We start from the raw sequence: 144,179 nt of genomic DNA, 5'->3' as shown, positions 1-144,179 counted from the left end.
TTATAATAAATGGCCATCTTTGACTTAGTAGATGTGAGTCAATTTTTTGGCCATTCAGCCTCCAAGTTTTTGGACTCATTCTAGTGGGTTCTGGCATTTCATATGGTTACCATATTGCCTATATCTATATCTCTAACTTGCCTGGTGAGTTATATAGAAAACATTATTGGTGCTTAAGGTTCTATGTGAAAATCACTAACCTAAATAAAATATACATTTTTCACAAAATTATTCCCTTGCCAGCCACTATTAAGATAGAGTAAAAAAAACTTTCCTATAAGCTTGTGGTTCGTTATGTGAACCCCTTGTCTGTTATTAAAATAAAGCATATATTTCAGTATCAAATGCAAGCTTTTAGTGATGATAATGTTTGCTATGCTAACCTCTTGCCTGATATGAAACACACATGTCCCCTTGTGTAAATTGTTCCCATGCTGCCACTAACGTGAAAAACAGTTAAGGTTTCCCCTGGTGCTAAAAGCAATGCATCTTTAAAGTTAGGATCAGTACTGCATGGTTTCCTTTAGAAATACTTATGAATTTATAAATACATTAGAGTGTGCCTTGCTGAAAAGAAACATTTTGTTTCCTCGTGACTGCATATTGATGATGCTAATATTGAAACTTGGCACAAAATAGTTGACCTAATGCTAAACAGTAAGCCTTCCCTGTTGTACTGTCAACTCACACCCCATTCCACTGTTTATATGTTATGTCACCATTTCCCTAATGCCTCCTAAACGCTAGTCTCCGACCCTCATTCCCATGGGTTAAAAAAAACACATATCACTGACATCTAATTAATCTTCACCCTTATAAGCAAAGTTACAGTTTTCTTTTTATTTCTTGCCTTCACTTGAGTTCAAATTCATTCAAATGCTTCATTCACTATACAAAATATTGAATAACAGTAATGAATGAAACAGTAAACAATAACAATAAAGAACTGAATTGCCAAGCACATCAGCTTTCTAGAAATAAATATATTTCCTGAAGCCAGTTACGTATCATATATTAGAAATATGAAATAATCAGATAAAATAGAGTGTGTTGTCAAAAAACTGAAATAAATAGAAAAGTTTCCAATACAACATACAATGGTCCACATTCTAAAGTGCAGATTCATTTGCATATGCAGCCACCGAAGAAAGATGAAGTGTAATTCAGGTAGCAACTTCATTTTATTACTAGAGATTCAGTCTAGTGATATTAAAATAATAAAATAATATAAGGACCCCAACTGTGAACTGTATTAACTCTCCAAGAAAACCAAAGACAGGAATAGCAGTCTAGTAGATGAGCCACAGGTGATGTTGTACTTCAACAAAATACAGCAAATCTGTCAATCACTCTAACTCTTCAAATGACAAAAATGTCTGCTCAGTGCCCATACAGAGATCCAACTAAAAATGTGAGTAAGACAAGTACAAGATTACAATATGGCCAATTCTATGTGTCTATATTCTTCATGCCATTTCATCGGGGAGTATGAAATGAGTGAGAATCCACAGCCACTGCAATGGATCAGTCTGAGTCATAAAAGTAGTGAAGGCCTGGCAGCCATGATTCTGTCATAAAATGTTAAAAACTAAGCAGATGAACTGAAGCTTGCACAAACTTCTAAATTTGAACCCAACTGAATTTAGATTAAATTCAAACAGTCAGCAGCTAGCAATGAGCCATACTGCTGCAATGTTTCATTCAAATCAAAAAAGCATAGCAAATATCCAGCACTGTCTCCCAGCTTTAAGAGAGTCTGAACTAAATACAGATTCATCCCAATCAAATACAAAGGTAATTCAAATTCATAGTTTGATAGGTTCAAGGGTAAGTACTAGGTCAGCTGCCCTTGTGGGCATTTTAAGGTTGGCCAGTTTCCCTTTTTGAGCTCAAAATAACCTATTGCATTTGGTTATAGATAGGCCTTACCCTTCCCATGGTCGATAATTATATATTATCCCTAATGAGAAAAACTGGGATCATACCATCGATAATGTGAGGGGCCCATGCATGGGATAAAGAATTTAGGAGTTGCTTCTGTCCATTAGTAATATGGGGTAGTTTTGGAGTAACTTTTCTGTTTCACATCCATAGATCCAAGCTGCAGTTGAATATGGACAGGGATGAACTTTATGTGGCTGAGGAGTCTGTTCCACAGCAGGGTTGTCCTCTGTGAGATATACCTGTTCCACCAAACTGTTCTGATGATGATACAGAAGAGGTTTATATCCCTAGACTAAGTACTTCTGATACTATTTGACTTGCTGATGTGCAGTAAATCCATCAGTAATAAGTCAGAGAATGCCTTGCATGCCAGATACAGAATATAGTGACACAACTTTGAGTTGGTCTTTGTAGGGCATGTTGTTTTGGCCTTGCATCTTTTTAGTAAGGTATCTCTGGGAACTGTTCCAGCTGTTGCATGTGTCTAGATAGTTACATGCCAAGGGAGGTATTATGTTCAATGACTGACCTGAGTAAAGGGGGACAATAACATCTGTAGATCTAAATGCAAGTTCTTTGTTTAAAAGCTGTGCAATGTAGAAGGGCTTTCTTACAACAATAGACACGTTGGTCAAAGGTTTAGTCGCTGTACACATAAATTCCCAAACCCTGAACAACTTGCAGTTGTTGCCTGGGGTAGATGACTTCCCAAAGGATACAATGATGCATTTTTTGCCATTTAGTTTCAGTCCATGATATGAGCATCAGTTATTTATTTGAGACAAACCTTCCTGCACGATGGCTAAGTCATTTTGGGATTGGATGACTTCTCCTAGCTTGCAGTCATCTGCAGACTTATTTAGCCACAGCTCTTTGGTATTCAAATTCAAAAATCTGAAAATGCATTAAAAGTGCTCATGATTTGTCCATTTACTGCATCTTGGATGAATGTTGCAGACAGCGTGTATTGCAAGTGTCATCACTGATACAGGAGTCGTTATCATTTGCTAGCACAGCCCATGCACATTGTGCACTCGTTCTCTGGCCAGCTGACTAATGGAAATGGTAAAAGCAGCAGACTAAGCTTTGCATAAGATAAAGAGGGAGTGGAGGAACATGACCTGGTGAGGTGGGCGGGTCTTATGTATGGGTGAAGATAACAGGTTTGTCATACCTCTCAACTGTACAGATTTTGGCAGAATGTCCAGACTTTTGTTTCATATTTTTGGTCCATTTTTCATAAAACTGTAATTTTTCTGGCAAAACATTGTCAAGTAATTAAAGATTGAAGTCGGAAAATAATGGCATTCATTTCAGTATCAGATTTCATACCCTTCACAAAATTCATGCTAGCAAAAAAAACTGCTATTCTACCAACTATCTAAGTTTGTAATAGCAATATTTTAAAATTGTTCCTATTATTTATGGCTTTGTCCAGATTTCTTGCCCTAAGAGGTTGAGAGGTATGAGGTAGTTTTGTAATCCAGGCTTGCTGAACCATACTGCCTCTTTCATTGTATCTTTTACTTGTGGTCTTGAAATGTATTCAACATCTTACTTACCTTCATCCGTATATTTACGTCTCACACATCTCCACCTGCTACATGGTTTCATGAATACCTCCCTGGATTCCCCTCCATCAGACATGCCAGCAGTCTATTTTACAACTCTACAACCTTCTCTGTGAAGAAATAGTTTTACAGATCCATACAGACCCCTACAATTTTCTGCCAGTGTTCCTTGTCACTGCTGTTATGCTTACAGACTTGCATTTCACACATTTTTTTGCTTCCTATTGTGCAAGCGTATTGCATTTACTTTTTTCCAATCTTTGGAAACGTCTGCAATGATCAGTGTTTTAAAACATCTGCCATAGGATTTCTGGCACATTGATCAAGTTCTAGAGAACAATGGGAAGAAATTTATCCCGTCAGTATGCTTCATCCCTTAGGGACGTTATGTCTGTTCTGACTTCTCCCCCTGCTCTGCGCCACTACCCTCCCTATTCTGCCCTAACTTCTTATCACCTTTCCACCCACTCCTCAGTGTTGCTTGTAAAACTAAAGCAAACTGCGCACTCAATAGTTCTGTTTTTTTTGAAGGCGTTAGTGATCTCCAACCCATACTTGCTCATGCTGGCCAGGTTTGGCCTTCCTTTCCTTCTTTCTGGTATATACCTGATGAAGCTTTGTTCCTTCTCTGACAACTTCCTTTGATGCATGTACCTTTGCTTCACTCACCATCCTTCTTTCTGGTATATACCTAATGAAGCTTTGTTCCTTCTCTGACAACTTCCTTTAATGCATGTACCTTTGCTTCACTCACCTTCCTTTTTTCTGGTATATACCTAATGAAGCTTTGTTCCTTCTCTGACAACTTCCTTTGATGCTTGTACCTTTGCTTCACTCACCATCCTTCTTTCTGGTATATACCTAATGAAGCTTTGTTCCTTCTCTGACAACTTCCTTTGATGCTTGTACTTTTGCTTCACTCACCATCCTTCTTGCTCTTTTGGTTTCCTCTTTGCACTGTACCCTCTTCACCTCCAAACCTCTGATGTTCACATTTTATAAGGGTTGTATCTGGCCCTAATCAATACATTCACCTTCCTTGGCGACATCGCCGGCCTACTATTCTTTTTGCATTTTGACTCTCCTCAGACCCATAGCTCTAAGTATTGCTTTCAATTCCAATTGCTCATTTATTCCCAATATTTTTGCATAATCCCCTAATTCCATAGCTCTGTTGTGCTGGGCATGACACAACCGACCAACCTGCCATCCCACAGCATCCAGGAAGTAACCTTTTTTCTTACCCTATACATTAGAGAGTGTTATTGCTAATTTGAATGTTGAGTTTTTTGCTGTGGCAATTTTGCATATGAAATTGTTCTAGCTAGATTCTTCTTTTAAAAGAAGAAGTACTGCTTTCAATTTTGTCTTGAGTCTCTGTTGGTTACATAACAGTTTTAACTTTTAATTTCCTTGTTTGCTGTTTTGGTTTGCTTTAAACTTTTTATGTTAATGGATGCTGCTGCTGCTTTGTTGTTCTGTGTTGTGACTCCACCAATGTGCCTTGAACTTTGCTACCAGGTTCAAAACAAGCAGCATTTTTAATTATTCTATAGATTAAAATTGTGCCAGTAGTGATTCGAAAGTCCTGATTTGTGCTGCAGTAATTTTGCATCTGAAACAGGTCTCGCTAAATCCCCCCAAGTGAAAGAAGGGGATGCTGACAGTGTTTCTTGCCTGGATTACTTTTGGTTGCATATCAGTGTTAACTTTAATTGTTTTGTGTACTCTAGTGGTCTTGTTGTATTTACTGACTCTGCTACTCTATTTTTCAAAAAAAAAAAATATTTATTTTAAACTATAGCAAATAGCTTGCTATATTTGCAGCAACAGCTGCTAGTGCTTCAATTCATATTGCAAATGCAATGCCAGTATTCATTTTTTAATGTTAGTAAGTAACTGAAAATAACTAGCATCTGGAATCTGGTGATCACACCCACTGTACTCTGCATGGCTTCTCCCTTCTCACTACCCTACCCTACCTACACCATCTGGGAAGGGCTCTGCTTGGTCCACTGGGTTTTCAGAATCTGTATTAAAATGCTGGAATTCATGCAACAGTAACAAATGCTCCTTTTGTTAACTGTCATACTCTTTCCAACCTCTGTTCTCTGGACTAGTACATAGTAGTGGCCGCCTGTGTCTGGATGCATCTATTTGTGTGTGGTAGCAGTTTAGGCACCTGACATCTTCTATTTGTCTGTGTTGTTGCATTTAGCATTGCTAATTTTCATTCCATGCTATGTATTTTTCAACTGTGGCCATGTACTGCCCTGCTGTACTGCATCTTTGCTGTGGTTGATTGCTTACTGTCCTATTATACTGTACCCTTGCTAGGATAGCATCACACACACATTGTCACATTACTTTCTACAGTATATTTATTACTGCTGCATTTGAGTGTGCTGTTCACCTCTTGAGTATTGTGTGGTACAACCTGTGCCTATTGTAACATTTTGCCTATTGTATTATCTGCTTAATAAAATCTTGTGATGTTTTGGCTATTGTATTAATGACCATAAGACATCTTGTAGACAGTTGTATCCAGGGCTGCTCTTAGTTAGTATGGCGCCCTAGGCAGAAGTCTTCATGGACTCGACCCCCCCTCCCCCCACGCACATGTACACATCACATGGTGCTCCATGACTCACCACCATCCTAGTTTACTCACATCAAGCAGAATATTTTTTTCTTCTTTTTATCACAGTTGGCCTTACTCTTTCAGTATTTTCCTGCATTTGTTTATTCATCCCATATTAATTAGGCAATACTGCACTGTGACAACTGTGGAGGAAATAATTGCATTTTGCTGAGGTGCATTTAGGTGATGGCCTGAGCAAGGATCATGCTTATGAAAAGAACTATAGTATTGTTCTTCATCTTTGCTTTTTCCTGCATCCTTTCATGAGATCTTAACTAAACAAAACTACAGTTGGAGGAAATAACTGGATTAAGCTGTGGATCTGGGGGCCAGTATGCCTTCAGAAACCATAAAGATTCTAAGTGTTCTAAGGTACATGTTATAACTTTTTTCTCAACCTTTTGGTACAGTAATGGCCTGAAAAAAACCATAAGGAAAGAAATTCTGTCTTTTTTATTTAAAGAAAGAAATAAATTGTATTCAAGTCTTAACGTTCAAAATAGACAAAATAGCAGTTTGCAATCAACTAAGAAGACAAATGTTTGAGAGGATATATAAGTCCCATCTGGGAATAGTACCTGCCTATGTACCCACTTCCTTACCCACCAAAACATAGTCACTGTCTGTGTAACCCTCTCTGGTGTTAGAATGGGACGTAAGTGAAGGCACAAATGGCCACAGTCAGATGTGTATTATTTCAAGTTGCTGTTGTCATACACATACACTGCATGCCTCCTTATCCCTACCCTTAAAAGACAGCCATCATCTGTGTACCGCTCTGTCAGACTGGGATAAAACTAAAAAAAAAAAAAAAACAGCAGAACACATTTCATCACGTTGCCATTTTGTGTGTGTGTGTATACATATATATATATATATATATATATATATATAAACAACATGCCTCCTTACAGACCAAAAAAGATAGCCAACGGTATGCACAACTGATGCCTGATTGTAAGAAAAATAAAAAAAAATGATCATAGTAATGTTTCCATCTTGTTACTCTTAGACAGTACACTGTTCCTAAACAAGCTATAGTGATCCTTTGTGCACACCTCTGATAGTTGTGAATAAAGTTAAGGAAATAATGACCACACCATCTCCAGCATAATGCAGGCAATAGTGAGCCATGACAACGCTTAGGTTTGAGAAGAAAATTAAAAAAGTAAGGACATCTTTCCCCAGTCCCCCACATCAACTGCAACAACCTCCTATGCACACCTCTGAGAAGGGGTGGTTTTAGATAAGATGTGATTCGGTACAGAAGCTACTACTAAGCATGTGAAAAAACCCACTTACACTGTCTTGGATTACAGAAGCCCCAGTGTCCCAGAAACTCTGAAGGTCTGGATGCTTTTTGATGGATTGTATGCCTTATTGTTTTTAAGGATGACTTAAACTGAGTAAACCACAACAGGGTCACTTACTTTCATCCAGATGGTTCCCTCCCCCAACAGCCATTGGCCCTTTAATGTAGTTCACACACATAGTTTCCAGACATGAAAGCATGACAAGTTTCATTCACACATTTAACCGTATTCCGGAAAAGCCACAATAATAAACAAGTAGCAACATTTTTATCTACAAACAACCCCCCCAACAATTACAGTTACTTTGTCTGTGCATATCGGAGATATCCAGTTAAGAAGCCCATCTTACTTCACACAAACGCACACTTAAACTGAGCACAGAGTAAGAGATCAGTTACTTAAAACAAACAGTACAAACCCCACTCGGTATTTATAACTACTTCTGTGTGCACTTTAGATGACTGTGATAAAAACTGATGGTCGTGCACTGTATTTCAGCTCTGTCAACTTCAACACGAACAATAGCCACACATTAAAGTATTCCAAGTTGTTTCACAGAAACCATGTTAATTCTACAAATGCACACTAGCCAGATATTGACTCCACAGAATAAACAAGAAGAAGGTCTATCCCTCACCCAGCAGTTACAAATGATGCCATGCATTGCATTTCAGATTTGTTCAATGGAAACAGTAACCACACAGTAAAGTACTCTAATTCACATAGAATCACAGTAATCCTGTAAATGCATAACAGTTTTGCAAAACCAGTTAGCAACTGTTTAAACTGAGAAAACAACAAGACAGTTATTTACCTTCTAAAGACAGCTCCCCCAGCAGTTATAACTAAACATGACAGAGTGCACTGTATTTCAATTTTGCTCCATGGAAACAATGGCCACACATTAAAGTATTCCTAGTTGCTTCTCAAAAATCAAAGTAATCCGTCAAATGAATAATATTCTTGCAAAGCCAGATATCAACTCTAAACTGAGAAAACAAGAGAGCAAGTTACTTTCTGGAAACAGATCTTACAATAGTTATAGCTAAACATGACAGCAGCTGACTAAATGTTTGTAGCAACTGTGTAGCAAACAGCTTGCTGCAGTTTAAAAGTGAAAAAAGAACATTTTGTTTAAATTAAAACCTGAGTGCTCTAGTGCTCCATACATTGTATAAATTGTAGCAGTTTTTTACAGTTTAAAAGGAAAAAAAAAATCTTTCTTTTTTTTAGCTAAGGAAGGGGGGGGGTCAAGGGCAGAGTACAAAGATGGGACTTGATTGGCTCCCTCATTTCAGGATCCCCTGGTATCTGACAACAGATTGTTTTTTTTTTTTTTTGCTCTTCTATTAAAGAGCTGGGTTAGGAGAGAAGGGGTGTGTATCTAGCCACCAAGGTGCTGTCCCAGTACAATGTGTGGACTTTTTTTTTTTTTTGGCTTTTCTAGTGAAGAGCTGGGGCAGGATGGTGAGGACCATATATCTGGCTAACCTGCCAGCACAAGAAATGGGCTTTTTGTTTTTGCTCTTCTATTGAAGAGATGGGGTGGGGCAGCTATTCATTTGGCCACCTGATTGGTGTGCTAATAGAATAAGGAGCTTTTTTCCCCCTTGTAAACACTAAAATGTGAGGCAGGAGGGTTGGGGGCAGGGCACAGAGACAGGACCTCATTGGCTGTTGTATTTGAGTAGCCCATGTACTCTCTCTTATTTTTTTGTTTGCTCTTCAGTCGAAGAGCTGGGGCAGTAGTTTGTCAGAAGGCAAGGGGTGTTGGTTGAGTTAGCTATGCCTCTGTCCGAGAATAATGACAAATCTGTTTCTGGACAAAAAAAATGAGAAATGTTTCTTTAGTTATGTTATAAAATTCAGAAATACTCATCAATGTACAGAACTCATATTAAATGATAAAGCTTAATCAAGCCCAATGAACATTGCCACTGAGCAAATTTTACTCCTGGGGAAAATATCCAAAGCCCTATTATCCCTGTATCTCTCAACCCCCCCCCCCCCAATCATCACTAAAGAACATGTACTGAAAGTGCTGCCCAAGACAAGGACTATTTCCTTTATAGGATCAGCTAACATATCTAGTGGTCTGATAAATAGTAACAAACATGCCCTGGCAGAATCTCTACATAAACTATTTAACCCGAGCCTTGCTACTTAAAATGTATAGACTATAAACTTCATGGGAAGGTATAGCTAGGCTTCTAAAGACTGTCACAGATTAATAGCCTAGTAAGTAACTAGTAAGATCCTAAGGGATAGCTCTGCAGTCACACACAATAGTATTTGAATACAAAGTAACAATGTGACTGCTTTTCAGATGCATACACCAATGTACTGCACTACTGTCCCTACCAAAATAATTGCTCATTTTTCTATGACATGTATACAGATACAGTACATATGCCAGTGTTCTCAGACTAGGATCCTTTAATTGTACAGAAAAAATAGCAAACTAACAAACACATTTTGCATACATTTACCTTGTTTGATGGTTCACTTCACTTTTAAGTATATACTTGAAGATTGGGTAATTTAGTGTCTTTAAGTTAATCAAATGATACTTGTGTACACAGTGGCTTCCATTATTTATGCCTGGCTAGTGGCTACACCCCTGAGTGCAGCCGATGTTTGACCCCACTATGAAGTCCTAATCAGCTTTTGCTATCCCTCTACAAGGGACTTGCATCATTGACTTGTGATGATAACTAGTTCAACAGCTTCAGAGTATGAGTGATGATCAGTTGCTGTAATTAGGGGGATTTATTGACTAGTAGCTAGTTGTTAATATTAATTTAGGCTTATAAGGTAAAACTTTGGTCTGAGCTGTTGTAGGTTTCTGAGATGAATGCTTACTGTTCTGTTGTGATATGTTGACCTCAATGGAGAATTCTACTTTGGAACACTAAAACAGTTCCAAAGCAGAACTGTATAATGGTGTTAAGGAGTTATTCTGCTAGAAGGTTACAGATAGATATATCACAGACTGGCAAATCATGTAGCTTGCACTTTGAATATTTTTATTTATTTTACAGTAAATAAAACATAAGTTTGTATAAGTTCTCCAGTCCATTATTTCAGCCTTGTTGCTTATAGACTCATTTACCATATCAACCAAAAACAGATATAGCATGATACTCTCAACCGTCCAGCTTTTCGCAGAATGTCCAGAATTTTGCCTCATGTTTTTAGTCTGTCGTTATAAACTTCTGGTTTTGTGACAAATCACTGAGGATTAAACTCAATAAATAATGAACTACATTTGAACTACATTTGAGTTTCAGACTTCAAATCACTCAGACAATGTGTGCTATCACAAATCCTGTTCTTTTAGCAATTTTTAAGTTTATAGGAGCAATTTTTAAAATCTGTCCCTATTTTTGGACCTTTGTCAACCCATTATTTTATGATTGACCAGATTTCTAGTGCTAAAAGGTTAAGAGGTACAGTATGTGACATTCTACATTTGAAATAACTGACTACAGGAAGAACATGAAATATTAGAATAACTGCTATAGTGACAATTTCATTAAATGGTTTACAGACAATGAAAACTACAGGTACTGTTATAGATTCATAGGTGGGTACTAGGCTATCTGCCCGAAGGCATTTATAAGCTAGCCAGAATGTGTTGGCTTTCGCCATCCCTGTGCCTCTGTCCAGCACAGCCACTGAAGTGATCCCCGGGGTAAACTTTCTGTTTCCCAACCACTCGTCAAGGTTTCTTTTAAAGAGTGTTAGCGAGGAGCTCTGCCTAATGTAGATTGGAATCTTGTTCCAGAGCATGGGAAGTCTCTGGGGCAGGAATCTATTCCTCCAGCACGTCCTATTTATTGTTGTGGTGAGGTTTAGATACCTAGAGCATGTGGCTTGAGGGGATAAGGTTTTCTTTAGGTGGAGCATGTCCATCAATTCTGGGTTAGACATGGCCTTGTATGTCAGACAGAGATCACCTCTGAGTAGGCGGTATGCAACCAAGTACAAATGGAGTTTCTTCAGTCGAACTTCATAGGGCATCTGTTTGAGGCCAGTGATCCTCTTGGTGAGGTACTTCTGTGGTCTTTCCAGCTGTTGCAGATGTCTTGTAAGGTACATCCCAAATGGGGCGTTGTACTCTATGATGGGTCTGATGAGTGATGAGTAGAGGGGTACGATGGCCTCTTCTGATCTGGATGCAAACTCTTTCGTGATTAGGTGGGCCACATAGAAGGATTATCTAACCACTTTGACAATGTGATTATCAAAGGTGAGATTACTATCTACTTGGGTCCCCAAATCCCTTATTACATCTTCCATATTTAGGGGACTACCACCTATGTGGTAGTTTGTGGGTACTTTGTTTTTTCCAAAGGGGATGACTATGCACTTTTTGGCACTTAGCTTGAGGCCATGATTTTGACACCAGGTATCCGTCTCAGTGAGACCCTTTTGGAGGATGTCTGTGTCAGTTGGAGAGTCAATTATAGCCCCTAGTTTACAGTCATCTGCGAACTTGGTCAGCCATAGTCCTCCTGTGCTTGCCTGTATCTCTGAGAAGTATATGCTGAACAGGAGGGGTCCCAGAACCTAGCCCTGGGGAACACCACTTGTAACTGGTTTAGAGACGGACCTAACTCCTGCAACTGTCACCATGTGGGCTCTGTCCGTGAGCCAGTTGGCAACCCATCTTGTGATGTAGGGGTTTATGTTCAGGCTGGTGAGCTTATCTATAATACCAGAATGGGGAATGGTGTTGAAGGCCTTAGCAAAGGTCTAGGTAGGCTGTGTGTACCACCTTTCCCTTGCCTATAGCCTTGGTAACTGTCTTAAAGAAGTCCAGCAGGTTTAGGAGGCATGATCTGCCCTTAACAAAGCCGAACTGGGTAGGGTCCAGGGTTTAGGAACTAACAAAAACGGTTATGGGTAAAATCCAGGTGCAAAAAGTATCCAAGTAAAAAGAAAAAATGCACCAGAATAACACACAGCAAACATTTATTCACAAAAAACACAAAGATGGTGAGCACTTTCACAACTAACGTTGCTTCATCAGACAACACTGAAAGGCAGCCAAATGCTTAAATAGGTACATAAAATACCAATCAAGAAATTAGTTAAAATTAACCAATAATATGAGCATCAATTAAACTTCTTACTCTGGCTGCTAAAACAATGTATAAAAAAATCTTTAGAATCAGAATCACAATACAAAATGCATATAAAAATATATATAAAAAAATAAATAAAAACAAAGCAAGACTAAAAGCATAAATATATGAGCACTTTATGTACTTTTTATAGAAGTTACTATATAACCTAAACAACTAAAAGAACCATCTTAAATCTAAATAGCTAAAGGCCAACTATGGCTTGGATTAATGCTTAAGGTGTCTGGCCTTTAAAAAAGGGATCAAAGAGGTCGTGGCATTCAGGCCAGAATACTTCTCAGCATTAAGCTTCAAAATCCATTTCAGTTCATGCCCCTCTGTGATGTTTTCTATATCACCACCTCTGGGGTTCCTATGAATATGTTGCAAAACAAAGAACCTAAAGGAATGGGAACTACCATTAGACATAACATGGTTAGCTAATGCATTAGATGGTTTACTATTGTTAATATCTCTTACATGCTCTAAGATGCAATCTTTGAGCATTCTGTTAGTTTTTCCTACACAAAAAGTAGGACATTGTTGACAGAAACAAAAGTAAACCACATCCGTGGTTCTACAATCTATATATTGATTGGAGTATAATGAAAATTGTCTAGTAGGATGTACATATTTATTCTTACTGTAAATGGACCGACATGCACTGCAATTCCTGCATGGAAAAGTTCCACAATGAGCAAGACTACTAAGAATTTTGCGTGCTTCACCATGACAAAGATGTTGCTTGAGTGATTTATTATTTTTAAAACTAAAAATAGGAAACTGTCCGACCTTATCAATAAGGCCAGGCACTTCCTGTAACAAAAAACAATGCTTCTTAACTATATCTATATATTGATTGATGTTACTAGAAAACTGAAACACCACTCTAAAATCATTACTAGTTGTGGCAGTAAGTCTTGTATCAGAATTGGCATTCTCAGCATTAAAATAGGGTTTACACCTAGTACCTCTCAACTTCCAGGCATCAGAAATAGTCTGATCAATATCTAAAACAGAGTACCCCTATCCAAAAACTCAGTCTTCAAATTATTTAACGCAACTACTGCATCTTCATCCCTGCTATGCAACCGCAGCGTTCTAAAGACCTGACCCTTCAGCACATTCCTAGGAACGTGTCTAGGGTGCATACTGGATTTATGCAACAATGTATTCCTCCTAGTTGGTTTAAAATAAATATTACTACAGAAACAATTCAGGTCAGATTTACTAACTTTAACATCAAGAAAACTGATGTCTGTAGCAGAGCTATGATATGTGAACCTCAGAAAATCAGTTGCTGAATGCAAACAATCAAGAAACTGAACTATATCAAAGCCAGAGCCTCTCCACAGCATAAAAATGGCATCTACAAAGCGGACATACCAAAGTATTTGTCCAAGAAATGGACTACTAGTAAACAAAACATTTTGCTCTTCCCAGCTAACCAAAGCTAAGCTGGTGTAGCTATTGGCACAAGCAGTGCCCATAGCCACGCCAACTTTCTGCAGAAAAAAACTGCTCCTGAAACATAACAATGTTGTTCTCCAAAATTATCTCCAATAGACTACAAATTAACTGTATGTTTGTGTTGGTCAGACATCTGTTCGCAGTAAGAAAATGTCTAATACTATCGACACCCCAAGAGTTAGGTATACTAGTGAACAAGGATTCTATATCCAATGTAACAAGGACAAAGTCCTCGTTAATGTCAATGCTTTCCATTCTATCATATAACTGTTGTAAAAACATCTTAGTATCCTTCAAAATTGTGTGCCAATTTTCCAGAAAGCCATGTAAATTCCCCTCTACATAAATAGAGAGAGGTTCAGTGCACTACCCAGTGCCTGAAACAATAGGGATCATGGGTGGAGATGCCAAGTTCTTATGAATTTTAGGTAAACCGTACACCCTAGGAACAAGAGGTTTGTGCACATTAAAGTACTTAAAAAGTGAATCATCAATTAGGTTTGTGATCAATAAATCAAATATCAAGAAGGAAACTTTATCTATAATAGCATTGACAGTAGGTTTAGAGATACATTGATACGTTTGAGTGTCAAATAAAAGTTTCTCCATTTGTGTAACATATAGATCCTTGTCCATTAGAACTATACCGCCTCCTTTATCTGCTTGTTTAATAATTAATGAATGTAATTTTTTTAACTCTTGCAAAGCTCTATGTTCATCAACTGTTAAATTGTAAAATGACAAACTAGTATCAGATGAAGCATTCAAATCTCTAAAGGCAATTTCACATACATCAATAAACCGTTGAATACCTATTGGTATAGCTGGAATAAAAGTACTAGGTTGTTTATATATACAGGCCTGATTGCCTGAACTTGTTAAATCTGTAGGAAACAAACATTTCAATGAAAGACTTCTACCCAGTAATCTTAAGTCTTTTAGCATCTCTGCTAGATCAGCTCTCCTAGCAGGAATAAAGGATAGTCCTTTATTTAGTAGACTAAGTTGTTCACCATTTAATTTAAAAGAAGAAATGTTAACAACTAGATCTGAGGCTACATACGTATCTTCTTGGATTGGCGGGATACTCCATCCACATATTGTTTTTTGTATGTCTTGCTGTTATGCGTAAAACTCTTGGAACGAGTTCTGTATGGCAGAGCTGCCCTCAATGAGTAGTCGCCCTTCTTCGCCCTGTCTATAAAAACACTGACATCTTTGTTAACTTCTAGCCCTTGAGTGTCATTGCCTCTAGAGGTACTAGAAGTCGGTGGCATTACTGTTGATGCATTTGAGGGGCGCGTAGTATTAACAGGCTTATCGATGGTAATAGGAGCTACAGAACTGCCAGAGGCAGAAAAAGAAGCTTGTATACCTGGATCCACTTGTTCACCGTTCATGGATACAGGCACCATAACTCCCCGATCATCTGTAATACCAGAAGTAAGTCTGGAAAAAAATAGTTGTATGTTCCTGCGAAACATTAATGCTTGAAATAGCATTAAAGGAACCATTGCCTTGATTAGATCTATTTATAGCTTCTTTGGACAAAGAAAAAACATTATTTCTAGCAAAATCAGTTTTATCTCTGTTAAGTTTAGATAACTTAACAGTTTGTAATTTTTTTCTCATAGGTGACAATATTATCTTGTAGTTGGCTCATTTTATTGAGAGTAATGTCACATGAAAAACTGTCAGTAATCTTCGTCTCAAGGTCAATGATTTGTGATTTTAAATCAGCTTCAATGGGTGAAAAGAAGTCTAATAGAAGTTCCAAATACTTAGAAGTAAACTGTAAATTTAGCTCTTGCCATTTACGGAGTAAAACTGGGTATGTATCTCCATAGGTGGGCATATTTAGGATCCTTAAGCCACGTGGAATGATCTAAGCTTCTAACGAAGCTTGTAAATGCAGCTGCTGCCACTGCAGTCTTTTGTATTTATACATCAGGTTTTCTAAGCTTTTATATTGTTGAAAGAACTCTGGTAAACATTGTTGGTTAGAGAAAGTATCATCCATACCAGCATATGAGTCCATATTCAGCAGTGGATTAACAGGAATGTCTAAGATCCTTAAAAAATGATGATGCTCAGTTGAAGTATCCTCCATGAAAGTGTGTGCCCCTTCACTGAATAAAACAGAGAACAGGAACTAACAAAAACGGTTATGGGTAAAATCCAGGTGCAAGTATCCAAGTAAAAAGAAAAAAATGCACCAGAATAACACACAGCAAACGTTTATTCACAAAAAACACAAAGATGGTGAGCGCTTTTGCAACTAACGTTGCTTCATCAGACAACACTGAAAGACAGCCAAATGCTTAAATAGGTACATAAAATACCAATCAAGAAATTAGTTAAAATTAACCAATAATATGATGGTATCAATGAGCATCAATTAAACTTCTTACTCTGGCTGCTAAAACAATGTATAAAAAAATCTTTAGAATCAGAATCACAATACAAAATGCATATAAAAAATATATATAAAAAAATAAATAAAAACAAAGCAAGACTAAAAGCATAAATATATGAGCACTTTGTGTACTTTATAGAAGTTACTATATAACCTAAACAACTAAAAGAACCATCTTAAATCTAAATAGCTAAAGGCCAACTATGGCTTGGATTAATGCTTAAGGTGTCTGGCCAGGGTTTGGAGGTTCCCAATGTCTCTGTTAATGAGTTCCATGATGATGCGCTCCATAGCCTTGCAGACCAAGCTAGTCAGGCTTATAGGGCGAAAGTTCCCAGGGTCTGTTGTGGCTCCACCTTTGTGGAGCGGGATAACCGTTGCTGTGTGCCACTCTATGGGTATGTAGCCTGTGTAGAGGCTGAGGTTGAACAGTGTGTTTAGGTGAGGGGTTAGTTCATCTTTGAGCTCATGTAGGATGCAGCCTGGGACACTGTCCGGTCCCATTGATGCTGAGTTTTTGGCTTTGGAGAGGGCTGTTTAATAACCAGATAACTAAAAAATCCTAAGCATAAGAAAATAGACCTGAATATGGAAACCATTAGAGTCATATATGACACAATTATTAAAAATGAAAACAAGCAATGTTAATGTTAGTAGATATAAGCAATAAGATATTACTATTAACTACAGGTAAATTATTTCAGAAGAGGAAGGCATGTTACCGAAGTTAGATATCTTATGAATCATTATGATATATTCCAGGTAGAATATTAGAGGGTAGGAAATTGTGCATATAGACTTAGACTTGGTGTGGGTGATGTTGTAGAGACTGTAGGATATACAACAAGCATGGAAAATTTATTTTAAGTACATCTGGCGTCAAAGCTGTATTTAGTGCCTAAAGTTTAAACTTGCAAGTTTGTTATGAGTGAATTTGTGACCTTACGACTGCAGCTTCTATTTAGTCTGTAGTATGGTTTCCAGGCAGACCTCAAACACGAGTCATTGCTCATTTCTGATCAAAGAAAGAAAGGAAAGTAAGACTAAATAAACAAAAAAACTGAGGAGAGTCTTCCTTTCTGTTGTAGTTCCTGAGTAGAACAAGTCTGCTGGAGTAGACAGAATAAGTTTTTTGTACTGCATGCCGAGTTAAGCTGAGAGCTGCAGCATGTATTGCATAAACAAACCAAACAAAGGAGTACATAGTGCAGAATAAACATTTCCTTTGTGTAGTGCACATTCTCTGTTTATGAAGAATGTATTATGAATGTTTATGAATAAAACCACAGATGGAGATTAAACTAGGGGAATACGCATATGAACTTTGTGGTTGATAGTGGGAGCAGCCTTTCAGTGCAATCTGAGTGCTCCTGCTTGATCATGTTTTTGTTGACACTGAAACTGTTGCAGCTTCAATGGAGTTATATCCAAGACAAATACACACAGACACACACACACACACATATATATATATATATATATATATATATATATATATATATATATATATATATATATATATATATATATATTAATGCAGGTGATCTGCATAAAATAATAAAATAATAAATGAAAATATATTCCAATCCTTTACCCTTATTGCCTCTTCTGTCTCTACTTATCCCCTGACAAGTTTTTTTCCTCCAACAAAATTTTTGGTCATACCTATTATCCTCTACATCTAACTCAACATCACTATAACTTTGCAACATTTATTTATTTATTTATTTAAATTTGTTGACCGGGAGTGTCCGACTGGACGTAGATCCATTTTCAGCGGAGGCCCGGGGAGAAAAGCTCCACAGTAAAATAAACAGACAGTAGTTACATTGGATTACATAGCAATTAACAATTTAACATAGCAATTACTTACAACATATTTACAGATGAAGAACATAGTACATCAGTAGACAACTAGAATCTTTATCTGTGAAGTACATAACAGACATTAACAAATGTAACAATGAGAAGTTCCTGCTGTATAATAAGTACTAGGCTTATGAGCATCTGAGCTTGCTATAATCAAGGTAGTTAGTGGAGTGGAAAGAAAGGTAGTGGTTGGATGGGGTGGGTGATATTAGAGTGGGAGTTGCAAGGGCATAGCCAACACAAAGGAGGCTCCAGACCATGACTGTTAAAAACATGTAGAAATTTAATCCAAAGTGAGCACTTTCGTAGATCAAGACTATTTCATCAGACAAAAGCATACAGCAAATGTGCAGTTTATATATTATCAAGTTAAATAATCAATCAATTAAATCACCAATTAACTTAAAGGCACATAACTAAATTCATTGAATTGTGCTAAACACAAAATATAAAAAATACATACATCTTCTACCTAATTCATTCATCTATCTAATGGTATATATATATATATATATATAAATACATTATTAACTATAAAAATAACTAATGCATCGCATTCATATAAATAAAAATATATATAGAGAGAGATAAAAATACATGGAATACATTACTAACTATAAAAATGACTAATACATAGCATCATATATCTAAACGCTACTTTCTAATAACTCTATGCATTAATACTGGTTTAATACAAATTTTATCACTGATACCCTTAACAACATTCGCTTGTAGCCTAATTATCCATTCGAGTTCCTTGACTTCAACTTTATTCTTAACTTCTCCCTCTCTAATGCTGGAATTAACCATATCTATCACTAGAAACTTGAATTCATGTTGGTGCTGGGCCACGTGGTGTCCAGAGCTGGAATGGGCCTGTACACCACAGCAACAAGACATCCTGAGCACCATAAAGGACTCTGAGCTGGAATACTTCCCCTTACCGGAATACTTCCTGTATCAACTGAATGATTATGGTTCTAACTGTGCTGCTCCTAACTTTTACAGAAAATTTGGGGGATCTATACCTTGCACTTCTTCTGAGAGATACATCCCTGGTCCTGTAAGATCTTTATCAGCTGTGTTCAGTACTTGGCTATGTTGGTAAACGAGTGAACCACAGGCCATTTCTGCTGACAAATGCATTTCTGAACACCAGGCTAAGCATAGGTTTAGTTTGCTGTTTGAAATGCTGAACAACCTAGTGGTGGAGTTAAAAAAGGTTCTACAACAACTCATATACATATTGAGTGACTTAGAATTGCTGGCCATGAATAATGTGTAGTCAGCTTTCCCTAGTGTGCAGATTGCCCAATATTTCCATCTTGCTAAGATGGTATTGTGCCTGATTCAATAATGGCATCTATCTGTGCTTTATGGGATGGACCCCACCTTAGCCTGCACATGAACAAACTCCCATCACTAAGTCTAATACTTGCAAATGACATTGCTGGGCCTTTAGGCATCTGCATTCAAGAAACATTATGGCACATTGTCAGGGTTTGAGGATTTTTTCAGCCACCTATGTGAATGGGAAACCATGCTATGTGAAGGCATGAGCAGAGATGGCAAACATATGGCACCACAGACTCCCCCCTCACATCTTGAAGGTAGCATACCGCAAGCCATAAAGCAAATGGTATAAGAACATGTGGTTCCTTTAATCCAATAAGCATGTGTCCATAACAACCTTATTTTACATGCTACAGATACAGCAGAACAGCATTAATGATGTACAGCAAGTAGTCAGTAAGAAAGACTCTAAATCTGTGCCACAGAAACAAATATGCACAGCAGCAGGACAGGGTGCAACACCTGGTAAATATTTAAACCACCTATGCTCAAGGTCCATACTAGCAAACTGTGGGAAAACTGTTGTTCATGTGATAGGTATGAGTAATACCTGAGTTTCCCTACAGTTCAGGTGCACCACTTGTATGGGTGGGATACTACTGTATGCTTACTACATGCAGGTATGATTTCCTAAAGAATGCCTAAGTAGACAGACTACATAATGTAACACATCACAGTACAAACCTTGTTTGATTCAGATTTTCCATGAATTGTGCAAAGGGTCATAGTTCATACATATTTTTGTTAAGGACAGCACAAGCTGTTCCTGACTTTTTCAGCCTTTCCCTATTCCCCTGTAATAGTCTTCATTTACCCCTGACCTTGTTGCCAAGGTGCAGGTATATTATGGTGTTGGCATACAGTGTAAAGTACCATGATGTTGGCTGTACAAAATAAGTATACTCACACAGCAGACGGTATTGTGTCTTTTACTGCATGCAGTTGCTCGTCATTGATGTGTTTTGCTGGCTACATGCTGCTGCCCCATTCCTGGCTTGTTGGTATGCCTGGGTATCCCCAGTGCTTCCCACAGGCCTCTGCAACATTGTATTTCCTGTTTCTGTTTGACCATAGGACTGTGCACTCACTTGCATCTTAAAAAGGCCGTTCTGTGTCGAGTCAATGCACACATTTTGTTGTCCCTCTCCATGTACTAGTAGCCTAGTGTGGTCACTGTTGTCCTCACTTAGTGCACTGTTGCCTGCCCTACAGATAGTATACATATTTTGACCGTTCACATGTTTAATGAGCTGCAGGGCCTTGAGAAGCCTGATATACAGCCTTCTTGCCTGTTTCCTTCCCCATCACACCCCTCCAACTACACGGCTTACAACTCATTTTGAAAAGTCTGCATTTAGTGTGTGTTCATTGTCTTTCCCTATCCACTGTCATAATTGAAGTCCTGATTTCTGAGGCTCTTTCTTCCAAGTCTCTGGCATTCTATATTGCATGTCCAATCTGACTCTTTTGCTCTCTTCCTGGCTAAGTGTTTGTCTTACAATACTTGACTTTCCCTGTTCCTATCTGCTGTTTACTCGTACATTGTTTTGTTTCTTCTAACTTCGGTGCATGTCAGGCTAGGTTTTGAACTCTGGTTTTTCACCTTACACCATTTAACCAGTGCTCTTACTTACCTTAAATGACTTAAACACTGGTGCGTATTTTATTAGTATTGTAATCATCAGTATACTGTATCTTGTTCTGATATATTGCAAACAAATCACTGTACAACAATATTATTAGGTTTCCAGATTAGGTCACCAGGCCTAAGATATGCTATAACTACACCAGTTTCCAAGATCCATATTTTTTTCTCAAGGTTCCCATGTCACTGTTACAGGTATACATAAGCCTCCTTATTTTGATATCTAGTCTTGTCTCTTTAGGTAATGACCACAGAATACATATTTCTGTAATAATCAACTTGCTGAGACCACATATGTTTCCACTTTGTATATATACTAACTTCATGTTGTTTTTGTTATACTTGAGCATTTACTTTTAAAAACTACCTTAATTATTAGTTTGAATCTGTGTTTTTTCCTGGTCTTCTATATAATTGTCAAACCTCTCCTATGTAAATATGTTTCTTGTAATACTGCATTGTTTTTTCTTTTTTGTAAAAACCTGTGCTAATGATCTTTATGTTTAAATCATTATTGACTATGTATATTACTTTTTTTATATCTCTTTTGAATTAATAGTGTAACTGGAGCTTATCTCCCTGGGCCTCTACTGAAAATGGACATGTATCCAGTTGGACTAGCCCGGTCAACAAATGTAAAATAAATAAATAAAAATAAAATATACCTTGAAGTCATACCTTTAATCCCATTATTCACTTGTCCATGTATGTACTCAGCTACATGTTTGTGCATGTAATTAATTGTGATGAAATTATATTGAATGGAAATAAAAATGGGTTGTAAGCAAATATTTGCTTATTTATGTATGTATTTAAAATGTGCTTGTAACCAAATAATTGATTTTGGAGGCTTCCTGGTTAAATAGGGATTGCCCAGTAGGGCTAATATGGCTAATAAATAAATACAGACACACGCACACACACAGATAAATAAATAAAGACATTTTTAGAAAAACACTAGACAGAAAAAAAACAGGTAATATAATATCTGCTTCAACCATCTGTATCCCAGATCTTTAAGCATCTGTGTCCCAGAACTATATGATACAAGTCAGTCTGTTTTACAAGCTGCTGCATGGAGGTGCTAAAATGATTTTCTTGCTTAGGTTTTGACTGATTGGATTTAACAAGTCATATCAGATGCTCCATTCTGGTAGGAATGCTAATGATTTCACAAAATTGTTTTGCAAGTAAGAAAAGTAATTCTTAGAAATATATATGCAAATACATTCAGCTGTTAGTATTATCTCAACCTACAGATTTTGAACACCTAACAAGGGAATCATTGTTAAGTACAGCTTCTACCTGCATGTTTCAATAAATGAATTACATGCTGATGAATAATGTCTGAATTTTAAAATAAAAGTAATCTGATGCGAAAGCAGCTGTTAGTGAAATAATTCCCATGTTATATGAAAGAATTCCAAAAATAATTTACTTAGCAGCTGAAGTCAAATCCGAACAAATAGAATTCCTGTATCAGGGTCACAGTACCGAGCCATGATAAATGCTAATGGCAGTCAGGCAGCCAAATGTAACATTAATTAAAAGGAATAACTAGCAATTGTGGAAACTCTTAGTGTTACTAAACTAAATTCATCTCACTGGAGTAATGTACATTGCTGGAAAAGCTCCCTTACAATAGAAAAAGCATTCCCTTTCTGAGGGGATCCATACTTCTCTGTCTGATCTGGAAATAAATATATCCCCAACCCTTGGCACAAGTCACTTAAGACCCTTCAGCTTTTTTTGCTAGAGATATTTGTGGGCAGCACTATGGCAGCATACTCCTTTTCACAACAATAATATGATTCTTCATGCCCCCCCCCCAAAAAAAAAAAAAGAACTTGGACACAGTTGATAACACAATTGTTTATTTCAACATGTTTTATGAATTCTATAATGCTATATTTTTATTTGGTATAGAAATTGTGTGATGCTTTATTTTTATTTGGTAAAATTATGATATAATATTTCTGTCCAAACAATGGCCAGTACTTAACTCTTCCAGGCTTTAGAAGTCATAAAACCAAACCTGAAACACATCCTCCTAATCTGTTCTACATTACGATGGAGTGAGAAGAACAAAACAGTATAGCACCTAAAAAACATCAAGATGAATCATACTGGCAGCTTAATAGGAAAAAGAGCTTGCTACTTCACAATTTTATCACAAAGAAGTATCTTGTTTTGGTCTGTTTACACACCAGTCTGGTCACAAAATGGAACTATCAGCAAATAAAAGAGCTGGCATTTACTGAATGGTCATTTAAAACTAGTTTCCTATAAGTCAACAATGTAACTTGTATGTTCTTTGTGCTTAGGCTGCTTGGCTCCACCCACGTAACCATGAAGCTATGAAGACAGGAATCTGTCACTGAGCAGTACAAAAACTCTCTTGACTAGCCAGTATTTGTACACAGGCTAACAGGGGCATGTCAGCATCAGAAAACCATCTGCCATAAGAGACTAATAACTTGCAAGCTTGTTGAAATAAGACTGCATTTGGCTTAGCATCATATCGGCAAATTTTCACTTTGAACTTCTGGTGATCATGGGCACCCATGAAGCCATGGGCTCCTGGGTGTCAGATGAATTGCACCTGTTATAATCTACCATTATCTTTATTGTATCTTGGATGTTAATGAAAACAGTGTGACTTCTTTTATGGTCGTATCTTGTCTTTCATGAAGGTATTATATTCGGTGTCCACTTTATGGCCTAAGATATTTTGTTTAGCAAAGTACTAGGCAAGTGATCCCAGCATCCATAAGATGCCTAGGAAAACAAACTAAAGAGAGTGGTAGTTTGTTTGACTTGTAATGGTAACTTATTCCACAGGCAAGGAATATGTTGAGTTAAGAATGTATATATGGCTCCTACTGTTTCAGTAACACAACAGATATCAAGCCTGAAGTCAGAAAGTAATGTTTCTGCTTCAATAATATGACTTCACAGTTGTCCAGATGTAGAACTTTTACTGCTTTGGTGTAAGACCAAGGCTTAACAATAAAGCAAGTGACAACATAATTTAGATATAACATTATTGTTGGTCCAAGGTTTTGTGAGAATATTTCAAAAGCTAATAATTATTTTAGCTTATGTACTTTCTGAGTAACATTCATCTTATGTGGAGGGGGAAAATGTTCAGCATTCGTATGGCTACACCGATCAAACTGGAATAACAGTGCCTTTCCTATAGGAGTACATACCACACCATAATGTTTATAAGCATGGAGGTAACAGGGATTATTCAGGCTAGCTGTGGAAGGAGCCATAGGTAGCAGTTTCACTATGAAGGACAACATGAGATGCATCTGTCTGAGAGTATCAGTGGGCAACAGCAGCATCTTGTAGCTAATTAGTACAGATACAGATGCAGTGCAGTGTGTAACAAACGGCACTGTGTGCTTAAGAATGTTGCTTGGATTGCTAATAGTATTTCTTTTAGAAACATCTGGGTACAAAAATAATTAGCAGAAATACCTTTTTGGAGAAATAATTGTATCAGAAATGCCTGATATGAAAAATAAGAGCACTTCTTAGCAGCAATTAAACTCTAGCGGGAACGCCTGGTTCAAAAATAGCTCTAACCGAAAATGTCTGACTGTGTAATAACTCTAGCAAAGATGAATGATATGATGAATAACACAAACAGCTAAAAGTAATTACAAACGACTGTACCACACTTGTAAAACAATTTTATTATCATGAGGAAGCCCTAGCATCAGCAGGAAGTGGTTTGACAGTCAGGAAATCAGAAAGGCAAAAACGAAAGGTGGAAACCTCCTAATGCCTTGACTAGTGTAACAACACTGCTGAATCAAGTCCAAGAGAAGATGCACTAATGTAAGCCTGGCCTTTTGCATAACAAATACACAATTAGTGGTGAGAAGGAACAACAACAGGGCTGGGAAATTGATGAAACTGAAGGGGCATTAGAGGGCACCTGTTGAAATTTCAGGAATCATAACTGCGGTCCTCAGAACAAGACAATTTCATTGTGACTAGGTAGAATACAGTATGCTGCTTCTGAGACTGTGCTTTCTCAGACTGCTCCCCGTATTCTATGGTATAGCAAAGTCAGAGTTAAATAGCAGCAGTGAAGGGTCAACCAAATCCCCCAGCAAAAGTGCTTAAAAAGTGCAAGAACAAGTTTTAAGTTACTGATATTTTATCTGAAAAGCACTTTCATTTTCAAAGAGTGGAAATCAAATTATTTAGCCTCACAGATCTAATATGGAACCATGCACAGATCATTCATTTATCTTCTGATACCTGACTTATCATTTTAAAGGTTATGGGGGAGTTGGAGCACTCATGCACACACATGCACTAGCCCGTGCACATGAACATACACACACACACACACACACACACACACACACACACACACACACACACACACACACACACACGCACACACACACACACATGCACTCCCACACTAGCACATGCACAACCACATACACTTGCACACACACTAGCACACATGCAAATAAATTCACAGCTGAGGACACACACACACACACACACACACACACACACACACACACACACACACACACACACACACACACACTACTTGTACACCTACAAGTAATTTAGAAGCTTACTAGTTGATTTTTGATTTTCAATTATTGCTATATCTTTGACATGTTGGAGAATGGCAGCACCCTACATGGACAAAGGGCTGACTTGCAGATTCTACAGAGAAGGTACCACAGCTAAGAACACACACACACACACACACACACACACACACACACACACACACACACACACACACACGCACACTAGCCAAAACACACACACACACACACACACACACACACACACACACACACACACACACACACACATGCACATGCATTCCCAAACTAGCACATGCACACACACATACACTTGCACACACACTAGCACACGTGCAAATAAATTCACAGCCGAGGACACACACACATGCACACACAATACTTGTACACCTACAAGTAATTTAGAAGCTTACTAATTGATTTTTGATTTTCAGTTATTGCTATATCTTTGACATGTTGGAGAATGGCATATCCAGCAGCACCCTACACGGACAAAGGGCTGACTTGCAGATTCTATGGAGAAGGTACCACAGCTAAGAACACACACACACACACACACACACACACACACACACACACACACACACACACACACACACACACACACACACACACACACACACACACACACACACACACACACACACACACACACACACCAGACCTCTGAACTTCTTAGAGCAAGAAATCTGGACAAAGCCATATATAAAAGTGGGACAAAGACCCTAAACTGGGGACAATTTTTAATTATTGCTCTTACAAATTTAGAAAGGTGATAGAATAACAGGTTTTGCATTAGCATGAATTTTCTGAAGGTTATGAATTCTGAAACTCAATGTCTATAAATTTCTAACTTCAATCTTTATTGATTTGCCCCCAATTTGCCAAAAGTCCACAATTTCATGAAAAACAGACTAAATATATGAGGCACAAATGTGGGCATTCTGTGAAAATCTGTTACAGTTGATAGGTATGAACACACACACAACAAGAGAACAGTCAATTCACTTCTTCAGCAAGAGTAGTTGCCACAGCTCTCCTCAAAAAAAAAACCTACCATGATGGGTTACATCTTCTTAAGAGCTTAATTGTCCAAGAGGTGAACTGTCTGTTTTTATGATTTTATAGTCAGTAACAGAAGAAAGAATGCTATATTCATCATGTCAGATAGAAAAAAAAAAGATGCCTATTAAGAATAATAATAAAGCATGCATGGAGCCAGAGGAGAAGAAGGATTCGACAAACAACAGATCCTATAGCATAACATTTATTGCTTTTACAATCTCATTATGCAACTATCTTAAATATGCAGACACATTCACTGGAGCTCTTCACTTACAGTGAACACAAAGTACTTCCCACTCCCTGCCCCAGAACTGACTTGAAATTAGTCACAGTTAAATGACCACTGATCTTGCTATATCAAACATCACTATAGAAATCTAGACAGAAGAATCAGGAAGCTAGATAAAAAACAGGACAGTCTATTTACATTTAAACAATCATTTTTCAAGAATTCATAGACATTAGCACCCTGATAAATTACAGAGTTCAACATAACTACTGTATATCATGTTGTTTGCATTTAAAAGTTTTTTGGAATTAATTATTTTCACTTTTTGCCCCTGTTCCTGCTGACAATGTCAGGTTTTTGATTCTTTCATGATGAGGTCCAGACATGGTATAGCTGTCATGCAGGGTAATGCCAGGCAATTTCCTTCATTTAGGCCTGGAGTATCTTTTGCATGTAGCACTGAGGGTGAGGCATGTGCAATACCTAAGTAAAATGCCACATGTCACACTGACATGCATACAGAGGCATGCCAGTGCATGCAGGCATGACAAACAGGAAGGAAATGTGCAATGTAGCAAGCAATGCTGGAAGAATATGGTAGAACAGATGATAATGAGAAATGCTTGCTCTATGTTAACTATCAAGAGATGCAAACAGGAAAGCAAGGAGATTGTTACATACAGCATTGCAGTTGTCAATATCCAAACTAACATTTAATAATTACAAATATGTACGACATAACAGACTTTAAGGATGTCACTTAAGTCAGATAAATGATCAGAAAAAGCCTGTGGCCTCAGATATTCGAGAAACCATTTACAGATATATTAGTCGGTGGTCAGCATTGTCACAGGGACAGAGTGACACAACAGGACACACACTTAGCTGTCAGTGTTTTTCTAATGCAGTTTAAGGCACCCATGCTGATGGCTCACACTGTGGTTCTGGCTGCCCCTGCCACATCCAGAAGCACTCAGCCCACACTGCTCTACTGAGGAACCGGAAGTGGTGATGCTAGCAATGTAGGACATTGTCTTGGTAGGAGCAGTAGTGTGATGTGTCTGTCTGGATGTGACTTGTGGGTTCAGAGTAGATTAACAAACAACATATTTGCTTGCATGTTGCAGCACAGACAATGATGTATAATGGTCATGTGTGGGTCTTGTGAGAGAGATCAGCCTCTCCCCACAGGGGGTAGTCTGCTCAATACTACTAGGGCACATAACACCCAGTTCATGCTATGGCACTGCTGTATCACTGCTGTAACAAGGCTTTCAGCAATGCTTTCATGACTGTCTATGCTGCACTCCTGACCCTCATGTAACACATGTAGTTCTTGGGCTAGATGATCGATGACACCAGCAAATGCATGCAGGTCAGAGCCATGAAGTCACACTGAACATTCATGCACCTGTAATAGTAAGCAGACACCCTCTGACAGACAGCCATGCACATCAGCTACACTCCAAAATGTAGTGGAGAAGTTTCACTATCATTAAAACACATGGGACAGTGATTCGTGGTCCACATCATGTCCATTATCTGATGTCACCACATCATCAGAACGGCCATTTACACTATCCTCCCAATCGGTGCCTACATCATGGCACATGTGATTGTCCCCTTCCTGGCCAGACAATGAACTCAGTGCAGTGCCCTGTGTGCCATTGGCCATACTATCAGACTAAGGCACATCACATCCCACCTCAGAATCAGTGAATGGGCTACTGGAAGAGGCAGGTAGTGGACATGCTGGAAATACAGACAGATGACACATGTCGTATACATTCACAGAAGTTTTGCTTTATGGACTTTGATTGCACATTTATTTATTGCGTAGAGATCAGGTTACTGTTTTTGCAGTTGACATTCACAGAAGTGAAATGAGGCAATATATGGCTAACATTACTGGAAAACTATCTAACTACAATGCGTAATTATGGTGATACGGACTTACTAGGTCAGCATTCCTGTGGGTGATACAGGGGCTCTGTAAAGCAGTGATATGCCATGTCTGTCACATACCAAGCACATATGATGGACATATGATGGACATTGTGAAAAACAGCTATTAAAACCTACCTGACATGTCTTCATTTGACTCCACAACCAGTGTTAATAGCGGAAATGTCACTGTCATTCAAAAAGATAACTGTACACAACTGGTCAGTAGTAAGCACATACAAGGCATCATGTAGCATTTAACATGATGTATAACACACAGCAAATAAGAGACACACATACCAGATGGGCGACAATAGTGAATAGATTCAAGTGAATAAGACTACATTAGTCATGAAGATCATAGCTGTATTTATCAATGTTTAATATAGCAACCATATAGATTGCCTTAATAAGTCTGTCCTTCTTGGTTGGGGAATGGATCATCTGCCATAAACAGGAACCTGTAGCTTAAAATGGAACAAAAACAACATGTGAGTGCACTCCGCAGTCTTCACAGGAGGCAGTGGCTCACAACAACTATGGATCACACTGAAATCATATAGATACATGTATGTGACAAATGATGCTGACGTCCTAATGAGATGCCTGTGAAGGAGACGAGCAAACATTTATATTAAAGATTACATGTCTGCTTGCACTACAGCATCAATATGAACAACTTTACAAGGTCTGTCTGTGCCTGATGGGGAATGCATCATGTGGCACAAAGATATATCTGTAGTTTAAAATGGAACACAAGCAACATGAGAGAATACTCCTCAGTCATAACAGCAGGCAGTAGTACACAACAGTGTTAGATCACACTAACAGAAAATGGAGACACTTACATGGCAAGAGGTGCCACTTTTCCGGTGATGATAGGCCTATGCAATCGAAACCTACAACATTACATATGTTGCTGACAGTGCTATCGACACATTGTGTAGGTAATATAACATGGTGTCACACTTACATGTGCTTCCACGTCAAGGGTGTTGTAATGGGCATGGTGTAGTTCTGCTGCTGTAACAATAATATAAAAATCAAGTATGATTTGCGAATGAAAGGACTTTAATGAAAATTAAATTATACTGCAATGTTAATGAATGTCAGACATATCTGAAATCCTGGAACACCTGCCTCAATACCTCTCCTGGGTATATGATGATGATCCTGGCAGGTGTTATGAAGGAGGCCTGGAATATTGTTATCTCATCTGGGGGAGGTAATGGTGGCCCACCCCCAGTGGCATTCCTCTCCCTCTCATACCATCGGAGTCTGTCGGCTGCACAGAGGATCATTTCACGGAACCGTCACTGGCAGGCCTCCCTGGACTGGTCATGTCCACCCACAGCACTGATCATGTTGGTGAGATCACTCCATACAAAATTGCCCATCCATCCTAGCAAGGGCTGGCCATACTTGTACAGAGCCTCAACAATGATTTCATTCTCTAGGTGAAAAATGGTCCCGCCTATTTTGGTTAGACATCTGAAAGAAAGGGTAATATGCAAATATCAGATTTTAGAAAGAGGTTCGCATATTGACATGTGAACAATCAACGCATATGCCAATTGAATGCCTCAACTCATGTTTACAGTGCATAGGTATGCAAAAGAATCCATGCCATCTATATTACCATCATGTACAAATAAGCATAGAGAACATAAAAACATGTCCAAATCGTTGATCTAAATGTCCTAACATCATAAGAATACACATGCTCAGCTATCAATCAGTTCCACATCTTTGGATATGTCATACATGCAGATGTGTGATTTGAACCCATGTCAGTGAATATTTAAGCAAGGTAGGGCCAATCACATATGCAATGCACCAAAACTTCAGTAGTGGAAAAATGTTGTTGCCACAGCTACATGCACATCAAACTACACCTACCAGTTCTGCTTCAAGCAATTGGGATGCATCACAGATGTTATTGCTGTCTGTGACAGAGAGCAGCACAAATGTGACTTCACAATATGGTAAACAACACATATATTGAAAGTGTTAAAATGCTAAGGTAGAGCAGTATCAGCTTGTGACACATGAACAGTTATACTGTTATAAATACGTGATGACAACAACAAACACAGTCCCACTGAATGTTATCACAGCTACCACTGCATGAGTAAGCATCAGAGAATGTCTGTAAATCAGTCCTTGAATGTACAACTTGCAGACAACCCCATATTTAGTTTTTATCAACAAACCTACTTCAGACATAAAATTGAATCTGCATTATTGATGGACTGGAGTGGATTCCATCCATATCAGATATTTACTGAGGCTGGTTAGCTTATAGCCATACAGCTGCATATGAGGAGAATCTCCTTGATAATGCTGGACTTACAAGCATACTGGGGAAGTGTAATCCCATCGTTTATGTAACTTGTCATATTATTGTACAAAGAGTATGACAGAATATATGCATGAAATATGTGTTGGATGTGTCCCCCACAGCACTATGAACAGAGGAGAGTGATAATGAGTAGTGTATTCTACAAATCAATGCACGTCAGTGACCTGATACAATAGCTTACCTTTGTGATGATAGCAGTCAGGCAGCTAGCTATACCTCACAGTGAGGCTTGTTAAGTGCAAACACCTTTTAAGTACCATTTGTGCCATACATAATTAATGACGTTCATTGGCATACAATGTCTTGGAATCCCATTACCGATGTCCACGTAAGTTCTTGAATCTTGTTGCATAAACCAATAGCTTGGCATAAGTGTACAGTGCTCACTGCAAATGGCCAATAAGCATCATCAAATGAGAATATCTGTAGCACATGCCCGATGCTGCCTGACAGTCTGCTAACACTCCATATGCATCACTTTTAAAATGTGATATTGACATATTTTCATATCATAGCTTTGCTACCTGCAAACTGACTGGGACCTCAGTGAACATTTTTTGAAAGGCATTTTTCTTCAACTTTCAAAGCTAATAGCAAAGATGAAGGCTGAAAGGTGGCTGCGGCACATCCTAGTGCCCGACTGAACTGAAGACAAGACACTGCGGATGCTATCCATCTATGCTGAATATGAACAGAAGATGTGAGCATGTTTGAGAAATTTCTCACAGACTGACATTTGGAACCAGATTGTGAAAGAGCTCCAAAGATAAACAAGGATCTTTAGGACAAGATTGCAGGTTCAGCATTGATAAGATGATCTTCACCATAGAACAAGTATGACCTGTGGGACAGGATCGCTCAGGTTTGAGCTCAGCCCCTGAATGCCTACAGTAAGTGCCAAAATCCACATCTTAACACCTACTACATAATGTTAGCATTTACTGACCATATACATTGTTATATGAACTAGGGTCCATTTTTGTTTCATATGCAATACACAGATGATAATGACTAGAGAATCATAATGGAATTAAAATGCTGAATTAAATAATGATAGATGTTTAACTGTGCATACAGTGGACATCCACAAACTAGCTTAGTTACACAATCAAGAGTGCAGGATATGTAAATAAGATTGGGTATTATGAAGGAATGCAAGTATTCTATAAATACCAACAAAACTGCTATTCAGTTAGAGTAGATTTTTATCCATGCAATTTAAATGGCCTAATTGCAGGCACAACCATGCTGAACTTAGGACAGATCAGCATCTCTTTTGAAATATTGCTTTTACACTTCATTGCGATATTTCTTAAACACCTTAAAATTGACAAAATATGTTTATACATCTGTTATATAAATACACTATAGCCTAGGCAAGTCCAAGCTCCATTTGACATGCCATACTGCACAGAAGTGGCCCTTCCATTCAATTCCATTTTTGAAGCAAGTATTTTGTGATGTTATCTGATACATATGATGCACTCATCATTTGCATGTGACTGTCAACTATAAACGTGCATGTGTAGAAATGGTGATATTCTAAATATCACATATTTGGCTTATGTGATCTCCACACGTCGTAGACATTGTATATATTACACTTTTATGATTGCATGCTTCTGTTGTAATGACACCTCAGCATATATGTGTGTGGTAACATGATATAACAGTAACGGTATATTTATGTTGCAGACATTCAACACTCCTGTCTATGTGTAGTTTTAAAACATTTGGTAGGTACTTACAGCTAAACATGCACTTGGATCAATGACTATCATCCTGATGTCCCATGTGATTTCTTATTAAGGGCAAGACTATGTAATGCATTTTATCATTTTAATAGGCTCACACAGGCATTGATGTGTGTCTATAGCTTATTAATATTTATCTATTCTGATGGTGCCATTGCTTCATACATCCTCCTTTCAGCATGTAATGCATATAAACATTTCTAGCTTTCTTATGTATTTGGACATTTTCCTTATCATCCAGAAATGAGCTGTTCACATTTACATTACATTCTTCCATCACCAATAACAATAGGTAGCCAGTCATTACACCAGTCATGTACAGGGTATGTTGCTGTTATCAACTGCACATTTGATATACTGTAATTATTTTACATTTTGTTGACATGCACTGTTATTATTCACATTGTTATGTGCAGCTGTCATTGTTCTTTTATGAATCGACCTATCTTTTCCCATGTACTAATCCTGACTAATTTTGCCCTCCTCATTCCACCATCTTCACATGCACAAAATATGCATCCCTTGAAAGAATGAAAAAAAAAAACACACCCTGTCTTGTCTTTTTATATTAAGTTGTGTTTTACTCTCTAATATTGCCTTTTCACATATTAATCCTGTTATAAACATGTCAATTTTGTATTCCCTTATATAATGTATATTCACTTTTATTGATCTCTATGTCAAATTAATTTTTTAAAAGATGTATTCTAACGTACTATTTTTGTTTTCAATTTTACAATAATGCTGTAGTGGAGCTTTTCTCCCTGGGCCTCTACTGAAAATGAAAATATATCCAGCTAGACTAGCCTGGTCAACAAATGTAAAATAAAATAAAAAATAATAAAAATTTATGTTTGCATAACTTTAAACAAGTGCACTAGTTACACCTTGGCCTATGGTACTCCTTGTTTTTAATTTCTCCAAATCTTTTTGGTTTCTAAAACCATGATGGGAATAGGTCCCATTCCTAAGTCAAACTATGATTAAAGTTCATGAAATTAGTATTGTTTCACTCTTTGATATCAGCCAAATGTGCTCTTTGCAGCACCCATAATGTGCCCAATAATGACTCCTTCTGCAATTTGTAGAGTTACATGTATTGGTGGCATATCTAAATATGATTGTAGACTCTTTTTTATAAGATCCATTGCTCCTACTACTATTGGAACTATCTGGGTATCTTTCTAACACATTGTTCTCATTTCTGCATGCAAAACCTGATATTTTATGACTTTGTGTCTCTGTACGCAAGACACTGTAGTCACTGGGTGTGGTGATTTTAATGATCAATGCTATTTTTGTCTTCTTTTCTTGGACCACTATATCAGGTTTTCTAGCATCTATCTTTTGAACTATTGGCAATGGATGATCCCATGTAATGTAGACTTCATCATTTTCTATGATGCTTTGTGGCTCATGTTTCTAGTGTTTTTCAGCCACTTCAATACCATAATGTGTGCAGAATCCCCAGTACAACAGTCTTGCCTCATTATTTTGTCTTTCAGTACACAGTCCTTCGGCCATTAATATGTTGCAACCAGCAACAAGGTATGCAACTGTTTTCAATTCTCTTTTACAAAACCTACATTTGTCTGTTTCTCCCACATGTTCAATGGACTTTGTAGACCAACATGTACATAACTCACTATCTTGTGCCACAAATATTAGCCCTTCATCGCTTGGTTTGAATTCACCTCTCCTTAACCATTCCTGTGTTCATTCCTGATCAATATGAGGTTCTTCCAGAAGTTTTCTTTACTTGCAATTAGGTTTACTATCAAAATGTCAAGGTGACTTACCTCAACAGTGAGAAGGACGAACACAGAGTGGCAGAGAGGCAAAACTGTGAACACAATTCCTGTTGACTTTGAAACGGCGATACGGAAACTGTGTTCCTAGTTTGGCACGTCGGTTTTTGAAGTACATCACACTACAGTGGGGATCTGGAAAATTACACTTTTCCTCAGTGTATGGGGCGGGGGGTGCTCCCCTTCAAATCTGTAGGAAATTCTCTGCCTCGTAGTGGATGTTTTTTTCTGGATGGTGAGCGGTCAAATGTCGATTCTTTCCTTTGAAAGAATCGACATTCTAAACAATCAGCTTGATGGTTTTTAATTGTTCCAAGTCGGGGATGTGAATAGTCAAAGTAAGTCACCTTGACATTTTGATAGTAAACCCTTGCAACTATATTTATGCATTTTCCACATTTCTTGCCTTCTCATCTGGTCCTTCACCTTATATTCTTTCTTTTGTTTTTTGGCACATTTAGTTGCTGCCTGTGTTTTATCCACTTGTGGTTTGATTTCCATTCCTGCATGACACTGATATGCTTCTGCTAGCCTAAGCAAGAAAGTCATCTTAGATTTATTCTTCTCATGTTTCAAAACTTTCAGTACATTTGGGTCTTGTGAGGTCTGCAGATATGTGTGGAGTCCCACGATTGCAGACCTGTACATGTAATCAATTTCAAGGAGGCCTATCCCTCCTTCGGAATGGGGAATATAAAATCTTGGTATGCACCGATTTTTATAAATCATTTGGTGAGCATGAATCATCCTTATTGTTTTCCTGTCTAATCTATCCAACATGTTGAGGGGTCAGTCAGTCACTCCAAAACTGTAAGTTAGGACAGGAAGAGCAAATTAGTTTATAGCTTGGATTTTGTTCCTAGATATCAACACTGTTTTCAGGATTAATTTAAGTCTTCTGAAGTACTCCTTACTATGTTTTATTTGCATTTGTTCATGTTTTATTGTTGATCATTCATCAATTTCCAAATATTTATACACTCCCTCTTGCTCAAGTTCTATCATATTCTTGTCCCAAACTGATATCTTCTTGATGCTGCAGTTTTCTTGCTTTAATGGTTGCTTTTGCACATTTATCAAGACCAAATTACATTCTTATATCATTTAAAAAAGGTTTTGACAACTTACAGATGTACTTTCAGTTCCTCATCTGATGATCTATACAGTTTCAAATCATCGACAAAGAGAAGATGAGAAGTCTTTACACTTTGTTGTTTTCTAGGAGCCAAATTATAGCCATGGCCTAAGCTGTTAAGTAGACATCTTAATGGGTTAAGGGCAAGGCAGAATAACAGCGGTGACAGAGAGTCACCCTGGAATATCTCACTTTGAATTTTTATCCCTGGAATAATAATTAGTCCTTTATCATGGCTTAATTGCAAAATGGTCTACCACTGTTTCATGGTCACTATAATGTAGTTTATCATTGTATCTTATACATTTTTAAGCACTCTTTTATCCATGAATGTTGGATACTATCAAATGCTTTTTTGTAGTCAATCCATGCCATAGTTAAATTCTTCCCATTTTTACAGTGCTCCACTATGACTTTATTTAACAACAAATGATCCTTTGTTCCATATGACTTTCTTTTATTGCCCTTTTGTTCTATTGCCATAATTGAGTTTTCTTCAAAATGACTATAGACTCTGTCACATCAATTCCAGTGTATAGTTTATATGTTGTTGGAAGGCAAGTTACTGGTCTATCATTTTTAGGATAACTTTACTGGTCTATCATTTTTAGGATAACTTGCAAGTTCACTTTTAAGTAGGAGCATTGTTTTTCCTGTTGTTAACCAGGTTGGTATCTTTCAGGGTGTGCATATAAATAGTTCTTACTCATGGCTAAATATTCATGCAAAGAAGTTAATTATTTTAACCAGAAGTTAGGTACTGCATCTGGGACTGGGGTTTGACATTTTGAGGCTTTTCTTAACTTTGTTTCAATCTCTCTGTCTCTTTGCCATGTGGATTACATACTGACAGTTTAGGATATATATATATATATATATATATATATATATATATATATATATATGTGTGTGTGTGTGTGTGTGTGTGTGTGTGTGTGAGTGTGTTCTTTACAGACCATTTTAAATGCTTCTCTGACATGTTAGCAGATATCTCATATCTCTGACTTGTTATTTTTCAAATATTAATGGCATGATTTCTTAACTAACACTGTGATTGACAGTAAATACATTGTCATGTGACTTACATGATGTTTGTTGATAGATAAGGCTATGGGCATATTGATTGCCATTTTCAGTTCAATACATGAATGCATCAGATCACACGGATTTATTCCAAATATGTTGCCCAATACCATCTGACTTGTATAACAGATATGGGTGGAAGTATACGGGTTTGTTCTTTTATGGATTTGCACAGATACAGAACTGCTGAATTAATTCTCACATGACTAATACATCACACATGTAACACTTGGTCACAATACATGGAATATGACTCTTACATATTGTTGATCAAAAAATAGCCATCAATGTCGAGAAAATGTATCCAAAGTATTTAATAACAAAGTTCAGCACTTCCAGCCAAATTGGCCTTCCTCAGAACACAAACTCACACACAAAACTAATCACTTAAATACCTTTCAATTCAGCTAATCACTGTCACATGATTCAATAAATTTTGTCAATTATACTAAAAATGAGTAAAATTCACAAAGAGAAATAAATAAGTACTTGGATGAATACACTGTAAAAACTAACCTATTTACATTTTTTATTGTTCTGATTTCTAAATAAAATGACCTTATAATTTACACTGCTGTTTAATCCTGGTGCACTGTGGACATAAAACATAATTTGCCATTTTAGCTCTTTATATTCTAATTCATTCTCTCTATCTCCATTAAAATCGCATGGGACATGATCAATGGCACTAAAATATATTTTTTAAAGAACAACACTCAATAGAATTTTTTGCTAAAGCATTTTCCTTGTTTCTGGTTTTTGATGCTTGTAAATTATTTTTTAAAACTCTCTATAAGCTATTAGTTTTTTTCTACGTAAAAAGCTTCACAGGTATAGCACCTAGCCAGATATACCACATAGTTGGCACTACATGCAAAATGCCCTGGTAATGGATATGTCTTCTATATTCCTATGTCAATACAATATGGGATTTCATTGATATATCTACATTGGACACAATTATGGCACTTGTAAGTTCCTCTTTTTGTCACTTCACGATATTCACTTATCCCTTTTTCCAAATAAGTTTTTTTTAATTTTTGGCCTTATTGTTAATGAAGAATGTTCAGTCTCCCACAACTCTTTTTACTTCTTCACTGGCTTCTAATATTCTCTGGGAGTTATGTGTTGCCCTTTTAATAGATGTATTATCCAAGGAAAAAAAACAAAGGCATGGAGAAAGACCATTCTTTAGAATTTATGTCACTGGCTCTTTCCTTATCTGTGTCAATATGTTCTTGCTCAATAATATTGTATACAATACATTTTGGATACCCCCATGTGTAAATCTCTTGTGTAACACCCGAATGAAATGATCTATGTATTTGTGTATCAGTGGTTAATCTTTTAATTCTTACCAACTGACCATTTATAATATTTTGTTTGATATATGTGGGGTGCATACTAGAATAGTGTGAAACTGTGTTGCTAGATACATTTTTATAAATAATCATAGTGCTTTATTCTTATTAAAGTATTTTTGCACCTCCAAATCCAAATAAAAAAACATTAACCTATGAAAACTGTAAGAAAATGACAAACAATTCTTACTACTGTTCATTCTACCTAAAAAAATTCTAATTCACTGACCTATCCCTTCCATTTAAAAAACAAATTGTCAATAAAATGAAAATAAGAAGAAACATTCTCATGTCCTTCTAAAAAAAATGGAAACTGTGTGTTTCCCAGTAAGCCATGACCAAGTTGGCATAATTCGGATTATTATTCAAAATATCAGTCAAAACTAAAATGAAATATACAGGAAGCAAATAACTCTAGAGAAGTGCTTAAATTATGTCCCTAATCTATGTAAAATGGAGTAATGAATAAGTGTAAGTCTTAAATATTCACAGCAGACTAGTTAATGACCAACTCATTAAAAAAATTGAAAGACCACAGTAATTGAATAAACTACTGTTCAACACTCATCCAACTCAATAGGCATGAACCTGAACAAACATACATCTAGGCAGACAAACCAACCCACATGCTATGCAACAGCCATCTACGTTTATGCATCCACATGACCTAAGACACACAGATACAAACTACATATATTGCAATATGAGGTCAAGCCTCTCAGATGCCTAGTCTCCCAGAACATATAGATAAGCAACCCAAAACTGCAGTTACCTTGTGGTAATTTTGGGTCAGGACACAGAGTCACATAACCTCTGATCTCGCATGATAGCCACTTTTTACACATTTCATATAATCTGCACAAATCATATGCTTTTATTACTGCATTCCTTTTACTATTCAAACACAAAAAACTTAGTCAGTACTGCACTATTAAGCACATACTATAACCCATACCCTTGAACATACAGTATACACTTCCATCCACTCAATCCAGTAGAAAAAAAAACATCATATAATCACAGTTATCTGACAAGATAGATGTTACCTGATTCAAACCTCTGCCAGTTATGCTACATACTTTGTAGAAATGTGTATTAACTGCATCTGCCACAGGGGATCACAGTGAAGGCATCCACAAATAACACAGATCAAAGTTTGTGAGTGATGAAAAGGAAGTAGCTTTGTTAATTTTCACACAACTGTGAACAGTCCAATATCAGTGTTGGTATTCCAAACCACTCATTTCCATCCACATTGTTTTCTACACATATAGTGCCACAATCAAACCAAAGTCTATCTGTGTAGATATGTATAGAAGTCAGCATTAACTACATGTGCCACAGGAGCACTCTCACCACAAGAATCACAGAACACCTACTTGACTGCCATGAGATCCTAAATGTGTTGAAAGTTGTTTGTCCAACATAAAAATGGATAGAAATAACTTGTTGCATGCATCACATGAATACACTCTCATAATGTTGTCCTTTGCTGAAAGTGAACAGCCACTTAAGTATATCCACAAGCTAACAAAATGTGTATTAACCACATGTGCCACAGGCAAAGTCTTACTACAGGTGTGAGACACAACATATGTGAAGTCATGACATCATATCATTCTGTTACAAAGCAGTTGGTTTAATTAAAATTGATGGGAGACACCTTTTCCACTGTAATCAGACACATTACAACTGTGATAGATTTCATACATACATAGAAGTATAGTGGTGCTATTTAGTTACTGAGCAGCTCGAACATCTAGCTATGTGACACATAAACTACATGATATTGTGTAGACTGACTATACTACAGGAGAAGTTGTACTACAATTGTGAGATAGTATGTATTTGAAGGCAATGTATCATCTTATTGTTGCAGGACATATGTGTGTCCATTTGGTTAAAAGAGTGGTGCAGTCTTTGTCCTTGTCACAAAATATTGCATGATTCTAGGTATACCCAAACACACATGTTGTATAATGCAGTCACTGGCCTGTGACTGTAGAATCATAATCATACACTCATACCAATGAAGATCATGCACTCACACCACTGAAGATCATGCACTCACACCACTGAAGATTATACACTCACACTTCTGGAAATCATTCACTCACATCACTAGGAGATCATGCAGTCACACCACTGAAGATCATGCACTCACACCACTGGAAAAAGCTTACTCCTAGTTTAGAAAAGGTACATCTCAATAAATTGCATCATCAGTGATCAAAAATGATTTGTCTTTGCTAAAATTGACAGAAAGTATTGAAAGAGAAATTTCCAGCTATGCATCTACAAATCTGATATGTGGGTGACAACATTGCTACCTACATGTACATTCACAGTCTTATTGATATAATTGAGACTAAGAAGTAAAGGCTGGGATCAAACCAACTGCCTAAGATCACAAGCTAGAGAACTTTCCAAGAATTGCAAGCACCACATGAGATGTTGGTTTACAACTGTGAGAGTGCACATTTGAATGGATGACATCACCATTGTTTTAATAGAGTGATGTGTCTGCTAAAAGGGAATGACAGTGGTGGGAGAGCTCGCTAATACTGTAGAGCTACACATCATATACTTAGCTGAAGCCATTTGTGCACATCATGACAGAGAAAAACATATACTCATAATATTCACTCACTGCAGAATTCAAAGCACCTACCTATCTAGTTACACAACCTAGAGAACACAGTATCTACAGCCAGGGCCACAGGAGAAGAATGATTACAATTATGAGATAGTGCACTTTTGAAATTATTACCTTATCAGTGTGTTGGCAAAAATGTATTTTGCCTAGGGATGCTACAAATTGATAGGAGATCCCTGTCCCATTGTAAATATGTCTTATAAGTGGCAGCCTATACAATGGATATTCTGATGCAGTCAGCCTAACCTAACAGTACACACACATATACACAAACTCCTAGTATTTATGCAATGCTGGCTTTGAAACACTGACCTGTCTAGAATCACAGTTTAGGGAACACAGTATTAACCATACTCACCACAGGAGAAGCCTTGCTTCTACAGGGAGAGCGTGCTCATTTGAAAGGCTGACCTTATCAATACATTGCAGAGAAGATATTTGTGGTAAAAGTGGGATAAAGTAATTGTGGAGTTCTCTCCCAGTTAAAATGTTTCTCTTGAGTGGAAGTGGATACCACACATATGTTGTTGGAACCATATGTACCTGTCACTAGAGCCACACACACACACACACACACACACACACACACACACACACACACACACACACACACACACACACACACACACACACACACACAAGTTCACCACTGTTGAATTTAAACCACCTACCTATCTAGTTACACAATCTAGAGAACATAGTATCAATCACAAGCACCACAGAAGATGTCTAGCTTCTACAGTGAGAGAGTGCGCTTGGATTTTTTAAAAGATAACCTCATCAATGTGTTGTAGAGATTATGTTTGTGAAATAAGTGGAAGATATTGATGGGGTACACTCTCCCTGTTTAAATATTTATCCTGTGTGGAAGGGTATACATTAAGTGCATGCATCAGTGCAGTCCTACCTAGCAGTACAGATACAAACACATGCACAATACTCAATCAGTGCTGTTTCGAAAACCTACCTGTCTATTTGCATAGCCTGGAGAACACAGTATTAACTGCAAGTACTGCAGGAGAAGTCTGACTTTAAAAGTGTGATAATGCAGATTTTTAAAGATTGCTACATCAGTGTGTTGCAGAGCAGCTAGTCTGCATCACAGATTTGGGTGAAAAGGGATGTGTTTTGGAAGGCAGAAGTAAGATCAATGTACTGATCAGAAGTAATTACATACTGTTCAGATAACATATCTATCCTGTCATTCATGTATATTGTAGTAGTGTGAGTGAAATTCACCTGTTTCAAAGTATGGAGTTTTGATGACAGTTACACTGGTCAGACAACAGATTGACAACCAAGCATTTATGAGTGTTCAGGTTGGAATGATTGTATACAAACAGTAATCATTTGCTGTGTCATTTAAGTATATTTTCTCATGCCTGGACAATGTGCAGTGTACATAAAAACAGGCAGGTCAAAAATATGAAAATACATTGTTCAATAAAACTAAAATTCTACACCATTGTGCATCATTTCGCAGTGTATGTATTGGAGTGCAGACATAACTTTATAGAATGAAGTGTTCAGTCAACATCACAGTGAAATCCACCTATCTTGAATAAAGCAGTCCATTAGCACATAAAGAAGCAATATGAACCACTCATATTATTTTCTTTTTTTCTAGATCTCTTCCTGAAGCACATCACTGACAGGTTCATTTGCATGATTGATGGCAAAGTATTAGTGCATGCATAATTATATCTTCACATGTTGAACTTATTACAGGAATTAACAGTGGTCTGTGGTGCTCTGTGCCAACCTTCATGCAAATAAGAAGCACAGCCATGCATTGAGGTCTGATGCTGATGAAATCCAGAATAGATATGTGTTTTGTTAATGTTTTATGTGTCATGATTGACACATTTCTTTTGATACTTGCAGTATGTTACTCATTACATGGATGATACAGCTGTATATTTACATAGCCCTCATATCTGGTGACTTTACTTGTATCTAAGGCATGTTGCTGTGTGCGTTTGTATGATGTGATTGAGTGATAAAGTCAATACATGAATAACAGACATTTATGAGTCATAATTAATGTAATTCAGAAAATGAATGGAAATGAAACCACATTGATCCTATCACCTTATGTGTGTATAGCAACAATATTGTCAACATGTGCCTATTGTACTATACTTGTAAGTGCATAAAACCTTAATTGTACCCAATGCCCTTCAATAATTTTTCTGGGAAAATATTAGCATTTTATGAATGATTATGAAACACATAAGGGACCAAGCATGTTAACACTGGTAGAAACCCAAACTATGGAATCACTATGAAACCAAGTAAGTTTGTGAGCAATATGCTTCGTAACACTCCTTAATCTGGAACATTTCATGTGGTGTACATTTAGTTCTGCCACCTGTTTAATACATGATAATAACTGCCTCCTCATAGTTCCATCAGCCTGTCTTTACAGGACACAACAAGGCTAAGCACAGTAGTGCAAGGGGCAGGACATTAATGCGGAAGAAGGCAAAAGCTCACTAGATCTTCCCATAAGCTGAGTACTGCCAGTTCCCATTAGTTACAGTTCCTGCTGGGCACCAGGTATCTTGCAAATGCTGAGGTCATAAACTGATAAGTGGGTACAGAGAAACAGAAGGGGAGAGGGACACAGTCATTTCTACTTACGGGACATTTCTGGCCATCTTTCTTGTGTGTTTCTCTTAGGTTTGTCATCATCATTGTTCTGTCATGCTGTCTCCAACAAAGTGTTCACAACAGGAAGCAAGCAGATTAAGGTGAAAACAGGATAATGGTATCTTAATAAAATATGTAGCCAAGAGTTACACACAAAATAATCATACGGAAATATATTCAATAAGGCTTTGTGATACATCTGAATTTGAACCTTTAACTATGCAGTCTATGGAAGAGAGTGCTACCTCAGTACATCACATAGGAATTCCAACCTCGCAAAGTTCAACTCAGACAACATTGTGAAGCAATGGAGAATATATGTATTAGCCATCATTACAGTAATGACAACTTTAAAAATTCCATAAGGTGTACATTACATCCAGCAGCCTAGTAAATATGCAAGAATAAAACTTGATGAGATAGAAGTAAGGAACAGAGAGAGCGAGAGAGAGAGAGAGACTGAGACAGACAGAGACATATAAAGCTTTTGTTTCTGGGCCATTTCTGGCCATATTTGTTGTGTGTTACTCTTAAGTTTTACCTCATAATTAATCTGCCATGCTCTATGCAATAAAGTGTTTCTAGCAGGCAGCAAGCAGGGGTAGAAAAGTAGAAACACAATGAAGAAATAAGCAGGATAATGTTGGGTTATTAACATATGTAGACAACAGTTGCACTGATAATAGTAATATAAAAATAAATAATACTTTGATATAGTTCTGGATTCAGACTCTTGACACCATGAAAAAAAAGCAGTCTATGGACATGCATATTCTATCAACACACCACATAGGAGCTCTTAACCCCCAATGTTAAAATCAGTTCTTTGAAGGGACAGTAACAAAAGCATGGGAGAATGCAGGGATCAGGCTTCATCTCAGTAATGAAAACTGCAACATCCAATGAGGTGTACATTGTATCCAGTAGCCTAATAACTACAATAGTGCTTTCAGCCTGCACTTCTGTAGTGCAGTGGGTATAACTAAGCACATTTGTGCAAAGATAACAAGACTAGTACAGCATATGACAAAGGCACTAGTTTTGCCATAGGAAGGTCTCACAAACACTGAATAGAAAAAGTGAAAGCTTTTTGTATAGGCAATTTCTGGCCATGTGAGTCATCTATGATTCTATTTTTGACCAGAGTAAATGTGTGAAAAGGAAATTGATAGAACAGTGGTAAAAATGGAGGCAAACAGAGAGGAGGACAAAGGGGAAAGAATAAAGGAATGTGCAGGATGGTGGTAGGAGAGCATCAACCCTGTCCACTTCTTCACAACATAAATATAGACTTGCAAACAGACTTTGATGAGTTTGAAGTCACCACACCAGGGATAGGTAACAACAACAGAATAAGGTTGTGTAACCAACTAGACCAAATGAAGTGTGTCAAGAAGGCACATAGGAAGTGGAGGGCTAGGTATGGGGCATAATTTTGTTTGTGGATGGGTGCCCATTTTTCCCTTTCTTGTAGAGAGAGGACTGTTGGGGAAGGTGTTTAGGAATAACAGTATCAGGTAGATAGGTTAGTTCAGGTAGCAGGCACTGACATAAAGGACATGCAAGACAGACAGGGATGGTGATAGACACAAAAGTTTGGGGGCACAGTGAGTGTGGATAGGGAGTTAACACTGAAGGCACATCTGCACCCAGCTCAAGTACAGTGAGAATCTAGTCCTTACCATTAGAACTGTTAGCACTATCTCCTGTCTCAGTTACCTGGGTCAGTGCTGGAAGTGGCATTGATTTTGCAGTCTGACCCAGGACATTTTCATCTCTGCTGAGTCAAGCACTGAAGTCCTCTCCATGATATCCTCCACTAACCCTGTCACCTTCTGACTGGTGACAAAGTCACTACCTCTAATACTACTCCCAGCCAGAGTTGCACCAGAAGCCAGAGCTGAGCTACCTGTCATAGGTGGAGCAGGTACATCAGGAGTTGTGGAAGCAATGCTGAAAGTCTGTGACCAAGATGTTCTGGGTGTCTGTGCTGCCTGGTGCTGCTACAGCCACCTGTGCATGTATGGTGGGATAAACCCCACTGTCTGGTCTAGCACCCTCTGCTGATGATCCTTTGGGTTACAGCTGCAGCATACCCCAAAACTAAAAAATAAATAAAAGATAGAGAGGGTTGAGGGAGATAAAACAGAGATAATAAAATCAATGTCACGTCATAGTTTTTTTTTTCAATACATAAAAAAATGTGCCACATAACTATGTTGCCCTTTTCCACACCTAGATATGATGTGAAGGCATTAATATGTTGTTAAATAAATCAGTCTCAATGTTATTATAACTAAAATGGAAATAGTTATTTAACTATGGCATATCAGATATATGCTTTTTAAGTTAATAAATCCAATTACAAAAATGGAATTTTAATGTCATTTAATATTACAGTAAATAATTTATGGATATTATCCTGTAATAAAAGCTAATTTTTACTGTTGGGAATTGAACCCACACATAGGTAAGCTGATGAACTCATTGCCTTATGCAATTATCAAGAGCAATTGAAGCAGTAATGTATGCTTGATATAAAGTAAAGGAATGCCTACTTATGCTCAGATGCCTTAGAAATTATGACTTGGCTTGCACTCCCACCACAGACCTACTTGCTTATGCCTCTCTGAAGTGAGCCAGTCACTCCTGATGTGCCTCCTTATTTAGGGAAATAGTCTCAGGAGCTGTGCAGAACATAAAGAAACATGAACTGGAAACATAATGAATAAATTCATTGACTTTCAAATGCATGTTATATCATTGAATGGTGATGGTTCACTAAACTTAGATAAGTGAGAGCTGTTTTCAGTCTTAAATTAATCCTCCCATCAGCTTTGCTGCGGTAGCATTGTCGCCTCACAGTAAGACGCTGTCCGGTTTGATTCTCAGCTAGAGTGCCTTCTGCGTTGGGACATGCGTGAATGGGCGTACTTTCGGTGAAGGTTGTGCGTCAGGCCTGGCAAGCCAGTATGTAAAAATCAACTGGCAATCATTAGCGGACTGGAGTTCCACTGTGGCGACCCCTAACCGGGAAAAGCTGAAAGACACAAACAAGCTTAGGAGTTCTCACTGTAATGGTGATGATATTGTTCCCCAGAGCATGGAATACCAGTTTCACCAGAAACAGCCTTGGCAAGCTATTCCAAGCCTCACTTTTGTACTCAGACTTACTATAGTCCCCCCATGCAGCAGCCTATCAGGAGTGTCACAAAAATCCTGGATTCCCCTTCACACCACCTTTGAACTTTAAATGGGCACCATCCTCACCATCACCTGCCATGTCTTCTGAACTACGAACTACACTTACATCTATCTGTCTGCATTGGTAACCAGTTCAGATCTCACATGTGCCAGTCTGTGCGCAAAGACATATAGCCTTTTCAGCTGCATTTGCACAATGGAAAGAACAAGGATGGATTGGCAGTCATATTAGGAATGATTCCTTAAATAAAATGAAGGTGTGAAATCCGACGGTAAGATTTGGCAATTTGTGATGATCACTGTTTTTGAGCATGTTCCACTGTTAAATAATGAAATGCTCTATTATAGTGGTATAATCCTTGTTATTTGGAGATACAATGTTATGAATTGGGATATAATGGTTTGCTGGAACATACGCAGTACAAATATTGATTAATACCACCTGGGAATAAAACCCATGAGAAAAAGGAAGGATTAAATGATAAACATTGATTAACTGCCAATGCCAAAGGAGAACTTACGTTTTTTAAGTTGTAAGTTAAGGCATACAAATTTCAACACAAATGAAGATATATTTAAGAGATGACTGTATGTGTATGACTTTAACTACTCATGGTTGTAGAGTTCTATATAAGAGAGAATATCTGTACTTGTAAATTCATTTCATATGCATGGAGCTGCATGACCTTAGTAGTACATGCTGGGAAAGGTTCCATGCTTACTTTACATGACATGCAGCCCTACACACATAATTATTATATGTGTTGAGTTAGATCACTTTAATTGTATATTGTGCGCTTTATACTTATGCAAGTGCATTATACATCACCATCACTGCTATTCTTAAAATAATTTACACATATTATATTTCAGTTATGCAGCAATCATTAAAGATACCTCTGCTGCAAAATTTGTGTTTTCAATCGTCATTTGTATTTAATGTTACATAAGTAAAGAAAATTGTGTAACAATACTTATTTTGACCCCCTTAGTAAAATTATCTGTAAACTGGACCCTAACCCATGCATTACCTTTGCTCTCGCTGAACTCACTGCAATTACACCTTCTGCCACACAGATAGATAACTGACAGGGACATTTTCTGAACTCAGTACTGTCCAGAGTACTGATGGCAGCACAAAGGTGCTAGGCTCATTTGTACTAATACATAAAACCTTTAGCAAGCAACGTTTCTCAAAGCTTGTTCTTCTACTGCTCAGATGTGTGCAGCATTGTGTAAGTCCTCATGTCATGCTTTCCTGCTCAGCACTCAGTGCAGTTTGTGTGATTCATGAATACTAATGAGTTGATGCATGATTTGCATATTCAGTGCTCACAGGGGTGAAATCTGCACTGTATCAGTTCATCATGTTGGTGATGCACTTGTATCATTGAAAGGGAGTATGCTGAGATGCTGATGGTCATTTGGGTTACAGCTGCAGCATACCCCAAAACTAAAAAATAAATAAAAGATAGAGAGGGTTGAGGGAGATACTGATACTGCTGTTTCACTGCTGAAATTGCAATTGTTTGGGTACTTGCATACAGATTTCTGTGAAGGTATGTGATGTTTATTTAAAAATTAATTGTTTTACACATTGATGATGTCTTACTTTTCACATAGCATTCTGTGCTGTCTGCAGTTTATCCATTGTTGTTTTTATAATTTGTATAACATTTATTTATTCATTTTTAAGTAAACTCAGGTAATGTTACCTGCTTTTATAGAAACATTTTTTATGAAAATGTGAAACATGAAAAATTAGAGGGCTAGTAGCAGTGGCAAAGTTACATATGTTTGATTTCTCTTCATGATACCTGCAAACATTTACATTAGTTTTGTTGCCAGCCACTTTTGCTTAATTTAATTACACATATATTTCTTTTTGTCTTATTTTTCAGTACATACAGTAATATGGCTCCAAAGAAATCTGGCCCATGTAAACCAGTCATTCTTGGATGCTGAGAATGAGGTGATACTATAGGTCCTCCATTGACATGATTCACACATATTAGATAGCATCAGAGCTAACACGTTCTTCCTTGACTATATTGGCTGCAGGTGGCTTATGATGTCAGCTCTGTGGGTAGCCATGGCTATGATATGGTGGCATCAGACACTGGGTCAGTGACATGATCACCAAAGCCAAAACAGAGCCACTGTGATAGCACTGGAAAAGAGGGCTACTTGTGGTGGTGGTGGTCATGCTACTGAACCACCACTGACTAAGGTGCAGGAGTTACTGTTAAGGGATCCAGACAGCTTTTTGTGGGTTTCTAGAGTAGTGGTTGATGTAGGTAATAAGATAGGGATGAACAAAGGGCATTTACTGGTGAAGATCTAGGCATGCCATATTAATAATATACACAGAGAGACGGGTGGAGGCTAGAGAGAATTACTGAGAGATAAGGGGAGAGAAGAAAATTAGAGAGAAGAATACAAATAAGCTCTTTCTTAACATGCAGATGTACAAGGTGTTACTGTTTATTTTGTTATCCCTCTTTCAGCTCCATTTCATCTGTCTAGGCACATCTGCTACTGATTTTCCACAACCATCTAAAAATAGTAAGGACCTTTTTTATTTCTATTACAGCACAGATATTTGATTTATGTCTAAATTATTTTTTTTTAATTGCACTTGCATCCATTATTGTTTAACGTCAGGTTTGCATATCATAAATTTGATATTTTTTTCTTCTGTTTCTTTCTCTGTTGTATAAATTACTTGTTCTCGCAGGTGAGCCTGTTGCCAGTGCTGGGGAAAACCTACTGCTTAATATTGGAGTAGCTGTAAGCTTCAGTGATACTGGCAGTGATGATGAGGCACAGTCTGGGGATGCAGAGGGTCACTTTGACCCTGAAGCTGTGACTCCCACATCCCCTGCCCAAATTTTGGACACAGTCAACATGCCTATCCATACACTGAGCTGTCATAGTAGAACTGGTTGAAGGTGACACAGTTGATCAGGGTAATGTGGCTACCCCAGTTGGAGCGCTGGCAGAATCTCTCCATGGTCTTTGTGAGGGTGAAGTACTATACAGGGGTTTTGGTAGAGATTCTCAGAGGAGGTATGCTTGTTTGCACTCCCCCTTGATGTTGGTGTGTCAGTAGTTGCCGCTCAATGTATGTGTAGGGCCATCATGGAGACACAGGCATGTTCCACCAGGGCCTTGAAAGAGATAGTCCTTGTACTGCACGTTGTGCATTCTGATATGTGAGACTGCCTGGAACTGTGTGGGTGACTCCTTGGGCAGGATGAATGACATGCTGGATCATGCAGTGTCTGTAGTAGAGCATCTGCTGGGAGAGGGTGAACATACATATGGCTAGAGAGCTGCTACATCATCAGGTGTTAGGTGACATGTCGGTTTCAGATTCTTCTCCCGTAGTGGCAATATTTCCACTGCTCCATTAGTGATTGAGGTGTTCACAACCAGATATGATAGGCCATGTGCTCATGGTCATGGATGTAATTGTGATGAGAGCTCACCCAGAAGACATCACTAATGTTCATGTAGTACCTCAACTTCTAGCCAGGCCCATGGAAAGTACAGTTGTGTACACTTACCATAAATGTAGATGTTTGAGTGTATTCACTGTTGCAGTCATCACACTTGGGTTATCTGCCTGCAGGTAGCCCTCAGTCGGCCTGAATACCAGAGTCTTGGAATTTCTGTGTCAGATGCTGTCAGCTCATCCATGACGTCAGGTCGTCAGGGGTATAAGACATGCAGCCGATGCCATTACATCAGTTTTTCTTGCCCCAGATGTCAGGAGCCCCCAAAATAGGAAGCAATCAAATGGTGTGGAACACCTCCAGTAAAAAGTAAATACCATTTCCATAAGATATGGCCTAAAAAGAGGATAGGTAGAAAGTGTAGAAAGACAGGGGGCTGGAGGGAGGGTAACCAGAACTGCAACAGTGAATACACTCGAACATCTACATTTATGGTAAGTGTACACAACTGTACTATGTTCTTTGTGTTTCACTGCTGCAGTCATCACACTTGGGTAGATTTGCAAAGCTGAGGAAGGGTGGAGGCAGTCAAGAAGTAATAGGGCTGGCTAGCAGGCCTTGTAAGATTGCTGTGGCAAATCCAGCTCTGGATTTGGAAAAAATAGGTAAGTGGTAATGCTTGCTGAAGGTGTGAACAGAACTCCAGATTGCAGCTTCCAGGATGTCCCTGGTATGGACTCCCCTGAGAAAAGCTGTAGAGGTTGATGTAGCCCTAGTGGAATGAGGCCTGATCCCCTGTGGGGTAGGTTTTCCATGGTGTTTGCAGCAGAAATGGATGCAGTGTGCTTTCCATTTAGAAATGGTTTGTTTCGAAATAGCCTTGAACGCTGCCCCTGTAGCAAAGCTGACCAGCAGCTGGTCAGATTTTCTGAAAGGTTTAGTCCTGTCAAGGTAGAACCTGAGCTGTCTGTGCATGTCCAAGGAGTGCAGGATCCTTTCCCCTTTATTCTGAGGATTAGGAAAAAAGGTTGTCAAATGGATGGATTGGTTTAAAACCACACTGGATACCACCTTGGGCATAAAAGATGGGTTAGTCCTGAGGGAAACTCTGTCCACGTGGAAGATAATGAAGGGTTCCACAGCCATAAGGGCCTATAACTCAGACAGTCTTCTTGCTGAAGTGATGGCTAGCAGTAAGGCTGTTTTCCAAAAGAGGAATTTTAACTCTGCTGTAGCAACAGACTCAAAAGGGGGAAGCATAAGCTTCTCTAGTACAAAGTTAAGGTCCCAGGCAGGAGTGGGAGCTCTCCTTGGGGGTATTAAATTGTTAGCTCCTCTCAGGAACTGTTTGATCAGAGAGTCAGAGAAGAGGGGTGGCTCAGTATTGTAATGAGCTGAGATGGCAGTGGCATGAATCTTAATTGATGAGAAGGAGAGGCCCTTGTGGAGCAGCTCTGCTAGATAATCTAGGATTTGAGGCAAGGAGGGCACAGCTGTGTTCTTCCCTTGAGACTGGCTCCAAGAACAGTATCTATTCCACTTTTCTGAATAGGATTTCCTAGTACTGGGCCTCCTGGCATTAAGGATAACATCCAGCACTTGTTTGCTAAGGTTTGCTGGTGACATATTCAGGGAATAAGCCAGGCTGCCAGGTTCAGGGTTTGCAGATGAGGATGCAAAATCTGTCCATCCTGCTGGGACAGCAGAGAGGGGGTCTACTGTAGGTGCCAGGGGAGGACTGCTGTCAGACTGCATAGGAGTGGGTACCAGTGCTGGCGTGGCCAGTCTGCTGCAAAAAGGATTGTCCTTGGCCTGTTCTGTTTGATCTTGAGGAGTATCTTTGGAAGGAGGGGCAGAGGGGGAAAGGCATAGATTGAGAGGTTTTCCCATGTGAAGGATAGGGCATCTACTTTCCAAGCTTGGCTGTGGGGAATTTTGGTGTAAAATTTGTTTAGTTGATGGTTTGGGGGGGACGCAAAGAGGTCCACCTATGGTGTCCCCCAACTGTGTATTAGAAGTTTGAATGAGTTTGGTTCCAGTTTCCACTTGTGTGGGTCCATTAGATTTCTGCTTAAGTTGCCTGCCAGTGAATTTTGTTTGCCTGACAGGAATTGAGCTTGCAGGTGCACTTGGTTGCTTAAGGCTGTGTTCCACAGTGTTGTGGCTAACCTGCAGAGTGGGTAGGAGTGAGTTCCCCCCTGCTTGTTTATGTACCACATAACTGTGGTGTTGTCTGTCTTTATCAGTAGTTGTCCTGGCAGGATAAGGTATTTGAAGGCTGTCAGTGCATTCTGTACAGCTAACATTTCTTTTTTGATTGATATGCAGGTGAATTTGTCCTGGGCTCCATTTGCATTGAATGCATTTGCCTGCCATGTGAGCCCCGCATACATAGTCTGATGTGTCTGTTGTCAGAGTTTGGATGGTGGGGGGTTGTGAGAAAGGGAGTCCCTTGTTGTGGTTGCAAGCCTCTGCCCACCAAAGGAACTCTGTCCTTAGGCAAGGAATGATAGGAATCACTGCTTTCAGGTCCTGAGAATGTTGACACCAGAGACTTTTTAAGTACCATTGGAGTTTCCTCATATGCAGTCTTGCATATGGAATCAATAGAATACACGAGGCGATGAACCCTAGGGCTTGCAGTATTTTTCTTGCAGATAGCTGGGTTTGGGTGGCCAGTAGTTTGAAATAAGTTGTCAAATAAATTTGCTTTTCTGGAGAGAGGAATGCCATCTGGAAAGTTTTGTTCAAGCTTGCTCCCAGAAATACAATCTTTTGGCTGGGTACCAGATGTGATTTCTTTTCACTGATAGTATACCCCAGAGAGGTTACTAGTCTCTTTATGAATATCAGGTGCTGAAGTAGCAATTCCCGACTGTCTGCCTGAATCTGGCAATCATCCAAGTATGGGTAAATTTGAATATTTCTCTGCCTGCAGTAAGCAATGGCTGGAGCCAGGCACTTTGTGAATACCCTGGGTGCAGTAGATAAGCCAAAGGGAAGTGCAGAGAACTGATAGTGCATAATGCCTGCCATGAAATATATATATTTCCTGCAAGATTCCCTTATGGGGTGTGCAGATAAGCTTCTTTTAAGTCTAGGGTGACTAGCCAGGAGTCCTTGGCTAGCATAGGAAGGAGCTGCTGGAGTGTAAGCATTTTGAATTTTGGTACCAACAGGAAGGTGTTTAGGGTTGACAGATCCAGAATAGGGCACCAGGAATTCTCTTTCTGGGGCATCAGGAACAGCCTGGAGTAGAAACCCTGTCCCCTTTGCTCTGTTGGCTTGTACTTGATTTTGGGCCTCTGTCCACTTTTTTAGAGGAAGGTCTGGCAATCCACTTGGGGTTGGCAGAGAGTGGAAATAGAATCTGTATCCCTGGGATACAATGTTTAAGACCCATCGGTCCTGGGTAATATACTCCCAGTTTTTTGCATGTAGGGTGAGTTTTCCTCCTGGGGGTGCAAGTACGTGGGCATGGCTGGGAAGGGTTAAGGACAAGTCATTGTGAACTTTTTCCGTAGGGGGGTGGCTTACCACTCCTAGTTATTGAGGAGGGAGCACTTCATAGCTTAGATCTCTGGATACCCTGAGAGTGTAGTCTTTGTAGTCTGTTGCCCCTGGGTTTGGGCTGAGAAGGTCTGGAAGGGACTGGAAAGGACCAATTTTTTGAAGGCCAATGCCTACTGAATCTAGGTGGCTGTACCTGTAAGAAATATTTAACAGTGTGCATGGATTTAGCTTTTTCTTCCATCTTTTTAAGAACTTCTTTTGCTTTAGAGCCAAACAAACAGTCTTGGTTTAATGGAGCATCAAGTAATTTTGCCTTGACATGGTGTGGCAAGATTTTTTCCTTCAGACAAGCATGCCTTCTCAGAACAGACCCAGTGACAGCAGCCCTGCAAGATGCTTATAAGGCATCAAAACCACACTGCAAAGTACGTTTACGAACTTGGTTTGCAGAATGCATTATGTCTTTAAGTCCTTATTTTCTGCACAATCAGAAATCAACAACATTTTTTGTTTAGGTAGATCAATAATATGCTGCTGGTACTTCAACATGTGAAACTGGCAATTTAAAGCCCTGATGGCAAGAGTTCCAGAGGTATATGCCTTCTTACCCCATCTGTGTAGAACTCTAGAATTCCTGTCTGAAGGGGTAGGGTTTTTGTTTGTAGAAGCCTTAATACGTTTAGGTCCCCGGGAAATGGTCTCTGGGTCCACAGTGGGATTTTTAAAGAGAAATTTGTGAGAGTCAGGTACTCTGTAGTATCTGTCAGGCTTTCTAGGAGCAGGTGGTAAAGTATCAGGGGTAAGGCTGGATTCCATGAAGACATCATCTACAATATCCAGGACTGGGGGAATAGCCAGATGCCTATGCTGAGGCAAGTCTAAAAATTCCCTGAGTTTCTTTTTAGACTGTGGGTAGTCCTGGCATTCCCAGCGGAAATGCTCTCTTAGGGTATGCAAGGCAAGGTTTCACTGAAAGAAATGTCCTCTTGGGGGCGAGTCTGAGGGAATTGACTCCTCTGCATCTGAGTTGTCATAGGTATATAAGGGTATGTCCTGGTAATCACAGGAGTCAGAATCATCAGAGTCATGGTCTGAAGAATCTGAAGGAAAATCAATTTTTTATCTTTAAGAGGGGGAAGGCTGGCTTCCCCTAATTAAAGTAATAAGGTCTTCAGTCATTCTAAGCATTTGTTTCTGTGGCATGGAAGCTTGAGAATGTGTTTTGTTTGTTGCTTTCCCAGGCGTAGTGCGAACTCTGGACTTGAGAAATTCAGTAGATTTAGTCATTAACAAAGTAGTTGGTTTAATACGAACATCGGAAGGTCTGAATACACCCTCAGAAGCCGGTGCCTGCTCAGCGGCTCCGGACCCATCCAAGGTAGAGACATCTGCAGGTTCCATAGTCGAAGAAGCATCTCGTGGCATACCGGACTATGAATGGGTCTCAGTAGAGACCTGCAAATCTGTAGAAGTGGGTAACAGGGGCTACGAAAGCACCTCACTGAGTACCGGCAGACTGGCGATTAGCTTAACAGAAGCATCGTCGGCAGTTTTGGACCTATGCAGTTTGTGTCTGTCTTTATCTTTGCTTTTTTTCAGAAAGTCAGCAGTCAGATGGCTTACCGACACCATTTTGGAATACGGAGAATGAAAGCAAAAGAATTTAGAGACAAAAATATCCCGACGATGAATAGTTTGGGTGCTGAACAAGGCACAAAACCAACAGCGAGGGACTTCGTGGTCTGGGCCTAAACAGGTGATGCAGTAACAGTAAGAATGAAAATCTCTGTGAGGTATTTGCTTTCCACAGGCAAGACAATTGTTAACTTTTTCTGACATTGGTTAGAGCAAGATAAAAAGATCCCTAACGGGATACTTAGGTTTAGAAGACTTCAGGTTTGAAACTCGAAAAATGAAAATTTCAGGTAGTTGCCGACCGGCACTTGTGAACTGCTTCTGCTTCTGGCTCCCGCGCGGCAAGAATGCAATGGCATCAGCTGCATGTTTTATACCCCTGACGACCTGACGTCATGGATGAGGTGACAGCATCTGACCTAGAAATCTCAAGACTCTGGTATTCAGGCTGACTGAGGGCTACCTGCAGACAGATAACCCAAGTGTGATGACTGCAACAGTGAAACACGAAGAACATTTAGCAGTGCAACTCCTGGCAGACGTAGTTCTCATAGTCAGGAGCAGTGACAGTGAACTGACTAATCTACCATGCATGGCTCATACCTGTCTGAAATGCCAGGATGTAATATTAGCACAAGTGCTTTGATTGTGTTCATTCAGAACCACACATTAAAAAGTATCTTGTCTATGCCACCACACACATACACACACACACACACACACACACACACACACACACACACACACACACACACACACACACACACACACACACACACACACATTACAATTGAATGACATTAATGTGTTGCTGATTGACTGTTTTCTCATGCACACACTCACTTCTTTGATGTTCGGCTTGTCCACCTGTAAACCTCCCCAACCTGTGCGAGTGATGATGATTGTGCCCTACTGTTTGCACATTTCATTGTGACTTAGGGTTGACTATGTCTGATGCACAGAGTGCATAACTAATGCTTGCTGACTCAGATGATTGCTTTAATGGAATTTATTGCAGAAAGTGTTTTTATTCCTCTTATGCCTGCTTAGTTGTAAATTACTTGGTATGTATGTCTGTTTTATTTATTTTTTTTATTTCTTTATTTTTTAAGCAAAAATATCTTTATTGAATTGTCACATGACATAGGCAATCATTCATTTATATAAATGAAAACAGACTACACTAACATATTTTCAGTTGCAGTTATACATTACAAATAGCCTTCTATACTGTCATTGTTAAAGTTGAACACTACATAGGTCACACAATTCCTGCCTTCCCTTAAACATCATTCCTCCTACAAGACATTATTCTGCACACATTGTTCCCACAATTCTCATTTATTTCCACATAATTTGCTTCTAACTTTTCTAAAGATCCCAATTCCAGTTCTTTTATCTGTGTTACTATATTCACTACTTCTTATACAGCTTGTTTAGACTTTGTTTTCCATTTTCCAGTAATTGCTTTTTTGATAGTCACCAGAATTAAATTCAGCAAGGCTTTTCAGTGTCTAGGGAATCCATATTCTGCATCACAGTTAAAAAAAATGTCCTTAGTTACACCAGTTTGCTCACCCAGTATCTCTGACAAAGCAATCTTCAGGAAATTTTTAAAATTTGGCTACTCATTACACTCCCAAAAATATGTTCCTAAAAATATGTTCCCAAATACCTCTTTCTTCCCCATCACACCTCCAATATTTGTCTGAGGAAAATTATTTGAAGTCTGCTTGGTGTATACAAATACCTATGCAAACCCTTCAAAGCAAAAATCCTAAATCTTCTAGAATCTGGTGCATATATGGGAACCATACATATATCCCTCATTGTTTCTTGCACTTCTTGATTCTCAATGTATTTGTATTTGTACTGTGTTATTAATAATGCAGTCCTATGACTTAGTGATTACTGCTTACTCATAAACTTGTACAAATGATGCTAAAATTGCCCCAGTCACTGTTGGGGTACCTACATTGGGCAACTGTAATGTGTGATGCATAGTACCTGCAGAATTATATATGTATATTGCATATATCAGGCATGAGTTACTGCTGACTTTACTGTAGGGTTAAGCCATGTTTCATCTTAGTGACATATAATAGTTGCATATGAGAGTATTCATTTATATATTTCTTTTTTACAGGTTAAACACTTACCTTGGTTAGTATTGTTGCTGCAAAGATGCGTCTTTGGGGGTTGACTCTGTCTGATGCTGACAGAATACAACATGTTTCCTGTTTATTATATTGTGCAAAATGGCACAGACTGTGAATATTTTGGCCATGTTGGCCAGATCATACTGCAGGACATCACCTGGTGTGTCTAGACACTGAAACCTTGATTTGAACAAGCCAAATACACTATCTATAATATTCACAAGTTTAAGCATGGGCACCATTGTACCCTTGCTCTGTGGAGTTGTGGGGGTTTCTCATAGGTGTCATGAGCCAATACTCCAGTGCATAACCTGCATCATCCACTAGATGCCCTTGTGAAAACTCACCCTTAGCAAACCTTTAGTACAGGTTACAGGTATCACTATGTGTGAGTCATGAAAACTGCCAGGATTGCCTGCAAGCACATTATAGATGATCCCTTGCAGACCACCTGACAGCTGATAGAGTGGTAGCCTTTCCTGTTAAAGTAGGTCCTTCCCTATTCAGCAGATGAGGCTTTTATTTCTATGTGGGTGCAGTCTCTGGCCTCCAGATCCTCTGGAAAGTGTGCTATGGCATAGAAATGTTGCATGGTTATTGCTCTGTCTTTTGGGATACATGAAAACCAGATATGATCCCTTCTAAGTTGTAGCATTGCCTTTAGAAATTGGTGTAATATTCTAGAGGCTGAAGCTTGTGACACCTCTAGTATATCCTTTGTGGGTCTCTGAAAAATACCTGTAGCTAGCATATATACCTTGGTTTGCACTGGAATGGGCTCTCATGATTTCCCATGGACCTTCTGGTGAGTGCAGCAGAGGTTGAATATTTCCCCCCAGAGTATGACTGTCCAGCCTGTATCACTCTACAATTTATGTATCATGTAGGCCATGATAAGTCAAATGGGATCTGAACACTCTTCTCCTTCTAGGCCATGGTCTGGCAGAAGAAGAACACCTTGCAGTGGTGGCTGCATCCCAAAAGGTATTGGAATAAACACTAAAAAGAGCACCAAGTCTACCAGCTCAATTTATTTATTCCTGAATAGCTCTACCATGTTGGATTGCTTAATTAGCATGCATTTCAGCTATTTATGCTTTCATTAGAATATTCTGCCACCTACCCTTGCTTTGAGGGCAGATGTGAAGTGCCTGGCTAACAAAAGGACCAAACTGAGTGCTCACTTGTACTTGATGCACACATGCACTTGGTGCAAAGTATAGTCATTTATAAATCTGTTCCACGATACACTTTCAAGAAATCCTTTCTACCCTTTCTGATCTTTCCATCCTAAACTAACATGTCTTGTACAAAGAGAACCTAGCAAACCATTTCAGACTTTTCAAATGATTTTTACATTTAGGCCACAAGTACTTTTGCTGTGACTCTTTTCTCACTCAACAGTTCATTTGCCAGTCACATAACCTCTGCCATCTCTTCCATAAATCCTTTATGATACTATTGCTTCACGTGATTTATGCTTGAGCCATCATTTGTGTTCATTTCCTTGGTGAGTACCCTGTATCTTTACTCATGCTGGAATATGCAAATAAAATTACAAAAAAAGTTAAAGCATTAAGATGATAAGTCCGTACTCGAGCTTTCAGTGCTGACAGTACCTGCTGTATTGAGGGTACCGAGCAAGCTGTCCTAGCATGTTCCAGGACAGACATCTGAGGTTACAAAATAACAACAGCAACTGAGATTAAAATGTACATATGTACTGTGAATGGTGCCCACATGCCTTTATCACATGCAGAAGGCTCACAGGTTTAATGAGAACAGCAGATATAATGACTGGAGGTGGATACCTTACAAGTGGAACAGGCAGATATGCGGAGGGAAGAAAGGACTGCCTAGGGATAGTGTATGAGGGGTAAATATATCATCTGGATTCCTGACATGTGGACTTGGCATGCCTTGTGGGACAAGTAAAGGCCCCCTTGAATATAAATATGTGATGTGCATTTTTCATATGCGGACCCAGTTTACGAAATGATGAAGGGTCAAGCAGGGGCCTCCCAAAAAAGCACAGCAAATATAATGAATAAAATATAAAAATGTGATTCATTTATTCTACTGGTATACCTGAGATACACTGAAGACAGATCAAACATACCAGTGCCACATCAAAGAAAATGACTAAAAAGTAATTATGTGAAATTGCTGCCATATATACAGGCCTTGTATGAGCAGATTAAGACAGAGAATCAGAGAACATAACTAATCTTTAGGATAGTGACTAAAATAGAAATATGTTATGATGGTGTCGTACCTGTGCATCTGGCACAAATTAATTGACAGATGTGTGTCAATTACTTATAAATTAGTGTTAAAAAGTATATCAACATGAGAGCAGACTAAGGTGATGGAAGTTTGCATATATCTATCAGTCAGTTGAATTAACTAAGGGGCAAACCCAGACAACATGGAACTGCAAAAAAAGTATTAACAATTAATTTGACCACTGCTGAATGCATAATTAATAGTTTTAAGAAATAATATGTCTAACAGAACTGTTTGTTATATAAAAAAAAAGAATCTGAGTGCACATTGCTAGTAAAACATAAGCTTTCCATTTCTCTGGGTTTTCATGGAGCTTATTTGTTTAAGGAAAATTAATAAGAAAGTACAGGTCTATAACAAACACTCAAGTCCAAAGTGTTTGAAAGCCACTGTCTCAAAACCAGGGACTCATGTGTCTTGTAGCACGTTTAGTCAACCGCTCATGGTCTAACTCAAATATGAGATTGCTCAAGCAGTTATCACACCACATGAACAGATTATTTGAGTTAGGCCAAGGTAAGTATGGCAGCCATATGGAGGGAAAGGAAGAGAGTTTTAGAGTTAGGGAGAGGGGAAGGAATGTTAGGTTTAGGATGTGATTGGGGATGTAAGACTTAAGGGGAAGGGAAGTGAAGTTCTAGGCTAAGGGAATGACAACTTGGGCTGGGACTGGCTGTGGTAGTTTTATGGGGTGGAATTTGGGAAGGCTATGTAGAAACAGGAGCTTGGGCTAGGGGAAGTTGATGTGCCTGATTTTTTGAGTGAGTGGCAGCGAGAAAGTATGTGGCAAACTACTAACCTGTGAGCATCTGTAATAAATTCTGAAAATACTAGTGCCAGCATTTTTCCTCCATGCAGTTCAGTGCTTCTTTGTAATCTAGTCTTGGTTCTTCAGCTGTACTGTATGTTTCAGAGAGTTTAAAACTTAAATTGCAGTAGTGCAAGTTCAAAAGCCTGAGTCCTCTCTTGAGTCTGATATTATGCAATTTTATACTTAAAATATACAAGTTTATGATAGTGGATGCACTGGGGAGCTTTCACCCTGCAAAAGCATGTTCCCCCAAAGCATTATGGGTTTTACTGACTCAGATTCACAGTATGAGATATATGCTTTTGGGAACATGAGCTGGAGCTTTTTTCTGTTGATATTCACTTGTGTTCACCCTTCTTGTTTCTCTTGGACACTTTGCATTGCTTCTAGTTTGTATCAGAGTCTGTCAGTATTAGTTCTTCCATCTTAATAATCTTCTTTTGCTGCTTTATTTACCTCACTTTCACTATTACACTTTTGCTGTCATTTATTTTTGATGCTGAGAAGTATTCTTCTTGACTAACACTTTCAGATAATGGAAAATCCTGCATTTGATTTGCAAAATACAATAATCATTTGTTTATTCATAAACTTGTGAGTGGAAACTTGAAAGATAAAAATAGTTATTCAAATTCTGTGGAATCCATTTCTTCCTAAACAGACTGTATTTTTCATTTCCATGATGTTGTGGCAGAAGTCTATGGCATCAGGATTAATCCCCATGAGGTTGTACAGTGGTATCATTTAATGTTTTGTGCCTTCAAGAAGCTGAAGTGCATTTGATGGAGAAGCCATGCACATAAAATTATGACTTAATGATAAACTGCTTTATTATTTAAATTTGTTTACCAGGATAGTGCACTGATCTCAATGGACCATTTGTAGGCATAGCCCAGGTGAATAGCATCACATAAAAATGATCAAAACATATTTACAGGTACAAGGATATGCTAAAAATACATATATGTATTCACAGATGCAAAAATATGCTACAACATTTAGTTAAAGAAGCAGTTAAGAATGTCATAATGTGGATGGAAAAATGGAATTATGCTTAGCAGAACTTTATGGATGGTAGAGGAGGGCAAAGTCAGGTATGTGAAACAGTGCAGGGTATATTTTTTTATTTATTCATTTTATTTTTATTTTGCCTTTGTTTACCATGATAGTCCAACTGGGTTAGCATGAACCCCTTTTTGGTGGATACCTGGGTTGAAAAGCTCCATACATTGTATAACCATTGAGACAATCATGAAACAAAAACTGGAGAACTATATAAGATCATGCATAAAACAGATTAAGCAAAAATGAATCAGACATTATATATAGTACAATAATCCACATCTAACATACAAATCACATACATATAAAGAAACAGTTTCTGATCTGCAGTGAGTTTACTTTATGAGAATATATTTTCTGGAGTATATTACATGGAGTATCTATGGGGATGTATAGAAACATGAATGTCAGACTAGTCCCCTTAAGGGAATTATCTGAGATATCAGTTAATTAGAGGTAACTGGGAACTGGTACCTGTATAAGGCAGAATCACTGACAGCAAAGCAGAAGTTAGTGTTTAATTTCCAGTGGAGTCTGTAAGGCTTTGTTCTGAAGTGTAATGCATCAAGACTGGAGTGGTTATTTGCAAGATGGGAGCCTTTATCCTGAATTGTAAAACTGCTAGTAGAAATCCTGGAGTTTGTAATCCTGAGTTATATTTTTTGTCAAGGAATGGTGTGCCAGAGACACTGGTGTACATGCCTGTTAAGATATTATCTGAGAGATTTTTTTTCTTAAAGACTATTGTTTGCCAGAGACTTTTATTTCTACATCATGCTGCAGGTTGCAATGTGCTCATGGATGAAGATTTATATAGTGAAAGTGATAACAATGTGGCAAGATTACTACACTGGAGTCTATAAACTTTATGACATACAGGTAGCCAAGCTGCACTGGAAATAAGATAAAAGGATTACTAAAAATGAAGTAGTAATGATCACATGGAATTATCGAATACCGTCATCAAATAAGATAGAAGAAACTAGATATTGTATTTAAAAAGAAAAAAAAACAGTATTGATTATCAAAATCACTACCCTTAATGACTACTGTCTTATAAACTGAAAAACATACATTTATAAAATATTAAAACAGGCAAATTGTAACTAGAGCAAAGTGGAATAAGGATACCTAGATAGTTCCAATGGTAATAGAAACAACTAGACACAATAATAATAATAATAATAATAATAATAATAATAATAATAATAATAAAGCAATAAAAATCCAAGCATATTTAAAGATTCTACCACTATAGTAACGCATATGAACTACAGAAAGAGAAGCATTGTGGGTGCTGAGAACAGCACTCTTGGAAAACGTCAAGGTGCAAAGCAAACCTATTTTCATGAACTTTAATAATGCTTTGACTTGAATGGGGTCCATTCCTGTCATTAAATTAGGAAAAAAAAAAACATTTTGAGACATTAACAAAGACTAGTCACCTGTGTGTGCCTTGTTGTTGATTGTCTGAAGAGCAAAACTGCTACAACTCACCAGGAAGAGGGCTATTGAAAGAGGATGTTGAGATGTTTTCTTTACTCTGACATTGTAACTGTTAGTGCTTAGGGTGGAAGCTCTGGAAAATGAGTCTTTGAGCTACTGTCCTTACTCTGACTTTGTAACTGTTACCACTTGCCAGCAGGAGTCTTGGTACAACAGAATTTCATATTCTATTGTACTTTCATATTCTGAAGGTTAAAGCCAAAAAATGCGTTATCGTCCCCTTTGGAAAAAATTCAGTTCCCATGAATTATCACGTTGATGGGAGCCCACTGAACATTGAAGGGGCTATAAGAGATCTGGGCACCCAGGTAGACAGCCACCTCACCTTCGACCATCACATTGCCACTGTGGTCAGAAAGTCCTTCTAAGTGGCACATCTTATAACCAAAGGTTTCACATCCAGGAAGAAAGAGGTCATCGCCCCTCTCTACTCGTCCCTCGTTAGACCAATCATCAAGTATAACACCCCATTTGGCATGTACCTGACCAGACACCTACAACAGCTGGAGATGCCACAAAAGTAGCTCACTAAAAGGATCCTAGGCCTTAAACACATGTCCTACATGGATAGACTCAAGAAACTTCAGCTGTTCTCAGTCTCTTATCGTCTACTTAGAGGTGATATCTGCTTGACTTACAAAGCCATGTCTGACTTAGCCCTACTTGAAATGCTACACCTAAAGAAATCCCAGTCCCCCATGTCACGTGCTCCAGAGATCACAACCTCATTACTACAATTAACAGAACATGCTGGAGGGACGGGTATATCTCCCAAAGACTGCCCATACTCTGGAATAAGCTTCCCATTCATGTCAAGCAGAGCACCTCACTGGCCCTCTTCATTAGAAATCTTGAGGAGTGGATGGGTAACAGAAAGTTCACTGCAGGGATCATTCCAGTTGCCCTACTGGATATGGGCACTGTGAACTAAAATCGGGTGGCATGGTGCCTGGGCAATTTTTTTGGGGCTAGGCTTGTAAAGGCTCCAGGGCCATTAACCTAGTACATACCTTTGAACCTATGAACCTATAGCTTTGGGAATACAATTGTTATTATTAACCAGTGTAAAACCTGACAAGAGAACAAGAGAGAGGGACAGAGAGAGACAGAGACTTCTAGTTTTTGCTGTTTTAAGAACTATTACTTAAAAAGTGGTTGCAAGGTGTTGTCAAGTCTGTTAAAATCATAGATTCATAGGTATTCACTAGGTTATTGACCCTTGAGGATCTTTAGAAACATAGACTTGCATGCCCATAAAATTTTTCTTTTACCCTTTAAATACAAATAATTCTCGAATTCTTACCCTTCAACTTTAGATGCAAGTAGCCCAGAGAGTAATATCACATATTACCTCTTTCCATAAGGGTTCAGGGGACACCTCCAGGGATAAATTGGAGATTCCTGATCCATTCTTCCAGATTTCATTTGAGCAGAATATGAAGAGTACCCTGTTTTATGTGGAGAGGAAAATGATTCCAAAAGAATATATATATATATATATATATATATATATATATATATATATATATATATATATTGGTCTACCTGATAACAGCGACATTCCAAAACACCGACAACGAAATAACCGACACGAAAAAAAAAGTTCAAAAACACGAAACTTCACATGCCCGACAAACCAAAATCCCGACAATCAACATAACAAATACCTTTCCCGAAAAACACACACACAACACAAGCACACCAAAAACCTTGCAAACCTACACTAAACCTTACATACACAACTATCTATGCACTAACCTTAACCCAAACCCTAACCCTAAGGTCCGTCACTATCGCACGCTTACCTTACCAGCATCCTAACCCTAACTCACTTAATCCGCCCCTAACCCTCAAGTCCATCGCTATCGCACACTTACCTTACCCGCACCCTAACCCTAACTCAACCCGCCCCTAAACCAAAACTCCATCACTATCACACACTTACGTGACCCGCACCCTACCCTAACATCTGTCACTATCACACACTTACCTTACCCACACCCTGACCTTAATGTCTGTCCCTATTGCACACTTACCTTAACATGTCAGTGTTCTCAGCATCGGGATTCTCAACTGTCGGTCTTCTCTGTTGTCAATCTTCCGGTGTCAGTGTTCTCGTTGTTGGCATTCTGCGATTTCAGCATTTTCAGGTAGACATATATATATATATATATATATATATATATATATATATATATATATGTATATATATCCCTCCAACATGTTCTATTTATGCTACAGAAGAGACTGAGATCTCTTAAGTGGATATTTATGCCAGCAGTAGACTTGCAGATGTGTAGTAGGTCTGACAGGATAGGAAATGATAATGTTTTGTATGTGAGGCAGAGGTCACTCCTCAGCAGCCTGTATGAGTCTGATAATACAGACAAGGCTTTGAGACAATCAATGTAGTTCTTGTGTTCTAGGCCCTTGACATTCTTGGTGAGAAAATAATATGAACATTCGAGATGTGTCAAATGTTTGGACAGGTAAATGCCAAAACAAAATAAATGCTGAGTTCATTGGAATGATCACGTCATGGGCCTGGATGCTGCACACTTACTAATAAGTTGCTCAGTGAAAAAAGACTTGATAAAATGGTGGACACATGATGGTGATAAATGGACAGTTCATTGTAAACATAGGTTAATAGGTCTCTTGACTACTGGACTGATTTTCAGCAAAAACAAACGAGTGTAAAATCGGCAACCCGAACTGAACTAGACAAACTGGAAAACGACTGTACCGAAAGTTTGAAAGAATACAAATGCAAATAATAATAGATTAAGCACTTTCTTCAATTTCAATCATTTGGACTTCTTCCAGAAACCAGGGATGCCTCCTATTTCCTGGTTTTATTACAAAAAAACAAAAATGATGTAAATTCATTCATGTCTTACATGGACTAACCCCTGGATAATCCATAAAAAGTGCTCTTTAGAAGCCCCTGTGTGCACTGGTTAAGTTATTATATTCATCTCTCCAAACATTGTGAACACACATGCATACAGCATCAATTTTATTTTTAAGAAAACATTTGATGTTTATCCCCTCATTTAATCCAGGGGGTTTTCAGCAAAGTGTTGTGAATGTGATACTTGCTGGTGACTTCCTGCTTGCCAAATTACACTACTATACATTTTTGTTATATAGTTTTAGTAATTGATGTTGGCACCAACTATATGTTTGAGAAGGGCCCTCTTGGGGGATATTGGTGTCCTCTGGAGAGTATACAATGGAACCAAGTTTACAGTCATCAGCACACTTGGTTTACCATAAATGCTTAACACCAGCCTTGACTTCCATGAGGTAGACACAAAAGAGAAGTGTCCTGAGGACAGACCCTTGGTGTACAACACTAGTGGCACACTTTTTATAGGAAATGGAGCCACCAACCTTATAGGTTCATAGGTTCATAGGTTGGTACTAGGCTATCAGTCCTAGGGCCTATACAAGCCTAGCCATAACAATTCCCTGGCTATTTCTTCCCACACTATTTACTTCCCTGGACCCCTGTCTAGCAGGGTGACTGATGTGATCCCCAGGGTGAATTTCCTTTCTCTCATCCAATCGTCAAGGTTCCTTTTGAAGAAGGCCAAAGAGGCACTCTGCTTGACATGTATGGGCAGTCTATTCCAGAGTCAGGGGAGTCTCTGGGTCAGGAACCTATCCCTCTAGCATGTTTTGTTTATTGTGATGACAAGGTTTAGATCCCTGGAGTGAGTGGCTCTGAGGGATTGGGATTTCTTTAAGTGTAGCATGTCCAACAGCTCTGGGTTTGACATGGCCTTGTATGTTAAGCAGAGATCGCCTCTGAGTAGACCATATGTGACAGAGTATAGCTGGAGTTTTTTAAGGTGGTCAGCGTAGGGCATCTGCTTTAGGCCTGTGATTCTTTTGCTGAGGTATTTCTGCGGCCTTTCCAGTTGTTGCAGATGTCTTGAGAGGTACATACCAAACAGGGAGTTGTATTCTATAATGGGTCTAATGAGGGATGAGTACAGTGGGACAATGACCTCCTTTTTTCTGGATGAAAAGCCCTTAGTGATGAGGTGTGCCACACAGAAGGATTTCCTGACTGTTGTGGTGATGTGGTTATCGAAGGTGAGACCACTGTCCACCTGTGTCCCTAAGTGTCTCATCACACTTTCAGTGTTTAGTGTACTGCCACCTATGTGGTAATTCACAGGTACATGTTTTTTCCCAAAGGGGATAACTATACATTTCTTGGCATTGAGCTTGAGCCCATGGCTCTGGCGCCAAGCATCTGTTTCTGTAACGCCCTTTTATAGAATATCCACATCATTTGGGGATTCAATAATGGCACTCAGTTTGCAGCCATCTGCGAATTTTGTTAGTCACAGTCCCTTAGTGTTGGCCTGTACTTCAAAGAAGTAGATGCCAGACAAGAGCGGTCCCATGACTGAGCCCTGAGGTACTCCACTTGTCAGTTGTCTGGAGCTGCATTTGGAGTTGGCTACTTTTACAGTGTGGGTTCTGTCAGTAAGCCAGTTGGCAACCCATCTAGTGATGTAGGGATTAATGCCCAGCTTAGCAAGTCTGTCTATGATTCCAGAGTGGGGGATGGTGTCGAAGGCCTTGGCAAGGTCCAGATAGGCTGTGTGGACCTCCTTACCCTTGTCCACGGCTCTGGAGACTGATTTGAAGAAGTCAGTCAGGTTCAGGAGACAAGATTGGCCCTTCACAAACCCAAACTGGGTGGGGTCCAGTGTTTGAAGGTTGCCAATGTCTTTGTTTATAAGTTCCATGATAATACGTTCCATGGCCTTGCAGATCAGGCTTGTCAGACTGATGGGGTGGTAGTTCTGGGGATCCAAGGTGGATCCCCCCTTGTGGAGTGGGATAACTATAGCTGTGCACCACTCAGTGGGCATGAAGCCTTAGGTGAGGCTATGATTAAACATGAAACTTGGGTGAGGTGCCAGTTCATTTTGTAGTTCCTGTAGTACACAGCCTGGGATGTCATCTGGTCCCATGGATGCTGTAATCTTAACTTTGGAGAGTGCATTTTTTACATGTGTGGCCATTATTACCGGAATTTGACAATCTTCTGGTATTGAGATGGACTGTTTAAGGGGTGAGAGGAGGGTGAAGTTGGCACTGAATTGATCTGCCAGGATATTGGCAATATCCTTAGGATCAGTATATTTAATGCCATTCTGTTGTAGTTCAGAGCAGATCTGAACATTGCCATTTAGATTCTTGACATAGTTATAGAATGCCTTGTGATTGTCTTTGGAATATTTGGCAATTTTATTTACGTAACTAGCTTTGGAGGACTTTATGAGGGATCTCAACTTCTTACTGAGGCTGATAAGGGAGTTTTTTGCATCCTGGGATTTTCCTCTTTTCTGCAACAGTTTCTTCCTTTTGTTGTAAAGTTTGTTTATGGCAGGGGACCACCAGATTGGCTTACTTTTTTTGGAGGAGAGCATCTTGGTTCTATTTGGGATGGCACGATTCATGCATGAGTGGATGTGCTCGTACAGTACCTTAGTGAGGATTCAGCAGTCGAACTTTCAGTTCCTATCTGCATGGGTGTTTTTAAGTTTATCACTTCTGACTTGAGTAGCATGAAGTTGGCTTTGATGAAGTTTTTTATGGAGGTTTCCTTACTGGGGGGTGGGGGTGGGATGTGGATGTTAAGGGTGATTAGCTTATGGTCAGACCTGACCAACGAGGGGGTGACCATAGGTGTGGAGCATCGATTTCCAATGTTGGTAATGACCAGGTCTAGAATATTGGAGCCCCTGGTGGGATTATGGATTAGTTGATCCAGGGTGTTGGAATTCATGAATTCCAAGAACCGTTGGGCAAAGGTGTTGGTACACGAGTAGTTTTCCCAGTTAATGGCAGGGTAGTTGAAATCACCCAGTATTAGGGTTTTTGGTTGTATCTTAATATTTTCCAATATGTTTAGAAAGGTGTAGTGAGAATCTTGGGGCATGCTGGGGGATCTGTAGCAAGCTACAATTTGAATTGCAGTCTTACCTAGTGTTAGTTACACCTGGAGAATTTCAGACGAATTGTGTTGAGCAACTAGCCTGGTAGTGTGAATATCCTTGATGAATATGGACACATCTCCACCTTTAGTGTTTCGGTCCTGGTTTGGTGGCCGAATAATGTGGTAATAGTTGTAGCCTGGTATTGTAGGGGTGCTCTTTGGAGCCTTGAACCAGGTCTCAGTTACTGCTATCGATGTTCTCCATTTTTAGGAGTGCCTCGAGAGAGTGCATTTTGAGGTTTAGACTTCTAGCATTGAGTAGCATTACCTTCAGAATTTACATGCTTGTACCTGCTACGATGGTGGTTTTGTCCTTTGAACTTTGCCTAAAAAAGGCACTATAGGGGTGGCAAGAGCCTTAGCCAGTAACCTGAATCCCAGGGGCGACAGGTGCAGACCATCTCTGGCAAAGCATCGTGGTCTGTCAATCATGTCATCCCAGGCAGACAGATACTGGATCCCCTTTGAATGACACCTGAAGCTTAGCCAATTGTTGAAGTCAATCATTTTGCCTTATATTGTGGTATCATTCTGGGCGAAGGCAGGATGCTACTCAGGGCTAGGGTCATACCTGCCTGGGCCACATGATCTGAGAGCTCTTCCATGTCTCTTTTCATGTAGTCCAGGGAGGTATGTCTCAAGTCATTCACTCCAACATGGACAATGACAGAGTCATATTTGTACTTGTTGTGGAGTGACTTGAGTGCATGTGTTATGTGGCGGATCCTGGCACCCGACAGGCAGCTGACTGTAATTTTCTCCTTGTTCAACCTGGTGAGTGGGACATCAGTATACCTGACTATAGAGTCACCTATGACTAAAGTGTTAGGTATTTTGTCTTGCCTTAAGGGCTGTTGCTGGCTGGCACACGGGTATTGTGAGCTATGTGACACTTTGGTTGTGATTGGTGTTTGCTTGCATTTCAGCTTCGGAGGTCCTTGTTGCTTGGGCAGGTTACAGTTAAGCACCTCCACATATGTGGATTTAATGCTGCTATGTGTGGGTGTTGGTGGTGTGGGTTTAGAAGGGCTATGTGTTGCTTTAGGTGTAGTGCGAATGTTAACCTTCTCCTCTTGACTGTCTAGCACAATCTTGGGTGGAGAGAGCTTTGCTTCCAATTTGGCTATGTAAGTGCATCTCTCACAGGTTGTAGTGTTAAGTGGTAGGAGGAAAGGGTTGGCTGTGTACATGAGGCAATTGCTGCATTGACTCAGTATGCCCAGATTCACCAGGTGGACAGGAGAAATCACCAGAAGCTGACCCTTGGACATGCCTGGTTTTGTGCTTTTTTTGTAACATACAGGAGCTATTTCCCTTGCCTTAGCAAGGTACTTTGCAATTATAGGCTGTTTAGTGCCTACGAGTAATTTCTCCTTATTAACAAGGAGAGTTGAGAGCTTGTATCAGTTTAAGGCTTCCTAGTGCTTTCCAGCAGGTATTAGAGCAAGTGCTAGTCACAGGGATGCTTAAAGGTAAGATGAAAAAAAAATGGTTTATCCTAAACACTGCAGTGCGCACTTGATAAGTTAGATGTAAAAGTAGGTAACTTAAGCTTTACCTATCTAAAAAGTTAAGTTTTAGTGAAGAGTCACTATTTTTAAAACAGCAAGATAGATTGAAAGGGGGTGGTCACTTTTGTATCTTGGTAATATGGCATACAGTAGGATTGCCAATACAGTTAAATAGTTTTCTAAGTTCTGTTTGTGATCCAATTTTCTATGCACTGAGTAACATAAGGATTACAATTTAGTTGGGAGAGTTTGTTAATTATACCTGAATGTGGAATGGTATTGAACACCTTAGCTTGATCTATTTATGTCGAGCATACTGATTTTTCCTCATCTATTGCTTCAGTAACCTTCTCAAAGAAGTCAACTACATTGAGAAGGCAGGATCTGTCCTTGATGAAAATGTGATCTGGGAATGTCTCTATGCAGCCATTTACATGACTGAAGAACTTGGGATTAAAAGATTATACATACAGAATGGGATCATCTATTTTTGTAGGGCTAGTGAATTTAGCCAGGTGATCTCTCAGATTTAGTAGATTAGCCTTACCATAATCTCTGAATGCTAAGAAATTGGAATTTGCTTCCAGCTTCAGTCTTGTTAGTTTTGGTTTCTCTTAGCACCTGTATAGCTTAATACCACAGGAGCATCTGATTAGTTGGAGGGAGTTACTGCATAATAGAAGTTAATATTTTCTGCAAAGCATTTTGAGTTTTCATCTGCAGTTACATTTTCACTTCCAGTTTTGGCAAAGTCTGTGTTTACGTTTACTTACAATAAAAGCATTTTTAAGAAAAAATTGTGTTTCCTGCCTCTTTTTACTACAACTGGTGGTTGGAGTGGGCAGCTGAATACCCACCTTGTAGCAGAACCACCAGTTTGAACTGTTTCTGCTAACAAAAGAAAGTGAGTGTCAATTCCTCTCAACAAACTGAGTGTTAATGTTGCTATACAAGAGGTCACATAAAGCCAGAATAACTACTTTAAACTTGTGTTACTTCTGCTAAAAGGATATGGTAGATAAATCGCCCTTCCAAGGTCTACACCTGTCTTGAATCCTGTTATCCATGATGGCAGTTTCAAGGCATATCTAATGTCCTTAAAAAAGATTACCAGGTAGGAACAATGGAATTGTTACACCTGGGCACACACCTTAGCAGCATATCTCACCGGGGAACCCCTCCATGTGGGTATTGATGTTCCCAGTACAGTGTGTAGTAATTTGAACTAAATCATGAAAAGTTTGTTGGCTAGGCTTGGCAATTACTCTTGAAACCCAAATCTTTAAGTTTCATGAGCGGTCCTCTATATCCAAGAAAATAGGAGAGCAGCTGTTTGAGATGAAGCATACTGCAAGATATTGGCTAGAACCTGAGGGACTTAATAGCAAGGAAAGTATGTCAGAGACTTTTTAGTAATATATAAAGTTAAGAGGGCTTTACCAGGTGCTGTTAAACACTGGAGATATCAAGCTGAGCCATAAAATACAGAAAGTTTTTGACATTGGTAAAAACAGTGTTATGTTTAGTGGGACTCCTAATAAGTTAATGGGCAACACTGTGGCTAAACAAAATAGTATCTTGTCTTCTATCTTAAACTTAGAAAAACAAACTAGGATTGCTATTAATAGTACTAAAGCCACATTTATGAGAAAAAAAAAAAACAGGCATCATTCATGGTAAAGCCAAAACTTTTCAGGAAAGAAATTAAACATGTAGCAGGACATATTGCTAACATAACATGTACCTTTACATCTGATTTTAATAATTACAAGTGAGACCTCTCAAAGTATTACAGTTTCTCCTGTCCACCTTAGAAAACCTCACAGACAAATTCTCATATACACTCAGTTTTACCACTTCATATAATTTCATTGATATATTCCAGTTGTATCCATTTACATTATATTCTGCTAGTTTCTTTTTTACCCAGTAACTGACAAAGAAACAAAATATTTATTTCTTAGCTTAAACTTACCAGGGTCTAGGTTCAGCAAACTTCCCCTTACCTTTCTTACACCATTAGGTGGAAAAATGTCAGGCAACTAATCAATATCTATAATTGTTCATTTACTATAGGAATCTTTTCCTCTACATTCACGCATTCCATAATTATTCCACTCCCTAATTTCTCATACACAAAGGACTCAGATTTAATACCCTTCTCTGTAATCTGTCCATTGGCAAAGATATTTGAAAAACTGATTTATAAACATTCAAATATATAAAGAGTTATGGACTGGTCACTGATCAGCAACATGTCTTTCACAAGTCACTCATCAATTTAACAACTTCAGTTACAGTCACAGATGGGCTGGGGTGCCTTCTGTGTGGAGTCTGCATGTCCTCCCTGTGGTCACGTGGGTTTCCTCCAGGTGCTCCGGTTTCCTCCCACATCCCAAAGACATGTTGTAGGTGGATTAGACACTCTAAATTGGCCCTATGTGTGCATGCATGTGCCTTCTGTGGAAGGGTGGGTGCTGGGCTGGCAACTCGACACCGTAAAACTCCACTGCCAATCATGAGCGGATAGGTGATCTGCTGTGGCGACTCCTAACCAGGAAAAGCCAAAAGAAGAAGGAGAAGAAGAAGAAGAAGTTACAGTCACAAATGGGTTATATCAAAACTTGAATGAAGGACTAATTTTGTTGGTATATTTACAGATATGACAAGAGCATGCAAAACCTTAAACCATAACTTACTACAATATAGATTGTCCCAACATAACTTTGGTGAAATTTCAATTCTTCTGTTCATTGGTTCCATAACAGCTTCACAGATAGAAACTTTCTGGTACCTTCAAAAACACTTTCTCATTCAATGATATTATAAATACTGGTGAGCCTCTGGGCTCAGTTTATGGTCCACTTCTGTTCTCTCTTTTTGCCAATGATCATCCCATAAACCCTCCCTAGCTTTATACTATTATGTATGCAGATGACCACCTCCTTACTGCAGGCAGTAAGTCTCATGATAACCTTCAAGAAACATTCAAAAAAATTCTCCCAATTATGCACATAGTCAGAGACCTATATTCTTCTTATAATCCCTACAAAACCCAACATTGTGATGTTTGGCACATCGAAAAACTAGCTGGCTCTCCACAGACTCAACAGGGATAATGTAGGCCATCCCGAACATCTCAGGACATAAGCGCCTCATTCCTGATTGTTCACTACATTTATCAACACACAGTGATGCCATCACTTACAAGGTTCTCTCACAGTTAAAACTCTGTGAAAGGATCTCCCATCTTCTCTAACAGTCTGCCTGGACCACTATAGCAGGAAACATACTCCTTTCAAAGTTAGAGTATGGACTACCCCTACATGTTCCATATTCTTCCCCGAATACTCAATGGGTATAATGACTATACAATAAAATCAGCAAATTCATTCTCCAAGCAGATTCATGCATGCATCACTGTCACCTGCTGAAAGCCTTCAACTGGACTTCAGTGAAAAATCAAGATATATTTTCCCTGAGAACTCTTCTCTTTGAAATTGTCAGAGTACCTGATTGTCCATTTCTGAGAAGATTGCTACCTTTTAAAACAAAACATGCTCACTTAGAACTCTCATGATGACCCCCTTGAGCTGATCAGACCATGATTCAAACAGCTATGGGAGAAAGCCTTTTCCAAACATGTTTTCCACATGGAATCACTTGGTTAATTATGTTAAAAACCAAAATAGCAATGTATTCAAGTCCACAGTGAAGGAACACCTCCAGAGGGAAGCCATCTGCATCTGCTTCCAGGACAGTGTATGATAAGCTACAATTACAGAATGGGTCACTTTAAATGTACAGTTGATTGCTGTTTCCATTTCTAAAGATAATTTACAATAAGTTTCTCTTAATAGGTATAACATTCAAGAAAATTACTTGTACACTCTCCGCTGGTATTTCCTTTATATAACAATTGTGCACATGCTGTCTTTTGTGTAATGCAATTGATAGTGACTTCACTGAGTCTTATGTTAATTTTATCCATATAACATGACTGTTTTAATTGTACTGTATGTTTTTTGTAACTGTGCTCTTTGAATTTTAGTTGTGGCTGAAAAAGGTCAATTGACCAGTCAACTTAAATGGTCATCAAAATATTTAACTAACCAACTAACTAAATTAATAAATAAAGTGGGAGCACATTGCAAAATATTGTTGGAACGGCAAATGATAAAGCTGCAGTCAAGCCCCCAAGGATGTGGTTGAGGGGTATGGAATGTGATTGAGCCATCACTAGGCTCATGGAGATTGTGTTCTGCTATTGTCCCACTGAGAAATCATTAATGAGCAGAAACTACAGAGGCCTCTTAGGGACAGTTAGCATGATCACTACATTAAAAAGTTAGAGCCTTTGTAAGAAAAAGAACATCCTTTGAACTCCATTGAAGTGGTGTCTATATATGGAAAGAACAGGTGCTGCCCAGTGACACAGGTGGAAGTCTAGACCCAGTTCAAGAGGATCCTATATGCAGTGGCTGTTGTGCCCTATTTCACACACAGTATAGTTACAGGAAAGAATCATTCCTTGTTTAAAGACCTAGAGGAGAGTTGGAGGTGTTGATTATAAGAGATCTGATACAGTCCAAACATAGAGGTGGTAGTTATATATCCCATAAACTTACAGGAGAAAAACTCCCACACCACCCTGTAACAGAGTCTTACTAAAAGTGGTATATGATCTAAGGTGATTGTGGGTGGCCCATAGAAAACAAAGCATGGATATATTTATCCACAGAGTCAGAGAATCCCAGTATAGGAAAGTGGATAGCAAGTTGATAAGGCAAAACAATGTCCAAGAATGCAGGCTTGGGAGAAAAACACAAAACAAATCTGAGACCAACTAAGAACTTTAAGAGAGGGTAAAACAATAATGGGCTAAGGATAACCTTTACAAAACAAAGGGGACTTCAAATGAAAGAGGGATATATGGAAGAATCATTGGAGTGCTGGAGTGACCTACCTTTCCTCGAAGAGAAGTGGGACAAAGAGAGCCCTGTGCCTACCAAGTGGAAGAAGACGCTGAGATTTCTACCTTTCACAGCACAGCTGATGAAGGAGACTTCAATTGGTCTGAGTTCCTAGTAATTGTCCTGAACACTAAGAGGGTCCAGTGGGTGGATGAGACTTTAAAACAGTTCAAAAAATATGTCCAGTGTAATGGAGGATGACTGCTTGGTAGGACAACTACCAGCCTACTTATGTGGTACAGGCAGTCTTCTCTGAGACAGCTAAAGAGGAAAGAAGTTATGTGATAGTTGCTACTACCAAACTCTTCAAGGACAACAGCATTAATAATGACCCACAGCAATGTATACGGAGGACAACTGACCACAGACAAAACAAAGGCAAGTATCTTGGCCCAGTTCTACTAACCTGGCATAATGAAATAGATTGGAAAGTATTGTGTGAGCTGTGCCAAATGTCAGAAGACAGCTCCAAACCCAGGATTTAAAAAAGCCCTTAATCCCATGGTAGTAATCAAAAAAAGAATAACCATGGACATCATAAGTCCCCTGAAAATGTCCAGGAATAGATACATCCTAGTGATCCTGGATTATACCACCTAGATATCTTGGGCAATACCCCCTCAGGACAACCAGCTCTATGGCCCTTGCAAAGAAATAGTGCTATTATTCTAATGGGCTGGTATGTCTAAGGAGACCTGTACAGATCAAGACACACCCTGTATGTTGAGGATTATGCCACATCTTTGCCAGACATTTCAGGCAAAACAGATTAGAGCCTTTATTTACCACCCACAGAGTGATGGTCTTATTGAAAGGTTCAACAAAACTCTGACGTCCATGGTAAAGGAAGTTGTAGAGAGTGAGAAATTTCAACCAGATACTATCCTGTTAGATGTTCTGCTTGAGGAGGTATCTAATCCTCCACAAGATTTAGTTCCTTTGAATTACTATATGATAGATATCTAGGAGGCTGTCAAATATAGGGAAGGAAATGTGGGAAGAAGAAGAATAAATACGCTTTTATGATACTCATATACAATGACAGTTTACCAGACTGTAAGAACATGATGATGCGTATTATTCAAGAGCACCAGGACAGAGCACAAGTTAATGAACACAAACACAAGTTAGTCAACAAGGAATATATACCAGGAATACTTGCAGTAAGTGTTTCCAATGAGTACACCAAATTTGGGTTCTGGTCCCCTCCAGTGAGAATAAGTTCCTTGCCAGTTAGCAGTGGCCTCTTGAAGTTGAATTAGGTAAGGTTTCTTCAACAGATGTACCACATAAATTCCAGGAAGGAAGTGTAGGTTAACACAGCTGATGCAGGACTCAAGTGTCCACAACCAGGAGCAGAAGTGGTTTCTGTCCACTCCTGAAGTGTAGTGGATGTCACACTTTCTAAGCTCCAGAAGCAGGCTGTCTGAAAATTTTTCTTAAGAAACAAAGACATTTTGTCAGAATTAAATGGCTGCCCCGCCCCCATATTATGCACCATACAGAGATAATTCTAGGAGAGAAGGTCAGTTTGCAACCTCATAGAACACTTGACGCCCAGAAAAAAGCAGTGTAGGGAGAGATAAAAAAATGTTAAAACTGGGGGTGAGAGAGGCATCAACCAGTGAATGGAATAGTCCCTTAGTGCTGCATGGCACCATCCCATTTTGTAATGACTTTCATAAATTTAGCAGTCTATTCAGGCTTGATAAGTACCCTATCCCTAAGGGAGACAACCTGGTGTAAACCTGAGTAAAGCCAGTCTTTTCACTACCTCGAACCTAACCAAAGGGTGCTGCCAGATCCCCCTAAGCAAGGAGGCTAGGGAAAAGACTGCCTTCTCCACGGCAGATTTTTTGACCAATATATCATCCTTCCCTTTCATCTCCATGATTCCCCTAGCATATTGCAAATGTTGGTGGATAGTGTCTTGAGATGCACCCAAACTTTTTGGTAGGCAACTTGGACAACATGGTTAGTCACTCAGAGGATTATGAATGTCATCTCCCAAGGGTAGGGGCAATATCAGACTCCCCAAGGCATGGCCGTCCATGTTCATAGGTTCATAGGTAGGTACTATGCTATCTGCCCAAAGGCATTTATAAGCCTAGCCAGAATGTGTTGGCTTTCGCCACCCCTTTAGATTAGTTCCCTGTGCCTCTGTCCAGCAGACCCACTGAAGTGATCCCCGGGGTAAACTTTCTGTTTCCCATCCACTCATCAAGGTTTCTCTTGAAGAGTGTTAGTGAGGAGCTCTGCCTAATGTAGATTGGAATCTTGTTCCAAAGCATGGGAAGTCTCTGGGACAGGAATCTGTCCCTACATCCTATTTATTGTTGTGGTGAGGTTTAGATCCCCAGAGCATGTGGATCAAGGGGATAAGGTTTTCTTTAGGTGGAGCATGTCCATCAATTCTGGGTTGGACATGGCCTTGTATGTCAGGCAGAGATCACCTCTGAGTAGGCGGTATGCAACTGAGTACAGCTGGAGTTTCTTCAGTCGGGCATCTGTTTGAGGCCAGTGATCCTCTTGGTGAGGTACTTCTGTGGTCTTTCCAGCTGTTGCAGGTGTCTTGTAAGGTACATCCCAAATGGGGCATTGTACTCTATGATGGGTCTGATGAGTGATGAGTATATGGGCACAATGACCTCTTTTGATCTAGATGTGAACCCTTTTGTGATTAGGTGGGCCACATAGAATGATTTTCTAACCACTTTGGCAATGTGATTATCAAAGGAGAGATTACTATCTACTTGCGTCCCCAGATCCCTTATTACGTTTTCCGTATTTAGGGGACTACCACCTATGTGGTAGTTTGTGGGTACTTTGTTTTTTCCAAAGGGGATGACTATGCACTTTTTTGGCATTTAGTTTGAGGCCATGATTTTGACACCAGGTATCCGTCTCAGTGAGACCCTTTTGGAGGATGTCTGTGTCAGCCAGAGATTCAATTATAACCCCTAGTTTTCAGTTGTCTGTGAACTTGGTCAGCCATAGTCCTCCTGTGCTTGCCTGTACCTCTGAGAAGTATATGCCGAACAGGAGGGGTCCTAGGACTGAGCCCTGGGGAATGCCACTTGTAACCAGTTTAGAGTCGGACCTAGCTCCCTCACCATGTGGGTTCTGTCCGTGAGCCAGTTGGCAACCCATCTTGTGACGTAGGGGTTTATGTTCAGGCTGGTGAGCTTGTCTATAATACCAGAATGGGGAATGGTGTCAAAGGCCTTTGCAAGGTCTAGGTAGACTGTGTTTACCACCTTTCCCTCATCTATAGCCTTGGTAACTGTCTCAAAGAAGTCCACCAGGTTTAGGAGGCATGATCTGCCCTTAACAAAGCCGAAATGGGTGGGGTACAGTGTTTGGAGGTTCCCTGTCAATACATTAAATGCAGGGTTAGAATGACTGAGATCAGATACTTAGGCTATATAATACGTCAGGAGCTAATTAATCTTCCAAACTGGAAAAAATGCCAGAAGATTGGCTGATATCCCAAGCAAAAAAAAAAAAAGAAAAGAAATTTATCCCAGAGTTTGCTTCTATAGACTGCCCCTTAACAGACCTGATGGGGTGTGTCTGGCATAATGGTTAAGGTCTTTATCTCAATGACACCAGGTACAAGTTTTGATTCTGACCATGGGTTATTGTCTAGACTTAAAATGGCCCTTCAAGGCAGTTAGCCTAGTATTCATCTATGAAGGGCAGAATGCTGATAAAAATCTGGTGGACATGAGAGGCCATCATAGCTTTTAAAAATGCAAAGAAAGCCTCTGTACTAAGCCAAAATTTGTGCACCCTCATTTCTCCAAGCCCTTTGTGGTCTACAGATACATCAGAGCTCAGATTAGGAGCAGTGCTCCCACAAAAGATTAACAATTGAAATCTCCCAATATGTTGCTAAAGTATAACATTAAACAAAACAGGAAGTAGATACTCCATCATAGAAATGGGATTTCTAACACTAAAAAGGTTCTTGGGCTCCCATTGGTACTCTGTTCTAGGAAGAACTTTATAGTGAATACAGAACTTGGCCTGTTCCAGCAGCTTTGCCAGCAGAAGGAGGGCAATCTAAAGCTCTGCCAGTGGGCCCAAGTCCTACAGCTCTTCCAGTTTTGCATTCAGCACCATCCTAATGATCACCATCACAATACATTCAGTTTGTCTGTAGCTCACAGACATTCCTGTAGGTACAAAGTCAAGAAAAGTAGAAGTAATAGTTGTATTACTAGCAGTAGTAGTAGAAGTAGCAGTAGTAATAGCTGTAATAATAACAGCAATAGATAAAAATAGCAACAATAGTAGTAAAGTGAGAAGTAGTAGCAGCAGAAATAGTAGTAATAGTTGTGTTAGTAATAGTAGTAGTACCTTTAGTAGTGGTGGTAGTAATAGTAATGGTAGCAGTAGAGTAGTTGCACTAGTAGTAGTAGAACTAGCAGTACTAGTAGATGCAGTAGAAGTAGCATGTAATTGTAGCATTAGTAACAGTAGCAGTTGTAGCTGTCTAAGTAATGCCAGTAGAGGTAGTACCAATAGTAGTAATCTCCAAAAACAAACTTAAGGACTGTGCACCCATGCTGCCACAAAACAACCAATAAACCAAAAAGTAAATAGGCTCATGTATTGTTCACCCTAAACTCAGTACTGGTGTCTGAATTCTTCAAAGAATAAAGATGGCCATCTGTTGGTAGAATGCAGCAGAAAAGGTTTAATCCATATCTTTTGAAACAAAGTCAGACAATAGGTTAAGCACTTTTACCCCTGCCAACAGTTGGGACTTCATCAAAACCATTAAATTGAATGAAGTGACTGTTTAAATAATGAAAAAATATCATGTAGCACAAATTAATTGATTTCCATTTGGTCTATAAAAATTCTTATATATATATATATATATATATATATATATATATATGTATATATATATATATATATATATATATTTATATATATAAATCCTTAAAGAGATATAACACATATTCCATCTAATAAAAACAGTAACAAGAATGTACAATGTGGCATAAATAAAGACACTTTTTTTAAAATAAGACCATTTCTTGAAATAAATAAATCTTAAAATAATATGAAAAATATAATATAAAAATCCATGGTGTGGCGAATGTTAAAATAGATAAATAACTGTTGAGACATAAATCTCTAAAAACTATAATTCCCTAGCCCCCAGTTTTAAAACAGTGACTAGGGAAACATGTTCATTTATCCCTGGTGGATTTAGGGCATTCAACTTTAGTTGCAAAATTAATTCTCTGTTTTCTAGAACAGTTTCCCAATCTCCTCCTCTTTCATTTCTTGAAACTATTTAAAAATACCAAACTGGAATTTATTATAGTTACAACAGGATACTGTGTGTTTAGACAGGGAACTGTTTACGTTTTTCTTTAAGATGGTGTAGTTATGTTCATAAATATGTCTAGGAAAACATTTTTCTGTTTTGCCAACAAAATAGTTTTGACATCCAGCATGTATGGCAATGTACACTAGTCCTTTTGCAAAACAGTTGCCTTTAACTAAATGGACCTTTTGGTTACCAATGCATAAAAAAAAAATTCCTCATATATAAAAGGACATTGGTTGCAAACTCCACATTTATATGTTCCTGCTGTAAAGTTATACATAATGGGGCAAGATGATTTATCACACAAGTCCTTAAGATTTTTGCCTGTTTTATATGTAAAAAGTGGAAAAGATCCCAAACGATACTGTAAATTGTGATCAATTTTAAACAGGTTCCGGTTATTTAAGACAATGTTCTCAACATCATGTGCAAAACTATCAAATTTGATGACCAATGCATTGTTAAAGTTTATGTTGTCTCCAGTTGCTACTGTTCAGGGTTTACTATCAAAATCTGAAGTAAGCAGTGGGTGGTATTTTGTCCCCCATCCTTTGATAATTCCAGAACTTATGTTCTGTAGCAAATTGGATGGGTGCTCTCTTTCTAGAAACATATTTGTCATTTTTTCACATTAAGTTGAAAACAACTCAAAATCGGAGCACATTCTGGCTGCCCTAACTGACTGCCCTTGGAAAACACTTTTTTGCAGGCATGTGAGTGCAGCAACTTTTAAAATGTAAATATGTGTTTGAGAAATTGTATTTCCTATATATATAGTAGACTTGAATTTCTTCAACTTATGATTTTTTTTAAATAGTAATGTCAAGAAGAAGAAGTTAACTCTGTTTTTGACATTGTGAAAGATAAATTTTAAGAAATTAGTTGTGGTATTTATATAGTCTATAAACTCGAGTATATTTTCTACTGAGCCAACCCAAAGTAAAAATAAATCATCTAAATATCTAAAGTAGAGTTTCCAACAATTTGAGTATGCTGCATTCAGAATGCACATTTTCTATCACATGTACATTACCACACTGGCGTACAGTGGGGCACAAGCTGTGTCCACTGCCACTCCCTGTACCTGCTGAAAGTACTCCCCTCTCAAAGTAAATAAAATTATTCTCAAGTGCAAGTTCCAAAAGTACAATCAGAAATGCAATTGAATGATTTTCTAGTGGGTAAGTTCTACTAAAGCAAAATGGAAAAGATCTAAACCTTCTGTGTGGGGAATGCATGGAAATAAGTTAGTCATATCAATTGTTAAGAAAAGGTTTCCATCATCATAAAAATCATGCTTCAAGTTACTTAACAAATCCCAAGAGTCCATTAAAATATGTTGGGCAGAATTTAATATGTTCTTAAGTGTTTAGTCTACATATATCGCTAGTGGATATGTTTTGGATCCTTGTGCAGAAACTATAAGTTTGAAGGGGTTACATAGCTGCAGGGATTACATAGCTTTAAGTTTAGAGTTATTAGAAGATTTAATAAAAATATTAGGGAGTGATATTGTATTGGACATGGAAACTATAGAATATACATGGATTAATTACTTTCATGCAGATGCCTATCCTAGAAATAATGAAACAGTGAGCATTAAACTTGTTTTGAAGAAAAGATCTGTCTGTATGTAACTGAGTTACTAAATAATGTTGATGAATTATTTATGGCTGCATTTGGTTGGCGTAAAATGGTTATTTTTAGTATCGTTATTAGCATTGAGAAAGTGTTTATCTTGAAAGCTTTGCTGTATTAAACTTTTATTTTTTACACAGTTTTGTTCATTTTTGACTTCTTTTCCTTTTCTTTGTTATTCACATTTGTTGGAACTCTGCTGGGTGGTGACCAGGTGATTTTTGCATTTTGATCTCAATGAATCCACATTTTGTAGTACTTGCTTCCTTCTACCATCCTGCTAGTCGTACCATCACAGGAAATCAAAGACAAAAGTCAGCACGTTGAACTGCAGCAAGAAGAAGTGTGTTACTCATGGAACATTTGTGGGCAAAATGTTAATACAGCACCAGTCAGTTCTAAGTAGCTGACTCCTGTCAGTACATCATTCATGCCAGATAACACAAACTGCAGATCCAGAAACACTCAAAAAAATAAACACTTCACTCATCAAACCACCAGAGCTAGTTAAGACATCCAGAACTTTTTCACTGTAACAAACAAACAGTATGATCACTTAATTCACTCAAACCTATAACACCTTTTTTGTATACTTCCAGTTTACATCCATACCTCCTTATGGAATCCAGGACTTATTTTGGATCCTTTAACTAAGCAAATTACCAGTTAGTAATAGTATTAGAAAGGACAAAGAGTTATTAAAAAATGACACTAAGATTGCTAGTCTAGGATGTCCTACAGTAGATAAACTAATCTTTGTTTGCCACTTATTATTCATATTTTCATATTTATGTTCATATTTTCGTATTAAGAGATATGTATTTTATTAAGGTGTGTAGTGTGAAATACCAGTGTAGGAGACAGAAAATGCTGGTTTATATAACACTATACTGGAAATACTGGTAGTCATTTATTCGTAATTATGAAAATAACCAATATTTCCATATGTAGTTAATACTTCAAAAAACAAGTGACTTACAAACTGTTTCTTAACATTAGGTGAAACCTTAGATGTTGATGAAAAAAATGTTTATACTTGCATTGTAAGTTGCATATTTTGAGAGGTATCCAGTATTATTTACATTGCCAATTAGACAAGCATATGATTTCATGTTTTTGTAAATATATTAATAAACATGAACTTACAGAGGAAGTTTTTGTTATCATGTAAAAGTTTCTGTCTGGTTAACAAAAATGTTCTGACAATATATGTCTGGGTTGTATAGTTTTCAAAATATAAAAATTTGTGAATGTTTACATAAAATGCAATGGCAGATTCAATAAACCCTACACAGTCCACTAACACTGTGTGCATTGTACTGCAAAGTGCAAATGGTAGCACACTGTTTTGTATTTAGTAAGTGGCTCTACATGGTGCGTAGAGATGCGCAACCATGGTAAACACTGCGGCAGGCTAATTACAAAATAAGCAGTTGAATTGTATGCTAATCAACCAATCCAAGATGGAGGAGCTATTCAACAAGCTATAAAGCAACTGTGTAGTTGAAGTGCTGGTTTTCCTTGTGAATTCCAAAACCTATTAGAATACAGTCAAGGAAAGGAGTCTACACAGAAAGAATGTTAGGGGCTACTGTTGCTTTAATTCATGTGTATGTGCAACAGGCTGAAGTCTATGCTGCTGCTAATAAACCAAGGCCAAGAAGACAAAGAGTTTTCAGACCACAGTTAACTTATCACAATCTGCATGAGGTGGAAACTGTAGCAAGCTACAGGGTAGATAAAGACATACTACAGGAATTCTGCAACCTCTGTCGACCTCAACTCAGACCGAGGGTAAACCAAGGGAAACCCATACAATGGAGACAAAGGTATGTGTAGCACTTAGAATTTTAGCTACAGGAACCTTTCAAAGACCAACAAGGGACATGCTGGGGGTGTCACAGGTATCAGCATCCAGGATCCTCCATTAATTTATGAATGCTATGCTCCAACATGCCAGTGACCACATATATTCCGCCCATACTCCTAAAGACAGGGCCACAAATATGCAGGAGTTCTGCCCTGTAGCACACTACCCTGAAGTACTGGGTGCCATAGATTGTACACATATAGAAATTAAGGCACCACCTGGGGAACAGAGAAGGGTCTACATACATAGAAAGGGCTTCCACTCTATTAACTGCCAAGTCATGTGTAATGCTGAGGAAATCATTCTGAATTTGTGTGCTGGCAACCCAGGCAGTTACCATCTGGCACATATCCCAACTGTGTCGGATGTTCAGTAGGGGTGATATCCCACAGGGTCATTTACTGGGGGCTGCAAGTTATGCTCTGGAACTGTGGCTGATGATGCCCCTCAGAAATGCATGCACACCTGCTGAAGAACTCCATAATGAGGTATATTCTCAAACTAGAAATATCATAGACTGTGTGTTTGGGCTGCTGAAGTCGCAGTTCCAGTGCCTAGGTACATCTGGGGGAGCCCTGCAGCACAATCCATGTACATGTAATGAAATCTTCACCATCTGTGCCATGCTTCTCAACATCAACCTGAGAAAGTAGCTTCAGTAGGATCAACAAAGGGAAGGGGCATGCATTCTGCCACCAATGGCAAGGCCACCACAGCCACACACAGATGAGGAGTCAGAGGGGGAACCAGCAGCTGCTTTGAGTCTAGGCAGATGTAGGCATGCTTAGTATGGCCTCACATTGGCTAAGAGGCAATCCATAGCTCATTCATTTACCACCTAAGGGGCTAAAACCTTCATCCTATGCACATGCATTTAGTAACATTGATGCCAGGCAATGCTCACAACCTTTACCTACCCATGTAATGGTTGTGTATTCCTAGCATCAAACAGATTCAGCCCTGAGTTAAAACTGTAGCAACTGCTGGGTTTTCAAGGTAAGTGTTAAACCTGGAGTGTTAAAACAATATTGCAATGATACAAATTAATGGCATATCCCTGCATGTTGTTACTTGGTAATCTAAGTAAGTAAAAGGTGGGTGATTTGTACAGCAATGACTTTAACATGTGACAGCAGAGGCTTATGTGAATACTTGTGTCCTTTAACAAATAATAGGCCTCAGGCATCAAAGATTCACACATTCATACCTGTCAAAAGTACTGACAGTCACCAAATGTTCTCAATTTGGCCAGATACTTTTGTACTGAAAAACCATTAAAGAGAGAAGCTAGAAAGTAATGAGGCATGTTTCAGTTTCACACTTCACAGCCCTCAGAAGATTATTACAAAGAGGCCAGTCACAAGTGGAGTTCCTCAGGGATCAGTCCTTGGACCAGTCTTTTTTGGAATTTATTTCTCTGAAGTCAAGGCCAATGTCAGTGGTCTATGGCTGACTAAATTTGCAGATGATTGCAAATTAGGTGCTGTCATTGTATCCCACACTGACACAAATGTTCTCCAGGAGGGCCTGACACAGATAAACAACTGATGTCAGAACCATGGACTAAAACTAAATGCCAAGAAATGCATAATAGTATCCTTCAGGAAGTCATCCACCCTTGGTAACTATCATATTGACAACACACCCCTTAGAGTTGACCCAGTAGTCAGGGACTTAAGGACACTCATAGATAGTAATCCAGCCTTTGACCATCATGCATCTACAGTAGTGAGGAAATCCCTCTATGTTGCTCAACCTATAAACAAAGGTATGGCATCTAAGTCCATAGAAGTCATTGTTCCACTGTATTCAGCATTCATCAGACCTATCATTAAGTACAATGCCCCCTTTGGTATGTACCCAACCAGGCATATCCACAAATTGGAACATCACAGAGGTTCTTCACTAAAAGAATACAGGGCATAAGTAAAATGTTTTATACAGACCACCTCAAGGCTCTATTCCTGTATTCTGTCTCCTACAGGCTTTTGAGGGGAGATCTATACCTAACATAAAGGGCATTGTCAGACCCCATTCTGATGGAGCTCCTGCAAATCTACAAAACAAACAGCACCAGAATTACCTGCTCTAAATATTTATATCTTGCCTATGATATAAATACGACCTGCTGGAGAGACAGGTATGTATGCCAGAGATTACCCCATCACTGGAACAGACACCAAATTCATTTAAAGCAGAGTTCCACCCTAACCCAATATAAGTGCAACCTGGACAATTGGATAGGGAACAGGAAATTCATCCCTGGTTTAGCAGCAATGTCTTTAATGGACACAGGCAACCTGTAAATGGTTCATCTCCCAGGCCCTAGCTTGTAAATGTTTTATCTCCCAAGCCCCTGCTTACACTTATCAAGGGTGTCAGAACTTGTCAGAGATTTGGGATGCATGGCTAAACTTAAAAAGGCCCTTGTGGTCATTAGCTAGTAAACACCTATGAACCTATTAAAAATACTGATGCAAAAAAGGGTTTTGATTCTATCAACTGTCTAACTTTCTAAGATCAAATATGTCAAAAGTACAATTAGCAAAACAACATTACATATGCAGATATACTAAGCACTAAGTCAGCTATCACCCTGACCATCAGGATCAAGGATATTGCAAGTTGTCATCACTTGCACAGGGCGTTTGTGTGTGTCTGTGTGTGTGTGTGTGTGTGTGTGTGGGGGGTGGGGGGGCCTAGGCTGTCACATAAGTGAGTGCGTATGAGTAAGAAAGAGAAGCAGGCAGACATTCAGTTAAAGTAACAAATGGTCAGTGAGACAGAATGAGCTTTAAGCTTCATGGCTGAACCATGTAACTGTTGTGTCTGTATGGCCCTCCAGGTGAAATTGGTGTGTGAGTGTCTGCAGGAACACAACCAAGCTCTGTGCTAGCTCTACATCCTGGTATGTCAGAGAGGTATGAGCCATGGATGGTAGAGGTGGCAGTTCATTGTTGTCACACCTGGCCATGCTAACTGTCTCTTCTAGAAGTTGCACTGGCACATCCATGCCCATGCTGAGATGCACTGCTACTACCTGAACATGACTGATGCCTGCTGGATGAGCTCTCCTCATGAAGACACCCAGGACCATGACCCCATGGCCTGTCACATCTAGTTGTGGATATTTCAACCACTGATGAAGCAGTGTAAGTTATGCCACTATGGGAACATGATCAAGCAAGGCTACATCGGCAAACATCAGATGATATGGCTGACCTACTCCCACATGGATGCCATCCCCCTTTCAACAGATGTTCTATCACAGACACTGCCCATTCCAACATGTCATTCATCTGATCCATTGAGCTGGCAACATGGTGGAGGCAGTCACTCATGTTAGCCTGTGCACATCTAGAACTCTTAAAGCATTTCTTTGGAGATCCTAGTGGAACATGCCTGTGCTTCCACAACAGCCTTAAATATACATCAAGTGGCACATGAAGACACACATGAATCAGGTGGTGTATGGACAGCAGGCCTCTCCAAAGCACCCCTAACAACCCTACTGCATGGCACTTTGCTCATATTTTGGCTATGGCCAGAGTCAGCAGGCTCTGAAGCCACAGTAATCACACTGCCCTGATCAAGTGTCTCACCTGCCACCTGTCCAATATCTGAGGGCTCAGTGGAATTGGTTGTCATAAGCCTACTGGCTGTGTCTGATAGAATTACAGAGGATGGCTGAATGTCAGCCTCAGTGTCAGATTCAACCTCTACACCCCCTGACTTTGTCTCTGTTTGGCCACCATCATCATCAGAGTCTGTTGATACTCTGACATCAGGTGGTAGGAGTCCCACACTTCAACTGTCATGATCACCTGTGATAATAAGCAACAAACACAGGAAAAAATTAATACCTACACTACTATAGTCCAATATATACTAACAAACTAACAGTGATGACACTATTATAGACAGTACAACAATACACACAACTGTCCTGACATCCACATCACAAACTAAATATTTCTTGAACTGATCATAAGTATTAACATAAACATTTTTGGCTTACCATGTGCAGATGATTGTAGGCTCCCTATGCCAGATGCCTGGAAGAAGTTAAGAAAAAGGTGAGGACACCATCATCAGAATCAACAGTAACATAGGGGGTTACAATTTTTTTGCCCTTTATATGTACATTAATGATACTTTTAACAAGAACTTGGAAGACATGTCCACTCCAAGCCAGAATGTGTTGTTAACTGTATTGATCTATAACTATCCCCCCAAACAAATTTAATGTTAAACAGAACTTAAGCATTGCTGTCAATATTTTACTGTACTAGAAGTATTTGACAATTGAGATAGGTAAGCCTACCTGGAAGCTCTTTCTGGGAAATACTTGTCCTTCCTGAAACAGCAGTACCAACATCAATGGCATGCTGTTGTGCACTTTGCACTGAGCTCTCTGGATCCCTGACAGTAGACAGGAACTCTTCATTTGGTGTCAGTGTTGGGTCTGTAGAAAGTTCCCCCTTCAAAGTACCCACTTGTTCATTGACCACTGCAGCTGCTCTCTTCTGGGCCAATTAAATCATGTCAGTGACCCTATGGTGCACTGGATAATATGTCCTGCTCTGGCTACCTACTGCAGTCACATCAGCAACTATCTGCTGCCAAATTTGCATTCTGCCAGACATATCCCCACATCAAGAAGAAAGGCACCATGATGCCTAAATGTTTCAACAATTACTTCATTCTCAGGGTTACTGAAACGGGGTTTGTGAGATTGGAAGACCTGGGTGTCATAGTCCTAGGGGACATAAAATACAAACGAAGGATACTACACAGAAGTATCACATATAAATGAAAGTCTTGTTTAGATATAACACATAAAAGGTAGTATTTCACTATTATCCACTGGAGAAAAATAAAACAGTCAAGATATTCAAATATGAAAAAGGTAAATAACACATTTTGCTAACAAACCATCAGTGAAATGCTAAAAGTGCTGTCAAATAAACTGTCCTTGAAACATATGTACAGATTTACCACAGAACATTCTATTTTAAGCAATTTCCAGTCATGTTTACCTGTGGCCAGCACTCCCCTAGAGGTGTGTATGATCCATCCTAGAAGGCTAACACCCCTGTGTCATTGACAATATAGAACATTTACATTTCATGGAAATAACAATAGAAGAGTGTACAGAGAAAAACAGTTGTAATGTTAGCACTTGTGATGACAGTTATTAAGGCTGTGCATCTGAGAAAGGAAAATGCCCTGACAAACATGCCCATGCCATCAGTAAACTTCTAAGAAATGCATACAGATAAAAGACAGATGCCTGGTGTCAAAGCCATGGCCTCAAGCTCAATGCCAAAAAGTGCATTGTCATCCTTTTTGGTAAAAACTCTGTACCCATGAACTACCACATAGGCAGTAGTCTACTTAACACCGAAAGTGTGATAAGAGACCTTGGGACACAGGTGGACAGTAGCCTCTCCTTTGATAATCACATCACCACATTAGTCAGGAAATCCTTCTACGTGGCACGCCTCATCACAAAAGCTTTCTCATCCAGGAAAACAGAGGTCATTGTTCCCCTCTACTCATCACTCATTAGACCCATTATAGAGTACAACGCCCCTTTTGGTATGTACCTCACAAGACATCTGCAACAACTGGAAAGGACACAGAAATACCTCATAAAGAGGATTACTGGCCTCAAACAGATGCCCTATGCAGACTGTCTCAAAAAACTCCAGCTTTACTCTGTCGCATTACGCCTACTCAGAGGCGATCTCTGCCTAACATACAAAGCTATGTCAAACCCAGAGCTGTTGGACATGCTCCACATAAAGAAATCCCAATCCCACCAAGCTACACACTCTAGGGACCTAAACCTTGTCACCACAATAAACAGAACATGCTGGAGGGATGGATTCCTGTCCCAGAGACTTCCCATACTCTGGAACAAACTACCTATCTATATCAAACAAAGCTCCTCGTTAGCACTCTTCAAGAAAAATCTTGATGATTGGATGGGAGATAGAAAATTCACCCCGAGGATCACTTCTGTGGCTCTGCTTGACAGGGGCACAGGAAAATAATTTTCTTAGGTGGCAAAAGCCAGGGTACCGTTTGGCTAGGCTTATATCAGGCCCTAGGACCAATAGCCTAGTACCTATCTATGAACCTATATAAATATATATATATATATATATATATATATATATAAATATATATATATATATATATATATATATATATATATATATATATATATATGGGTCTACTTCATTTGTACGAAGTTTCAGTACTTTGAAACCCACTTGGTCGAACCCAGTTGTTTGAAGTACCAAAACTTCAAAAATGAAGTAAGGAGATCACAACAGAGCATGGAATGGGAATATTCCCTTTTCCTTGCTGTAGTGTGATCTCGAAGTTGGTATAATTAAGTATGGGGGTGTGTGCATGGGGGCTTGACCCTGCAAAACGTATTTTCTGTGGTTTTTTTTTTTTTTTTTATTTTTTAGTCAGCCGATTCGACGACTAGGCTTCAGCGAGAATGCACTTTCGTTGAAATGCACTTTCGCTGAAGTGAGCATCTACTTAGTTTGATGTAACGTATTTTCAAAGTAGATCCATATATATATATATATATATATATATATATATATATATATATATATATATATATATATATGACTGCTAGTGGTAAATTTCTTTCTAGGATTCACTTTGTTTTGTTAGTAAGTTGCACTTGCATCAAATTTCAATGTTAAATAACAGTGTATGAAACAGACATGATTTGACTAAAGTTTCCGACAAACTGATTTGAATATAAGCTTTGTGTTCAGCAATTTCACAGGTATCAATCATTATGAAATGATGCAGCAAACAGTAAAGATAGCTGAAGGGATTATTTCTACAGTATCTTGCGGACATTAAAAACAATTTGAAATTGTACTGTGTCACATTTCTGTTTAAAGAACTAAGTTCAGGTAGAAGATGGTGGTGAAATGCTATGTTTGCCTTCCAAAGTTTTCATTTTCTTGGCATGGTTTTTGTGTGTGTGTGTGTGTGTGTGTGTGTGTGTGTGTGTGTGTGTGTGTGTGTGTGTGTGTGCATGTGTCACTTTGAACAGTACCATGCAACTGCACACCTGAACATAGTCTAGTATGCAGACACTTTAAAGCTTCCCTGCTACCTTTCAAAATAAAATGGCACAAGGACTGGAAGAGTCACCTCTGCTGCCTTCCACTTCTTTCTTCTTTGTAGTTAACTTGTTACTGAAAGCAGAAAGGGATTGTTAAGACATTATGAAGAGAAATAATGTTGCATGGTGACAGTAAATAAAGGAAGCTGCTTCAGGAGGAATAACCCAAGTTAATTGTTGCATGTCACTATGATTAAACTAGACCTCTTTGTTTGCAGTTTGTAATAGGAGCCTATCACATTGCACTGTCCATATTCCCCTTGCTTTATGTACTGGTAGTTAATTATAATGTTGAAACTATTTGATTCAGGCTGCCATTATTTTCTCAAATAGTTGGTTCCTTGCAATTTCAGTCAGTTCATTTCTTGCTTTGACTGGCATTCTTAGTAAACAGAAGAACAGTAAATGTCATATACTTTTGTTGCCCTAGCAGTGTAAATAATTACATATGAAGGGGTATATATAAATGTATTTGATTGTGGATCCTAGGGGATCAGTAAATTGGGAGTCCAAGGAACAAAGTTAACTTCAATTGCTGAAATGAAGGAAAAAAATAGATCAGTTACAGAAGCCAAGCAAGGAGTCTGTTGTACTATTCTTGTAGTTTCATACTCCCACTGGTCTACATTCTTAGATAAAATCTATTCTTTGAACTCTGGATTTCTTTAAATGGAGTGGTCAGTTAATGTATTAATATTGCATTGTAGAAAGTGATGCTTTACTGTTTTCCAATTTTCACTCTTCAGAATAAGTTATTCTCTCTTTTTAATAAAGTATCCAAACAAAAACGGAAAAGTATGTATAAGAAATTTAATTTGAACGTATAAAAAGGTAAGTACTTTCGCAGTGAGCACACTGTTTCTTCAGACCATAAAATCACCCTTATCATGTTTTGAAAGTCCATTGGAGTGAAAGTTCAAAGCCAGACCTGTGTAAACATATTTCATGTGTACCAACATACATTTTGTAGTGTTTATTTAATAGATTTATTTTCTTCATTTCACCTAATGCTCCCTTTTTTGTGTTTTTCTTTTTTTTTAATGCCAGTGGTTGTGTGGTGCACAGCTTAGCACAAAAAAGGGAAATGGAGAAACACAAGGAATGTCAGGTTTAGCTCTGCTTATCTCATTTGCTCTACACTTAGCAGTGCACAAACGTGGACTAGTTGCCCACACAGGAAGAAGACAGAACACCTGTAGACAGGATGCAGACAGTCAACAATTTAAACAAAATGCATTCTGTTAATTCTGTTGGACACTGTGCAAACATGGTAAGTGGTGTTCAGTTGCAGGTAACGCACAGAACTTAAGAATGAATAGGAATTTATGCACCTGTCATTTAACTATTCCTGAGGCAGCAGGTGCAAGTGTAGGGCTGTAATACAGATAGTCCTGTGGTTCTAATACAGAAAATGCAGCATATTTTTGCTGTTCTGACAGTCCAGTTTATAGTAATCAACAAGAAAATATATGTGTCATTTCAACATTCTTGTGGCAACAGGGATTAAGCATATGGCTGCCATACACATGGGCCTGGGTTCTAATACAGGAAATTTTGGACATTTTACTGTTGTTCTATTTTACGTTATATTCAGTCTCACTTATAGCACTTTAGACAAAATCATAAATAGTGGAGGTGATAAGAATTATATGTGTGAGAGATAAAACACCCATACTGTATTTTGAAGGTTCAAATGTATGACTGAGGGTATACTGTCTGCTATGTTTCTATAAGTATAATTCTGCTATCTGGATGTGGATGGCCTTCACACTTGAATAAGACACATACACAAATGAAACTATATTCAAGGACCTTGTCAGGTCACACACATACATGGTTAACACCTCAAACCGTCATCTGCATTTATGAATGATTCATGACAATGTCTGAGAAATGTTTCTTCTGTGGAAAAGATTGGAAATCACCAATATGGAAGAAAATGTTTTGTCCATTATGCACAGGTTTGAATACCACACTGCAAAAATCAGTTTTTGCAGTGTATAATGACAAACAAACATCTCTCAGGTCAGACACTTATATGCCCAGTGCATGTCAGCAAAGTCAAATCACCTAACAGTTACAGACACCCCTCAAACTAATGTCAAGTGTCAAATTAACCTTCCAGTTTCAAAAATGTATTTCTTCCCTGCTTGGCACTGTTGCTCTTTGCTTAACATTGTGCAAATGCAGTTGGCATAATTTCTTGAGTTTGCACACTACCAGTAAATCCGATAACTGGAATTGGTGGGAAATCATCATTTGCCATTGCTCTACTTTTGGGATTAGACATGTCTGGCATTAGAGGGGAAGATGCCCAATTTATGTTTAAGAGGTTGGGTGTTCAGGAGTTCAGAATATTTATTGGACTCCTGGTAAAGTGCCACAGCTAAAGGTTTATGCAGGGGGAGGGGGACTATTCTGGCTCCCAGTACAAGTCTGAGGCTTGGAATAGTCTGGCTAAGGTTGTATCCAATGCAACTGGCCTCCCACGTACTGAAGAACAGTGCAGGCACCAATCCAATTACCTAAAAAGGTGCAAGTGGTTGTATACATTTCAAACTAGCAACATCCCAGAATTGTGTAAGTATGCTAATAACGAGAATTTATAATACATAGAAAGCAAAATACATGCAAGACTGGTATGGATAATGTTTTTTCTTTTCTTTTCTTTTCACAACTAATCGTGAAAATGAGTTGAATAGGCAGGTTCCTGCTGATCATCTGGAGAGACTGAGGGAAGCAAGTGGTATGTACACAGCACAAGACAAGTAATATTGTAGCTTTAAAAGCTAAAGATAGATCTTCTTGTTTTCTATATAGTAGTAGCAAAGTAAGCATGCATATCTTAATGTAAAAACAAGCATGTATGCATACATCTGTAGCACAAACCAACTTTAGGAGTCAAGATAAGACTGTAGTTAGAGGTTGTGGGTTCAAATACCACTAGTAACACATATACAATCCTGCAATTCTTTAATGCTATGACATAAATTAAAATCTATACAAGTGACATAAATGCCCTTCTGTTAACTGTAATCTGTATAATTGGACCAAGCATATGTGGAATATATGCACTTAGGTTCATAGGTTCATAGGTTCATACTAGGCTATCTGCCCTAGGGCATTTATAAGCCTAGCCAGAGTGTGTGTGTGGCTTTCACCACCCCTTAGGATGAGAATACTATACTCATTAGTTTGCTGTGCCTCTGTCCAGCAGTGATACAGAGATGATTACCGGGGTAAACCTACGATCTCCCATCCACTCGTCAAGATTTCTCTTGAACAGAGTCAGTGAGGGGCTCTGCCTCACATGGACTGGGATTCTGTTCCATAGTGTAGGGAGTCTCTGGGTGATGAATCTGTCCCTCCAGCACGTCCTAGTTATATCCGTGTTGAGGTTTAAGTCTCTTGCTCTCGTGGCTCTGGTGGATTTGGATTTTTTGAGGTGGAGCATGTCCATTAATTCCGGGTTGGACATGGCCTTGTATGTCAGGCACAGATCACCTCTGAGCAGTCGGTATGCGACTGAATAGAGCTGGAGTTTCTTCAGTTGGGCATCGTATGACATATGTTTGAGCCCCTTTATCCTTTTGGTGAGGAACTTTTGGGGTCTTTCCAACTGCTGCAGGTGTCGGGTAAGGTACATTCCGAATGGGGCGTTGTACTCAATCATTGGTCTGATAAGTGAAGAGTACAGGGGTACAATGACCTCTCCTGATCTGGATGTGAATCCCTTCATGATCAGGAGGGCAATGTAGAAGGTCTTCCTAACCACTTTAGCAATGTGAGTGTCAAAAGAGAGGTTACTGTCAACTTGGGTCCCCAGGTCCCTGATAACTTCTTCCGTGTTTAATGGATTACCACCTATGTGGTAATTAGGGGTTACCTTGTTTTCCCAAAGGGTATGACTATACATTTTTTGGCATTTAGCTTAAGGCCATGGCTCTGGCACCAGTTATCCATTTCTATGACACCTCTCTGGAGGATGTCTGTGTCTGATGGAGTGTCAATTATGGTGCCCAGTTTGCAGTCATCTGCAAATTTTGTCAGCCACAATCCCCCTATGTTTGCCTGCACTTCAGAAAAATAAATGCCGAACAAGAGGGGGCCCAGGACTGAGCTCTGTGGGACACCGCTCGTGACCGGCTTAGAGTCTGACATGGCACCAGCAACTCTAACCCTGTGTGTTCTGTCCTTGAGCGAGTTTGCAACCCATCTTGTGACATATGGGTTTACATCTAAGCTGGTGTGCTTTTCTATGATGCCCGAGTGGGGTATTGTGTTGAACGCTTTTGCTAGGTCAAGGTAGGCTGTGTGAACTGCCTTACCCTCATCAATGGCCTTAGTGACTGTTTCGAAAAAGTCGACCAAGTTCAAGAGGCAGGATCTGCCCTTGACAAAGCCAAATTGGGTAGGATCCAGTGTCTGTAGGTCCCCAATGTCTTTATTTATGAGTTCCATTATGATCCTCTCCATAGCTTTGCAGACAAAGCTCGTCAAGCTTATGGGGCGGTAATTTCCAGGGTCCGTAGAAGCACCGCCTTTGTGGAGTGGGACCACAGTTGCCGTACGCCATTCTTTGGGTAAGGATTACTTGGTAAGGATTACTTGGTAAGGATTACTTTGAGCAATCCACAATTATGGTTTGTAGATGTTAGGATGTATACTTAAATGTACTTCAGATAAAATAGTTGTATTATTGTGATAATGCATTGTATATCACATATGATGGTACTAATTGTATCTCTTTTTTTCTCTCACCCCAATCCTTATCTCTTTTTTTTATTTTCTGTTATGTGTTGTCAAAATGTGTTCATGTTATCCATCTGTAACAAATCACTAAATGCTTCACAGCACAGTGAGGTAGGCCAGCCTCAGTAGATCAGCCTTTCCCCTGCTCCACTGGCTCCAGCACCAATACCCAACACATCTGGGACCTAACCTAGCAGTACTGCCTCTGCCGACCCTGCACTACCTGGTGCTATGGCACCCTCTGGGAATACTAGCAGAGATGGGGATTTCATCACCCACCAGGAGATGCCAGGGTTGTTGTGTAAGGTCATGCACCGCACTATTGGTGTATGCCTATGCCAAATGGAGAGGCTGCTCTCCCTCATGGTCTGTAGGGGAAAAAGATGTCAAGCATTTCAGCAGCTGGAAGAGTAAGGGGACAGTGATAACAGTTCTGTGGTGAGGACTAAATTCTCACTGCCCCCATGTTTGATAGGCATGAGCTTGCATTGTCTCCTCCCTCACCCCAATCATGATGTTTCCCAACCTTTTGTGTCCCTCACTATTCCTGTGTCTTTTCATGTCTGTCCTGCTTGCTTGCATTTGCTTCCTCACCTACTCAACTTACCTGACCCAGAAGTACCAATATCCCTTACCTAGCATTCTTCTCTTACTGAAGTTAAAAAAATGGGCACCTGTCCCACAAAAAAAATATTGCCCATAAATAGCTCTCCATTTCAGATACATGTCTTCCTGGCACTCTTGATTTGGTCCAATTGGCTATACAAGTTGTCACCCCTCTTTGTGGAGGTGACAGTACAAATTCAACTAATATTCTCTACATATTTTTATTTTACACTGTTAAAGAAATGGATAGCTATGGCTCTTTCCTATTTCCCTCCTGCACATTCCTATATTGCTTTCACTTTGTTCTTCCCCCCTGCTTGGCCCCCATTACATCACTTTTGTATCTATCCCGTTTTAACACCTATATTCTGGCCAAAAAATAGAATCACACACAACACATAAGTACCAAAAAGAAAAAAACAAACAAAAAAAAACAATGGAGCCCTTCACTTTTTGGCCTCTAAGTTTGAACAGAGTTTGGCATCACACACCAAGTGATGGTGAACGGCTCTTTTCTTGATGAGGTTACCCCAGTGCAATGTTGCTTAAACATTTTTCACTATGTCAGATAGTGTAAAGTATGATTTCATTGCATATCACTACGTATTTAAAAGTATTATATAGACCAGGATATGAACCCTATATCATCTGAGCTCAAAAAGAAAAATGTCAATGCATTTACACCTACTGCTAAAGAGTCAGCTGAGCAGCAGGGATGTTTTATACACTCAATACTAACTATCATCATTTTAGCAATAAGCCTGACATTTGTGCACTGCTTAACTACATGTAAACAGGAAAAACAGCAGAAATGTGTATCTCGCACACTCAAACACTTTGCTAGCCATCTCACAAACCTTCTGCTCACTGTTGTGCTATGCAAAGTAAATAATATCATCTATAACTTTTGTTTACTGTCCATTTAATCTTCATGCCATGAAGCTACATGAGGAAACATAAAAAATAAAGGCCCTATCTAAAAAAGGCATTTCACATATTTACAATGGAGCCGTGTGTTACCTCTCCCTGGTCTCTCAGTATTTGATCAAAAATATATCAACTACACTACATAATTTAATAACACGTGTTGTGTTATATACCATGTATATCTTTAGAATGAAAATGCACATTCAAATTTTTTAAATACTTGTAGCAATGCGGACACCTGTTTGCATATAATTTGTAAAGCTGTCTCTTAAAGTATACCTGCATAATGGAACACAACCACCACATACTACACATTGCCCACTCATCAATCTGGTAACATGCAGAACTTGAAATATTTTGACAATTGAACATGCCTATATATCTTTTCATGCAGGCCTCCCAACATCTTCTCTCCAAATATCCATTGCTGATGTCATCCACCATAAGTTGTCCTGCAGCCTTGTAACAGTCAAACTTGTGCCATGGCACTTTCTTAAAGTACTGAGTTCTTTAGTCTGTGTACTTTGGTAAGTAGAGGTCCTGTTCTCACTGCAGTCAATTGGGAAGTGTGTGTGGGTATGTGTCTATCTAATCAGAGTAGTATAACTATGTATCCGACAGTTGCCACTCCAATCTCATCGATTGACAATATTTTGACACTTGTGCATGCCTACACATCTATTTCATCCAAGCCTCCCAAAATCTTCTCCCCAAACATCCAGTGTTGATGTCATGCACCATAAGTTGTCCTACACATGCCTACACATCTACTTCATCCAGGCCTCCCAAAATCTTCTCCCCAAACATCTGGTGTTAATGTTATCCATCATAAGTTGTCCTGCAGCCTTGTAACAGACAGACTTCTGCAGTAGAGCTTGCATAAAGTACTGAGTTCTCTATTCTATGTACTAGACAGGTAGGGGTTCTGTTCTCACTGCAATGGGAGGTGTGTGTGTGGCTATCTAATCAGAGTAACATAAGTGTGTATCTGACAGTTAGCACTCCAATCCCATGGTCTGACAATATTTTGACACTTGCACATGTTTTGTGCAGGCCTCCCAACATCTTCTCCCCAAACAACCAGTGCTGATATCATCCACCATAAGTTGTCGTGCAACCTTGCAAAAGTCAGACTTGTGCCATGTCACTTGTACAAACTACTGAGGTCTCTAGTCTATGTACTTAGATAAGTAGGGATTCTATTCTCACTACAGTCAACTGGGAGTTGTATGTGTGTGTCTATCTAGTTAGAGGACCATAAGTGTGTATCCTGCATTTACCACTTGAATCCCATGGTTTGACAATATTTTGACAATTCCACATGACTACATATTAATTTCATGCAAGCCTCCTAACATCTTCTCACCAAACATCCAGTGCTGATGTCATCTACCATAAGTTGTCCTGCAGCCTTGCAAAAGTCAAACTTGTGCTATGAAATTTGCATAAAGTACTGCTTTGTCTAGTTTGTCTATCTTTGATAGGTAGGGGTCTCTTCTCCCTGCAGTCATCTGGTGTGTGTGTGTGTGTGTATTTGTGCACTTGCTTGACATCAGAGAGAGCATTTTGCACCACCGTGTGAACAATGCTATTAGCATTTCTTTCTCACCAGACACTGCTAATGTCATCAGCTATAGCTGATTTGCAGATGTGCAGTATTCCTATCATTGCAGAGTCAGAGACTGGCCTATAGGCCAGGCACCAGTCACCTCATCTTGTATGATACAGATTACAGTGACAGGGCTTTCAGTCTATCCACATACATCATGGCATGGTTTGTAGGGCCTATATTTTCATGGTGAGAAATCATGAACCTTTTCTATATGGACACTAGTAATATCCCAGCTGTGTGCAACAGACAAGTGTGAGTTGTTGATAATACATCCATGTCTATTTACATCTGTTAGATGTCCTGAAAGAGGTCAGCAAGGGCATGTATGATGACAAGACTATTATCCTGAGGAACTTGACCAGACCAAGGCATGTGACACAAATCCACACTGTGGTATTCACTCAAGAAACACCTATGTCACCAAGTGGGTAGACCACTGGCTCACATACATGGCATCTAAATATGTTGAAATGTCTGAAGTGACATATATCTGTAGTCCACTGATCAGGTCCGTACATCAGTGCTGTCTGCTAGGCCCTTTCCTGTCTATTATTTAAGTCACAGATGTCGAGAATGACATGCACATACTGTGCCCAAACCAGTATCTGGAAGACTACAGACTGTGGACAATCATTGACTCTAGCTGTGATACTGATATACTGCAGACAGTATCAACACATGCAAAAGACTGCTGCCACAGCCATGACAACACAGGAGATCAAACAAAAACATGCGGGGGGGGGGGGTTTGTTACATTATGAAAACAAATACACAAACCAAAGATAATGTAGACATTGCACTCTATAAGCAGACAATTGGTATATGACCTGTGTCCTGTGGTAGACGGTATGTGGAACATCCGCACATATGTGGCCACAGTGATGAGTACTCCCTTGTATGTAACACAACTACTATGTGCAGGACATCCACATAAAAGGCCATGATATTTCCATAGTTTACAGCCTACATCACACCAATAACTGAATGCAATGCACCCTTCATCATGTTCCTCCCTACACATCTTATAGTAATGTGTAACTGAAGTGTAACACCTTTGCCACAGTGAGCTGTCACACATCTTATTGGCTAAACCTAGGTATTCTTTTTGTTGGATAAGCATTACTGTCTAATGATGTTCAACCCCATCAAGGTGTTATACCAGATGCATGTGTGATACCTGTTCTAATGATGCACACAGTGCATACATAGCAGTTTGACAACATTGATGGCATGGGTTACTTTAGTGACATTGTGGAATGTGCTATATATATATATATATATATATATATATATATATATATATATATATATATATTGTCCATGATTGTGTATGCTTCTTTTATTGTTGTTCATGAGCCTGTAACTGTGTCCCACTTTTTAGGGACACACTTCTTTTACTGTTGTCCACGAGCCTGTAACTGTGTCCCACTTTTTGGAGACTTCTGCTAACTTTACACTCATATTCCGGCAAATCAGTTTGCACAGCTTCACAATATGCATCCAGCAGCAATTGTATATAACATCTCTGATACATGTCCTCTCCATTGTTCATGTCAGGATGCTTATCTCACAAAGACATATAATCTCCATTGTTATGACACCTTGTCTGACAGTCACATAATATACATTGTCACTGTGCAGTCCATACTGTACATATTGATATGTGATTAGTGTTCCTGCTACAGCTGTCTTCCATTGACATGCCTCAACTGCTGTACATTATGATTTTCACCTGTCCTTTTCCCCTGTGCTCATTCCTACATTTCATATGTGTGTCTCCATTTAATAGACACAATCCCCCTGACTGTTTATTTTAAATGGCAGTCCATGTACCCTTACAAATCATTTACACAACTTTTGTGTAGAATTCCTGGAATGGGATTACACAATACTCTGCACTGTATACACTATCCTGTACTGTGTTTGGACCATACACACCACTATATAATATACCCTGGTAATCATTGTGGCATTCCACACAATCCGCTAACCTAGTTTGCTCTAGTGTAAAAAGTTTTTTTCTTCGTGTTGTTTTACATGGTTTTCTGGCCACCAACACTGTTGCCGGCCAGGAAACTGCTCTTGTTTATGTTTGAACATGGTGAGCGGCATGAATATGTAATTAGCGCTGCTGCTTACTGCACAGACATGTAAACTCCATATAGGCTTTGCGTGAAGCCTACTTGGAGTTTATTGAATCCCATTGTTAATTTGGGGGTTTGTGTGCATTATAATGTATAACAATATTTATGGAAAAGACTTTGAATGCACTATTACAACTGTAAAGTATTTTCTTATGGATAACATTATTTCTACAGTTTTAGTAGCTTTTGAGTTAACAAAATAAATACATTGGTTTATCTTATATACTTTTTAAGTTGTTATTTTTTTCAGAAAATGCTCTGAAGTGCAAGGATATATGTAGGCTAGTAGATGTCTGACATTCCAAATCACATGTTAATGTGTTAAGGAAAAATCAAAAAATATATAAAACAAGTAAGCAGTGCTTATATTAATCATGCAAGTTTTCTGACCGCATCAAATACAGTTTTAAGACAATCTTGTCAATAAATGATCTACCAAAACATAGTTCATGACATGCTATCTGACTGCCACAGTTAAAGCAATATGAAAGTTGAATTTAAAGTGCTTTTGCAAGACATCTGTACTGCATAAATCCCTTGATGTCTGTGGTCTGAACACCCCCCCTGCAAGAAATAATTTTTATAAGTGAAATTGGAATTAATTGTCACCAGGTTGGTGCAAACTAAAAACTAATGCCTTTCGGCTTTTCCCAGTTAGGGATCGTCACAGCAGAACTCCGGTCCACTAATTAGTGGCACTGGATTTTTATGGTGCTGAGGTGCCAACCCGATGCCCAACCTTCAAAGAAGGCACACCCATTCATGCACACACCTACCTGCATGTCTTTAAATGTCACTCAAATGCAGGGAGGACATGCAGATGCAGAAGGCGCTCCAGTAGTAAATCGAACCAGAGAACCTCTTGCAGTGAGGCGACATTGCTAACCGCTGCACCACCATGGCCCAGGTTGGTGCAAACTGAGAAGTAGCATATTTAGAGATGACAGAAATGGAAGCAAAGTTGCCACACTGAGGTGCAAGAAGGTGAAGCCCATTGTAAATATATAAAAAAAAAGAACAAACACATCTACTGAGTGGCTGTAATTTGATTTACAGTATATCAGGTGCAGTCTGTCTTTAATTAATTAATGTAATCTTTGAATTTGTATGAATCCTGTGTTGCAGAGAAAGTTATGTACTTCAAGTTTAAACAAATATTAGAATAAACCTCATGAAGTGAGCAATATATGATTGCTAATTCATGCCACAATTCTGTAGTATTTAAAAGACTTAAACTAAAATTTTACCCAAACATGAATCAGTACTAACATATGCAGAGAATACTGGATAAATAAATGAAACAAATGTATTAAAACATATATGTTTTAGACTATCTTTTTCTTTAGTCTGAAAGATTCAGAGCATGCTGACCCTATTTTTATATACATTGCCAATTTATATTACTAAAATAATTAAACATTTTAAATGATTTGGTTTTATTCTTAATTAATGGACGATACTCAAAGTAAATTCAATCCTGATGTCTTTTACAGCCTCCAAACATCATTGTCATGTAATTTTTAAAGATAATATATCTATATTAACATCTCTGTCATGGATACATGGGGCACAGAGTTAAAGTTGTCAACCCAAGCTTATAGTAAGCAACAATTTTTAGCCTTCCTTGCTTCCTAATAAGCTTTCTGAGTCAGGAACTGTATGCATATCAATGTTTCTGCCATGAATACTTAGGGCACAGAGTCAGTGTTGTCAACTCCAGCTTATAGTAAGCAGAGATTTTTACTATTCCTTCCTAGAAAACTTTCTGAGTCAGGAACTGTATGCAGAGATATTGCTTTTTTTCAAACAGCATTGTTTTTTATCAAGGTGAACAGTTTCCTTATTAGACTTCCTCAGATCTTGCTTACAATTAAGCAATTCTCTTATTTGTACAGACTGAAATAATGCCCATGGGCATGGATAGTGGCTACTGGTAGCCTTGGTATTCTTGTTAGCCTTGCTTGCAAATTCTGCAAATTAAAGCCAAATCTAATTGATTGTTCAAGCCATGGAGCTGCAGCCAATTTAACAGGAGTCAGTGTCACCCTCATTTACATGTAAATCAGTGACTGTCTCTACTGATTTGTTTAAAATATTTTAGCTTCTACATTGTGGCTACTATACTCCCCTAGTACTGTCCCTCCTCACTTGACAATTATTAAGTCTTTAGCAAAAAACTCAGTGTACACCACACAGCTGAAATTATAAAACTTTAATAAATGAAAATAAAAATATAAATCAAGAAATGGTAAGCACTTTCACAGCCATTAGACTGCTTCTTCAGACCTAACTGAAAAGCAATAACCAGCTTCCTTTTAAAACACAAACTAGCCAATCAAATAAATCCTTCAATCAAGCTATGAAAGCATATGCACAATAACCATCCATGCATATAAAAACATAAATAGGCAAATAAATTACCTACTGATGCACCTAAAACAATAATAGAAGACCACATATATTCAAAATTCTAAAACTCATGACTGCACAGCTTTAGAAATTGTAAATCTTTAAAGAGACAGCTTTGTTATAAGAACATCAGCAGAGGATATATACCATCTTCACATAGAGAAGGGACTTTTCCTTGCAGGCATTGCAAAGCGTGTAAGTTTATTCATGCAGGTAACCATTTTTTACCCCCTACATGGAACTTTGTCATAGAGACTTCATTCAATGCTGACTGTACAACAAAGGATTTTACGTATTGTGTTGAGTGTTATGCTTATTATGTAGGGAAGACGAATAGGTGATTGAAAGAACGTATGTTGGAACATGTCAATGACGTGAAGAATAAGAAGCTTAGAAGTGCTGTTGCTCAGCATGTCAGTGATAAAGGAGATAGGCTTAGTTTTAAAATTTTGGTGTTAAAAATGTTGGCTGTTAATACAAGAGGGGTGATTTTAGGAATTTCACTGAGAAAAGACAACAGGAATGGATAGTACAGTTAGATGCAAATAAGTTGCCTGGCATTAATGAGTGTGTCTCTCTCAAACCCCTGTTGAAGTCCCACTCTTTGACACATTGAAAGATTTATTTTTTATTTTTTGTTTTATGAGTTTTAGAATTTTAAATATATGTGGTTTTTCTATTATTGTTTTTATGTGCATCAGTAGGTAATTTATTTGCCTTTTTATGTTTTTATATGCACTGATTTTTTTATATGCATGGATGGTTATTGTGCATATGCTTTCACAGCTTGATTGAAGGATTTATTTGATTGGCTGGTTTGTGTTTTAATAGGAAGCTGGTTATTGCTTTTCAGTTAGGTCTGAACAAAGCTAATAGCTGTGAAAGCACTTAGCATTTCTTGATTTATATTTTTATTTTTGTTTATTAAAGTTTTATAATTTCAGCTGTAGTGTATTCTAAGTTTTTTCTTCATTTTTGGAGCTCAACGTGTGCTACAGTTTGTCCTTTACTGGCCTGTGAGCCTTTTTGTGGAGCATATATTTGTGTAGCTTTTTCAGGTTAGACGTGGCTGAAAGATTTACAATTGAACTGGACTATAACCCTGGTACAGTGAATTTCCAATCTGAATGGCTGCAGAGACTCCTACAACCTGAGGTGAATCCATTAATTAACTGTTCCTATAAAAAGAATGAGATGGTTCTGGTTGAGAATGCAGAGGTACAGAACAATTTTAACACTCACTATAGAGACTCAGAGAATAAACTGTATATATTTAATGGATCCAATGGCAAAGATTTCATTTGGAAACAGCATTGCACTTGAAGGTCATTCCAAGAGGTCTACAGGTTCTAAAAATGCCAGCATATGGTGATACTTACCCGGACCTCATGAAGCATTGGCAAACTTTGAACTTAAGATTGGGCTTTGACTATATGTGTTTGCTAGTTGAGTATTTTAGACCGATGGAAGAAGCAGAAATTTAAAGATATTAAGATGTTCAGCATTTCATCTTCAGTAACTTCATTCCAGAAGTTGTCAGTGACAAGGTTGAAGTACTCCTAGAGAATGTTCATAGCTTTGAAAGGAGGTTACAAAATGTTAAGTGCAAGAAGCTGCAGTATGATTTATAAGATTTTAGTGAAGGGCATGTGTTTTCTTCACCAAAATAGGGCGGTCCAGTCAACTAAAATGTACTGTCTGCTGGAGAGGTGGGTATGCCTTTAAATAACACATGGGTTTCTGTTAGCATGAATAAGGAAGTATCACCAGAAATTGGAGCACCTGCTAGTGCTTCTAGTGAGCAGACCTCCCTTTCCATTGAACAGCAACTACAGCAATCCTCTTTTATGGATCCTTTGCCTTTGAATGACACACAGGATATCTGTAGCAACAACAAGGAAGCAATGGCAATGAGTGGAGTGGCAGCTAGTGTGGTGGGACAGCCAAGTTATACTTTTGTTGAACAACAAGTGCATTTTTCTCTTTCGGATCCCCTTCCACTACCATTGGATTACAAAAACAATAGGTTGAGGAGTCGGTTGAGACGGGGCCGATTACAACAGAGACTTCCATCCATGGAAATGCAAGGAAAGGTAATAACACAGAACAAAGCACTAACAAAATAGTCATTAACCTTTCCTCTGTACCATTAACTGTTGAATAGTGTAACTTTCTGAATAAGGGCTGGTCTTTTATCCCAACAGTTTTCTGACGTTTTAGAATTCATTTTTGACTTAAAGATGTTTGCACGGAACTTATCATTGAAATTGGTTTTCAGATTCAGTTAATGTATGAGAGTACTTTAGGAAGCCTAGCACTTATGTTCCAACTATTAATCTGGTAATTGATATGTTTACATTGGTCTGTGAAAGGGAAATTCGGCAAGCATATAACAATAAATGGTATGGTTGTTTTTTTAACTTGACTGCAGGTGAACAAAGAGCTCTACAACAGTTGAAGGAGCTGTCTTCCATAGAGATTCGCCCCTCTGATAAAGGTGGCAACTATTATTTAGAATGCATGTACAATTTGCTGAATGAGACTGGGACATACCTTCATTTATCTAGGATACAAGTGAATGGTATTATGGACAGGTTAGCTTTTTGTTTGATTTATTTATGACCAATGTAATAACAGAGGATTTATTTAAGTATTTTTCTGTTAAACATCCATTGATACCTGTGCTTATGGTATTCCAAAAGTACATTAAGACAGGCTGTGTCCCCCTATGCACCCAATTGTGTCCAGTAGAGGGTGAGCTACAGAACCACTTTCTATACATGTGGAGAAGACCCTACGACCTATCATAGATGAGACTGGGACTGTGCTTAAGGACACAAAAAATTTCTGAATGATTTGTTTTTAGTATTGGGGAATGATTATGAGAACGTTAATTTGTTTTTGTGATGTTAGATGGCATCATCTCTCTTTACAATGATCCACAGTGATTGGGGCATTGAGAATGTTAGATCTCTTTTTTTGAGAGAAGCAAATCTGATTAATAAGAATATTGATTTAATGTACATTTTATTAGAAATAAATTTTAATGAAGAATTTTTCTTCAAAATTTTGGCCTAGCTATGGGCACAGCTTGTGCAAATTGCTATGCCAACCTAGTGTTAGCACAATGGGAGTTTGATAGTGTCATCAGGAACAATGAGTTCTCTAAACACATTGTGGTATATAAGCAGTTTGTGGATGATGTTTTTATTTTGTGGAAGGGGCCAGTAGGTGAAATACAGCAGTTTATTGAGTATTTGCAGTCGACTACATTATTTTTAAGGTTTAGTTAAACCCATTCTGAAAAGCCTATAGACTTTTTAGATGAGAAGAATTACTAAGGATTTAATTGGCAACTTTAAAACATCTATTTTTAGGAAATAATGTTAGAAGAATGTTGTCTTGCGCAAAACTAGCATGTACCCTCACCACATATATAAAAATGTGGTGAAGGGGCAAGCACTTAGGGTTATGAGGTTGCATAGTCATGAGGAAGATATGAAAATTGCTCTGTCAGAATTAAGGGTGGAATTCTTATGAAGGGGATATACAGAAAAGGAAGTGGATAACTGCATTAAGGAAGCAATGCTTCTGCGAAATACAAAGGGGTGACCTCATTTTTCTGACATCATCGGGCCTGAAAATCGTCAGAGAGTTAGACATGGACAAAGAGATGTGACAAGGCTGACACTGACTTACACTAGTAATGTTAATGCTATTTGTAACATCATAAAGAAGAATTGGGGAATATTGAATACAGATGAGGGGTTGAGACATTTGATTAATGATTAACCTGACTTTAGTTTTAGAAACTGTAAATGTTTAAAGAGATAGGTTTGTTATAAGAATATCAGCAGAGGATTTACATCACCTTCACACAGACATGGGACCTTTCCTTGCAGGCATTGCAAAGCATGTAAGTTTATTTATGCAGGTAACAATTTTGTACACCCTGGATTGAACTTTGTAATACAGACTTCATTCTATGCTGACTGTACAACAATGGATTTGGTTTATTTTACGTATTGTGTTGAATGTCATGCCTATTATGTAGGGAAGATGAATAGGCGATTCAAATAACGTATCTTGGAACGTGTCAATGATGAGAAGAATAAGAAGTTTAGAAGTGCTGTTGCTCAACATGTCATTGATAAAGGAGATAGGCTTACTTTTAAATTTTTGGTCTTAGAAATTTTGGCTGTTAATACAAGAGGGGGGTGATTTTAGGAATTTCACTGAGAAAATAGAATAGGGATGGATAGTATGGTTAGATGCAGATAAGTTGCCTGGCATTAATGAGCATGTCTCTCTCAAACCCCTGTTGAAGTCCCACTCTTTGACACATTGAATGATTTATTTTTTATTTTTTGTTTTATGAGTTTTAAAATTTTGAATATATGTGGTTTTCTATTATTATTTTTAGGTGCATCAGTAGGTAATTGATTTGCCTATTTATGTCTATATATGTATTGATGTTTTCATATGCATGGATGGTTATTGTGCATATGCTTTCATAGCTTGATTGAAGGATTTATTTGATTGGCTAGTTTGTGTTTTAAAAGGAAGCTGGTTATTGCTTTTCAGTTAGGTTTGAAGAAGCAGTCTAATGGCTGTGAAAGTGCTTACCATTTCTTGATTTATATTTTTATTTTCATTTATTAAAGTTTTATAACTTCAGCTGTGGTGTACGCTGAGTTTTTCTCATTTTTGGAGTTCAATGTGTGCTACAGTGTGTTTTTTTCAAGCCTGTGAGCCTTTTTGGGGTGACCTTCATTTTCCCCTGGAGAGCACTGTGCTTTGGCTGTAAGCAGCCCCCCCCACCACCACCACACACACACACACACATCTTCCACTTTCTCTTATTCCCTTCTGTTAGCAAATAGTATCAATAACTGATCAATACTGTGTGTTTGTTTATTTAAACTATACCACAGTAGCCTACTGATACAAGGTTATCCTGGTTTTCCACCTGAGAAATTAAGACAAGACTTACAGTTTCAGAGCAGTCCTTGGTCAATTGTGATTGTTCTTAACACATACTTGTCTTGCTTTGGCTCATTAGCAGCAGTACAAAGAACTGCCTGCTCACACCCTTGTTCTCCCCTCCCCTTCCCTGTTTATTACCTTAAGACAATCCCAGAGTTAATAAATATTACCTGTGGCAGGCACCATTTGTAAAACTACAATCAACTCTGCTACAGGCCCCATGAAGGCTCAGTGTCTCTCCAGTAAGTGTTTTACAACTGTAAATGCCTATTTATGTTGAATTGTATTAGACATTTTACAACTGTATATGTTTATGTTGAATTTCAAGCCTGTACTCCATTCTGCTTACTTACACTATCAGACTATTTACAACACTCATAGGACCAAAAACTGGGACTCCCTCCCTGCCCCCTTATCCCACCCACCCCCACTGTGTCTACATTTATAGCCACTAGGCCACACCCCTACTTCCTCTCCAACCTACACAACTTCCTCTCCAATTTCCTCCCCCCCACCACTTTACTGTTTAACCACTACTATTCCTCTGAAGCACATTGACCCCACCCATTGATGACATATAACATGTCTATAAATAATTATAAACTACTTCCTCTTATCTTACCACTCTTAATTCTGCCATACTTTCTTACTAGCTATGAAAATCTCACATTCGTAGGTTTCTCTTATCCAAAATGCCAAACCAAGCCCCCCCCTACCTCCACTGCCTGGAACTTGCCCACTACTACACTACCCCAAAATTATAAATTCCAACCACCTGCTTCTAAAACCACTCCAATCAACACCAAAATCCAAATATGAACTAAAACTACTATTCAAAGTTATTAGACTACTAGCGTATCTAAGAAAAAACATAACCAAAGATGGGGACATCCATACTAATCCAGGCCCAACCTTAACTCAAAATCCTACCAGCCCACCACTCTCCCACCGACTGGTCAACTCCCTCCTAATATGCCACTTAAACATTAGAAGCCTAAACAATAAGATACATAGCCTGCATGCTGTACTAGCCACATACCTCCCCAACATAATGTGTCTATCGGAAACATGGCTCCGGCCATCAACCAAAGACAATGAGATCCTGCCTCCTGGTTACAATATACTTAGGGCAGATAGAGTAAAGAAAAGAGGAGGTGGAATAGCCGTCTTATATAATAGCACACTTAACATCATAACTAACCCTATACAACCACCCCAGGTCTCTAACGCTGAAATACTAGCTCTAAAAATTCTACTAAATAATCATAAGGGCATTAACCTAATTGTCACCTATATTCCCCTGGGAACAATGTAGAAACACTAGAGGTCATTCTACATTGGATAGCCAACAACTACCCTCAAGAAACCATTGTCCTGGGCGATGTTAATATTGACTGGAACCAATGCACAGCACAGTCCAACCCCATCCCTGTTAACCTACATGGATTCTCTCAGATAATATCATCTACCACACGTACAGGTAACAATAACCAAAAAGAGAGTATACTAGACTGGATACTCACCAACAGTCATCCCCAGAACTATATGTCTGGAACTCTCCCTAATGATCTTAGTGATCACCTACTCACATACATCATGAAAGACAAAATTAATTGTACAAGCTTACCTATTTATAGGTCTATCAGATACAAGAAAAACTTTGACCCAACTAAATTTCAACTTGAAGTCAAATCATGTAACTGGACAAAACTAAAGTTCCTTCCCCTTGATGAGGTAGTGTCATCATTTAACAATTCATTCCTTACTATACTTGACTCGCATGCCCCTAAACGCTCAATAAGAATTAAAACTCAACTAGCACCCTGGCTAACAACAGACACCAAAACCAAAATAACAACTAGAGACAGAGCGTGGGATAAATGGCACACTACCAAACTACCCCTAGATCGTATCAAATTCCAACAACTTAGAAATGAGACTAAAAAAGCCATCATACTAGATAAGAAAAATTACTTCTACAATCTGCAACATAAACATCAGAATAACCCTCAAAAGTACTGGGCAGGCATAAATAAACTTCTCCAACCAGGCAAATCCACTACTCCGACCCCAGGAACATTATCTGACAAGAGCCAAGAAGATATAGCCAATTCATTCAATACTTTCTTCACAGAAACCATCCAGTCATTAGCTAACCAACTTTCTCCTCCCCACACTTCTATAAACACTATACCCGACTCACCATTCTCTTTTAACTTCCAGCCAGTGTCCACATCCTTTATCAGATCCCTTTTGAAAAACTGAAGCCAACCACCCTTTCAGCTGATCTTCTGCGGCTGAATACCTGCAAATTGCTGCAGATGTCGTAGCCTACCCTATCTCAATCCTAATTAACAGAACCATAACCGAGGCCTCAATCCCCTCAATTTGGAAAATATCCTATGTTATTCCACTCCACAAAGGAGGTTCATCCACAGAACTATCCAACTATAGACCTATAGCCATACTATCACCACTTGCCAAAATTATGGAAAAGTGCATGCACAACCAACTAATGCTCTATCTAACCCAAAATAAACTACTCACAGACTCTCAACATGGATTCAGACCCCATCATAGTACAACCACTGCCCTCCTTTTACTGAAAACATTAATCTTAACCGAATAATAAAAAATATCCTCCACTCTCTTCCTGGACCTATCGATATGGTAAACCATCAGTTATTTCTATATACTTTAAAACCCTGTATCTAGATACTCCAGCCCTTGACTGGTTTCAAGCTTACCTCACTGGGAGACAACAAGCAGTAATGTGGCAAAACAAGCTCTCCTGCCTACTACCAAATACCATAGGAGTTCCTCAAGGTTCCATATTAGGACCTCTCCTCTTTTCAGTCTTCATAAACGACATCCAAACAGTCATCCTGAAGCCACCTGCATTCAATATGCAGATGACTCGACTATAATATGTTCCAATGCCTCTCTTGCAAATCTACTAACTACCACCCAACATAGCTTCACCAAAGTTGAAAACTGGCTTGCCAACCATCTCCTGATCTTAAATCCAAACAAAACCAAGTTACTTCTCTTCTACCCAACCAATAGATCTCCGACTGAAAACTTCACTATAAAATCCAATAATGGGGCCATCATCTCCCCAGACACCTATACAAAGCTATTAGGAGTAAACATTGACAATAAACTCAGATTTGATATACATATCAACCAAGCCATTAAGTCAGTCAACAAGAAACTTGGGACCCTATATAGAATTAAAGCCTTCCTTACCCCAAATGCCAGGGCAGCCACAGCCCATTCACACCTTCTCTCTACCCTACTATATGCCTCTCCTGTCCTCACTCACCTTAACAAATCTGATCTGGCCAAGCTCTCATCCTGCTATAATCACATTGCCAGGTTCGTTACAGGCCTACCCTACAGAACACACCACTGTACTAACCTGAAAAGCTTGGATGGATAGAATTCCACACCTTCTTCACCAGTCCCAACTCATAGAGGCCTTCAAAATCCTTAAACAACCTGAGAATACCCCAGCACTAAAAACTTAATGACTCCCTACTCCAATCTAAGCTGCCTCGCTCAGCAAACAGACTCCTTGTCCAAACAACTAAATCTCTCAACCTAGGTGGTGACGTGCATTTGCCAACACCACTGGTAAAATATGGAACTCTCTCCCAAATAACATCACGCTTGCAACTTCTCTAAGTCAATTCAAAAATAGTCTAAAACTCCACTTCAAGTCACACTGGCTATGTCCTTGCTCAAACCCAGACTAGCTCTGTGCCATTAACTAAAACATAAACAACTAGCTAAGATGATAAGTACTTTGTATACTGTGATAAAGAAATATGTATCCTGTCTAACTCTATGTCATTATACTGCCTACCATCCTTGCTAATATGTTATTAATGTTACATTTGTAGTAATCTCAGAAATAGTAATGGCAGTCTTGTACTTGTATGTAAATAGCCTATGTTTTTGTTAAGTTCTTTCAGCTCATTTACTGTACCTAATTATCAATGTAACTCTGTTGGAGCTTTTCTCCCCGGGCCTCCGCTGAAAAAGGACATGTATCCAGTCGGACCATCCCGGTTAACAAATGTAAAATAAATAATAAAATAAATTTTGTGGAGTATTAAGCTCTTACTCCCCGCTACAACTACACCAAGTATATGCCAGAGTAACCAAAATCCATTTTAAAGTTATTTAACAAGCATTTCCATAATGGGAACCTGTCTTGCAATCTGTTGAATATTAAGGTTACATTTAGACATTTTTTTACATAACTTACTTTTTTACTAAATTTTTTTTTTTATTTTTCAAATACATTTGAATGAATTCCATAGTATTTATACATAACATCTTAAATAACTATGTTCACTATTTACATTAGCCTGTCACTATAACAGATCTTAATGTGTACAGTTACTTTATAAATATGTCCAATCTATTATCAGAGTGTTTGATCAATTATTGTATAGTGTCAATCAACGGTAAGACTTTTCCCCAAAGGTTGTTGATAAATGGCTTTGGATAAATTCTTGGTTCTTTAATTTTAATTTTCAGTAATGCTGTGGTCTTCAGTGGGCTGTAGAAGTCTTTCAAAGTTGGTATTATGTTTGTATTCCATCTTCTTGTTACACACTTCCTTGAAATTGCAAGTATAGTCCATACTAGATACATGTTTGACCTATTCAAATGAGGACCTTCATTCCAATTTAATAATGCAAGAGCTTTCGTTAAATAAAATGATTTATTAAATAAAGCTTGTAGAACGTTATTAATACCATTCCAAAAATGGCTTAATTTTAACACAATCAAAGACAATGTGGTTCCAATCTGTATTATGTACTTGCTCACATCTCCAACATATTTCTTTTATGGAAGAACTAATTTTACTGATTCTATCTGGGGTTAAGAGTGCTGTGTGCAAGCATTTCCAATTAAAAACTTTCCAGTATTGTGTAAAGGATGTATATTTTATTCATAAGAAGATATTTGTTTTAATATCTTTAGTTAACTATATTGAGTGTCCTTTTGTTATATATTTCCAGTATGAGGTTTTGAGTGTTGTTTTATAGTTTATCAATATTTTGTAAAATTTTGAAATACTGTTTCCCATGTCAAAGTCATTATATATGATTTCATATATGTATTTTGCAAATTTAGGTATTTTATAAAATGAAGAATTGTTAATTATTCTACATAAATCTTGGGAATACGACAGAATACTATGTAAAGTTAACCAGTCCTGTTGTGGAATTTTGTATGTTGTTTTTATTACTTGCATATCTAAAACTTTTAGTTCTTTGATAGTTTGGAGCCAACAAACAAATCTTTCTATTCCCAGGAATTAATAATTTTTCTATGTATTTTATGTGGAAAGTTCTTTGTGACTATAAATGGTGTTAAAAGACCAAACCATATTTTTAAATCTATATTTGCATTAATAATTTTCCTAAATGAGTCAATGTAATAATTAATCATATGAGTTTTACTGGGTTTAGTTATGTTATATTGCATACTAATACATAATATGTACCATGGTTCATAGGTTCATAGGTTGGTACTAGGCTATCTGCCCGAAGGCATTTATAAGCCTAGCCAGAATGTGTTGGCTTTTGCCGCCCCCTTAGATTAGTTCCCTGTGCCTTGTCCAGCAGATCTACTGAAGTGATCCCCGAAGTAAACTTTCTGTTTCCCATCCATTCGTCAAGGTTTCTTTTGAAGAGTGTTAGCGAGGAGCTCTGCCTAATGTAGACTGAGATCTTGTTCCAAAGCATGGGAAGTCTCTGGGACAGGAATCTATCCCTCCAGCATGTCCTATTTATTGTTGTGGTGAGGTTTAGATCCCTAGAGCATGTGGCTCGAGGGGATAAGGTTTTCTTTAGGTGCAGCGTGTCCATCAATTCTGGGTTGGACATGGCCTTGTATGTCAGGCAGAGATTACCTCTGAGTAGGTGGTATGCAACCAAGTACAACTGGAGTTTCTTCAGTTGAGCTGCATAGGGCATCTGTTTGAGGCCAGTGATCCTCTTGGTGAGGTACTTCTGTGGTCTTTCCAGCTGTTGCAGGTGTCTTGTAAGGTACATCCCAAATGGGGCGTTGTACTCTATGATGGGTCTGATGAGTGATGAGTAGAGGGGCACAATGACCTCTTTTGATCTGGATGTGAACCCTTTTAGGTGGGCCATGTAAAAGGATTTTCTAACCACTTTGGCAATGTGATTATCAAAGGTGAGATTACTATCTACTTGCGTCGCCAGATCCCTTATTACGTCTTCCGTATTTAGGGGACTACCACCTATGTGGTAGTTTGTGGGTACTTTGTTTTTTCCAAAGGGAATGACTATGCACTTTTTGGCATTTAACTTGAGGCCATGATTTTGACACCAGGTATCCGTCTCAGTGAGACCCTTTTGGAGGATGTCTGTGTCAGCCGAAGAGTCAGTTATAGCCCCTAGTTTGCAGTCATCTGCGAACTTATTCAGCCATAGCCCTCCTGTGCTTGCCTGTACTTCTGAGAAGTATATGCCGAACAGGAGGGGTCCTAGGACTGAGCCCTGGGGAATGCCACTTGTAACTGGTTTAGAGTCTAACCTAGCTCCCACAACTCTCACTATGTGGGTTCTGTCTGTGAGCCAGTTGGCCCCCCATCTTGAGATGTAGGGGTTTATGTTCAGGCTGGTGATCTTGTCTATAGTACCAGAATGGGGAATGGTGTCGAAGGCCTTAGCGAGGTCTAGGTAGGCTGTGTATACCACCTTTCCCTCATCTATAGCCTTAGTAACTGTTTCAAAGAAGCCCACCAGGTTTAGGAGGCATGATCTGCCCTTAACAAAGCCAAACTGGGTAGGGTCCAGTGTTTGGAGGTTCCCAATGTCTCTGTTAATGAGTTCCATTATGATGCGCTCCATAGCCTTGCAGACCAATCTAGTCAGGCTTATAGGGTGATAGTTCCCGGGGTCTGTTGTGACTCTAACTTTGTGGATTGGAATAACCATTGCTGTGCGCCACTCTATGGGTATGTAGCCTGTGGAGAAACTGAATTTGAACAGTGTGTTTAGGTGAGGGGTTAGTTCATCTTTGAGCTTGTGTAGGTCACAGCCTGGGACACCGTCTGGTCCCATTGATGCTGTGTTTTTGGCTTTGGAGACCTGTTTTAACCTGAGTGTCTGTGATTTCAGGGACTCTACATTCTTCTGGTATGGTTATGGGCCCTTTTGGGGGTGAGAGGGGGTGAGGTTTGCACTGAACTTGTCTGTCAGGATGTTGGCGATATTGGTCGGTTCAGTGTATTTTGTTCCATTCCGCACTAACTCTGAGCAGATCTGAGCATTGCCACTTAGATTCTTGACATACCTAAAGATTGCCTTGTGGCTATCTTTGGAGTCCTTGGCAATTTTTCTTTCAAAGCTCACCTTGGATGGTTTTATGAGGGATCATAGTTTCTTGCTGATACTGATCAGGGATGTCTTCCCTTCTTAGGATTTTACTCTTTTCTGTACTAGTTTCCTCCTTCTATTGTATAGCTTGTTTATGACAGGAGTCCACAAGACTGGTTTCCTTTTCATGGAGGAATGAGTCTTGGTTTTGCTTGGGATGGCACGATCCATGCATTCTTGTAGCTGCCCATAGAATGCATTAGTAAAGGATTTTGCAGCTTGGACAGTGTTATCCTTCAGCATGGGGGCTTTGAAACTTTCCACCTCGGTCTTAAGTAACGCAAAGTTTGCTTTTGAAAAGTTTTTCACTATGATTTTCTTGTCTGGGGGTAGGGGCGGAATATGGATATCCAAAGTGATTTGTTTATGCTCAGATCTAACCAGCAAGAGGGTGACCTTTGGTGTGGAACACCGGTCACCCATGTTGGTGATGACCAGGTCCAATATGGTGTCACCTCTGGTGGGAGTGTTGACCAGTTGAACCAGGGCATTTGAGTTTATAAATTCTAGGAAAAGTTGGGCAAGGGAGTTAGTACTTGAATAGTTTTCCCAGTTAAGGTTTGGGTAATTGAAATCACCCAATATTAGGGTGTTTGGTAGGACCTTTATGTTTCCCAGTGTTTCCAGAATGCAGAATGGCAAATTGTTTTTATCTGTTATTTTAAAATTTTTTTTGTAAATCAAATTATTTATTGATATTACAGTTAGTAATTCTTTCCAGTTTGCAGAGTAATTTGGACTTATCCAGTCTGAGATTCTTTTAGATATTGAAGCTTTTATATATGTTTCTATATCAGGAACGTTTAATCCTACCTGTTTCCATGGTCTGATATGATAAATTAAAGCTATTCTGTTTCTTTTGGGAAACCATAAAAATTTTATTAGGCATGAATTTATTTCTTTAAGTATATATCTTTCCGGTCACAGTTGTATTGCCAAGGCTATATATAGGATCTTGGGCAGTAAAACCATTTTTATTAACTGTAGTCTATCTTCGAGTGTTAATATTAATATATTACTAATTATAGTGTTAATAATATTATTTTGTTCCATTTTCCCAGAGATTTTAATTGTATTGATGATATTATTGTAGTTTTTTTAGACTAATTCATTATTATCCTTGCATAACTCAATTCCTAGATATTTTAAGGTAGATTCTTATTTCCCTATGATGTGATCCCCTTTGTCCGCAGTTCTTTTTTTTATTTAAAAATAAAAAAAAATAATTTTGATTTATTGAAATGGAGTCCTAATTCTTCTGTCTCTTTTGTATTAGATAATGAGTAATATGTCATCAGCAAATAGCATTACTTTAGAACTGTATTGTTCATAAACAGCTATGCATTTGATTTTTATATTGTTACAAATTGAATATGCCAATATTTCAACAGCCAGAGCAAATAGAATCAGTGACATGGGACATCCTTGTTTGGTACCTTTTTTTATATGTATAGATTCAGAGGTAAAAGGACCTAACTTGACATACGGTAAATTATTTGTGTAGATATATATATATATATATATATATATATATATATATATATATATATATATATATATATATATATGGGTTCATGTCAATACATCGACATGTCAGTACTTCGACAATAACTATAGCGACACGAAATAATCGACAGTTCAAACCGTCAACAAGTGGAATCACCCACTTTAACTTGACCGACAACCCGACAGCACTTTTAAATGGAGTGCTATCTTGGGCCGAGTACTAACATGGGTCAAGATGGGGGCGTGATTTATGTGAGACACCAGTAATCTAGCTATAGTTATTGTCGAAATACTGATATGTTGATGTATTGACATGAACCCATATTTATATATATATATATCTTCTTTAGGAGATGAACAAAGGATGCATGAAATTCAAATAGCATTAGTATTTAGAATAAACAGTCCCAATTTAGGGAATCAAAGGCTTTCTCTATATCTAAGCCAATTATGAGTGTTTCTTTATTTTCTTTATTAACATAATCTATAAGAGAAATTATCCTTTTAATACTGTCATGTGTGTGTCTATGATACATAAATCCAGTTTGATCATTATTTATTGTTTTGGATACTGGTATTTTCATTCTGTTAGTTAATATTGTCATAAATATCTTATAGTCATTATAAACCAACACATCTCATGGTCATTATTTAATAATGGTATAGGTCTATATGAGGTACACAGGTTTGGGGATTTGTTTTCCTTTAGGATTGGTATGTTTAAGGAATATCTCCAAGAGGGTGGTATTAAAGCTTGTGACTGAATTTCTAATAAAATTTTATGGAAAAGGGATAGTATCTTTGAAGGAAAAAGTTTATATATTTCCATAATTATGCCATCTATACCTGAAGCTATATTATTTTACCCTGTTTTATTGTATCTGTAATTTTTTTGTAGGATATGGGTGCTTGCAGATCTAGTTTTAAATTTTCTGGTATTTTTTTATATTAGAACATTTTTCATCTAGATTTAATTGATCAATATATATATTTTCTTTTTGGAACTGTTCCATATAGTGATTTCTATAGGCATCAAGAATGTCAAGTATATCTGAGACATTATTCCCTTTCTTTTCATGGAAAATACTTTTAATGTTATGAGCTTTTGACTGTATTTTTATTCTTGTGGATAAATTATGTAGATATTTGAGAAAAGTGGCCAAGGTATTAATTTTTAGTTTTTCTAAATCTAAACTAGTTTTATGTGTTATAATTTTGTTGTATTTATTGTTTAATACTTCTACTTTCTTTTTCATCTCCAGATGATTTAGATTTTTTCAGCTTTTACTGACAAAAGTTTGGACTGTAGATCTAATAGTTCAGAACCCCATTCTCTGATTTTTTTATACCAAGTTAGGGTTTTATCATATATATATATATATATATATATATATATATATATATATATATATATATATATATATAAGCTTTTAATGAGTCCCATATCATTATTTTTTATCTCTGTGGTATAATTAATATCTAAGAAAAACTGTAATTCAGATAATAACCAGGGTTTGAACTCTTTAATTTTAGTTATATATGCTGGAATTCTGAAGTTAAAGCTTAATGGTTTGTACCCATTTTGAAGTTTTGGTATCAATGAATTGTGGTCTGAAAAGGGGCAGGGAGTGATTGAGAAATTAATGATTTTAGAGTGTAAGTCATGGGCAGCAAATATTTTATCTATTCTAGTTTGGGTACCAAATATGTAATCTTGATGGTAAAGCAACAAACATGTATCTTCTTTAAATTTGAAAGTATCTACAAGATGAAATGATTCTACCCACTTGTTTAAGGCTTTTGATAGAGCAGATGTACGCAGCGGCCTTTTACTTGTAGTTTCAGAAATATCAAATATACAGTTAAAATCTCCTCCTAATATTAAGTTGCCTTTATAATTATTGGAAATGAAATCCAAGTGTTTTAACAGTTCCTGTTCCAATGCCTGGAACCAGTATAGATTGGCTAGGGTCCATATTCTGCTATTATATTTAACTATTACTAATGCCATAAGGCCTTCTTTATCTTCACATTTATAAATTATTTCTGATTAGTTTTCCATAAAATTGTTACCCCTTTTGTCTTTGTCTTATAAATGGATTGCGTCAATATCATATATTCCTTAGGATTCCATTTGGAATTGTCATTTCTTTTCAAATGAGTTTCTTGAAGGAAGACAATTTGTGCTTTGTTCAGTTTTAAATATTTCAGTAGATTTGATCTCTTGCTATGATTGTTTAAGCCATTGGTATTTAAAGATAATAAAGTTAAATCCATCTTAGGTTATTTAAACTATGTATTTTTTGTTTTATTGTGACTATTAAACATTTTCCTCTGATAACTATAAAGTATATATTTGAGCTTTTAAAGGAAATTATCAGTTTTATAGTTTGAGTGTCAACCAATAAATTAATTTTTTGGTCAGGCATACTAAAATTGTTTTTGTGAAATAACAAATTTAAATTAATAAATGTTAACAAAACTAAGATCCACACTAGCCATGAAATGAAAATCATTCCTAATCTGATAGATAAACCTAAGTCCATCAGTTTATCACTCATACCTTGACAATCCAGAACATCTGAGCTCCATAAATTGAATTATCATATGGAGAATATTTGTAATAGGAATAAGCAATATTTGTATTATTTTGAACATATATAGTATTATTGTAGATTAGACAGAATTCTAATACAATATAAATGTCTACTTATTGTGTAAGCAATTAATATTTACATGAAAGATAGATGAGAAGCAATTAAGTAGGATGTATCATATATAAAACTTCAGTAAAAGATTATCGCACACACTTATTTAACATATTCACCCTTATTGATGAAGTCTTTCAAAACGTATTACTTAATATAAATAGATGGTAATAATATTTATACCTAATCTTTATAATACAATGTATTTTACTGGATATATCATAAGTTATATTTCATTGTTTGCCAGCATTTAAGTAATCACTTTGTTTGTTGCTAACCTACTTAAAGCATTGAGTTTGTTTTATGTGAATATTGATGAAAGTTAGTGCTTTTTGATTATTATTGCATCCCTCTTTCCCCATTTCCTACATATAAGGCTTTTCATATCTGTCATTTCTTATTATAAAATGAGTGAAATTATAGGTTAAAAACAATAAATTCACTTATTGTGATTAATGATTACAAGTTCCCTTTCCATATTCATAAATTGCCATTTTATGGCATATACTGAAAGTTTTTAGATTTAAATGGCAACATTCTATTTTGTATAATCAGCAAAGGTTAAACTGAGTGATTACTATCAATTTAATACTATTTGTTCAGAATGTGATTCAGGCTTCTATTGTTTACTTTGAACAACTTTGTCAATTTAATGTTATGTATAAAACATTAGTTACCTTGGTAACAGCTTAAGTATCATGCATGGTCAAGATGGGTTACAAAACCACAATTCAAGTTAAAGCAATTATGACTTGTTATGCACATTTACTCATATGAAAAAAAATCATCATGTTTCTCCTTGATGTTCAATATAGCGTATGTCATTTATGACAAGTTAAAACAGTAGTATTATTATACACCAGCCCATGATATTAAACTGAGTGATTATTATCAATTTAATACTATTTGTTCAGAATGTGATTGTTACATTCTGTGACATTTTTAGTTCAGGCTTCTACTGTTTCCCTTGAACAACTTTGTCAATTTAATGTCATGTATAAAACATTAGTTACCTTGGGAACCACTTAAGTATTATATATGGTCAAGATGGGTTACAAAAACTACAATTCAAGTTAAAGCAATTACATGATGTGTTATGCGTATTTACTTATATAAGAAAATCATCATGCTTCCCCTTGATGTTCAATGTAGTGTATGTCATTTATGACAAGTTAAGACAGTAGTGTTGTTATACACAAGCCCTTAAATCCTGTCTTTAATATCTAAATTCAGCAGACTGCTTCATCTTATATGACGATTATATATTTTATGTCTAGATTTACTAAAATCATACATTACATAACTATTGTGTGTGTGTGTGTGTGTGTGTGTGTGTGTGTGTGTGTGTGTGTGTGTGTGTGTGTGTGTGTGCGCGTGTTTTTTGGCTGTTGGTTAGTTATTTTAAAGACCACAAGCTGTAATGCTTATTCTTATTATTAGCTCCTTCCAAGCATGTTTATACAGTCCATAGACTTTAAATTATGAGACCCTTCTAGTTTCTTATTTGTTATATTTCCATCCTTTATATACACACATATCAGTACTTCAAGCATGGGCAACAGTGCCCATCCAGTTTTATCAGAATACCATTCATTAGTTCATGTGGTGTGTTTCCAAGCTGTTCTTAAAATATCCAAACCAATATTTGTCCTGTTCCATTTTACCAAGCCTGTTCCATGCAGTGGCCACTCTGCCAGCGAACCACTCAACACACCTTCCATTCCTACAGATATTTCCATGAAGAAAATCTGATGACTCTCTAGCACTTCCCAGCAACCCCAAACACCCCTAGAATCAGTTATCCTCATATGTCCAACACATCCAAGCAAGCTCACCTCCCAGACCACTGCAAAGGGTACTGCACAAGGCCAAGTGCTCTTAGTCTTTCACAATAACTCAGAGTTCCACTCTTATGTAAGTCCTTAATGTGTTTGGACCAAAATATATTTTAAATATAAAATGGCATTTATTATTATTTTTTATTTTTTATTTTTATCAAGAATCAATGTAATGAGCTAAGCGGAGTATTGGGAGACCATCAATATGTGTACATGTAGTTTAAAACAGCCCTTTATTTTATATATATATATATATATATATATATATATATATATATATATATGTATGTATATATATATATATATATATATATATATATAATTGTTTTTTTTTAAACCAAAAACTTCATTGCCGAGAATCTTCTCAGAGGCTCCTCAGAGCCATTAAGCATTATTGTCACTCTGTCTCCATTACCATAGCAATCTGGGAGCATCCATTTTTGTTAGTGTGTCTGTGTACTGCATACCAGAGGCTCGCAATGCACCTGAAGCAAAGCTTCACTTCACTGCAACTTCAAGCCTAAATTCCCTCCCTTTCAGCAAGATAGCAGCCAGGAAAAAAACGGAGAGCAAACAGATAAAAAAAAAAAACTCCCAACAGGCAGCCACAACAAGAGATAATACATTCTTCAAGCCTTCCCACCTCTCACTAAGCAGATGTATAAACAAACTATTCTCTGCCAAAATATCCCAAATCACAGTTTTATCCACCCCCTTCCCCTGAATCCAGGCTAAAACACCAAATGTCTCTTCCTAATACACAAGCATCAGTAAACCTCGATCACAAGCTGCAACCCACAGCTTCCCAGAGATGAAAATGGCAACATATAACAGCTGCCAGACACAACTGCATCCACAAACACCATGTCAGGCTTAATCAAACAGCACTTGAAGCTATGATACCTGCTATAATTGATATTAACTATGTTTAAACAGAATAATAATAATGACATTTGTACTAGCTGCCAGACACAGCTGCATCCACACACACCATATCAGGATTGATCAAACAGCACTCGAAACTATGATACCTGCCATAATTGATATTAACTATGTTTAGACAGAATAATAATGACATTTGTACTAACTGCCAGACACAGCTGCATCCATTCACACCATATCAGGATTGATCAAACAACACTCATAGTTGTGATACCTGCCATAATTGATATTAACTATATTTAGACAGAATAATGATGGCATTTGTACTAAAAGCTTGCTACTATTATTTAACCAGGATATACATGAGATTTATAAATCATACTTTAACTGAAGAAGGCATTAGTCTCCATGACAGCATTTTTTTTCAAAACACTCTACTGTTACTGCTATTAAATATTATGTTAATTTATTACATTTGAGTCTGAACTCTGATGAATGGTACCTTGTTGAATTTATTAATTAATTATTTAAATTATTATAAGTAAAAACAATGAAAAATGAACAAGATAAGTATTCATTGAGTTCAAGTAGGGGAATAGAAACTTCTATGTTTGTATTATATGTTACTTTGTTTGGCTTATATATAATGTAAATAGTAACCCATCTTGACCTACCTTTGTTTGTGAAAAATTATTGGATTCTTTGAACATTCTGAATAAATCCTTACTGTTTTTCAGTTGTTTAAGAAACCCTCCTTTTTTAAATAAAAACAGATGACAAGTGATGTACCATATTAGTTGATACTTTGAGAAATGTAGCTGTAAGAGTTATTTTTTTGGGACAGCTATCTTGGAATCAGTTTTTTGTTTCTGCTTTCTAGCATCAGTCCAAGGATTTGTTTCTTTTATTCTTTTAAGAGTAGGGGCCATCCATTCCATTTGTTCTGTGATAGACACTATGCTGTTGTTTTTGATGAATATAGCAGCTTCTTCTAAGTCATGAAAGATTCTCATCTCATTGGCAAAAAGTATTTTTATCTGGGCTGGAAAGGCCAGCTGTGCTTTAATGTTTTTTTGTTTCAACAGTTTTATTATTGGCCATACTTTTTTCCTTTATTCTAGTATTCTGGAAGAGTAATCATTGCCATACCTTATCAGGCTTTGATTGTATTTTAAGGGTGATTTTCTTCAAGCAGATTTTAATATTAGTTCCCTGTCCAGAAATGAAAGAAATTGTATAACTATGGATCTAGGTGGAGCATTTGTTGAGTTAGAAGCAGATTTCCTTGGTGCTCTATGCACCCTTTCAATTCCAAATGAAAGTCCTTCTTTTAAGTCTAAAAATTCAGGAATCTAGGTAGTTAAGAATGAAATAATGTATTCTACTTCAGTGTTTTCAGGCAGACCAAAGATCCTTATGTTGTTTCTCCTTTCCCTGTTTTCTAAGTCATCTATTTTGTTAAGCAGCCATGTATTCTGTTTAGGCAGAAATTCTTTTTGGAATTCTTCCTCTTTTAGTCTCCCTTCAATGTCATTTAGAGAAGTCTTTATATTTGTTATTTTGTATGGTGTTGCTGTAATAATTCATTAAGAGTATCAGTCTGTTTTTGAGAATTTAATTTGAGGTTTTCTAAGAAAATTTTTTAAAGCCACCCATCTTCAAAGATAGTTCCTATAAGGTAGATGTCATCAATTGCAGTTCTTTTTTCAAAGCAGCATCTGGATGATAATTCCTTGTGTTGTTCATATTCAGTGACTCAATATATCTCCAAGTTAATTGACAGGAAATTTTTTGTATATCTCCTCCAAAATTTATATTTATGTAGTTTAGTAGTTTATCTATAGATTTCTGACATTTTAAACTTGAAAATAATAACATTTTCCTATATTAATATACTAGTTTATGGAGCTCTCAAAATTCACTGCTCTCAGTTGGCCATCTAGGCTCCACCCCCACATAACTTACTTTTACTGGGTTAGGTGAGCTTGTACAAGTGAGAGATAGCATTTATAGTTTGTGGGAAGATATAGTTTGGTTCTTGACAACACTATAAATTGTATTTGTTTCTCAGTTAATGCTCCTGAATGAAATCTCAGCTATCACCTTCTTTTAGAGGTAAACTCAATTACTTACCTGTGTGCAGTCAAAGCATGTTTTCATCTGCATAACTAATTCAGTAGTAGGAGAAGCCATGACACCTCCACACTAGACAATCACAACTTACTCTGGTTTAAGAAGAACATATCTGTTCTACTAGTATACCATGGCAGCATCTAGGCACCACAGAAATTTTTGATTATAGAACTACTTGCACTTTTGCCCTGATGTGGGGGTTCATCAGAGTGAAGATCAAATATGGCCTTAAAATAAGACAAATAATAACAAGTGTTGTTGTTGTTGTGTCTTTCGGCTTTTCCCGGTTAGGGGTCGCCACAGCATAACTCTGGTCCGCTAATGATTGGCAGTTGATTTTTTATGTGCTGAGTTGCCAGCCCTAACGCACAACCTTCAACAAGTGTAACCTTCTGAAAAACTAAAACATTGGAAATACTATACAGATGCAGAAGATTCATAGTTTGATTAGTAATATATGGAAAAGGCAAAACTGTTTTTATAGCCCTCCTGGAAATTATTGAGAAACCAAAAATAAATATGTAATTTTAACCATAACAAACCTGTCAAATAAAGATAGACTGGCTAATGCGCTTTGTTGCAACACGGGAGGTTCTAGGATCAAGCACCAAACCATTATGATAGACATGGGAGGAGGTGAAAGCCTTACTTCTGAAGGCTTATCAACATTCCATTGCTGGCTGTTTCTTCACTGATCTATAGTTCAAAAATGTAATGTCATAGTTTTATCCCGATGTATTGAATAGTGCAAGCTGACAGTGCCCTTTTCTCCACCATGGTGTCACTGTGGAGTTGGTGTATGTAATTTTGAGGGGTTGCCCCTACAAAAAAATATATTTTCCATTTTTTTATTGCTTTTGCTTCCTGTTTTTTTTTCTTTTTTTTTTACTTTTTGGAATACTGTGAGTTGAAATATTAAATCATGAAATCTAAATTTATGTGCACTACCTGCATTATTAATGCAGTTTATATCAATGCTCAATAAATTATGAGTAGATGGATTTCTAGTGTCCTTACAAAATGAAAGATGAACAGACACTATCTTGAATATCATTTTTGATGAACAGGTAACAACCCATTAAATGTAATTATTCTCTGAGTTCATGTGTATAGTAACATTTGCAAATGATTAATACATTTACATGGATGATTACAGTTACAAATGTTGTGAAGATTATAATACCTTACAGCATTATTATACTGAATGTGCACACCAAATATGCCACATAGCATTCTTTGTTTCATATAGGTAACCAGTGGTCTAATCACAGTTGCAGGTTTTACATGTATAATGGTCATCACTTAAACTCTTCCAATGCAATTTTAGTTTTAATATTTTCTAAGCAATTTTAAGGTGCCATAAATTTGTGGCAGAGGCATCTATACATTCTTCTGTAATAGTATGTGATGAGTTTGCACAAGCATGGATAAGCTGATAGGCATATGTCATAGAAATGAAAATATAATAGAAGCTATCATTATTTTGGTTACTTTTATCCTCTCCATCTGTTCCCTCTATTGCCTGCTTTTTCTTACTGATACTTTGGATGTTCTTCTTTGCTGTCCTTTCTGCTATGTTCAATACCTTCGATCTCAAGTCAAATAGATATTCATTAATACTTATGCATGACCTTTTACCATGATCTTCTCCTAAATATAATAGCTTAGATTTTTTTTTTTAGTATTACATATTAGTCCTAGCAATTTTGCAAATTCCCTAAAAATGCATACCACCTTAAGAACAGCCTTTTCTATATTTCTCCCATCAAGATAAAGAGTCAGAAATACACTTTGCCACCTCCCTGTGGTTGATTCATTTCCAGATCTTCAACATTTATGGTTAGTAATAAGAATAGCTCCATGAAATGTGGCTGCTTTGTTGAGTCCCTTACTTTTATCCTTTCTAATACAACTTTGGTTTATACTCTACCAACTTTATCTGTTGGCAGAAGTTGATTCCAAAAATCCTATTACTTAGCATTTTAAATAAAAATGCCTATTTTATGGACTCAGAACTTTTCCTAATATTGAATAATATAATGCATGCTTCTTATTTTCATAATATAATTGACTCTCAGTAAAAACCTTTGTAAGTATTTTGATATCTAAGTTTAAGAAAGATATTGGCTTGTACTCTCCAAGGTCTTCTGAATCTCCCTTCCCTTTTGGAAGTGCTATATCACTAGATTCATCCCTTTGTGGTGCTAGTTTTTTCTAAACTAATCCTATTGAAGAACTAGAGCAAACGGTCCAACAGTTATGCTTCTTCCCATTTATAGAATTCAGTTGGTAAGCCATCTGGCTTTAAGGATTTCCCTCCCTTTATTTTAGAAACTCTTACTGTATTTAAAACTTCTTTATTGGTTGTTCTCCTTCCTACCTCAGTTCTGGTATGCTACTATCTCTACTGTCCCCTCCCATATGCTACGTTTACCCTTACTCAGCTTGCCTACAAGTATACAGTTTCTCATAATATCCTCTGGAAGATTTACTTTATTTTTGTCTGAACCTGTAATGATTAGAGTATTCCTACTTTTTATTAAGGGCATACATTTTTCTTTCTTGCACTCATAAAATACCAGTGCTACGTAATTAGTTATATTTTCTGCATCTAGCTTAAAAATATCTCTGCCCATGCAATTTGCTTCTGCCTGTGTAATCTGCTTGGATTATCATATGGTCTAATGTATATTCTAGCACTTTCAGCTTTAGCATTTAATATTTTCTTTCCTCTCCCATACTTTTTCATATCTCATGTTGCACGGCCCTTAATTTTCCCTCTGCCTCTTCATTAAGTTTAAATTCTGCCTCCTAGCTTTCCCTCTTCTGACATGAGTTGGGTTTTAATACTATATTACCTGAATTTCATCTTTGTTCACTATATTTACACCTACAATCTGTCTAATCAGAATCTGTCATGTTCTCTGTTTTTTCCCAGATCCACATTAGTATCTCCAAAACTTCCTTTTGTAGTATCCTATTGTGGCACACTATAGACTATAACTAATGTATCATTTGTTATGCACCTCTCATTAATTACAACTCCATATACTTTTTGTAAATATTTGGAGGCCATTGTAAAGTAATCAAGTATGCTAGCTTATATTTGAATATTTCTAGAAAAGGCATATTGTCTTTGGTTCTTGTGTGGTGTTTTTACATATATCATCTAAGTCTCTTTGTCCCACCTTATCAATCCATTTCTGTTGTCTTTGTGTAAGACATTTCTCTTTGCAAATAGTCAAATCCATAGTGAAATAAATAAAGGCTGTCCCACGTTTAAAAAATAGCTCTTCAAAAATATCAAAAATACACACAGTATTTCCAGATGTAGCTTTCTGCATCAAGCACAATTTCCCTTAAGAGCACACAGAGAACACACTAAGTTTGGGGTCTGGATTTCTCTCTATATGTCCCTCCAGGTCTCCAGTAAGATGCCCCACTGACAGAGCTATAGGGTTTAGTCATCAGCCAATTGTCCAAGCCAAGTCCTCCAGCACCCTCTCTGAAACCAGTTCTTTGTGCCCCTGCTCCAAGCAACTGACACACACACACACACACACACACACACACACACACACACACACACACACACACACACACACACACACACACACACACCTGGGAAAGCCTGGCACAGATTTACGACCTATACCCCTCATTCTGCCTAGACTATAAAGTAGTTATTGCCAACAAACACTCCAAAGCCAGCTACTCTAAGGTTCTTACAAGGGTACCCAATTATACTGAGTGAAATTTATATTAATACAAATGATAGTGTTTTGACCGATGCAGTAAGGCTTTCAGGAGTGGCCACAGAGTCCCCAGATAGATATAAGTATTCTCAAATGTTTAAATATTCTCTAAAAGACCAGCCACAATGAAAAGTTTAAATATATTTAATAATAAATAATAAAATACCATGAAAATACTAAAAATATATTTAAGATAGACACCACAGTTTCAATCACAGGAAATATTAAAATAACACAGATGAATAGATTCACACAGATACGGAAAAACAGTACTTTGCTAATTTCACTATATTTTTCTGACTGATCTAAAGAATTAGTATTCTTTGGTTCACTTACTAGAGCAAGGCAAAATGAAGTAGGTGAGAGAGCCTTCCATGTCAGGTTCCAAAAACAGAGTGCAATGAGACTTCAGTCTCATCTAATATTAAAACATATTTTTGTCCAGGATTATAGAATTACATCACATACATCTGGTCATCTGACTTCTGGTTGCCATGCTACCCCCATTGTAGAAACTGCCAGGATTTAGCACATATGTGTCAGTAATGCACATACATAGAGTTTTTCTCAGATCTGTTGCAGCTTCTAGAAGTCATAAAACAATTTCAAACTTCTACCCTTCCAGAGTAGCAATTAGTTCACTGCAAAGATGATACAGAAAGCTTCCTAGTACATACCTTTTGTCTGTGCCTGGACTGAGAACTGTAAGATACAGTCTTTATGGTCTAAATTAGGTAATTAAATTTCAGAACATTTTTCAAGGTTAGCTGCAGCTGGACTATGATTAACCTCTTCTATTCCAGTATCCTCTGTTACAATATATTCATTTCAACAGTTACAATGCATACATTTAATCAGTTACTACATGCGTGTATATTTCTTTTCTGTCCACTGTTGATACATTTTCTACATGCGTCCGTACAAATCAGTTTGAATTTCAAATAACATATACTTCTTTACTAAATGCTAGCTAACTGTGCTGGCATATGTTTCACATCCACTGCTCTACTTCTCCTGGCATAGCTGTCAATACCTCACATTGTCACAGGCTGGAAACAGTATTCAGTGTTGCATGTGATGATGTGGCACTGTTAAATGCAACAGCTCTGTTATCCTTTCTCCTCACTCCCCCACCCCGACTTCTTTTTGTCTTTAGGCCAGCTACCTTAGTCAAAGTAGAACTACTCCTTTGATAATACTTATCTCAGAGCCCATGATGGATAAGGGTTGTCTAACAAGCAGCTGATCCATCATCTTAACACTAATTGCAACAGAGAGGAAAACCTACAATTTGACTTAGTTACATCCCCACTCCCCCTCCTTCCTGCATGCAGTCTATCATATTTCTCATCCTAATTTGTAAAATGCTCATTCACTTGGTGTTACATTTTAGTGTTACAGGTCACAAAAGATACTGTAAAATAAAAAGCATCTGTAGAAGTAATGCCCTTTTCATGCAGTGTTTCCTTATGCCTAACTTCCTTGTATACTCATCTTTCTACCATCTTTTCCTCTTACTTGTAAAACTTGTGTGCATTTATTAACATAAACAGAGACATAATATATCACAAAATATCATATTCAAAAGTCTTTGTTCTAGTAATATACTGGTTTGTGAAGACATACACTCATGCATGCAGCATCTTTTTTAACGAACTAGGTAGTTATCCATATTATTTCCTATATAATAATCTAATCTTTCATACTTTTGCATTAATGTTCTTACTGACCATAATCAATTTAGTTTCTACCTTAATAACCTAGTCCATTGTACTGTAACACTTGTGACTATTAAATATATAAAACATCATACAATATTTTATTTGGACATCCAGAAATATGGATCCAAAACAAAAGAAGGAACTGCTAAAAGCACACAAAAAATGGAAAACAAAAATGAAAAACACCAGGAAAACTGGCAGTACAAACTAGCAAACTACTGTAGGGTGATATAAAGTAAAATTATGTAAAAAATACAGGTGAACACGAATAAAAACTGCACAAGGATGTGGCTAAGCACTTTCATTCCTTTAATGTGAACATCTTCAGAGCTTATTTTATATCAGTCTACAGTAGTTTCCTAGTTTGTCCTGACAGTTTTCCTGGTGTTTTCTGTTTTGCACTCCAGAAATATTTCTATGCATGTCACGCAAAAATATTATGAGTGTTTTGCTCTTGGATTCAAAAGGTGCTATTAAGACATATTCAGTACATGCATTGCATAATTAAACCATTCCTAAAAACATTTCTTCTGATATAGACATTTCTACAACTGTGAATGTCAGATTAGAAACTAATTAACAGAATAAAATGAACACTTATTTAGTACCTTTCACTGTGCAGTGAAATAATGAGTCCCATTACTATAATCTCATGCATTCCCCTTGTTCATGCAGTGGGAAATTTTATTTCTGGTAAAACAAAAGTAACTAATTTTGCACTTATCTGATAAATATATTGTTCTGGATTGCTTTGTCATAGGAGAGAGGACCAAAGATTAAGATAAATTAGAGTAATACATCTATAGTTTCCAATCTACTATTATCACATTTACTCCTTTACTTGAAATTGTATTCAGAGCTACTCAATAATTAAAGTGACCTATATTTCTTAGTATGTCTCTTATTCTTATTTTTCTTAGCTAACACCCCAGGGCAGATGAGATATCCTGTTTCTATCTGCATTAGTATTGCTCTGGTCTATCCCAGTGGTGCTGCGGTAGTGTTGTCGCCTCACAGTAAGACGCTGTCTGGTTCGATTCTCAGCTAGAGCGTCTTCTGCGTGGAGACATGCATGAATGGGCGTACCTTCATTGAAGGTTGTGCGTCAGGGCTGGTAACTCGGCACGTAAAAATCAATTACCAATCATTAGTGGACCGGAGTTCCGCTGTGGCGACCCCTAACCGGGAAAAGCCAAAAGACACAACAACAACAGTATTGTTCTGGTCTATGACATTATATTACCGCATTAGTATTGTTCTGGTCTATCCCATTATATTACCGCATTAGTATTGTTCTGGTCTATCCCATTATATTACCGCATTAGTATTGTTCTGGTCTATCCCATTATATTACTGCATTAGTATTGCTCTGATCTATCCCATTATATTACTGCATTAGTATTGTTCTGGTATTCCTCTGGTCTATCCCGTTATATTACTGCATTAGTATTGCTCTAGTCTATCCCATTATATTACTGCATTAGTATTGTTCTGGTCTATTCCATTATATTACCGCATTAGTATTGTTCTGGTCTATCCCATTATATTACCGCATTAGTATTGTTCTGGTCTATCCCATTATATTACTGCATTAGTATTGCTCTGATCTATCCCATTATATTACTGCATTAGTATTGTTCTGGTCTATCCCATTATATTACTGCATTAGTATTGCTCTGGTCTATCCCATTATATTACCGTATGTCTAATGTTTCTTTGCTACTTTAGTTCTTCCCTCTTACCTCTTAGGTGTACCACTGATATGACCTAAGCAGTGTATTTATACTGGAACATACTAAAATGCTTTTATAGTGTGACGGTAGGTGTTAATATTCAAAGAGCAATATCTGTCAGGTGTTCTCTTGCAGAGGCCTTCACAATTTCCACAACATTTCCCAACTAATAGCATATTCTAATCTCTTGAGTGTGACATGTATTTGTTCACCGTAGTCTTAATGAGATTAAATTCCTTTAATACATCAGTTAAGAAATTCCCATTCCTCCAAAATATCTTATTATAACATCAAAATCTCAATTACATTCACAACAATTCCCAAAGTTATGGCATTCTCCTGAGAATATTAGTTTTCTCTTTTCCTGTGTTATCGGTGGTCATGGATTTTACTAACCTCTTTCACCACTTTTGTAAAAAGTCTCCTTCCTGTTGCTGTGACTTTGCCTTCATTTCCTTTTTGCTGTGCTTGTATTTGTTGATGTTTTCTCCGCAATTTGGATCTGACAATGATGTTCCTATCCTATCATTCGACTGATCTTATTTTTGCCATTTGGTTCTTAGAAAACATATACATGTGACAGTAGTTCTGACTGTCAGACTCAGTATATATTATTATTAGGAGCAGTATTATATCACAAGAAATAAATTAATGTTTCCAAAAAAGTGATAACTGCTGTCATTTGTAAATGTTAAGTCTGAAGCAGCATTGGTTAATTAAAATGCTTGATTCCTGAATGGATTCAATGAGAATATGCCTGTTAAATCCCAAAACATTTGAACATAATTAATGCTAGAAAGCATGCACCAAAATAAATTCTTATATCTCAAAATAATAGCATTTCAAGAAAGTATAAAATACCAATTTTATTCAAGGCACATCAAGCTATGCACTGGTTTTAATGTCTAAGCTGTAAGAGATGATGGTGACTTCATATTTCATACTAATTATGTGAAGATCGTTATTTTTGTTTACATTTACTATGTCCAAATAAAGGACTTATGATCTTACTTGATAGGCCTCTAGATGCAGCAGTAAAGTGATTGGACTCTGTTAGCTTTTCCAGTCATGTGTTTTAAAAACTGTATGAATTTATAGTTTGGAAATTTTGTAAACATGGAAATTATTAAATACAATTTTTGTAAACATGGAAATTATTAAATACAATTTACAAACTGTTCTCAGAAATATTAAAAAGCCATACATGCTGCATGATAATTATCAGTGGTAAACTTGTTTATCTCAGTGTTCTCTGTCAGATGACATCATTCATTTATGTGTGGTTCACACAGCTTTGCTGATATTACTGTAGATATCATGCAGTTGTTGGTTATATTTATAACTTCTCTAACAAAGAAAAACGCATATCTCTAGAAGTGTTTGTGTTCTCAACATCAACCTACTATCTGCATGGTACATTACTCAGTATTGCAACTAAATCCATTATTACGTTATTCAAGAAAATATAACAAAATATGTCATATGTTCCATAGCTGCAAAACTATCAGCAACTCTTGCCATGTGCATCTCATACTGAATATTTTACTGCTGACACTTACTGATTCATGACTGCTTGCAGTGTAGAACCAAGGTTGTATAACTCATTATTTCCATGTAATACATACCATTTTGGTCATTTTTACTACCACTCCATGTCTGCATGAATAATTGCTAATATCTTTACTGCAAAGTCAATTAATGCATTTGTGATGACCGTGCCCTGACCCAGCAATCAAGGAGCCTCAATCCTCACCACTAACACCAGGGGGGTTCATCTCCTAGAAGAGGAAAGGATAACTAATACACACAGTAAAGTACAATTTCCCTTATGTGCACACAGATATCACAGTCAGTCTGGGGATGGTTGCTCCCTTGTTCTCCAGGTCCCTAATAAGACTCCCCACTGGCACAGCTATAGGGTCCAGATCTCAGCCTAGCTGGCAAGCTAACCTCCAATACCATCTCTGTCCAACCAGTGCTTCATGTCCCTGCCCAGGTAGCTGACACATGTCCACAATTTGAGATAAGTATTTATACAACTTCACAGACACTCCTGTTAAAGGCTGACACAGATTCTCCAGCTGTGCCCCTTTACCCAGACTATATGGTAGTAATTCCTGCCACCACCAGCTAATATAATTATCAACTATCCAAAGGCCCTTGAAAGGGTGTACAATTATTACTGTGTAATATTATTATCCAATTGGTAATTTGACTATTCAGTCTAAGGCTCATTAGAGTGGCCTATTACGATAACCTCTATAAATATGCAATGTACTTTAGAACCTACTTCTCTACACAAACCAGCCACAGGTAAAGGTTTTTAAAATATTTAATAATAAATAATTAAAACAGAAGACAATACTACTACACCACAGAGATATCTAAGAGTTCAGAGATCACATATAAACTTAAAATAATACAGTAGGACAGGTCTGATGTCAAAGAAAAACACTTAATCTAACTTTCTAATCTTTAGCTAATCTAAAGAGAAAACACAGTGCTATAATCTTAATTACATACATAAAGGGCATAAGCAGTACTGGGGTTGATGGTCCAAGACAAATGCTTTCAGTCTCTCACTGAACAATAGTTTTTAAAACACTAACAAACAGCTCTGCTAAGGCCCTCCCAAATTACATCATTTTGACACTTAGGTTTTCCCAGTATTCACATTACATCATTTTGACACTTAGTTTGGAGTTTCCCGGCAAACAAGCTGCATTATTTAGCAAGCTAACACCTGCTCAGGAAACTACAACAATAAAAGACATTTCACATGTATACTCTAACAATTATTCCTTAAGTTAAGACAATAGAAAGACTGTGTTTAGCCAGACACTTTGGCACCATCTTTTAGATAATTGTAACTTCAAAGAACATTTGAAATGCTTGGCTTGATTTTCCTTACAGCAGACGGCAATGTTGCAACAATCTTGAAGTTCATATTTTACAGTGTTTTCTTTCATTTAAGAACACAAGCCTGTATTTTACATTTATTTATACAAATGATAGAATTATGTATCAATTTCTATTTGACTAGGCTGGCAGCCTTCGCCCATCTTTCCCCAATCTTCGCATCTCTTCCCCCCCTGGAGAACTCAAGCTAGTTTTTCATGTGACCCTTGAGAAATGACACTTGAGAAGGTTAGGTCTATCTGGGTGTACCTCACCCCATTCCCTGACTTGAGAGCCCATCTGCATTGGCATTGCTACTCCTACTGCGGTACTGCACTGACATATCATATGCCTGCAACCCCAGGCTCCATCTTAGCAACTTGGCATTTTGTTGACTGGCTCTGTTTAACCATATTAGAGGGTTGTGATCTGTCATTAAAGTGACATTTCTTCCATACAGATAAGGCTGACATTTCTGCAATGCCCACACTATAACTAGACATTCATTTTCTACAGCTGCATAGCATTCCTCCCTGGGTTGGAGCCTATGACTGAGATAAACCACTGGGTGCTCTTCCCCTTCTGAAGAAATCTGGCTAAGTACAGCCCCCACCCCATGGTTCGAAGCATCCACTTACACAACAAATTATTTGCTGTAATCTGTACTGGCTAACACAGGGGGTCCTCCCAAAGCTTCTTTAAGCTTCAGAAATGCCTGCTCACATGCTGGGGTCCACACTACCTTATCTGGCCTGTTCTTCCTTCTCAGGTCTGTGAGGGGAGCAGCTATGGTACTATAACTAGGGGCAAACTTTCTGTAGCACCCCACTGTCCCTAAGAATGCCCTCACCTGCTTTTTGGTAACAGGTGCAGGCCATGCCTGAATAGCTTCCACTTTGGCAGGTTCTGGCCTTGTCTTACCACTCCCCACTCTATGTCCTAGGTAGGAGACCTCAGCCATACCCACCTGTCATTTGCTCAGCTTAATGGTCAACCGTGCCCTCTGTACTCTGCCCAGTACCTCCCTGACATGCTGAAGGTGCTCTTGCCAGGAATGGCTGTAGATGGCAATATCATCTAGGTAAGCAAGGGCAAACCCTCCTGCTACTGCTAGGATATTATCTACCAGCCTCTGGAAAGTCGCTGAGGCATTCTTCATCTCAAAGGGCATCTTTGTGAACTCACACAAGCCAAAAGGAATGTCAAAGGTTGGCTTCTTTCTAGCACTGAGAGTCAAGGGCACCTGCCAGTAACCCTTGGTAAGATCAGTGGTTGTAAGATACTTATCCCCACCCAGCTGCTCTAGGGTCTCATCTGTCCTAGGCATGGGGAAAGCATCTGACTCTGTGTGACTATTTAATTTCCTGTAATCCACACAGAACCTGGCGCTGCCATCTTTCTTTGGCACCAACACCACTGGCAAGGCCCAAGGACTGTTGGACTCTTGAATAACCCCTAGTTCCAACATCTCCTGTACCTTTTCCCTCAGAGTCTGTCTGACTCTCTCAGGAACCCTATAAGGGACCTGCCTAATAGGCCTTTGGGGTCCTGTATCCACCTGGTGCCACACCAGGTGAGTGCTTCCTGGTTTCCCGGTGAACACGTCCCCAAATTCCTGCAACACTGCTCGGATTTCTCGAACCTGGGTAGGAGATAGCTGTTGGGACATTGCTACCCCTTCCACTGAAGTGTCAGCCCGAGCCTCACTGAGGAGATCAGTCCCCAGATCTTCCTCAGACTTCTCCTGCAATCCACTGCAAATGCTCAGCACAAGGACCTCCCTATCATGGTAAGGTTTTATCATGTTAACATGGTACAAATTGTGCCCCTGTCCTCTGCCTAGCACTTCCACCATGTAGCTAACATTGCTTACCTTTCTTACCACCTTGTAGGGTCCCTCTCAAGCTGCTTGCAGCTTGTTGTGTTTGACAGGAATGAGAACCATTACATGCTGCCCCACAGCATATTATCTAGCTCGAGCATTCCTGTCATACCATACCATACCTTTTTCTGTTTTTGGGCTCCTGCCAAATTCTCCTGGGCCAAGCCCATGAGTTCCCTGAGCCTTGTCCTGAGGGTTAGGACAAATGCCACAACAGACTCCTTGTGAGACTCACACTCATCTTCCCACTCACCTCAAATTAAATCTAGAGGTCCCCTCACCCTATGCCCATACAGCAACTCAAAAGGTGAAAAACCTGTGGATTCCTGGGGAACCTCTCTGTAAGCAAACAACAGATGGGGCAAATATTTGTCCCACTTCCTCTTAAACTGATCTGCAAATGCCCGTACCATGGACTTGATTGTAGAGTTTAACCTTTCAATAAGACCATTAGTCTGGGCATGGTAGGGGGTTGTCTTCAAGTACTTCACCCCACAGGACTTCCACAGACAAGCCAGCAGGTCTGACATGAAATTGGCAGTCAGTCAGTATTTCTTATGGGAAACCTATCCTGCTGAAAATCTCTAACAAAGCATTTGCCACCTACTCTGCCTCAGTGGAGGACAAAGCCACAGCCTCAGGGTATCATATAGCATAATCCACTTCCACTAGGATATACTTTTTCCCTGTGGAACTTGGGGTACTCAGAGGACCCACAATATCCATAGCTACCCTCTGCAATGGCTGCTCAATCACAGGCAAAGGCATCAAAGGAGCTCTCACCTTGTCTCCTGCCTTGCCTACCTTTTGGCACAGCTCACAGGTCCTGCAGTACCCTGTTACATCTCTGGAAATTCGAGGCCAATAGAAGCTTTGCATAATATGCCTCTTTGTCCGTTTTATGCCCATATGACCTGCAAAGGGAATATCATGGGCTATGGCTAGAAGCGCTAGACTGTAAGCTCTAGGCACTACCAACTGCTTTACTCTCTCACCTTCTAGCCCTCCCTCAGGGGTCCACTCTCTCTATATTAACCCTTTGTCCCAGTATACAGATTCCCCCTTCCCTTGAGAATCAGGTGCCTCCCTAGCTACCTGCCTCAGGCCTTGCAATGTAGGGTTTGAGAGCTGAGCCTGTCTCAATTCTCTCCTTGTAACCCTTCCCAGCTCCCCTTCCACTGGAAGTCTGGCATCCTCTGACAGTGGTGCCTCATTGTCAGCCTGGGTACTACTACTCACCTCTACTTTTGTAGTTACCCTGTCCAAGGGAACATCAGTACCCACAAGCAGCTGTGGCTCACCTTCAGTCTCACTGTTACAGAGCAGCTTCCTCCCTGAAGTAACCACCTCAGCAGTCCATGCTGCAAGTATGCAGTCTGTCTGGGTCTCCCCCAGGCTACCAGACTTACATGCCTGTCTCCAAGCTTGACTGCGTGTAACTGCACAAGTGCAGGGTACTGCACTATCAAAATCATTCCCTATCAGGACATTTGCAGGTATATCCTCAAACACACCTACTTGCTGGCTTCCTTTTCCACCCTCCCAGTCAAGGTGAACCCTAGCCAAAGGTATTTGGAATGGGATCCCTCCTAAAGCCCCAACTGGAGTAGACTGCCCAGGCAAGTAGTACTGCTCTGTAACCAATGCAGGCTTTACAATGGTTATATCAGAGGCTGTGTCTCTCTTAGCAATGGCCTCTTTGCCATTCACTACAATAGGATAAAACCTCTGGTGGTAGTTTGGTACCCTTGTTTTTCCAAGACAACCTACTGTTGGCATTTTGTCTTTCCCACTTACTGGCTCCTTCATCTTTGGTTCCCCACCTTGCCTCTGTGAACACCTGTATGCCCCATGGCCCCACTGGTTGCATTCAAAACATTTAACCCTAGCTCCTGGACATGTACCTGGACTACTGGCTTCTCCTGCTACTGGTGGATTCTGTTGGGGCAGTCTGTGCTACCCACCATGGGTTCCTTCAGACCCATGAGCAGTACTGGGGGTCCCCTTCCTGTGCAGGGATGCCCTGCTGGCCAGGTATAGGTCTCCCCTCTTCCTCAACTCATCTAAAATAGCACATTGTCTGCTAACCTGATCCTGATGTCCTCAGGCAAAGTGCTAAGGGCTTGTTCCCTCACCAAAAGGTCTGCCAGCCCTTCAAAAGTGATGACCTGACATCCACTCACCCAGCTATGAAAATAACTTCTCAGTTCAACAACATATTCACATACATTTTCATCTGCCTTGCATCTATGCTCACAAAACCTTTTCCTATACATTTCAGGTGTTAGTTTAAAACATTGTAACAGACATTTCTTTACAGTAGTATAATCAAAACAGACAGAGTCAGCCATTTGTGATATACAAGTTACAACTTTCACATGGAGTAAGGGGGTCAGGAACCGTACCCAGAGCCTTTGGTCAACACTATACTGTTTGCATAGCCTTTCAAACATGTGAATGAAACTATCAAACTTATCCCCCTCTTTAAATTGCGGAAGACATTTTCTGACCTGTTGTGATTCTGGGGTCCAGTTACTCCCTTCCCCATTACCTCCATGACTCTGGTGAAGAGTCAGCATTTCCCTCTCATGCTTCCCCTGATGCTCCTTTTCTTCAGCTTCTATCTCCAAATGCCTGGACTCCAACTCAAGTCCCTTTAGCTCTAGCTGGATTTATAAGTCCACTGCAGAAAGGTTGAGCTGTCCATTCTCTGAGGATATTGTATCTCCACTGCCAGTCTGATTGCCCTCCTGGATGCTGTTTTCTGATGCAGCTGTAACCAAGGCTGCAATCAGGTCTGCCTCAGTCATGCTTCAATGCACCAGTCCCCTAGCCTGGCACATCTCTACCAGCTGACTCCTTGTCAGCTTTCCATATTCCTGTGCTGAAATGCTGCCTGCTCACCCTGACTAACTAAGCTAACAAAAGAAATAAAACAATTGTGATCTGAACTCTGAGTATACTCTGTGTGGCTGATTTAGAGTACAAAACACTTTCAGAGATCACTGTACATAAGCTACAGGATCCACTCTACCCACATCACTGCCAAACACTTGTGAGAATATCTTATCCCAACCACTGTCACCAGTTGTGATGACCATGCCCTGGCCCGGCAATCAAGGAGCCTCAACCCTCACCACTAACACCAGGGAGGTTGTCTCCTAGAAGAGGAAAGGATAACCAATACATGCAGTAAAGTACAATTTCCCTTATGTGCACACAGAGATCACAGTCAATCTGGGGCTGGTTGCTACCTTGCTCTCCAGGTCCCCAATAAGACTCCCCACTGGCACAGCTATAGGGTCCAGATCTCAGCCTAGCTGGCAATCTAACCTCCAGTACCCTCTCTGTCCAACCAGTGCTTCATGTCCCTGCCCAGGTAGTTGACACATACCCACACTTTGAGATAAGTATTTGTACAACTTCACAGACACTCCTGGGAAAGGCTGACACAGATTCTCCAACTTGCCCCTTTACCCAGACTATATGGTAGTAATTCCTGTCAGCACCAGCTAATATAATTATCAGCTACCCAAAAGCCCTTGAAAGGGTGTCCAATTATTGCTGTGCAATATTATCATCCAATTTGTAATGTGACTATTCAGTCTAAGGCTTATTAGAGTGGCCCATTACGATAACCTCTATAAATATGCAATGTACTTTAGAACCTACTTCTCTACACAAACCAGCCACAGGTAAAGGATTTAAAATATTTAATAATAAATAATTAAAACAGAAGACAATACTACTACTCCACAGAGATATTTTAGAGTTTAGAGATCACACAGAAACTTAAAATAATACAGCAGGACAGGTCTGATGTCAAAGAAAAACACTTAATCTAACTTTCTAATCTTTAGCTAATCTTAAGAGTAAACACAGTGCTATAATCTTACTTACATACATAAAGAGCATAAGCAGTAATGGGCTTGATGGTCCAAGACAAATGCTTTCAGTCTCTCACTGAACAATAGTTTTTAAAACACTAATAAATAGCTCTGCTAAGGCCCTCCCAAATTACATCATTTTGACACTTAGGTTTTCCCAGTATTCACATTACATCATTTTGACACTTAGTCTGGAGTTCTCAGGCAAACAAACTGCATTATTTAGCAAGCTAACACCTGCTCAGGAAACTACAACAATAAGACATTTCACATGTATACTCTAACAATTATTCCTTAAGTTAAGACAATAGAAAGAATGTGTTCAGCCAGACGCTCCAGCACCATTTTTTAGATAATTGTAACTTCAAAGAACATTTGAAATGCTTGGCTTGATTTTCCTTACAGCAGATGGCAATGTTGCAACAATCTTGAAGTTCACATTTTACTCTATTTTCTTTCATTTAAGAACACAAGCCTGTATTTTACATTTATTTATACAAATGATAGAATTATGTATTAAATTCTATTTGACTAGGCTGGCAGCCTTTGCCCATCCATCCCCAATCTTCACAGCATTTATTAAAGCAAATATGAAGAATATGACATATTTATGATAGTGTTTCAGAATCAATTATGCATTAATTTCGAATGCAACAAATAAAAAAAATATACATATTTTTCAAATAAATTCAAACTGTTCTGTAAAAGTAATGTGTTAGCACTGCAATTTTCAACCTTTTCTATTTCATGGCACAGATAAACTAGCTACAAAAATCTTGTGGCACACCAAAAAAATATATTTTTGTTGCTCTGAAAAAAAAAATAATAGGTATAATTTGACTGATTTAAAAAAAATATTTTCCTCTTTTTCTACTTGCGTTTAATATTTAATGAGATAACTGTGCCTGACATTGCTTTAGAATGTCTTTTAAGTTGACATGCTTAAAAAAACAAACAAAAAAATGGTAAACTAGATCCAGATAAGAAAGTTCATCCACAGTATTACAATATATATTATTATTAATATGGCCATCGGTCGCCCTTCCAAAACAGCATAACAAAGAAATAGGTCTCAGACTCTGTATAAGCTTATCTGTGTCTTTGTCTTAACTTAAAATACTATGGGTTGGTGTAAGTACTCCTTAATTCAAAATGGAAAAGAACATTAACATTTCTACTAGTGCAGTGTCATGGAATTACTTTTTTGTTTATATTTTACTTGCTTACTTGCTAACTGGTTAAAATAAGAAAGAGGTTGAGAGGTATGCACAAACCTCTTAACTGCTGCCAGGGGATCACTCGCTCTCACTCTTCACTATGTCTCTGACACACACAGTCTCTTCTGCTTTCAAACATGGATTCACTCACACAAGATCACTGTCACTCTCTCGATCTCTCATACACACACTCTCTTCTGCTTTCATACCTGCAGACACTCACTCATGCAGACAGAAAAATAACACACATACAAATGAACACACTGTTACAGTAGGTACACCTTCTGATGTCCCAGCTTGCAGCAATGCTGCCCTTACACCAGCGTGCCAAACGAGGTAGTCTCTCAACTATACCTCTTTGGTGCCTTGAGAACCACCTTGCCACCACATTGCAGAATGTCCAGATTTTTGCCCCATATTTAGCAACTCTTCTTATTAAATTGTGGTTTTCTGGCAAATCACTGGCAAATCACGGAGGACTGAAAACAGAAAATAATGCCTGACATTTGAGTTTCAAATATCATATCCTGTAGAAACGTTTTACTAATGAAAATTCTGTTATAAGAGGTTGAGAGGTATGCCAGTACTTCTTGTAGTAGAATAGAATTTTATTACATCAATGCAGGCTGGCTTGCAGTGGCAGTTTCTATGCACACTCTTCTGCAAAGTCCCTTGGTTCGAAGTTGGATCAAAATTTAGTGTTGTTAGAGTCAGTAGACTTTCAGTGCTCACTGCTCACAGTTTCACTCTATGATATCTATCTCTATCCGGCATGCCTAATTCAATGGAGGTGTCATTGGAGGAGAATCGTAAAAAAAAAAAAAAAAAAAAAAAAACACCTGACTGCAACCTCCAATTTCATCTTTGATGTATTACACACATTTGGTGACATAATTCTTTGTAAAGAAAAGATTGCACTAAAGTGTGGGAGAAAGTAACGCATATGTCTGAAGACAGTAGGCATGTTTTAAAAAATTTTGTAGCACACCTGTCGA

This window comes from Protopterus annectens, chromosome 3.part0 (genome assembly GCF_019279795.1).
Source record: "Protopterus annectens isolate FY-2018-M chromosome 3.part0, PAN1.0, whole genome shotgun sequence".
Classification (NCBI taxonomy): domain Eukaryota; kingdom Metazoa; phylum Chordata; order Ceratodontiformes; family Protopteridae; genus Protopterus; species Protopterus annectens.
The sequence above is the reverse complement of the archived record's forward strand: the minus strand, read 5'-3'. Positions refer to the sequence as shown.